The sequence below is a fragment of the Lampetra planeri genome, chromosome 5 (assembly GCF_965212315.1).
Source record: "Lampetra planeri chromosome 5, kcLamPlan1.2.h2, whole genome shotgun sequence".
NCBI classification, from domain to species: Eukaryota; Metazoa; Chordata; class Hyperoartia; order Petromyzontiformes; family Petromyzontidae; genus Lampetra; species Lampetra planeri.
Window position 1 is genome coordinate 9732121 of NC_136111.1, and position 144179 is coordinate 9876299.

The 144179-nt window shown below is 44.6% G+C and overlaps 3 protein-coding genes across 3 annotated transcripts; all 3 read left to right on the forward strand.

Moving 5' to 3' along the window:
- Positions 1 to 409: 409 nt before the first annotated feature.
- AIG1 (androgen induced 1) lies at positions 410 to 21741 on the forward strand. Its single transcript, XM_078595097.1, has 6 exons — positions 410 to 555; positions 9019 to 9174; positions 9594 to 9695; positions 10427 to 10542; positions 18264 to 18415; positions 21347 to 21741. Exons 1-6 carry the CDS (start codon positions 415 to 417, stop codon positions 21376 to 21378), a joined length of 699 nt encoding a protein of 232 aa, XP_078451223.1. The 5' UTR covers positions 410 to 414; the 3' UTR covers positions 21379 to 21741.
- An 11491-nt stretch (positions 21742 to 33232) lies between these two features.
- On the forward strand, positions 33233 to 80844 carry LOC144718825 (cAMP-dependent protein kinase inhibitor alpha-like). Its single transcript, XM_078594382.1, has 3 exons — positions 33233 to 33403; positions 74578 to 74753; positions 80338 to 80844. The coding sequence occupies exons 2-3, from the start codon at positions 74606 to 74608 to the stop codon at positions 80418 to 80420; spliced, it is 231 nt and encodes a 76-aa protein (XP_078450508.1). The 5' UTR covers positions 33233 to 33403; positions 74578 to 74605; the 3' UTR covers positions 80421 to 80844.
- A 46687-nt stretch (positions 80845 to 127531) lies between these two features.
- Positions 127532 to 132010, forward strand: LOC144719206 (tribbles homolog 2-like). Its single transcript, XM_078595098.1, has 3 exons — positions 127532 to 127871; positions 130287 to 130582; positions 131153 to 132010. Exons 1-3 carry the CDS (start codon positions 127593 to 127595, stop codon positions 131649 to 131651), a joined length of 1074 nt encoding a protein of 357 aa, XP_078451224.1. The 5' UTR covers positions 127532 to 127592; the 3' UTR covers positions 131652 to 132010.
- The last annotated feature ends 12169 nt before the right edge of the window (positions 132011 to 144179 follow it).

Genomic DNA, 144179 nt, shown 5'->3' on the forward strand with positions numbered 1-144179 from the left:
CTCAAGTCCTCGCTGGTCTTTGCTCCACAACAGACCCAAACAAACGCAACGCACTGGAGAGAAAACGCACAAGCGCCCCCACGCTGCAAAACGTACTACAACAAGTGCTCGCCGAACATGTCCATACATTAAAATGGACGATGATGATTACCGTCATTATTATTGTTTAAAATATCGTGGTACAGTATGGTGTATCGATGTGTTTTTTTAGTGGTCGGTCATCAGGGTATGTACAGACTGTGAGATGTCGACGAGGTTGCTGTATTAGCTCGCGGGAGATATGAACTCCTCTAGACGTGAAACAGTATTTCAGTACTGTGGGCGCGGATCAGTGAGGGGAGATGCAGACTGGAAGATGTAAAGACGCGTCGGGGAGCTTTTACATTTCCCAGTGTGCTCTGCACGGCTAGGGCGATGGCGTTGATTCCGGCCCCTCTGTTGCGAGTGTCCATACTGCTCGCCTATTTCTCAGTGCTCTGCGCCTACAGGGCCGTGGACATACCTGCTCAGCAGACGTACGGCGGCAGCTGGAAATTCCTCACTTACATCAACGTGGTGAGATGTGCTGATGGTTGTGGTGGTGGTGGTGATGGCGGTGGTGGTGGTGGTCATCATGGTGCTGCTGTATGTAATGTGACGCGCGACCGCGATCACGTCTCGGCTCTGTCACTGCTGTATTTAGACCCCGTTCCTTGCGTATTTCAAATAAACGATGCAGTGGTCTCTCGTGTTATTGTCGAGTCCCTGGGTTATGGACACTCGCACTCTTTTGAACACGGTTCAGATTGCGAACTGCATCCGTGAGCTTGATTCTACAGCACCGCAACCACATACATAGCGGCGGTTTATTAATTAATGTATGCCATGTATTTAACAATGCGAGTATTCCTATTAATATTTAACATATCGCGAAGGTATGGGTATCTATCTATTATTGTGACTGTAATACGTTGTGATAACCACAATTAAAATGTGGAAGACAGCACAAGGGTCTGTTCTTTAGAATAATGACTTCACATGTAAAAAAAAATCCACTTGATAATATTAACAATATACGGCGCGTTGTACCTAATAATTTAACCCTCCTCACTCGTAGCCGGTGATGGCATGAATCGCCGCGTGTCATGGGTCATAATTCGATTAAAAATGAATTATTTTGAAACATTTTTAACGGAACGAATATTAGGGACTGCTCTGGGTAGTGGTCACGTCAACCAATTACATACAATATCTACAAGTTGAAAACATCGATTCGTACACACGCAAGCCGACGCGTGGATAGTGAGCTTAAGAGTCGATGTAAATATTCACTTATATGTCATACGTGCTCTGTGCTTTTCCAATGATGCATTGCAGTTTTTTCCCATGATGCTGTACGGTTTAAAACGTGTTTTTTTTTCATTTGTGTGTTAATTATGTAATCCGTGCAGATTTTCTTTTCAGCTCACTGCGATTCTAAATGGCTTGAGAGTTTCACAAAAAAATATTATTAGTCAGGGGCTGTGCCATTTATCGATTATGTTCAAAATATTGCAGAGTACAGTTGGAAAGACCCAGTGAAAAAAAGATTACAGACCATCCATCCATCATCATTGGCATTGCCTTATTGCAGAGAAAATTGAGTTGAACGTTATTGACAATGCCCCTTCTTCAGAGCAAGGAGAGAGCACGCATATAATAGCTGATTGGCATAGTTAGAGACTGCATTGTGGAGCTTTGAAAATATGAGAATTTAGGAGTTTATGCATTATCGTTAGCTATTGGCAGGTGCACAAATACTTTAATTATTTAAGTTAAATACATTATGCGATTCTGTAGTCGGTGCTCATGAATGGTGACGCAATGGTTAGCACATTTCGCGATGAACTCAGCACAATTGCGTTCAATTTTCCGCCCACGACCGACATTAGCGGTGAGCAATATCTGAACCCGCCCTGAACCTTACGCCTTTACCAACCTGCACTGACCAACATGCCGACGTATGGTCAAACAATCCTCGTGACCGACACGGAGTGGGGAGGCCTGCATCCAGCAGTGGATAGATATTGTGTTTATCTTATGCTCATTTGAAATACACACCCGTTCTCTCTGGAACACCAGAATGTGCACTCACGAAGTACGTATCCACACAGAAGTAATGCACGTTATTTTATGTAATAAGACATGTTTTATTCCTTGAAGTGCGTGTCCGTTACTCAATATCTTCGTATATGTGACTATTCATACGCCAATTTACAACTGTAAACCAGGAAACACTTTTGAAATGTAATTCTTATCAGGCCCATAGTGCATACTTGGCTTCCACCTATTAATAACTCTAGCTCCCTCTCTATGTACACGCTATGAAGAAGGGCCATTGCTCGAAACGTCGCCTATTCTATATTTTTTTTATTTTAAGGCCACATGCTATTGACGAATGTGTTGTGCTTTTGTTGGTCTTTGTTATTTGTGCACCACTGCCAAAGCAGTATCACTACATATTTTGTAATAACCGTCTTAAGTCATTCATCCCCGCAGTGTTAACCCTGCAATGACTCTCGTTTCCAAGAATAGACACCCATTGTCAACATCGTCAACGTTGAAAACTGTGATTCTGGTGTGTACACTTCACGCACTATATAACGTCAAACATGTAGTGCGTTTGCGCCGTGCTTTGGGCGTCAGTTTTGTTCATGCACGGTGAGTGGTGGCACGCATCACATCAATAAATATTTAAAAAGTGTTAAAGGTGCAGCCCTGCAATTTCTTGTTCACGACACTGCTGGCAGAACAGCTTCCACTGGAGGAAGTTCCAAAGGGCTCCTGTCGAGGGTATTTGGCCTACCCTTCCACGCTGGCCACGTGTCTTGGACGAGGTCGAAGTACTCGGTGTTGTAGCCGCCGGGTCGGCCGCCTCGGTCTAAGGGTTCGGGGGTGGGATCAGGTAGCCGATGGTGTCGCCTTGTGGCTCACATTTTTGGTGAGGCGGTGCCGACGCCGCGACATCGTGGAGAAGGGGGGCGACGTTGGCCCTGGGCGACATGCAATGCCAGCTATGGCTCTGGGGAGTACCCACACTCTACCCCGCCGTACGCGGCTTGCCGATCGACTGTATGGGCCCTCTTCTTGGTTCTTTCGGTAAAGTCACGTAGAATGGAAATAATAAAATAATAAAAATAAAACATAATAAAATAATTCTCACGACGTTTCGGCCACAACGCAAGCAGCCGTCCTCAGGTGAAGACCAGGTCTGTCGGGGAGACAGCGTCCTCAGGTGAAGACCAGGTCTGTCGGGGAGACAGCGTCTGTCTCCCCGACAGACCTGGTCTGCAGTCACGAAAGCTTTAAATCGAAATGTGTGGGCCCTCATACACACGACTGGGTGAACAGGAGTGTGTAGGAGATCGAACCGATCCAGCGACCTCTGGATTGCGAGTTGAGAACGCTCTAAACATTACCCTACGACAGAAACCTGCCATAAATTCGACATAGAGCCGTGGTAATTGGCTGTTTCGATCAATTGCTGGACGAAGGCCTTCCCGCGACGTACCAGTCACGTGATGTTGCTTGATCATACTTCAACTGGCTGGTCCGAGCGGGTTGGTTTATAGGGACCTAAATCTTGACTTAAAGCTTTCATGACTGCAGGAATTCATATTCTTTGGATCTTTCGGTAAAGTCACGTAGATAGGTTCAAAGAAAATGACAAAATAACACAAACTACGACGTTTCGATCTCAACACAAGCGGTCGCCATCACAAGCGGTCGTGATCAGGTTGACGCTTGTGTTGCGATGGAAACGTCGTCGTTTTTTGTTATTTTGTCATTTTCTTTGAACCTATCTACGTGACTTTACCGAAAGACCCAAAGAATAATTATAGGGACCTCATTCAAGACTCAAACATCGCACCTCTTAGCATTGACATTCCTCGAAGACACTCGTGTAACCGTCAACCGCATGAGAACATCCACAAGCCGATGCCCGCGTCTCCTTCGTGAATGGGAAGTGAGACACAAGCCACGGTAGAGAGTAGGGTGACTGTGGCGACGCAACCCAGACTATGGACCGCAGAGTCAACCAATGTGTCATTCTAGATTTGAAGCTTTCGTGACTGCAAGGATTCATACTCTTAGTTTTTTTTCGGTAAAGTCACGTAGGTAAAAAATAAAAGTTAATAAAAGTAATAATGGAAGTAAAATAAAATAATAAATCACGACGTTTCGGAGGCAACACAAGTCTCCGTCATCAGGTGGGATTGTCAGACCGTCACACCCTTGATGCAGTAATTTTTGCTGTGACGGTCCCACCTGATGACGGAGACTTGTGTTGCCTCCGAAACGTCGTGATTTATTATTTTATTTTATTTCCATTATTACTTTTATTAACTTTTAATTTTATTTTTTACCTACGTGACTTTACCGAAAAAACCTAAGAGTATGAACCAATGTGTAGTCTGCGCTCCTTCAATGGAGGAATAGACAAACTACACAGACTCTCTCCTGAAGCCCTCTCGTGCCTAGCAGACCTCGACATTGGCATTTAGCACCTGAACATATTGCATTTGAATACGCAAGAATAGAATAGGGACCCAGGACCGGCTGAGATATCACTCACCACGTGTGATAGCCGTTGACGGGCATGACACGCGTGTCGCCAGGCTTCATAGTTCAGCGCGAGGACCACTGCGTCACCTATCCCCCCCCCCCTACTCCAAACTTAAGCGCAGCATCACACCTATTGCTAGTGAAGGGTCGCTAATTACGTCACTGGGCGGTGTGCTTTGAAGTCAATGCAGTTCCCGTCAATGTCACGGGCACAATCGGAGATGCGTTATTGGCGACACTGTGAATGCGAGGCTTGCATGCTTTTGGGAGTCATAATAATCTCGTCTGTGATCCTCTGTGTTCAGAACTTCCATCGACTTTAAGCAAAAATGATTCAATGCATCGCTTAAAGTCAACAGCGAAGACCGTACCGCGATGTTCAAAAGTTGGCAAACATTGACTGTGCAGCCTATTGCAGAGACGATGACCTCACACGACGTCACAATGTGTACCAAACAGATTACGATGGTTTTAAATCGTTAAGTAAAAACCTTTTTGTTGCGTACATAATTTTATTATATGTTTTGTCCCGTATACTTGGAAGGTAACAGCCTGTCAATGATACAAGTGTAACTGCAATGGTTGAGTAGAACACGTAGGAGGCTTTCGCGACTAATATAATCCATAACACAGGGTTTTTTTTTAGGGTTAGTTCGCGTCAATATATAAATGTGTCGTGAAACCCGCCACCACCCGACACAGCCAATTAGCAAGGTTTGTGTCGGGTGGTGGCGGGTTAAACGACACATTTATATATGTTTACGCGTTCTCACCCAAAGAATGTGTATCGTGGTTGAGTAGAAATGACAATGTAAGGCAAATTAATGATACATCTGTACATTTACATGCACAGCTCCATGGCGGTGCAAGAACCTGGGGGGAGGGGGGAGGGGTTATTTGATCCACAAGACAGTCCCCGAGATACGAACTCACGACTTGCGAACACCCGCACTAATGAACAAACCGCCGTAAGATGTTATACCACGTTTAACCATCCGACTTGCGAACTTTCGTCCGTACTTAGGGGCCGTCCATAAATGACGTCAGGCACCTAGGGGGGGGGGGGTGGTCAGACATTTGTGACGATGTGTGACGAGGGGGGGGGGGGTGAGGAATGTGACGTCACATCAAAATGCGCAACTTTCAATAAATATAGACAACACGTTCTACTTAATTAAATTGACTTTTTATTAAACGTTTTCTCCTACGACACCAGAGTGCAGCGGCACATAAATTATGGTCTACAATGACAATAGTCTAAAGCGATTTGAAGCATGTTTTATTTGGGGGGGGGGGCAGAGCTTTATGACGTCATAATTGAGGGGGGGTCTGACTTTTTCTGACGCCGTGTGACGAGGGAGGGGGGTCAAAAATCGTCCAAAATCGCGTAACGTCATTTATGGACGGCCGTGCTTACGACCCGAACCGCGGAGCGATTTTGTTCGGCGGAGCGATCCCCCGCGAGGTGTTAACGGGTTCCAGCACCCCGCGTGATGCACGCCCTCTCTGAAGAGCAAGCCCCAGCAATCAGGACTCAAGGTACGTGAAAATAAAACCGAATTATCGTTCTAATTACTTTATTTTACGTTTCATTTACGGTGCAGTATTTATTACAGGATTGCATGCAAATGTAAAAACGCGTCTTCTTATTCATGAGTTTAGCAATGCGTTCCTTTTTTTGCTGAACCATAACGCATTTTAATTACAGTACGTACAATTAATCTTGAGTTGTGAGAAATGCATTGACCAAGTCAGCTACGCAAGAATTGTAGGAGACTGCTAGATTTTGGTGCACCCCTTTGGCTTGTTATAACGAACACGCTGTTCTGTTACAAGTGCATCCACATATGCTAGTTCAAAGTACGCCAGTTCCAAGAGCTTCTGCTGAACTACGTAGTGTTGGAACAGTGAATGTGGGCCCTTGTTCTTGACATTAGGATATGCACATTCAGACAGGTTGAGCGGACCATTAATAACTCTTTAACAGCACTGAAACTGCTTCATAGCGATACTCTTATTGACAGCCTTGTTCATGGGAGGAATTGTTATCTCCTCTCCAACCGCGGGGATCAGGTCCAAAACTTCGCTGCACATTTTTGGTGAGGTCTCGGGGCAGAAATAACTTACAGCATCATGTGACCACGAGGGCTGAGAATGCGAGAGATGTGGAGCTTCAATTGTTGGAGGAAGTAGCGACCCACTGTAAAAAAAGAGAGATTTGGAGTCTGAGCTCTTTACAACTGAATGTGTGCAGGAACTGGCGGCACCAGGCTGCCCATGGCCAGCTCCAGTTCGGCAGCAGAGGTCTCAACCCAAATCAGTCGAGTGGAATTATTTTTAGATCGGCTGTGTAATGCTGTAAACTCTGCCAGGCCTGTCACTTCACGTAATTCTCTGGCATGGCCTCTCTATGCGTTTAAACACCTGTGCTAGCTGACCTGCCTACAATACATCCTGGGTTCAACCATCCATCCTTGGTGTAACCAGGGCGGATTGTGCGAGCTCACAGAACTTTTAAAGATTTGGAGACAGTCCCGTCAGTGAGCTCCTCCAGCAGGTAAGTATGTGTTGGCTGGGTTATGTAGCCCACAAACCCAACCATCACATGTCCGTGAAACTTATACAGTATTTGTCCAGATCGAGGGGCTAAATGGGATTAGTGGGTGCCGCACGGGCTGAAGAGCGGATGGATGGACTAACGTGGCAAAGAAGACTTGTAGGCGAGTGGAATTGGCAGTGACTGGCACCAATAGTGTCAGCATCGGTCTCTGTAGGGGCCGTTCGTGAAAGAGCCCGCTGGGCAGCTGGAGCCAGTCGTCCTCCAGCAACAGTGGAAAGCAAATAAGCGACGCTCTCAACTATGAACATTGCTGGGCGGTGGGGAGTGCAAGGTGATGCATCTGTCAGTCATCTCAGTTGGTTAGCCCAGAACACCTGGACCTTCCCCATGACTTCCCAGCGAGACTTTTACACTTTGCATGAAAGTGCGCCAAACCTGGTGCAAACATCGTCGCAAATAGTGGTCGTTGTGAGCCATCCTGAATGAATGTGAATGCGTCAGAGTGACTTGTAGCATAGATCCCTTGCTCACGTGAACAATGTTTGTTGCTATTATTATATTCATATATGTTATGAGCTTCCATTTTTACCTGCGTTACTGGCCTTGGGCTGAGTGAACTATCACATTTCCATAACGAGCTTCAACCCCCCCCTCCCCGCCCCAGTAGACATGGGGCAGACTTTTAAGTTTGTGTGGGCTGCTTACTGCATGTCTTTGAAAGCATGACCACACATACCTGGTTCCTAGTGCAGTGTTGGACTGGGTGGGTGTGGAGGAGGAGGAGGAGGAGAGGGGGGGTTACTTGCAGGCTAAGAAAACACTTGCACAATGACGCCCACTATGTCTCGGGAAATATCTCGACGAACCGCACTCATTCCGGTATCGCGTTGTGCAGCTAGCGCACATGGCCCCGGACCCGTCGAGTCGTTGCGGACGTTTGGCTTAGGCCCCACCGCGTGCGTGCCTGTGTGCGTGCCTGCACGGCGCATGTGGTTTTTGTTTTTTTACGGGCCAGTCGCCCCCCCTCCCCTCATTGTGTGTGTGTCTGTTTTTTACGTGGGCTGTGAGATTCCAGTGTCCTTGTGCGAAGCTTTGTCGAACAATATACAGGAACCGCACATGTTTCGGGGGTTGAACGTAACGCATTTTCTTGGGTGACGTTGTGAAAGTCTGCGTTGGCTCAGAACAGGCTGATATGCATATTCAGCACCTACGCGCGCCATACAAAAAATAAATCGTGGGTTTTCCCCATGATGCATCACAGCCTAAATCTCGAATTTCTGGATCCGTTGCCAAGATTAATGATTAACATTGAAAGATTTACGACCGAGATTTATCTCAAGCTAGAAAGCCCTGCCGATGTAATCGGGTAAAGGAGGAATGTGCAGGATGGAGCAGTGCACGTTAGGTCGACAAGGTTTGGCGTGGGGACTCAGAGTGAGTGGTGGTACCGTGGTTAGCACGCTGCGCCATGAACCGAGCCACGCGAGTTTGATTTCCAGCCACGGCCTACATCATTGGCCAGTGATATCTGAATCGGTCCTTCTTTCAGTACCCCCTTGACCAACCTGCACTGAGCAGCGTGGTGAAGTATGGTAGGTAAAAATAATAATAAACCCCATGACTGACATGGCCTGGGAGAGACGTTCAACCATCGGTGGATTGAGAACCACTGGAGTTTCAGTGAACAAAAGAAACCGCTTTTCTCTTCATGAAAAAAACCACGTGGTGGAAAAATTGAAAACACACCTTGGAGGTGATGGAGGCGAAATGTCACACATCAACATTATGCCCATAATGGCTTTTGGCATTGCATTATGCTTTGGGTTAAGTGCGCATTGTACCTTTGTCCGTGTGTAATGTGTATTTTGAAGGTCATTCAAACGTGTTTCTTTGCCGTCGCGGTCTTGGGAGATGCTTCCAAGTTCCTGCACAAGGGCGGTAGCGGCTTGGCGATGGATCAGCAGCTCACGAAGCTCACGCGGCTACGGGATCGCATTTTCACCGTCCTCGCTTTCCCTATTGGGACCGTGAGTAATCCCGGTTTCAGGACGGCCTCAACATCCGCACGTGTCCTCGTGATGAGTGGTCGTGCAGTTGGTTAACCTCACGTGACCCCTCTCGTGTTGAATGAAACAAATCTGCGCATCGTTTTTCACGCAGCTTTCTGACAATTTCACATCTTGAATGACCAAAGTCACATTCATTATCATCGTCAGTCACGGATTGAAAGCCTCCCCAATTACTTTCGAGCTCTCGTCGCCTTACGATAGGAATTCCAATGTCGAGCAGCGCGAGAAAAAGAAGCAGCAAGGGTTGCGACCTGCTGTGCGGTGGTTGAACACAGTCGGGGTGAGACAACGGTCAGTCTGGAATCACACTCAGAGGCAGAAAGTGGGTTGCGTGTTTCGGTTTCCTGTGTCTCTTCCGTCCTCCCCCCCCCCCACAGTTTGTGGTCATAGCCTTCTGGGCCATGTACTCCTGGGACAGAGAGATGGTCCATCCGCAGGTGCTCGACTCCTTCATCCCCGCCTGGCTCCACCACGGCATGGTGAGGCTCTCTCCGGGAGAGATGCTCGTGGACAATGTCCGGCTAGCGCGGGGAGGGGGGCTTTAAGGCCTGCAGCTCACGGGGGGTTCCCCTTTTTTAGTGGCCCACCACAAAAAGTGGAGTACGGCTGAGAATACAACATTCCAACCAAATAAGTAGCGTGCGCGCGCACGGATCGGAACAACTCCGCATGTTTCACCAAGCCGCTGTGTTCGGTTGGCGCAGAACTGCTCTGTTCCATCGCTCGACCCGCGGTCAGGTCACCTGCCAGTTTCATCAGTTGTGCCACAGGGAGAACGTGACGTGGGATGTTTAGTCGTATTTAAAAATATGTACTGTTCTCTGCTTTATAATGGTTGCAATGCAGCACCGTGGTGATGCACCCGATAGGTCATTTGGTGAATCCACGGCCTAACAAATTTGTATTACTACCAGTTATGGGCTAAAATTAATTTTTTGTTGTTAAATTTTCATCTTCATCTAGTTTTACAATGCGTGTATAGCCAAGCTAAGCAACACGGAGACATGTGGAGGTATTTAACAATCAAGGTAATGAAGTGAAAATACAGATAGATGCCCCCCAAGACTACAACAAACCTAACCCGACCCTGCTCATGGGTTCAAACCGTGCAGCGCCAGCGATCACCGCTCCACATACACAAGCTCGGGGATTTTTGTTTTAAAAAAGACACGCGCACGTTCCCCGCTCCCACCCCCCCTGTTACCCCCAGCACAGCACCGTGCTGCTCTTCCTGCTCTTGGAGATCCTCATGACGCCACATCGCTACCCAAGCAGAGCCATGGGCCTCCTCGGCACCATTCTCTTCAGCGTCGCCTACGTCGGCTGGTAGGGACATCTTGGTTGTGCGCCTCGCGTCAAACCCGGATTGAGCAAAGTTATCGCACTCCCTCGACTCAGACGTGCGTGCGAGATGATGGGAGAGTGGTGAAAGGGGCAGCAGGGGCTGTGGGCCGATCGCAGCCGCGCGGCAGGAGCGACGAGGTCTTGGGGCTGTGTGGCAGGCGGCGCGTGAGATTTCACATTGCGACCTCAATTAAGACTTGAAGGCATTGTCATTATTGATGGTGCCGTTCTCGCGACTCGAGGTGAGCGAATGGAAATTTCAAGTTCAAGGGTCCTTGGGAGCGCCGGTGGTGGTGGTGGTGGAGGAGGGTGATGATCGGAGGGGTTTGTAGGGGTGGCAGGGGGAAGCTGGGGGGAGGGGGGGGGGCTTTTCGAGGAACATAGTCATATTTATAAGATCATAATACTTTGGCAAGCTGGACAATTGCGGTTTGCAGCAGTGCTTCAACTCCTGTCCTCGCAGCCCACCACAGCACAGTGTTCATTCTAGATGTGAAGTTGTCGTGACTGCAGGGATCCATACTCTTTGGTTCTGTCGGTAAAGTCACGTAAGTAGAAAACAGCAGTTGCCCTGCTGTATCGGTTCCACCTGATCACGGTCGCTTGAGTTGCGATCGAAACGTCGTGATTTAATTTTAATTTTATGTTTTATACCTACGTGACTTTACCGAAAGAACCAACGAGTAAGCACAGTGTTCTATGACTACCAACCACAGGTGCACGCCCTGTGCGGTAGCTTCGGTCGTGCCCCTACAACCTTTAAGGATCATCTCACACCCGTCCTGTCCCTTCACTGGCTCCCTGACCGTACCAGTATTGATTGTGAGATTATCTTACTAGTATTCAAGGCGTTAAATGGACTTTCTCCTCCCTACATTCATGACCTCCTTCAGCCATATATTCCATCAAGATTATTAAGATCATCGGATTGTGCATTGCTCACTGTCCCACGGTCTCGGCTTCACACTTGGGGGTGGCGGTGCCTTTTGTAATTGCGGCACCAAAACTCTGCAACTCGTTGCCCTTCGAGGTCAGGACTTCCAAGACACTGCAAATCTCGACTAAAAACAGATCTGTTTAAAATCGCTTTCTCTCTTTAGTTATTTTCAAACGTCTTTGTTACATCACCTTTCCTTGGTTGATGTTAACTATTTCCGCCTTTTCATGCATAGCGCCCTAAGAACGATTGTTTACGGGCGCTTTGTGAATGTCAATTATTATTGTATATGAACAGAACATGAAGGTAATACTGCAATGAAACAGTGCACTGTGCTGGGTCACGAGAATAGCAATTGAGAAAAAAAACTGGCTGACAGACAGGGCTCAAAATGCATACCTGAGCAATGAGCCAAAACCACGAAGATGTTGGGTTTCAAATGTGGGTTTCAAGCACTTGCAGGTTGGGCGGCTCATCTCTGAAAATAACAATCAATCAGCATTCCAGAAGTTGGTGGAGTGCTCTTGCTATCCACCAACAACACATCTAGCAACTCGGCAGCATTTGTGTGACAAGAAACACAATGCTGACGAAACTCAAAAAGTCGAGACCAGTCCGGAGTTTGCCTCCTTAAACAAACATTGGCCCAGAAATGAACAAAATATATATTTTGCATTCTATTTGCACTCCATATTGAGAGACGACATTGTGCCTGTATATTTGTTTAAAGTTCTTTTTAATCTATTGCTGGATGAAGGCCTCTCCATGCCAGTCATGGGGTTGTTTGGCCAGGGGCGGTTTCTTCATTAGGGCGATTGGGCGACGCACCACCAATGTCATTCAACCACAGAGTCACGCTAGCCGTCACTGTGCCTCTGGATATAGTCCACTCAGCGTCATGTCACGTTCTGTGGAGTACCGCCTCTTTTTGGGCGATTTCACTCTGGCTGAGAATCGCCCCGTGTGGTCCCATAGACTTACATTCAAAGATGTTTTTTTTCGAACGGGGGCGCTGCAATGCATTCTCTATGGCTTCCGGGAGGGCTCGCACTAACGTGCTTACGTCGTCATACGTAAGCACGTTTCAGCCACTGTGTTTGAAGGAGAGGGTTCATGACTGGCTCAGATATCACTCGTAACCAATGTTAGATTATTTAGCCCACCGGTGTGTTGAAGAGAGAATCAACAGCATTTTAAACTTTGAGTACGACGTTTCGCTGGTAATTACAATCAGCTTCATCGGGCAAGAATGGTGAAGTTCTCCTGTTGCTCCCGGTCTTAAATAGAGCAGCAGCAAAAACGTGACACATTTTTTACTGTTTGGCCGTGTCGGGTGGTGGAGGGTTACGACACATTTATAAATAACGCGATCTGACCCAAAAACCTATATTATGAGTAATATCGGTCGCGAAAGCCTACGTGTTAAACCAATGTTAGCTGTGGCCGAGAATCACGCTCATGTTGTTGCGTTGGCAAGCGTAGCATGCTAACTGCAGTGCCACCGCTCCACCTTGTTCATTTGAACGCGACTGATTGGGGACCGTTCCAACTCTGCGGAGTAAAATGGAGGTCGATTGTTGCGTAACAAACACTCTTGACATGTCACGTAGGAGTCCTATCTGAAACCCGGGTCCACACACCTGAGCGATCAGCTGTTCAACCGGTTTTCTCACACTCAAGACAACTCCACTCTCAAAGCGGCGATCCGCTCAGCGATTCGTCGCTGAGTATTTCGTCGCGCGACCTGCGACCGGTTGCTGCAATCCATGAAGCGCGCCGTTGCGATGTCACCGTTGCGCAACCGCCAGCTCGGATGTGGACAAACAAGTAAACCCGTAAAAACAAAGTTTTTCACTATAAATCCTTTATATGCGTGGCATCGGGGCGGCTATAGTCCTCTCGTCCTCTGGCTTGAGATGGCTGCCACCTATGGGCCAGATGATTGTCTGGCAGCATTAAACAATTGGTAATTAAATATATATATTTTTTTCCCTAAACAGTAAACATTTTTGGAAATTTCACGAAAATGCATTGTCACGCACAACGAGTCTGTGTGCAAAATATCAGCTCGATTGGATCACGGGAAGTGGGTTAAAAACGACCGAAAGATTTGCACGGTCCTAAGCAAGCAAGCGAACTTAATATAAAGTAAACCCGTAATAACAAAGTTTTTCACTATAAATCCTTTATATGCGTGGCGGCTAGAGTCCTCTCGTCCTCTGGCTTGAGATGGCTGCTACCTATGCGTCAGATGATTGTCTGCCACCATTAAGCAATTGGTAATTAAATATTTAATTTGTTTTCCCTGAACAGTGTAACATTTTTTTTTTTTTCACGAAAATTAATTGTCACACACAACGAGTCTGTGTGGAAAATGTCAGCTCGATTGGATCACGGGAAGTGGGTTAAAAAACGAGCGAAAGATTTGCACGGTCCTAAGCAAGCAAGTGAACTTAATATAAAGGATTTAATAATATATTCGCCTGTGGAGGACGCGGTGATCGATCACGCGACCTTTCGCATGGGAAGCGAGGGCGCTACCAACTGCGCTACTTCGCCACGGCCTGTGGAGGGGTTACGCTCTGGGCTCCTACACTCTGACGTTCAGCCAAAGCCATGAATGCGTTCTATTTGAATATATGTAAAATAATTTTTTTTTGCCTAAAAAGTGTAACATTTTGGGAATTTTTTTTCACGAACAATAATTGTCTGGCACAACGAGTCTGTGTGGAAAATGTCAGCTCGATTGGATCACGGGAAGTGGGTTAAAAAACGACCGAAAGATTTGCACGGTCCTAAGCAAGCACGCAAGCAAGCAAGCAAGCACGCGAACTTAATATAAAGGATTTAAAAAGAGCGGCAGGCGATTTACGTTTGCGCGGTCGCGATCGCGATTTGGCTGCTCAACTGACCGCTCAGGTTTGGCGCCGGCGTGACACTGGGTGAGAAGCAACGAGTTATTCGGCGATGTACGTTGTTCATTCTGGGGTCGTCTCTTTCTGCGAGATGTCAACGCGTGACACCAACGCGTAATCGGAATACGCCCAAGTTTCTGACAAACAAACAAAAAAAAACCTGAAAAAAACCCACCGTTAAACAACGTACAGTGTTTAAAACCCCACTAAAAAGTGGGGATGAAACAGTTGATGCTGTCCAAGGCGGGATGTGCATCAGCCTGGTTAGACATCGAGCTATTTTGCCTAAATATTAGCATTATGATCTTGATTTGAAGCTTTCGTGACTGCAGGAATCCATACTCTTTGGTTCTTTCGGTAAAGTCACGTGGGTAGAAAAATACATTTTTTTTCTGCCTACGTGACTTTACCCAAAGAACCCAAGAGTATTAGCATAATGCTTCATCCGATGTGGTCAAGGAGGCAGCTTACCCAGTGAAGCACACGTTAGAGGAGGGGGCGGGGGGAGGAGAAAACACTGCAACACTTGAACCTTATGGCGGGACCCCGGGGTCCCGAATAAACGGAAGTGAAAATCGTAATTAGTAAAAAAAAATTGGCGACTCCGTCCCACACCGCGCACACCAACGCCGCGACCAACCTGGCGCGAATCATCCTGTCGTGTCCAAGCCCAGCGGCGAGGACGAATGCGCAGAAGAAACAAAACTTTGATTAGCGCATCGTGTAGAGTTCGTCGTGCGGAATAGATTGCCGCGTCGTTCGCCTTCAACAGACATAAAATGACGTCGCAACGCAGTTGATGCGAGAGCCGGGGGCTCATGGGACCATTGGGATCCCGCCATAAAGTTCAAGTGCGGCCTCGCTTGTGTGCAGAGTTACGAATCGGGTCAAGCGTGTCCTTTTGCAAATTGCATAGAGCGACAGATCCTGACCTCCCCTTGATCCGCTGGTCCACTGCCACCCCCCTCAACATTTGATTCGCCGCGCACCTATGCTGTTCATTCTGCACCGTTTTGAGGTCATCCGTGTCATGCTTCGCCTCTCGAGCGCGTCCTCCGCCTGTGTTCGACATCGTCATCGAACACACACGGATGGCAATTTTCAACAAACGGCAACAGATTGGCAAGTTGCTTTATCCAGCAGTGGATTCGCCTGTAAGTCGATATCAATTATGATTATTAGAGCGGAGTAAACTTTGCCAAGCCCGCCGCATTAGTAGTAACAGTATCCGGCTGCCGTGCACGCTGGAGCTCCCGTGCCTTTTGAAAATGTAATCCACGGTAACCCGAGTCAAAACTGACCCCACACTGTATGGGTTACTCAATAGCAACTTAATACATGCGCTTTCTCAAGTCACTGCGGCCGGCCCGATGATTTATTGTGCCCGTAGCAATGTATCCCCGGGCCCTGAAAGAATAGATCGACTGCCGCTGAAAGGCCTCCTCTGGTCGTGACCGTTTGGAATGAGTGTACGGGTGGCGATTACATATGGGTGGCCACCCGTGGTGGTGGTGGTGGTGTTTGGTGGTGATGCGTGCCTGTAATACGGTGCTCTGGAGGAGTGGTTGATTATATTATTGCTCTTTAGTTCTTTCGGTGAAGTCACGGAGAAAGAAATAAAATATAATATTACAATAGGACGTTTCTATTGCAACACAAGCAACCATCATCAGGTACAAATATATTATTGCTGCAAACGATTTGCGAGGCTTAACCAGGACACGTGGCTTAACCAGGACACGTGGCTAGCCGTCGCAACAAAGACGGTCCCTGTATCGCGCGCACTCCGATGCGCTTCTGCAACGCTCTTCCTTCCGATATCAGGAAGACGCTGGAGCTATGCACTTTTAAATTTAGACGTTAAATACATTTCCTTAGAACTGCGTTTTGTTGTTTAGTTTGTTGTCCTTCCCCCGCACCACCGATTAGCACGCTGGCTAGACACGGGCGCGAAAAAAGTTAAACATGCTTACATGGTGGGCCAGCAGTCATTCCTTCTCTTTGTTAGTCATTCCCACATTTGCATATGCATGCACCCTCAACCACTGGCTCCTCCGACTACAATTTGAGTAGCCTCACTCTTTCCGATGACGGTCCGCCGTCAATTGTCCACAGCGTGCATGAAATGACACCAGAACATTTTAAAACTGAGACGAAAAGCTTGATGTTCACAAAAGGCTTCCTGAAACCGGGACATTTGGAAAGTGCTGGGGTTGGTGGATCAGGTAGAGATCACACTTGTGTGAGAAATGTGCACGTGCCTGCAGGCCAGGGAGGTGGCACGGAGGTAGTGGTACAGGAAGTAGGTTGCGCCTTGGATCAGACGTGTTGAGTGTTAGTTGCTTGCTTTACGAGTTTGGCTTTATCTGGGTGTTCCAGCTTCCCCCAGCATAAAGCAAAGTAATGCTCAAAAAGACAATTTATCAAACATGACTCCGGCAAAAAGAGTTATAAGACTCAAATGAGATTTTCCAAGGTTAATATTACTATTATAGTAAGAATAGGTCAACATTCAAACGACATTTGTTTCTGCGTTCAACAGTAATGGTGCAGTACCTCTTTCACTTGGCGACCCGGAGCCAGTGTTGGAAATTCCACATTCCTTTGGTGGTGGTCAGTCTCTCCATAAAGCAACCGTTATTGACTTCCCACAAGGTGGTACTAATTTATTGAGCACATGTGAAGTGCCGACTGACAATTCGAATTTCCAACCTTCCCTTAGAAATCGTGCCAATCCAGCTGAAGAGATTAATCACAATACACATGCATACTTTGCTTTGTGAAGAACGGTGGTGCGATACTGCCCGTCACGCACGGCACGTTGAACTTGTTGGGAACCTGATGCTTGATTCTCGGCCATGGCTGACATCAGTGGCGAGTGATACATGAACCCGTACTGACCAGGGATGGTGAAATATGGTCAAACAACCCCCATAATTCACAAAGCATTGGGAGGCCTTCCCCCAAAAGTGAACTAGCAAAAGGCTGTGAATTAATTATTGACTTCTTGCCAGGTTAGAATCCTTTGAAAGAGCTGTTTTTTTCTTCCCCCGGATCCCCACCTTTCACCAATACTCACTGACCAGAGTGCCAAGTACTGTAATGGAAGGAGATCCGGCTAAAATGAATAAAGCAAACAAACCGACCGTCGCTAAAGAAAAAAACCACATACACAAAACAGCGCAATTATATTTAGTTCGTTATTAATCCTGTCGTGAAGTCAGTGCCACATGCTCAAAGCAGTCTCTGACTTCTGCCCGCTTGTACAAGTTACGAGCATCAACATTCGCAAAATGTGCGCCACCCTAAAGCCTGCTTTACTGAATACAGAGGTTGGATATAGGCGCTCGCTGCGTCTGGTTTGACATTGCCAATGCAGCCTACGAATTATAGCCCTGGAGTTATAGGCAAGCGGAGAGCAAGCGCAGCAAAAGGCATTGTTGCACTATACTTCTATGCTCCGGTGTCTCTGCTGCCCCCCCCCCCCGCTTTCACCAACACTCGCTGACCACAGTGGCAAATAATGGTCAAATAACCCGCACGACCCACATGGCATGGGGCTAGCCCTTATCTAGCAGTGCATTGACACAATGTCTGTACCGTCTTAATGGTGTCACGCAGGAGCAGTTCAGGATGGAGGAACCAGATTTTGGGCCATTTTTTTGTGCCCCACGTCATATATGGCTCTTGTTAGTCGGGAACGCCGTCATCTGGCAGTGGTTTCACAAAGACGCTGGATATGCGGCATTCGCCGTAAACAATGAGAATAATATAATAAAAATAGATAGCGATGGAGCGCTACTCTATTCCCCAGCCGTCCGCGAATACAAAGCACCGTGTTCTCTTTGCAGGGTTCTGTGGGTGCAGCAAGCAGCTGGGATCTCCGTTTACCCACTCCTGGCACGGCTCGCACGTCCTGTGCTGGGTGCCCTTCTCGCTCTTGCCGTGCTCGCAGTCGGCTGTCTCTACGTCGCTGGGGAGAAATTAGACAGCTTCGTCTGGGGTGAGGCTGGGAGAGCGAGCAATGGGTTGCTGTGATTTGTTTTTTGTTTTGTGTGTGTTTAACGCAGTGCAGGAACACGAACGAGACGGTGCCGGGAGGTTGTCGCGACCCAGCGCTGTTGACGATGCCACATGTCGCCATCGCTTCCTGCCCTTTTCAACGGTTTTATACTTAACTTGACTCCGATGTTTGTCGTGGTCAAATCTTGTAATCAGAAATTAGTCTACTTCCTGTTGTCCAATCAATTCAAAATTTTGCGGTAGCAATTAAATCGTTACTTTAAAGCATTTTACATTTTGTGTGGACGCCTTATTAATTATATATACTTGTGTAGATCAAAAACGCCGCGGTCTCGTGTCTCAGACGCGCCAGTTGTGAATAAATCCATTGTTTAAAAAAAAACTTTTTTAAGGAGTTTAGTATAGATGCCGTGGTGGTTTATAAAGTACAAGCCCGACCTCCAAGTTCTTCTCTTACAGCATCATTAACATCGCCGCCACGTTCTCGCTTCGCATCATCCCCTTATTATACAGTCGACATTTGCCCTTCAAGGACCATTCTTACTTTCGATTTAAAGCTTTCGTGACTGCAGGGATTCATCTTCTTGGTTCTTTCGGTAAAGTCACGTAGACGGGAAATAATAAAATAATACAAATAAAACATAATAAAATAAAATTCTCACGACGTTTCGGCCACAACGCAAGCAGCCGTCCTCAGGTGAAGAACAGGGCTGTCGGAAAGACAGCATCTGAATGAGACGCTGTCTTTCCGACAGCCCTGTTTAATTTTTACAATTTTATTATTTCCCTTCTACGTGACTTTACCGAAAGAACCAAGAAGACCATTCTTACTGTTTCATCACTGCCGCTGTCCAAATTTCGGACTTCACTTTGGCCGCCAGTCTCTAAGTCTTCGTGAGCTGCCCTCCTGCATCGTGTGCCCAGGACATGCCCATCAAAGGCTGCTGTTTTTTATTTAGTCTCTAATCTCGTCATGTCTCGCAAGCTAAGCCAGGTTGAACCTGGATAGTGCTTGGATCGGTAAACACCATATGTAACGAGTGTTATCGACTGCGTGTGGCGGGGAGCGCTAGTGCCACAGTTAGCGCGCTGCGCTTCGAACCAGGCGACTCTAGGTCGACTCAACCTCAAATGAGTACCTGGCGCGATGTGTGAACATCGCCACTGGGGAGACAAAGACGGCCGGGCGTGGTGCTGGCCATCCTCCCCCTCGTGTGCCGTTCCGGCCTTCATAGGTGCTCGCTAACAGCACTTGCCCCAACCAATCTGTTACAGGCTATACGGGGGTCTTTGTCTTCGTGGTGGGCAGCAGAGGCCAGGGAAGGAAAATCCATCGTACTGTATGTTCATAAATCCATGCACTTTTGTCTTCGCCAAACCCACACTGACCTGTGCGACTAAGTATGGTCAAACAACACCCCACGACCCCTATGCCATTTGGAGACCCTTATCCAGCAGTGGATTGACAAAGGGCTGTACATTTACACGTGTACATAACGCCCGCCTGGGATGGTATCTATTACCAGCTTCAAAATCGCTTGCCCTATCCTGCCCTGAAATGCCTAAAACCATCCGCAAACACGTGCGTTCAAAAGCCACGCACGCGTCTTCTATAGAAGTTCTGTTCAACTCCAGCTCGGTGACCCAGACAGCGATGCAGACACATTGCCCCTTCCTACACTGCCAAGTGCCCTCAAAACACAATCACGCAACACCGTGCAGCCTGTGCCGATCAGCCGCCCTGGGTTGGTTTCATTCTCACATGATTACGAGGGACGTTCATATTTGTGTTGCGAGGTTGTTTGGACGGTAATGGTGGCGATATGTGTTGCGATCGGCATTGGTTATCGTGCATTGCTGGTGTATGTTCTACGTGTCATAAGCGGCATTGCTTTATTTCGAAAAGCTCCTTTCGTGTGAAGACTGGCAGCACATAGCAGACAATGTATGTTTACGGAGAGTCGCATTTAGAGTTATACATAAACAGTGCTTTCCTGCTCAATTGGGTATGTTGGGTTGCACTCAACTCCTGCTCACAATGCTGAGCCTCTGGTAGAAATTCTGCATTCATTTGCTCAGGGTTAGTCTATCCATACAACCACTGTTGACTTTCCTAAAATTGGTACTCATTTTATTGACTCTAGAGGGATGATAAGCTGAGATGACTGACCCCCCTCTCTGAAATGTGAACTTGTAACTGATTGGTCGACAGCTCCTCGACCTGGCCAATAGATGAAAAAAAAACACTGAATAGGTAACCGTCTTATTATAATACTACATTTCTGGCCATTCTGAATCATAAAGGCACTGCTTAGCTCACATAGAGAAACACACAGAATTATATCAACATCGCAGTTGCTCAGACGTTTCCGTAAAATAAATGTTAATTAAATATATATTGTTATCATTCATCGACATTGAACTATACACTGCTGGATTAAGGCCTCCCCAAGTCGTCACCATCTCTCATGGTCCCTGCCTTGCAATGGAACAATCCATCTGGCCCCTGTAAATTAGCAGATTTTGTCGCTCCATCTCCTCCGTGGATGCCCCCTTGGCTACCACTCCACAGGTCGCGAGGGTTTCATTACATTTGCATCGCTTTCGTCCGTTGAATTTTTTTTCTTCAAATTTTAGATCGCAAAAAACGCTATCATTTGCATTCCTGATCAGAATAAGCTCAATAACATTTAATATATTCGTATTCATCGGTATGAAAATATATCTTACATTTGCATGATCCTAACATAGTGGTTAGAGGCACCACGCTATGAGGTCCAGTTTAGATTCATAAGATGGACACCCCCCAACTTTTGCATTAAAATACAGGGGGGCGGGAAAGTGTGTCTCATAATCTGTGGGGGGATACGATAACACTGTATACTGTCATTTGTGTTTCTATCATTTACAGGGAGAGAAGAGGTGATTTCCAAATCGGACTAACGCTGAGTCACAGCCGAAAACGTTCTCATCTCAAGTAATATGTAACTCTGGTGCAGCATTGCAAGAGTCACATAAACGTTGCCATGCTTTTTTGGTGAAGGTGGAAAAGGTGCAGCTCTGCAAGCTCTCTACAAGCTCATGCCCATGGAAGGTCCACCACTGGAGGAACCTCGAAGAGGGTATTTTTTGGCCTACTCTTCCACATTGGCCAGATATCTTGGAAGAGGTGGGAGTAGCAACGCTTACCCCACTCCGTGCAACCTGCCGATTCACTACCTATGTTGTACCCATTTGTATTGCTGGAATGCTGATCGAAAAGTCTTGTCCAGTAATCGCCTTTATAAACAATGCCTATCTCACAAAGTGTACGTCGTCTTTGCAATGGCCGTGTTTCTGAAGGATATTGTCTTAAACGCAACGCAGTTATCAATTCAGCTCTCAAGAACGAGATGTTTCACTTGAGACAATAGCCAGCGTTAGATGAGAGAGCACTACTTAACGCAGCCCTGGAGCGTGCCTTTTGTTTAAAGGTCACGGTTACTGAAGGGCCGGGGTGGGTGGGCATGACACGGTTAATATTAAAACACACTTTATGTAACAGATGTTACATGCTAAACGGAATGAGAAATGAAAGATAGATCTGCTTTTGTCGATGATGCGTTATTGCTCTAGCTCGCAAGGTTTGGCGAACTAGTGAACTTGAAGGGAAAGAAAATGCCACTTGTGTTAAATATTACGAACAGTTTTGGCTCGAGCACAAGAGAGTGGTGCTCAGCCTGCGTCAGCCGTCCCAACGCTAAAAAGTTGACTCGATTGACCCCAGCTGTACAGGGTTCTCCAATTATAACCCCTCTCCTAAAATACCGAGAGATCTGAGAAATGATTTTAATCCAAAGCCCTCTGCAAGTCTCAAACCAATCTCAATACACGCATAGAAACATCTTTGGACACTTCCGAATGCATTTTCCCCCAACGCGATTCGCTCGCAGCATTCAATGGCGATGCACAAGCCGAGGCCGCTGATATCTTTGTGGATTCGTCGCACGGTCGGCGATGTGACTGCGCAAGAAATCATGCGCTGGGGGTCAAGTGAGGTGTGCTCGGTGAGGAGGGGGGGGGGGCTCACACAATCGTTTCACCTCGGCCAATCGAACGCACGAAAGTCTCGAGGAACAAATCGCTCACTGCTCTGGGAACCGATTTCGGTATCGTTGAATGGATCACCCCGTAGTTATGCATTGTCGTCTTCCACGGCCATTCGCTGATGCGATGCGATGCTGTTGCTTTCCAGAGGGCAATGTCACTCATCGCATGCCACGACTGTGGAAGGACGATTGGGAAACGTTCGATTGTAAAACAGAAATACAATGCAGACCGTGTGAATGCAATGGCCAATCGATATCAAGAAGGCTGCAATCTGTCCGGCAAGTGACTCGTCATATACAGAAAGTGTTCGAACTACAAATCGCAGCATGAACAGTGAATGCTGCCCTCTACTGTACATTATGATTACATGTTCAGACACCAACAGGCTTTGTGATCGTGCTTCTGTCAAAACACGTTTTCATGAAAATCTACCCCCCCCCCACCTCAGCCTTTGTCCACTAAGCAGAGCGAATATGCGAGTGGGTTACTCCACAGTTAGTCAATCGGCAGATCGCGTGTGGTGGTGGAATGTCTAGATACAAAAACGTCCGGTTAGCATGGCAGAGTAGACCAAACATGCGATTGAGCTCCCCTTTAGTGGAGGCCCTCCTGCCAGCAGTGGCATGAGTAAGCAATTACAGGGCTGCACCTTGACCTTTTTGTAACAACAACAACAACAACCTTTGTCATGTTGCTCCTGTAATACAGAAAAGTACTCAAACATGTTTTTTTTTTTAAACAAGAGTCCAAAGTGATACCACCAGTGACAGCCAATTGAGACTCAATACCTCCCACGGGGGAAAAAAAAACTATTTCAGGTCACGATTAGTTAAACAGTCGTGATGGGTGTTGCGGTGTTGGCTGATATTGATACAATACCATCAATATGCAGATTAGCGATAGCTCAGTGTTGCGAGATAAATTATTTTGTTTATTAGATAAACAGCCAAAGTTGATAGTGGGAACAACAATTATTGAATTAATCTTTTCCCCATTTGTATAGTTTAGTTTCCTAGGTATTATTATTATTTTAATGAGGCGAGTGGAGGTGCAGTGATGAGTGCACTGCAGAATTCATTACAAAAATACACAAAAAAGCATTTGCATTACAGCTCAGAATAATTTAAATGAAATAAATATTAGTATCCGTTTATGCGAACGTTTGACTTCATTTGCATGAGCTTAACATGGTGATTAGCGTACTGAGTCATGAACCCAGCAATCCGAGTTGAAGTTTCAAGTTCGGATGCACGGTCTCCAAAATTACAAAATCAATAACAATTAAATGAAATTATACTACACAAATGAAGCAAATAGAAATTAAAGCAAAAAACAACCAAATATATATTCCATTCCCAGCCATGGTTGATATCAGAACCAGTTCTTGAGGCCTCATTTATCAGCTGTTTTTGCTCCCATGTGTTGGGAGCTCCCAGTACTGAACTCAGTTCCCGAAAAAACTCCCGGCATGTGGAGCAAAATGTAGGATAATATACCGGACAACACACGGTACTTTAGGAGTTAATACAGCACAACCGCATAAAGTACGCAGTAATATATTTAAAAAAAATTGTGACTTGATTGAAAACCATCCATTAGTTTAGAATCGGCAGAAAATCCCCTGCTCAGGAGCAGGATGGGAAAGGACTCCATCACCCAATATGATATGGCTCTAGGAATAGCCACCTTCTAATCCCTTCTTGAGTGATGAGTTCCAGCCAAAGTATAAACAGCGTTTAATGTTTGCTTGAACACTGGGGCCAATCCACATATGTGGTTTATTACATTGCCAAATGCTCAAACGTGGGTGATATGCCCAAACGTTGGGTACAACACACTTGTGAGAATTGCCTTGATGTCACAAGCTATAGTTATGTAGTCCCGATCCCGGATTTACGAAGTCGTTTGACCTCATACGGCTTCTTGTTGACACCAGGCGTGATTGGCTTTGGAATCTCACTGACCCCTTGAGGGACTTGTGCTTAAGTGTGGTGTAAATTTGACTCTTGTGATGAATTCTAAGTATTGATGAATGAGCAACATTATTTTTAAGATGTCATTTAGGAAGAGAAAAACAGGTGGCTTATTCGGACTCAGCAAGTAATTAAAAATCCAGCCTGTGACGTGAATATTGAATAGGCGCCCTTAGGTATTCTGAATTTAATTGTTTTCTTGATAAGAGTAAGTAAAGTGGGTTGCGGCTAAGGGCAGTGTAGTGTGTAGCAAGGTTGCATTTAAGTATTTTATATTTAAATTGAACTCCCAAATTAAAGTGAGGATATGACTGCATTGTGTGCGTTAAAATCACTCAGAATATGCCAGACCTCATCAGATCTCAGAAGCTCAGCAGGATGAGTCTGGGTAGTGCTTGGATGGGCAACCACAATACATACAGCAGCTGCTGTAGCGGCTGCTGCGGGGAGCATGCTGTCAGCAGATGACGGTGCTGGATTAAAAAAAGATACATTGTTGTACTGTACTATGCTCTAACGTATTTACTCCTCACATTCGCTAATTCACACTGACCAGCGTGTGGTCAAATAGCACCCACGATGTTGCACAGCGAGGGGAGACCGTCATCCAGCAGTGGATGGACAAAAGACTTGCACACAGGACACAGCATGCATTCTACGTATGTTTTTGGATGTTGTGTTCATGAAGTTCAAGAAAGCAGTAGCAGAGATTGTACCCTATCGATCATGAAGTGTGTGGAATTGACTGAGGGCCACTGTTAGTGTGGCCCTCATCGCATGAGGTTTGTGTGGCCCTCATAACTTCGAATGCTTGTTTGAGCAGGTAGACAATTTGACCTCTTCTTCTTGGTTCTTTCGGTAAAGTCACGTAGAATGGAAATAATAAAATAATAAAAATAAAACATAATAAAATAATTCTCACGACGTTTCGGCCACAACGCAAGCAGCCGTCCTCAGGTGAAGAACAGGTCTGTCAGAAAGACAGCGTCTGAAAGACCTGTTCTCCACCTGAGGACGGCTGCTTGCGTTGTGGCCGAAACGTCGTGAGAATTATTTTATTATGTTTTATTTTTATTATTTTATTATTTCCATTCTACGTGACTTTACCGAAAGAACCAAGAAGATGAATCACTGCAGTCACGAAAGCTTTAAATCGAAATTTACACTTTGACCTATTTATTAACCAATTCCCTATTTACAACACTTACTTTCATTCGGCTGTTTCCACTAAAATACATTTCCCCCTGAAATTGCAAATCATTAATCATACACTCCAAATGGTGCCCTTGTTACATATTCCCATGTCTTGTAATAACTATTTTGAGTGCATCCTCATCACATCATTTGCAGATATCCATCCTTTCACCCCCACACACCTTCATTTTTAATCAACACTTGCCATCAATCTCTGCTTATGACACCCAATTCTCTTCGACAGAAATCTCATGTGCCCAGATGTTTTCCACCTGTGTTTGCCTTTAATAACCAACATATATGAAGCTCTGCAGAAAGTAATCATACCTCCTAATTTCACTAACGCCGAGACTTAGTATAGTTTTGTAGGTAATGCAGCTTTTTACCTTAAAATTTTAGTATAACCATACACGCACCACAGTTCATATTCCTAACTGACGTGTTGGAAATTATTTCCTAGCGTTCTTTACGTTATGTACCCCATCCCTAATTTTAATTAAACAAAACCGACTCCAGCTTATTACCACCTATAATAATGAAAGTTTAATTGTGTTTAAACCGATGTGTCCTTGACAATAACAAACACAAATCTAGGCAAATGAATGCCAGCATTAATAAGGTAAACTCTGAAAATCTGCAACAACCAAAAGCCTCCTAGGGTATAACTATAGAAGATGCAAACCATTTAAATGTGAACATGTTTCCACTGACAAATACTGCACGTGTGTGGTTGATGCAGTTCAAAAAAGTATTGTGATACATTCATGTTTGTTAATAATGTCGGTATATTTCATTATTTCACGACATATTGATCCAAATTGTTGTTTTGTCTTCAAGTATAACAGTTTGTTTCATGAGAGCTTCCACGTGAGGAAGGATATGAGGAATAGAGGTCACGGTGGCTTGTGCAAATCTAAGCACATCTCGACGGAACTCTAAATAAATACTCGGTCTGGGAATTAGCTTGTCGCAAACTATATTGGAAACTGTCAAAATCAGCGTGAGATTCTCACGTTACAAGCTGTATGCATGTCGAGGTCTTTTTTATTTTCAAACAAACACTTAATTTGATCTGAACAAGTGGTTGTTCAAACGTATAAACAACAGCACTGTGCAGTATTATTTACCAATCAATGTTGTGCTATAGCCGATGGACAAATCACAATGACGAATCCGATCTCATCAGATCTCGGAAGATGACCCATCGACAGTGCTCTGATTTGGTGACCATCATGCACAAACAGGTTGCCGAACAAGCCAAGAGTAGCAAAGGGCAGTGCCACACAATCCATTGCTGAATTCTACCTCGATGCTCCCCGCCTTTAGCAACCATCGATTGACCAGCGTGGCAAAGCATGGTCAGTAACCCCCAGAGGTGGGACAAAGTCATTGTTATGCAAGTCCAAGTCGAGTCGCAAGTCATCAAATTCATGACTCGAGTCTGACTCGAGTCCAAGTCACATGACTCGAGTCCACATCTCATAGGTGGGACAAAGTCATTGTTATGCAAGTCCAAGTCGAGTCGCAAGTCATCAAATTCATGACTCGAGTCTGACTCGAGTCCAAGTCACATGACTCGAGTCCACATCTCATAGGTGGGACAAAGTCATTGTTATGCAAGTCCAAGTCGAGTCGCAAGTCATCAAATTCATGACTCGAGTCTGACTCGAGTCCAAGTCACATGACTCGAGTCCACACCTCTGGTAACCCCCATGTCCTGTGCGAGGTGGCGACAGCCCTTGACCGGTCGGGGGATGTATGTATGCAGTGAACTTTAGAGTTGATTTCAATGGACAAATTGGATGCATTGTTTCACCAGTTTTTGTGTGTGTACAGTACTGCATTAATAAAAGTTCCAGGAGATGGCAGCCTGGCACTGCGTGTCAGTCGTCTCCATGGAAACCCCCTAATCCTGATGTCCCATGGGGGAATGCAAGCGGAGAATATCAAACCGAGGTGACTTCAAGTAAAACGCTGCTCATTATCATTCAGTATTCACACACAAGTGACGGATCGACTCTTTGCCACTGTACAATATTTATTTGCGAATATAACATTTTAACACGTAGGCTTTTGCGACCAATATCATCCATAATAGAGTTTTTTTTGGGTTAGATTGAGAAAAATATATAAATGTGTCGTTAAAACCCGCCACCACCCGACACAGCCAACTAGTAAGGGTTGTCACGTAAACAGAACGTGGCCAATTCGTCACTAGTACAGCACTGACCGGTTGTGTGTTGGAGAGCCAAGCCACAACATTTACAATCTGAGTACGACGTTTCGCCAGTAATTACAACTAGCTTCAACTAACTTGTAATTACAACTAACTGGATGTTGCCTGATGAGGGCCTCCACATGGCTGTCACGTGGGCGGTGGGGTTTATTTAACCATACTTCACCAAGCAGGTCGTCAGTGTGGGGTGGGTGATGCTCACGACATAGCCACGAAGCAGCCTTGATAACAACAGCCTGCTTTGTCCGTAACTATCACCCATCCAAAGACTATCTGACTGCGTCCAGGCTCGACACCTGCTTAGCTTGCGAGATCAGACGAGATCAGGGCGCGTTCTGGGTGATTTGGCCACGGACTTAAAAGTTCTTAAAGTGAGCACAAATAGCGCCTCGTAGAAGTTTTTTTTAAAAATATATACACACACAGGGTACTTAAAAAATGTTTAACACTTGGCACTGTCGTTTTTAATGGAAAAAGACCGGATGATACACTGTAACATGATAACAAATTTACACCATTGGAACCTCCTTTGCCAGTAGCAAAATATGATAATTGTTTTTTTACCCTTTTAGCTGGCAACAAAACTGACACCTTTACCCCGAGCTCTCATACTCTGATGGTGCATTGTCTTTGAGTTGTGCGCCTTTTGGCGTTATCTGGTCCAACACCATGTGAGACTAGGCTCTAAGAAAAGCTGTCTCGGGTGTGGACTAATCAATTTCAAGGACAGTGCATATCATTATCAGAGTTGTGTTTTTTGTTTGCATTCTGACCGCAGGTATTGTGGTCAATGCAAACATGACTCCTTGTAAAAAAAGGTGTCAGTTTTGTTACCAGATAAAAGGGTAAAACAACAATTATCATGATAACAAATGTATTTTAAATGCTTCAAAAAGTCAAAGAGTTTCCACTTGCTCGCCCTCATTGTCAACACGTGCCTGGAATCTTCTCCAGGTGGTCTCCAAAGCCCGGAGGCACATTTATTGCGGAATTGGTGCAAATTCTTAGAAGTGTTAACATTTTTTTGAAGCATCCTGTATTAGAAATTAGTCTGGTTAGAGACAAGGTCTGTTGTTGAAATGGCTAACCGTAATGGTAACAACACGAATTATGTTACAGCCCTTTGGTCAATCCGCTACGTGTGAAGGCCATACTTCACCACGCTGGTCAGGACGCAAGCGTTGAACTACAGTGTTGTGGTTAACTGCCTTAGAGTACGTAGTTTTTTAAATCTGACTTTCTCTAGCGTGACCTTATCGCACAAACATTGGGTTTTAATCTGTAGACTGTGGCGGGAGATGCTGTCAACTAAAGCAAAAATCTCCACTGAATATTTAGAGCTGGGGCTATAAGATTACAGCAGTTTCACCAAACAAAGTTATAATCGACTACTTTTAGGGATTTGAAGCTTTCGTGACTGCAGGAATCCATCCTATTTGGTTCTTTCGGTAAAGTCACGGAAGGTAGAAAAATTAAATTAAACAAAAAACAATATATCACGTTTCGATGGCAACACAAGCTGCTATAACCTTGCTGTAACAGCTCTCTCGCTGGTTCAGCAGTTCCACTGCTGGATTATTTTTGCCGCCTGAGGACGACCGCTTGTGTTGCGATCGAAACGTCGTGATATATATATTTTTATACCTACGTGACTTTACCGAAAGAACCAAAGAGTATGAGTATACTTTTTGGGAGTTGATTTCTCTGGTCCCTGTAACTATAGCAATCTCGCGAAGGAGGAAAGCCCCCTACGAAGGATCACCCAACAGGACGCTACCGATTATATCAATGAACCACCGCCCATTACCTGCTGTCCAGCGGCACACGTCGGAATTAGAGAGAGGAATTAGAGAGCTAATTCCCTCCCCTTCAACAATTAGTTTTGTGTTGTGATCCAACTAGTCGAGTAATCGAAGCGAGAATAGGTGGAGAACAGTTATCGATTGCTGTACTTAAAATAATCGGATGTGTATGTATATTGAACTTCTTTCGCACAGTACGTAGCCAAATGTGCCAATTGGAGGTGCGGTTTGATATAAGGCAGCCACTCCGGATTAAACTGGGTTCTCAAGTGTAGCTAGTTGATGGTCCCCACTCAGTCATCATAGTCTATACACACACACACAACAAAAACATCAAAATAAATATGATTCTACGCTTAAATTGGCTACTTTCCAGCTCTAAGAATAAAGAAAAATATTGCATTGACAGTTATGCATCAAACCATCTCGTAGCACGAGTGTGTGCGTGTATGAGCAAGAGTGTTTAAAGTTCTACGCTTCCGACTGAACCAACAACCTGAAAAGTCTTATTTGATTTAACTGTTCAGAGACCCAGACAGGCACACGGCACTTTCTTGAACGGCGACGGGTGGAGGCACCACTTGGCAGCTGTGGGGCCAATAACAAACAAGTGAGAGGCGGGCTCAAGTCCTGTCTGTCGATCAGGATGCGTCCACAAACTTCACCGACCGCACAATTTACAACCACAACAAGAACAATCAATACTGCACTATAAATACCACGCGTTATGTGCAACAACAAATGAGCAACCACTTGAGAATTGATTTTTCCCATTTTTTATGGCAACAAAACAGGTGTTAAGATGTTAAAACACCAAACTGAAACCTTTTACAAGGAATCGTGTCTGCATTAACCACAATACTTGTGGTCGGAATGCAAACAAAAAACGTACTCCGATAATAAATGCATTGCCCTTGAAACTGATTGGTCCACACCAGAGACAGCTTTCTTTTGAGCCTCGTCTCAAACGGTGTCAGACCAGAGGACGCCAAAAGGCGAGAAGAGCAAGCACTTGTCAAAGTTTTAAACGGTTACGGTATTGTAGTGATGCATATACACAGTCAACAACTTGTTTTGCTTCATGTGCCTTCTATACGTATGCTGAACTTCGTTCGCACCGTACGTGGCCAACCGTGCTAATCGGAGGTCCCGTTATGACACGGTGACGATTTGTTACGAAACGCGATTACATGCTGCGTTTTTTACTTTCTACAATTACTGTACTTTGGAGAAAATAAGGATAAATGTAAAGTGTTTATGTACAATGACGTTCCCTACAAAAAAATTGTACTATATACCAGTCACGCATAACAACACATTTGCACTGGTATCACGTACCACGACACTTGTGGCCGGGCTAGGTGCACACATACATCGAGTAATACGTAGCTCAGGGGTAATACGTGGCGCAGTGTGGTTATATGTATTGCCTTACGCTATGAACCCGACGACCTGAGTTCGATTCACAGCATTAGCGGGCCCTGCGGCGGATTATTACCAAAGGGCTGTAAATGAAATTATCCCTTCTCTTGGTGCCTGGCGAGTGATATATGGACCAGTCCTCACCCGCCCTGTCTCCTCCTTCACGAACACGCACTGACCGCTGTGGTGATGTATGTGTAAACAACCTCCCCCGTGACATGCACAGCAGAGGCCTTCATCCGGCAGTGTATTAACAAAGTGCTGGAAATGTGTGATTGAAATGTAACAAATCATAACGTGCACTGACTGTATTTGGATGAAGCAAAAATTGGAACGGCATCACTACGTTTCTGATATATATTATTACAATCACCTGATTTTTCTGCAGGATTTAGTCGAGAAAACCTTCCAATTTCAAGTTGAATTATTCAGCATAACTCCACGACAGCCCACCACTCTGCTCTCGAGCCAACTCTGAGATGTTACCGCCACTCGCTTGCAACTCGGGAGGGCATGGGTTCGTTCCCGACCCTGACGATGCCTGTTTCGAGTATTCGCGAAGTCTGCATGATCTCCCCGTGGTTGTCGCATGGATTTTTCTCCGTGTTTACCCCGGTTTTTTTTGCCCTACACATTTAGAAACATTGCGTTCAGATGATTTGGCTCATCCAAGGGGCTCATCGCCTATCCTGTGTTTCTCCAGGTCGCCCCTTACAGCAAAAAATGTCAGTACTGTAGCCCAGTGGACTTTACCTAGTGAATATAATAGATTGGTGTCGGCCAATCAGTTTCAAAGACAATGCATATATATTGTAGCAGAGCATGCTTGTTGCCACGATCACCACAAGTACGTGCGGTCAATGCGAACTTGATTCCTTGCAAAAGGTTTCTACTTGGTGTCTGAACATCTTAACACGCCTGTTTTAGTGCCAGAAAGGGTAAATGCTATTCTTATTTTTTGTATCCATAATAGTTAATAGTTTGCGTGGCGGGCGTGTGCCTGCCTGCCTAAGCCTGCCCAGCGGGGGTGGGGGGGGGGTCTGTGCTGCAGTGCGAACGGGGTTGGAGTCTGCACTCAACCAGTGGGGGGGGGGGGGACAGGCATCTTGCACATGCATGCCAACTCTGGGCGAAAGCTCTTCTTCGATCAGGGACTGCAATTTTTGGTGACGACTTAATTCCAGGTAACCCTATTATTTACATTTTTCATTTATTATTTTCTATCTACGTGACTTTACCGAGAGAAACACGAATACCCTTCACTCCTGTCATAACACCGGCGCACATTTCATTCCTGGGAACACGTTTCGCGTTCTGCACGCAAACTGCTGCCATTGCTATATTATCTGGATTGCAAAACGCTTCGGGAAGTTGAGACGCGTGCCCACGTTTTTTTTCCGGTGTCAATCAATCAAAAAAAAAATCTGGCTTCTCATGCACACCTACCCAACTTTTGCTTTAGAATACAGCGGGACGGGGAGGGTTAGTGGGGTTTATACACTGTAGAATATGGTAAATATGGGATGGAGGTTGAGGTTCAGTAAAGAAAAAGGTACATCTGATAACACGCTTCAAAATCATCCGTGGAAATATGTATGACTGGCTGCATTTATTGACCAAAATTGAGACTGCGCTTTGAGCAAAAGGGAGAGAGGTCTGCTGTTATGTGATAAGGCCATCCACTGGATTATACCATTACTGCGAAACGCTCAGACACCCCTGCCCATTTAGGGTAAGAGCAAAAACCATTGCATAATACACACACAACACACAATCATTGCTGCCAACAGTAACGCCAGAACATCGTGGGAGGTTATTCTTTTTCGACCTCTTCATCTTTTTTGGGGTTTCACGCAACGAGAACCCACGAACGCGCGCGCGCTCGCCCGCCACGTGCGCTCATCATCATCCAGCGGGCCGAGCGCGTCGTCTTCGAGTGCTTTGCGTTCGCAGAGTTGCGTCAAAGCGGAGGAGGGAGAAAGGGAGTGGACGAGCGAGAATGGTGCAGCCCCGCCAGACGTTGTGTCGCCACATAGCACCGCGTTGAGAGAGGAGAGAGGAGGCGGCGCTTCTGTGCCCGCGCAGAAGACGAGCAAGGGAGAGGGAGGGAGGGAGGAAGGAAGGACCGCGGGATTCTCCTCTTCCAACTCGCTTCTTCCACCTCGCTCAGCAACGGCGACAGCAGCAGCAGCAACAACAACAGAAAGAAGACGTTTCACTTTCTTTCCCTGCGGGCTGCGTTCGTTTAACAAGTACGTCGTGGTGGTGGGGAGGCGAGGCCTCCGCATCGCGAGATAAGATTAAATGCTGCCCCGGCTGTATTTTGAGGTGCACTCACTGGTGGTGGTGGTGGTGATGTGTGATGTGTGTCGACCTGGGCACCGATAACAGGTGGGGAACCGGGCAGCATGGTGGTGGTGATGGTTATGATGATGTTGTGTGTACTTAATGTGTCACTGCATACGTTATTGTACGCGATGTTTCGTGATTGTATTGTACGTAAAGCGAGTGTTTAGAGAAATGCTTTGATGAATGTTGTTGGTGTTTTTGTAACCCCCCCCCCTTCCCAAAAAAAAAATTACACATTTCACCGTTCTAGAAACACTGCATATGCAACACAGTCGTGCAATTAAAAATGATGTGCTGGCCCCTGTTTGGCGATCCACTGTTGATTGGATGTCGTCGGTTGTGGGGGTTGTTTGACCATACTTCACCACCCCACTCGGTGTGGGCTGGTCACGTCTTGTTGGCAGAGGGGCTGTGTGGGGAGGGGGGCGCAGGTTCAGTCAAATAAATCGTCACCGATGTCACAAATCGCCGTGGCCGGGAATGCAACTCGGACGCCCCTTGCATTGGGTTCGGAGCGCGGTGCTCTGATCACCGCTGCACCACCGCGCACTTTTCGAGGCTTGCTGATGATCAACGAGTGATATTTTACTTTTGCATTGCGTCTGTGCACAAGAGCTTTGTTGCTCATCGGATTTCTCCGGTACAAAATAAATATTGTGATTCTCAAGTGGACATTGCGTCTGCGAACAAGAGCTTTGTTGCTCATCGGATTTCTCATTGTCGTGGAGACACTGCGATGCCGAGGGCGGTGTTGGCGATGCGTGCTTTGGAATGCACCACCTGCTGTCTCCTCCATTCAAGTGATGAGCCGCTGCTCTCTCTCTCCTCAGTCTGCATCCACACCGCACCGCCGCACACGACACGCGCATTGCAAAGAATAAATTAAGTTGCGACGGGATTGTAACGAACAGACGCTTTAATTTGTTTCGCGGAAGAATGATTTGTTACTGTCATTGACCCCGGCCGGTTGCGTGGTTGGGCTTCATTCGTGAAAATGTGTTCATGAACAAACTGTACTCCCTTTTCAAAGTACCCGGCTGTTCCTTGCTGTGTGTTATTGCGCGTTCAATATAAACTTGAACTTTGGTCTTCGAGATGTAATCCGAGTGAGGAACATGTGCAGCGCAGCACAGCAAGTAAACTTCAACCTACATTGCCGTGGTGAGGCAAGAGCAAATTGAAGCGGGAAGCTATAAAGATGATAAAGAAAGTCGATGTAATAAGAGTGGCAGTTTTAAGTTATAATCCTTTGTCAGTGCACTGCTAGATGAAGGCCTCTTTCCATGCCATGTCCATTAAGTTATTGTCTTTTTTTTAAACCATACTTCACGCTGGTCAATGGTAGATAAGAGTGTGTTAGGGGGGGGGGGGGCAGAGTGGGGCACAGGACCTGTTCAGACATCAATCGCCACAGCTATTTTAGAAATTACTAATAAAATGGCCTGTCACTCCGCTGCTGGATGCAGGCCTCCCAATGCCACATCACTTATGGGTTTTAAAAATACCTCCACTGTAAATGCCCTTCATCCAGGAAAGCCTCACCGAGGGCTGAAGGCTCTTTCAGGAGGATCCTTCATTCTAATCCAGGATTAGCTGCAATACAGTCCTGTATATATAGTAGCAATAATAAGAAAATTGAACAACATGATGATTTTGTCAACCAAGGTGTCTGCTTCGAATAAGCAAGATTCATGATACAATATTTACCTGCTGCTCTTTAGCAAAGATTCTGGATTCACCGACACTGCTGTCACGTGTTGTTGGTCCAAGTCTTCCATTGCAAAAACACACGTGGCTGGTTCTCACATGGTGAAATCACGTTACTCAGACATACCGTCGATATACCGGGCACAGTGGCACACGTAGGATTTGCCACCCATTCTGGTTTTCCTCATTTGAGGTAGCTGTCCTTGTACGTCATACGACACCTTGAAGTTTTTGTGAGTTGTGTAGAAACACATTCATTTTGACACATGTAGTTCCACTCTTTTCCCAAATATGTCCCGGCGCTTTGTATCTTAGAGTTGCCAACTCCAAGCACGTGCCTTGAATCCACAGCTTTGGGGGCAGAGATGGTTGACCATGTATAGAGAACCAAATGTAATACAATTTTGATTCATCATCACCTTCAGCTCCGGGCAATCCAATGCTTGTTGAAGACCGCTCCGAGCCTCCACGGCCTCTTGTGATTCTGTGATGTAGTAATTCACCATGCACCTTCACACGAGGTACTCTAATTGGAATGATAGTATGAAGCGGTCTAAATGCATCCGCATCTCAATAGGCTGCAAAAACACGGGGAAGACCATGTGGATAAAGCTGGAGCATTTAAACCATTGCGGGACTTGTTTTTGAGGACTACTCCAGAGTAGAGAAAGAGAAAATATAATTGTTCAGGCCAGATAGGGAGTTGAGACAACATTCTGGTAGAAGTGTGGAATGAAAGCAGTTCATAGATCCAGTTATAGGGCAAAGATTATGGGAAAGTCTTGAGCCAGAACTCGAACAGGGGAAGGGTCAGGAAGGAATTCCAGACAATGTGGAACAACAGCAGAGAACAAACGTCTTCCTGTTGAGTGATGATTGACCTCGGTTGCACGTGACACCTGCAAGGCTAGGCAGGTGTCTCCCCTATCAGTTTGGAGGTTTTATGATTTCCCCTCTTGCATGAGGCATATTTTTTTCTCTTCCCCAAGATCTCCACTTTGTTCCCACATGCAAAAGTATTCAGTGACAGATTGGCCAAACAGGTAAAGGTTCAGTTCTGCAATTTCTTGTCACTGCTAGCGTAAGGGCCTCCACAAGATGAAGCTCTAGAGATTCCCTCCCCTTTGAAGTGTGTTTGTTCTCCTCTTACACACTGGCCGGACATCTTGAAAGAGGCGGACGTAAACCCAGACTTTGGTCAACGACACGTGACCTATACTCTTTGGTTCTTTCGGTAAAGTCACGTAGGTGCAAATAAAATAAATAAATAACATTCAATAAAATGAAACACGTGACCTGCCGATTGACTGTGGCTTACCCCTTTATGCTGCTGGGTGGACAGAGGCGGGAGGATTGAATAAACTTGCCCCATCGTTTTCAAGTGCAGAGCTGGGAGGACTTCACTGGTGACCTCAGGATTGCAAGTCTTGTGTGCTACCCATGACAGCACAACAGCATCCCCCCACCCACAGGACCCCCATGAAGAGGATTTGATTTTAGTGGAGGTTTTCCAAGGTTAAAAGAGCTCATGTTCTACAGCATGTACATATTTATAAACGAATATCTTACCACTATAGGAGACAATATGTCATAAAAGGTATTTAGGCAGCGGTGAAGAGAGGCACGTGTTGGTCATGGCCCCATGAGACAGATAAGCCATCTTGTTTTTATATGTTTCCGTCAGTGACAGTAACGTTTTGTTGTTTATTACAACACAGATACCCACCAGTGAGATTAAGAATAACAAATGTGCCCATATCAGTCGCTTTACACAGGAGCATTCATATAATAATATACTGCACAGTATATGACTGAGGCTTGCATTTGCAATGAAGTAATTGAGGTCACAAGATGCAAATATATTACACTGTAAGCCCTTTTGCTCAGAGTGCATAACAAATCACTCGTGCAATGCCACGGGAAAAAAACGATCAGGGCGAGCTGTGTAGAATACGCCCTTCCTTAAAATAAAAATACTAAAAAGTGAATGCATCTCTGTTCAAATGAGCATTTGGTGGTGCTCACCTCAATATGGGGTCCTGAGCCAGATTTGGAAATTCCACATTCCTTTGGTGGGTGCCAATTTGATAGAAGGACAGGTACTGTCTTCAAAAAATAACCAATAATAACCTAATTTTACGTAATCTCTTTCAAGGCTTCATGTGCGTTAAGCGGCACATTTTTGGAATTTAGTTTTCCTGGAAGAAGACGGAGGAAAGTTGATTATTATCCATAAAATTGTGAGTTGTTCATGTGCACGGATGCCCGGGTTTCTAAGGACATGGTTGTGTGGTCGCTTTGCATCACGCGGCCGCTGCAAATGTTTCCCACTCCTTTTTTCTCCTGGGGATTCTCCGAGTTTCCAGTTCCCATGTCGTGGAGGTCATTTTTTTCTTTTTCAACCCAGGCCTAACTAAGGGCCTCACACTTGAGCTTTCATCCTGAAATATAACTGGGGCTGTGCCCAAGGGAGCCGCAAGGCTCAAATGGAATGAAAGAAAAAACAAAGTCATGACTTTGATTGCTGACTTTGAGAAAGTGAGGCTGTGCATTCTGATTTGAAAGCGTTACTGCTCGATGGCTGTAAAACAAAAGAAAAAAGTAAAACTCCTCCGTAAAAAAAAAGTTACAAGCGTGGAAAAAGTTTTTGGCTTAGTGTCCGCCAGGTTTAATGAGACGGATGTGTTGTAACTGGTTAATTTGTAAGCGATAACAGAGATCACGGGAGTGAGATGGATTACAGCGTCACAGGACCGTGGGGGAAGGGGTATCGCTACAGCCTTAACCAGCAACGTTCAGGGGGATGTTTGGTTTCCCTGAGTGACGTTAAATAGCACATGCCGGACATCACTGAGAGAAATGAAGAGGAGATGGAGTGATGAAATAGGCCGGTGTGCAGATGCGAGGTGGATTATCTTATCAAAGTGATCGTGATAGATGGTTGGCGGCTTTGGGGATGCCTTCATTCAGCAGTGGATAGGCAGTGAATGATGATATTTCACTTAATTCATCTTCAGCCTGAGCATTGTACAGTTTTCCGTTTGTAAAATAAATACATTACAGTATCTCAATGCAATTAACATTAAAACATATTAACATGAGTCAATTGAAAAGCAAAAAAACATATGGTTAATGTACAGGATTATATTAACAGAGGCTTTCATCAAAGGCTATTATACAATAGTTTTTCCAATGATACTGAAGTATTGTAAATATTTTCACATTATTACCACGGTGGATATGACCATTACACTACAGTGCCATGTTAAGTTTCATTACAAAAACATAACTTTTTTTATAACTCATTGAGAGGCCATAGAGGTTACAAGTCTTATTGTTAAGGGGGACAGATGAAAAAAGTTAATATACAAAAAGCTGACAACAGAGAAACGGTTAAAAAATTGCAAAACACAAATATGTAAAGTGCCACAAACCCTTAATTTAGATGAATATTAATACACCATTATACTGTGGAAATATTCACACTTATCAATAATGCAAACAATATAAATACTCTTATAGTGCAGGAGGCATTGATCAAAATCAACAATCAATTAATTATCCAAGCATTGAATCTTCGTTGTAAATGTACAGCCCTCTTTAATCCGCTGCTGCATGAAGCCCTTCTCAACATCGTGTGGGAACCGTGGGGGTTAGTTGACCATACTGTACCACACAGGTCAGTACAAGTTGGTGAAGCTGGAGAGTATAAATGTGGGTGCATAGAAGAACAGTACAATATCGGATTAGCTGTACTGCCCTCTGCTAGATGCAGCAGAATTGTTCTAAGGTTGCTTCAGCTGGGCTGCAGTGCAAAGCGGGGGTGTTGACTCCTCATTATAATTATATTCTATTGTATATGCTGCATGTGTAAGCCTTATTGTGTTGATTCCAATTAATGCATTCTATTATTTATTTTTTAAAGGTCATTCAGGTGGCCGGTTGGCTCAGATATTGTGGTATTGAGCTGGCACTGCTGAGATCCTGGGTTTGTATGTATACAATAAGATCCTGTGTTTGTATGTATGTATGTTCAACTTATTTTGCACCATACGTAGCCAACCGTGCTAATTGGAGGTGTTGGTTTGATATCAGACAGCCACTCCGGATTAAACTGGGTTTTATAGAGGAGTTAGTTGTTGGTCTCTGCTCAGTCATCATCGTCTGCGCACAAAAAGTTACGTGAAAATAAATATTATTCTCCATTTAAATTGGGTACATTTCAGCTCTCAGAATTAAAAATATTGGATTGACAATTACGTATCAAACAATCTCATAGCAGAGTATGGGAGAAAGTGGGACCTTTACTGTGAAGAAAATTTTCAGACATCATGTAAAATCTTTACCATGGTCATTATCTCACATACAGGGCTGTGCAATTTACAAGTAGATGATTTGTCTCATGATATGCCATGAGTAGAACAATTGGAAAAACCAAGGAAAGAAAGACCAATCTGTTTACTGCTTGGTCAGTGGTGTTGGTGGATCACATAGTGATCATGTGCTTAGAAGAAGTGGCTTTCTAACTTAATAATACACAATTATTTTTCAACCTCATTCGATCAAAATGTGTTTGAATTCTCAGGGTATACTCCTGTTTTTTTTTCCCACATGCAAAACCCTGAACAGAGAATTGGGCAAACATTATACGCAAGGAGCCCACACATTTAGAGCCTAAACACTCAGTGAGGCTTTCCTGGGTAAATAAAGGAATATTATTATTGTTATTAGAATGTATGATATTTGGAATTGCAAAGCCAAACGCATTCTCAGATCATCGTTTTTTTTAATACGTTCAAATGCAGAGCACCGCAATGAGCTTAACCTGCATGTATCCTACATGGACCAACAAGGCCACACATTTATTCACAATTTAATGTTCTTCCTTTTGTGAAATATGAAGAAATATTAACCGTGTTTTATTGCTTTACATGCAATGGCAATGGTTGTTAAATCGTTTTTTGTTCCAAGAACACATGACCAATATTCGATATTTCTTTACAACTTGTGTAAACGATAACGTTTTTCTCTTTTGATTACCTCTAAAAAAAACGATGTTCAATGCCTTGTAAAATTTGTGAATTTTGTCAATGGATTTTCAATACTTCATTGCACTGAGAAGAAAATGGCGATCGCAGTGGGAGACAGTGTTGCTTATATAGTAACTTGATTCTTGAAGCAAGAACACGCAACATAATTAATCGCTGTTGAGTAAAACCCGGTTCCGTTATTGTATACAGTATCAACTTTCCGTACACATGTGTTCATATGTCTGTTCTTCGTCTTTGTTGTCATTTGTGCAAACGGCTTAAACGTTGGTTTACAGTTTGTGTTTGCAGTGGCAAGTGTTATGACTGCACAATGGAATATTTAGTACTGTACAGTAGTACAGTTTATGCAAGATGGTGGAGTGGTGGCGCAGTGGTTAGCACACTGAACTATGATCCCAGCCACCTGAGGTCTATTCTCAGCCACAACTAGCATTAGCGTTGAGTGATATCTTATGCGGCCCTGGGCCTCCCTTCACCAAGCCGCACTGACCAGCGTGGTGAAGTATGGTCATATAAATCTCATTACCGCCACACTGTGTTATCCAGCAGGGGATTGACAGAGGGCTGTGAACGATTTCAATTATAGTTTTTTCTACACAGTAGTAGATTAGTGTGACAAAAATATGCGCAATCATGTCAAAAACATTTAAATAACGCGAATCTAAATATACTGCACTAGAGCATAATTATTTATTTACCCAGAATAACATCAACTGGGTCTGTGAAGACAATAATCGGGGATCCTTGTTTGGAACATTTGGCCAGTTACTTATCGAGTATTTTTATCTGCATAAGGGTGCAACCCGGAAGACACTCACGCAGACGGGTACACGATGTTCAGATTCCACACGGACAGGTCATCAACCCACGTGCTGTACCTCCACACCATGGCCACAATCTTAGCACCACAGTTTCGAGAGACTCAGGCACACGAGGATTTCTGCATGAACCACCAACCCCAGGTCCAAAAGCACTGCAGTACAGACGTGTCACCACAGCCGGCAACGTTCTGAGCAATGGAGTTGATAAAAGTCAGAGTAACCTAGCTTTACTGCATGAATTTTGTTGTACATATTATACACATGGTAATATAATTTTGGCATGTAACTGTTATTACTCTCCCCCCGCCTGCCCCCCCCCCTAGAGATTCAGTGAATTGCCATGATTGCTGGTTTCCGTTCAGTTCAAGAATTCGCTCGGTTTGTCTCATTCGTTTGATGCGGCTCGTTTTGATACGGGTTTGTCCCCCTCCATTAGGCCACATGTGGCGTGAGCAAGTGATCTGCATATAATATTAATAAATGGTAAATAATAGATTCTCACACGCAGTCGGATGCGTGTATTGTGACTTAATACTTGATTTTCATCGTTGCGTCACTACACGTTGGTGAAGATCATTGCGGTGAAAAACAGAAGTATACGGGGGATGGTCTGTGAAAATAAATGTCACCGCTGTTTCTCCAAATATTTTGGCTATCCCATGTATGGTGCATGCGTGCAAAAACAAAGACACACACGCCGTACGTACATAATGCTTCTCTCTGTGTGTGTGTATACGTGGTAAAAATGGGCTTGTAAGTTACATTTGAGTTGGTCGCAAAGCCGTGCGTTACATCCCTGTGTTTTCCAGGATAATGTTTCTATCCGCTGTCCCCATACCAACAAATATGCTGTGTTTTCAACAAATATCCCTTTCGTAAAAGCCCACAGGTTGTCCGCCTGTATCACGTTTTAGCACGGCGCTTACTAGTGTGCTACAAGGCTGAAACCATCAATGCATTAGCTCTGTTAGCCTCTGTAACGACAGGGAGACGATGGGGGGGGACATGATAACTGCGTAAAGACTACAGGGTGTTTCAAAAAGATGGACCCGATTTGATTTGAAATCGAGTCCATCTTGGGGTCGCACGGGACCCCGAGACTTGGCGCTACTCTCTTGGGCCCCCAAGATCCCCAGACATCACGACACCCTGCGACTTTTTCTTGTGGGGATACGTCAAAGACCGTGTTTTTGTGCCACCTTTAGCGACTAATCTGGATGACCTCAAAAACAGAATCACGGCAGCGGTAACTTCAGTGGCAGAAGACGACACTTTGAGAGGCGTTTGGGACGAATTCAACTATCGTCTCGATGTTGTCCGTACAGCAGGCGGAGGGCACACAGAGCATTTATTAAATGGTTTGCAAAACTTGATAACTCATTAAACCGTTTGTAACTTTTTGTGTAAATGCAACATGTTGACATCGTGAAATATACTGCTTTGAAATTGGGTCCATCATTTTGAAACACCCTGTATATTGTATTTTGTAGTGTCATGTTTTGTTGCTGTTGGGGACTTCTTACCCTTTAGAGAAACCCGCCAAATTGATTAAAGGGTTCCACAAGCCCTGTCAGAGCCCCATTCGTTGTCTTATTGCGACGTGCGGAATCACTGCATTATCGATCCTTCCTAGGCGACCGTTATTACCACAAATTGAAATTTTCCGAGGACAAACGCTTGTTGGAAAGTGCTGTACAGAATCCACGTATATACATTGCATATTCTCCTCGTTTCACGCGTTCAACATCAATTGCAGCATAATTCAGCGGTGAACATGTGGGACCGTCATCATGCCATCTCGTGACGCGTGGCGATATCACTAGTTCAAACACACTGGATCATTTTGCATGCCACGCAGAGAGTGTCCGTTGTGTGTAGAATGATTCATCCCCCCTCCCTCCCCCTGTGTCATGATTCGATCGAAGGTTTTTTTTCGTAATATATCGTTGCAGTAAATAGTAGCTCCATTAGTGCTTGCAATCAATCAATTTTTTACGTGTCAATATCGCCGACAATAAAGTAGGCATCAGTGCACATTATGGCAGAACGGGAACAGCGTACGGGGGCATACAGCAACGGGAATGAAAACCGTCAAACCCGTCACGCCCTCAGCGGCTACCACCGACAGAGCAAAGGAAAATTGCCACCGTGCGCAACGAAGAGCAGAAGAAGAAATGTGAGTAAAATCAAGAAATAAATGAATCAAGAATAAAGAATCAAGAATAAAATCAAGAAATGTGAGTAAAATAAATGAAAAGTAGAGACACTTTTTACTTACTTTTTTTATTTCATGGGAAGTGGTGACGATGTAAACATGCTTTCCACACATCAAGAACATTGCTTCTTGCACATGTGCTGAGAGCTTAAAGAATCGACATTAAATATTATGAGCTTAAAATAGATACTGTATTAAGCAATGCATGTATCATTCCACCCCCTACTAAGTGTTCATTGCATTGCAATCAAACCGGAATCTTTAATTCTCAAAAGCCTGCATTATCCAAATTAAATGCAATACAAATCGAACATTATTCATTTTTATGCAGTCATCGGTGACAAGGTCAAGCCCATCAATTCGCCAAATCTGAGAACCCATTTTAATCACCGGGCCGCTGAAAAACACGGACCGACGCCAGGTTGTCAGCGGTGTTGGCCCCGTACTTTGACCCCATGAAGCCACCTTACTACCATTTTCAGAATACAATACGGTACAGTGCTCCATAAATGGGCTTAGCCCGGTGGAAGTATCTGGCGATGAATCCGCGTGGAAATGTTGTCCCAGAGCGCATGCTGTGGCCTGTTGTGTGTGTTTTGTGTGTCACGGCAGCAGCAGCAGCATTTCACAGTGACACTGACACATCGCCGCCGTCTTTACGGTCGAAATAATGGAATTACGGTTCCTGTACTGGACGTTTTTGAACTACTAGACATCTGTGAAAAGAGCTTTATAACTCATCGGATTCCTCCTCCAGTATAAATACATATTCTGATACTTGCTGGCATTTCTGCTGTGCGTGTGTCGTTGTGCTGACATTTGAAAGAAACTGGCCATCCAAAGCAAGTTATTTTGTTATCATGTTTGTAATTCTCATTTTTTTGTTAAATTAAAATATTCTCAAGTGGTGTTTATTTGAATGAGAGTTGTTTGTAAAATCGATATAGCAAGGATTATGTTTTACATCCTTCCAATGAACGCAATCCTGTGTGCGAACTGGAAACACATTTTTACATTTTGTTTACTTTGTTGAAATACATTTATTTAGGATGCATTTAATGAATTTGGAGTCTAAATCGGCTACGCCTCATGTATTCCATCCAGTAACAGGCCGTGATGACCAGGATATTATTCTAAAAGCGAAACACATATCACAGCACACAATTGTGGCTGTAAGATAATCAACGCCATTATTCAAATCCAAAACGACAATTTAAAATTGAATATGTTAAGTTAATCCTCGTATTTATTCTACTTACTTATGGAAATCTGTTTTAAGACTGAGGATTTGGACTCTGACATTCAGTGACTGACAATCAGAAACCAATTGGGGTTGTATTAAGTGCTAAGAATAGAGATAGGTGTAAGAGTTTGATTGGGGGATAATGGGGTTAGTTATTATTAAGGTTGTTGGTAAGCTTATGGTTCGAAGTTAGGGTTATCATTGGATTTAGTCTACAGCAGGCATTATGAAAGGATTACAGTTTGTAGTTGGTGTGGGAGGAGGCTTTGAGATCAAGGTTAAGGTTTTTGGTCGGGTTAAGTTCAGTGGATAAAACATAACAACATGGCATCCCTTTGCCAATCCACAGGCCAAAAACCGGCCTCTCGATGACATGCCGGTTATGGGAGTTGTTTGACCATACTTCACCACGCTCTGCCAATGCAGGTTGGTGAAGCGGGGGGGGGGGGCTCAGTTCAGATATTACTCATCACTGATGTTAGCAATGGTCAGGTTTCAAACTCAGGTATCCAGGTTTATATCACAGTGCTCTAACCACTCTGCCGTCATCCCGTCTGAAGTTCAGTTGATATAATGGTAGGATTATAATGAAGAATAAGGTTAAAATTGCATTTGGACACCCATTGAGATAATATACAGTTAAGTAAAAGGCCTATATGTAATTTAATTTTGGTGAGTCATGTGACTTGGAAATTAGACTCACCTGCACCATTGGAACCTCATTTGCCAGTAAAAATATGATAATTGGTTTTTTACCCTTCTATCTGGCAGCAAAACTGACACCTTTTTACAAGGAGTCATGTTTGCATAGACCACAATACCCGCAGTCATAATGCAAACAAAAAACATAACTCTGATAATGTGCACTGTCCTTGATTGGTCCACATCCGAGACAGCCTTCCCCAGAGCCCAGTCTCACATGGGTTGGACCAGATGCATTATGACTGCAGGTATTGTGGTCTATGCAAACATGACTCCTCGTAAAAAGGTGTCAGTTTTGTTGCCAGATAGAAGGGTAAAAAACAATTATTATAGACTCACCTGGTTAAACTTCTTCTTTCGTATGGCTGCTGATGTAGATGCCGAGCAACAACTCCAATCTCACATGCAGGTGGTCAAGCCAGACAACTGCGTCAGGAGCAGCGGAGTGTATCACCGTGATGTGTCCTTCGTAGTTGTGGAAACGGGCATTGCATCGTTATATGTCGTATGGTCTGTTCTGGATGGCCACAGTCACACACTGGAGAGTTTTTAATTTAACATTTGTGCGTCAGATATCCGTTTCTGCATGGTTTGTGCGGATGCGATTTAGGGTCGACCATGAGCTTTCTGGAAGATCAAACCCAGGGATATTCTGCGTTGGGTCTTTCACAACAAGGTGGTGTTTGTTTGTGACTTCTTTTGAACTCCATTCAGCTTCTCCAGGCTTCACCGGGGTTGAATTCACGTTGTTTAAGGTTAAGCGTATGGTTCCAAAAGGGCTTTGCGTGACTTCAAGTGATGTCGAAGGAGGTTATTGAAATTCTGATAAATGGGAAGGAGACTGTTTTCCTCGATTTCGGAGGACTTCCCGGAGGGTTGCAGCGTTGCGGAGGATGGGTGGGGAAGAGATGTTTGACAGCGCAGGCAGCCAGAGTGTTGGGGTCGACTTGATGGTGCCATCGATACACCGATTGCAGTGTTCAATCGGACATCGACAAGTGGAGTGCGACTGCTTCTGGTCCATGCTGGTGCACAGTATTTGGCTTCAGAGTACACAAGAGCCATTGGTCATGTCCGTAGCACTGGTTAAATTAATTAAACCTGAGTACATTTTTGCAAACCTTTATTAGAATTGGTATTGTACAGTATTACGAACGGGGCTATCATAGTGTGTTAGCTCCCAATCAGAGTAGCATTTGGGGTAAATGAGGGGATAAGGCAAGGATAAAAATGATCAATCGCAACACAGTGAGGTTACACTACATTGCTTTTCTGTCTGCAGTACAGTTCCAACATGTTTTAAAATCCTGCTGATATATTTATACTCCCCCCAAGATTAAATGATGTCAAGAAACAATCACATTTTCATCAATGATTTACAACTCATGTTCAAAGCAGTAATACAGAGTGCTGTACATCCGTCCCCGTCCGGAATCACGATAACTATCATAAAGATGATCCAATGTTAACGAACCTTTCGTATAAAGCCGTGTTGCTATGAAGTACTTATCCTCATGATAACTGACCAAATGGATGAAAGGGTTGTCCAAAACCTGAAGATACAAACCAGAGCAGAACTAACTACACTACAATTGCTAATACGCAACCGCTTTTTACCTTGGCAGCTACCCATCTGCTTCCACACCGCTAATTGTGCACAGCCAAAGACAAACGCTCGTTGGAGAGCGTTACACGTAGCCTATGCAATATTTTTTCCTACCTTCAGAGAAATGCATAGAATTGTTTGATTGATCATGGGACCTCCTTTGCCAGTACCAAAATATGAGAATGGGTTTTCCCCTTTTTCCAACAGTTTTACTTAACTTGATTCCTCTGTTTGTCGTGGTCAAATCTTGTGCTCAAAATTTCGTCCACTTCCCGTTGTCCAATCAATTCCACATTTTGGCACACGGTACTCAGATCCGGTGACAATGCATGCCTGTATCAAAATCGGCATCAATTAATCAATTAATTCGCTACTTTAAAGCAATTTACATTTTGTATGGACGTCTTATTATTTATATATTCCTTTTGTGGAGGGCAAAAACGCCGCGGTCCCTAAACTGTGGAATCGGCTCACACAAAACGCAGGCGCCGCGCGTCTCATGTGCCACTGACGTACTTCTCGACCGTGAGTGAAACAAAGTTGTTAATACAACCGTTGTTTTAAAAACACTTTTAAAGGAGTTTATTCTGGCAACAAAACAGGTGTTAAGATGTTAAAACAACAAACTTAAACCTTTTCCAAGGAATCATGTCTGCATTAACTACAATATTTGTGGTCAGAATGCAAACAAAAAAACAAACTGATAATATATTCATTGTCTTTGAAACTGATTGGTCCACACCAGAGACAGCTTTCTTTTGAGCGTCGTCTCAAACGGTGTTAGACCAGAGGACGCCTTTTGGTCTAACACCGTTTGAGACGAGGCTCGAAATAAAGCTGTCTCTGGTGTGGACCAATCAGTTTCAAGGACAATGCATATATTATCAGAGTATCTTCTTGGTTCTTTTGGTAAAGTCACGTAGAAGGGAAATAATAAAATAATAAAAATAAAACATAATAAAATAATTCTCACTTGAGAATTCTCACTCGAGAATTATTTTATTATGTTTTATTTTTATTATTTTATTATTTCCCTTCTACGTGACTTTACCGAAAGAACCAAGAAGATGAATCCCTGCAGTCACGAAAGCTTTAAATCGAAATTTATCAGAGTATGTTTTTTTTGCATTCTGACCACAAGTATTGTGGTAAATGCAGTCATGATTCCTTGTTAAAGGTTTCAGTTTGGTGTTTTAACATCTCAACACCTGTTTTGTTGCCAGAAAAAAGGGGAAAACGTATTCTCATTGTTTGATTGAACTATGCGACAGCCAATAGGCTCCCATGCCCAGCACGCCCTGCTCCTCCGCTCCTGTCGATCAGCGAGCGACGACAAATGCCCAGCAGTGCCTGGAGGTGGGGTGGGGTGGGTGGGGTGGGGCACCCAGACAATTGCTAGGAGACGCAACCCCTTGCAGGCCCACATGCGGAGATACAAGCCCAGGCAAGTGCGAGTGTGGAGGGGAGCATGTGCAGGAACAGTGACGTATGTATGTTGAACTTTTTTCGCACCGTACGTAGCCAACGGTGCTTATCGGAGGTGCGGGGAGGTGGGGGGGGTCAGCAAATTAAACACAAAAAAAGCAGTTCTGAAGGAATTCGTTTTCCGTCCAGATTTACAAGTGCATACCGCCAGTGGCTTCGTTTATCAGAAGCAAGAGCATTCCAGACGGCCGCAGAAGCGCATCTGAAAGCGCGCGACGCAGCGGCCGTCTTTGTTCGATAGTTAGCCAAAAGCAGCTGCTGGAGATGAGTCACAGCCTCGTGGAGTTATGCTTTGGATATATGTCAAAACATATAATAATGGTAAGCCAGGTGTGGATTATGCGGGTCGTCAGGAGTTTTATTCGATTCCTGATGATGTCTGCAGTAGTGCACGGTGAAAGATCGAGAAAAGAAATGCTGAAGACGTGGCCCAAGCCGGGACAACCACTCTTGGATTACAAGCGGCTGCGAAAACTTCGGTGCTAGGTTTATAAGAATAGTAACTTACACAGCCCTGTGTCTCGGCACGAGTGGATGAAAAAAAAATATTATTGCTGTAGTTTTCACACCTGATGATGATTGCTTGTGTTGCAATCGAAACGCCGTGATTTAATTTATTTTAGATTTTCTACCCACGTGACTTTACCGAAAGAACCAAAGAGTATGGATCCCTGCATTCACGAAAACTTCAAATCTAGAATGGATGAAGGCCTCTTCCTCTGTGCCACATCATGAGCGTTGCTTGATATGTCAGCTGCAAGAGTAGCGCGAAGAAGGTATTTCAATATCACTTAACCGCCAGGGTACGTTAGATTGTCACGTCAGTGTCTTCTAAATTAATGAGCCATAACAATTCACAAACGCTTCGTCAATCCACCGCTGGACGAAGAACTCCCCTTGGAGCAGGTCGATGTGGGTCATTGAAGGGGGCGGGGAACGGGACTGGTTCAGAGATCGGACTCCAACCGATGTTAGCCATGGCCACGAATTGAATGCAAGTTGCCACGTCCATAAGCGCAGTGCCTCAAAAGCCCCGTGTCAAGGTACAACACCCAGCTAAGTTCACAGTTCCCTTACGGATTAACAGTGACATTGTTGCTGCTAGGCGACACTCGGGGCACACGCGTGTGAAGGAGGTAGGGGGAAGAGAGAGGGGGCATGACGGGAGGGAAGACAGATGATGGAAGAAACACAGAGGCAGGGGGAGAAGGAGAGGGCTTGCTTCATCAATCCCGACAGGACAGTGTCCACTAGGGCTGAACGATTTGGGGAAAATATCTAATTGCGTTTTTTCTAACAGAGATTTCGATTTGATTTTCGATTACATTTTTTTAAGTCAAGCTTCAGTTCAATATTCACTGTGTAATAGATTTAAAACATGTGATGGAGCATTACCACATGATACCATCAAAATATGAACTGCTCTATATATTCGAATGCAAGGATGAGAACTTAAAATCCAGTAAAACCTTGGATTGCGAGTAACTTGGTTTGCGAGTGTTTTGCAAGACGAACATTTTCTTTAAATAAATATGAATTTGATAAACGAGCGAGGTCTTGCAATACGAGTAGTACGTGTATACGCTTTGTCTGCCGAGCGTCACGTGATCACAACTGATATACGAGTGCTTTGGATCACAAACACGTTTCTGGAACAAATTATGCTCACAATCCATGGTTTTACTGTATATGAATTGCTTCCAACATGTATTTATTAAAATGTTTTAATTGAAATAGAACAATCAAACATAGAACCATTGTTTAGTTAAATAAATAAACTTATAATAATGAAAATAAAACAATTCCAATCGGAAAGTAATCGGACTTTTCAAATCGCAAAAATCCGCAGCCTTCGCGATTTGATAATCGCATTGCTTCAGATTGCGATTTCGATTCGAAATCGATTCATCGTTCAGCCCTCCTGTCCACTGCTGAGTACAGACTCCGCTTAGTTTGCAAGCACCTCCTTGTCATTAAACGTGTGAACATGCATTTTTAAACACATTTTAACTGTCACTCGTACGTGTTCACACATTCATTATTAAACGCTTCAATAACGTGATAGAAACGTTTGTACAAACATGCTCACTGAATAGGCACGGATGTTAAAATGTTAACAAAAGGCCATGCGCTGCGCTATAAATGCAGCCACCAGAGTTCGATTCCAGGCCATGGCTAAGATCATTAGCGAGTAAAAATCTGAACCGGCCTTGGGCCCCCCCTCCTACCCCCTCAGTAACACGCATTGACCAGCATGGTGAAGTATATTATTATTATTAAGCAACCCCCACGACCAACATTACATTGACAACAGGGTGTGAATTATCACTCGATGTTTTTAATCTTTTATTGACCCTGAAAAGCTTGAATTGGTGTCAAGACCTTGCATCCGGAGGCTCCTGGCAGGAAACTCCAGTCCCCCAGAGAAAAGTCACGCACGTAAAGGAATTACACCCCTCAAAACACATCATTCTACTTGCTGTACTGTCCCTCGGAGGCGTATCGGTGGCTGAATGTCAGGCGTGCACCACCACAAACGCCTTATTCCGTACAATACGACTAACGACCCAATTTAATTTTAACGCCTTCGCATGGCTGCATCAAGGAGGACAGTGGTGCAGGTGAGATCGGAATGTCAATTGTAATGGCTTCATTTTGGCCCATTATGCCAATTACCGCGCAAGCATTTCATCTCATGTGCATGTCGCACACACGCACGCACGCACACACCGGTTTATGCACGGACGCAAGAGCAAACTGAAATGTGCAAGCTGCAGCTGCGTTTAGTGGCCAGAAAAGATCATTCTGGAAGCCCACTTGGCGCGCGTATAAAAGCGTGCGGCTGTCAAATTCCGTGCGTTGTAGAGGGGTGGGGTGGGGGGGGGCTCAGCGCAATGGTCCCCATGTGCCTAAGAGCGAGCACAAAGGCTGCTATTGTCCACCCTCGCCGGTGGCGGTACTCCCTGTGCAGATTAGACTCGAGCCAGTCCCAGCTCCCATCCCTCACTCCGCCGCCACCGCCGACACCCCCAGGGACACCTTACTCCTCTTGCCTCACCCCACCACCCCCCCTCCGTCGTCCCCATATCGCCTGGACCATGAGCCGTCCAGCGGACGTTTCTGACAAATGACCGATTGTGCCTTGCATGCACGTGCAACATTTACAGCCCCATTGTTAATCCGCTGTTGGATGGAGGCCTCGCCATGGCGCGGTGTGGGTCGCGGGGGTTATTTGACCGTATTTTGTCGCACCAGTCAGTGTGATTCGGTGAAGATGGGGTACATGGATGTTGTCGCATAGTACAGTTCAACAATGGATTTTGCTCCCATGTACCCTGCCCTTTGCTGACAACGTAGCACCGTAGCAACCTGCCCTTGTAAGGGCCGCGCAGGACCGAGCCAGCGGCGTGGTCCCGAGAACCAGAGCTAGTGCTCTGGGACTCCGGGTACCGTAGCCCGACTTACCAGTGTCGGGCCAGACAGCCTCCCCTAGCCCGTTAGTGGAGGACTAGGAGGTAGGTCAGAGATAGCTAGCAGTGTATTCCCAGCTAGCTGGGTGAGGGGGCCGATACCCCCTCCAGTGTTGTATGTCCGCGGTTGTGACAACTGTTGCGGAATAAATACGTGTGCCTCAACCCCGGCGTCCAAGAGTCTTCAACGATACTACACCTACAACGCCTGTTTTAAGCATGGTGGTTTCCTATCAAGGCACTATCCTGGCTTGACCCCTGCTTAGCTTCTGATGTTTAATGAGACCGGGTGCATCCAGAAGGATTTAGTCGTGGGCGAACCTTGCGCAACGTGTGACTAATCACACCCGATGAGGATGGACCTGTGGCATACACCAGCGTCTTGGGGTCAAGCTTTTTATTCCCTTCATTGTAGGAGCTTGGTAATGTTGCAGCGTGCAGTTTGCTGTTAAAGACCCTGTAATGTCCGCATTGGCAGGTACAGACCATATGATGTGGTACAAATAACGAGGTTTAAAAACAACATGCAATGCAATTGATGCAGATATTGATAATCGATGAACGCTTACATTTTTAATGATAACCCAATGTTGGTTAATTTAGTTTAGAGTATTTTGGATGTGAGGTGCTACTGTTCATTTTTTTTTTCATCTGTAACTATAGGTCAGTACAGATCTAAGCTCTTACTTTATTTAAACCAATTCCTATGCTGATGATCAATGAATGGATTCGTACGCTTAATAATAGATACATGTCCACGTGAACATCATACACAGTTGAGTAACGTAACCTGGGCAGGCACGAGAGGTGCTGCTACTCTTGCATTGAATCAAGACGCCAAATTGTGACAATTTGAATGGCGTTGCGTGCCTTCACGTCAACGACGTCTTTTCTCTACCACCTTATACGAGTCTCATGCACGATAAGAAAATGCTTGATCTGTTAACCTGGGATCACATCTGTGCCTTGAAATGAAAGTTGCATTTAGGCGCAAATTCAATTAACGTAAGTCTCTTAGGAAAAGCAAGTGGGCCTGGGCAGGATATGCCATTGGAAGACTACAGCCGCCATGGAGATGGAGTGATGAAATCAGCTCATGTGCAGTTGCTAGGTGGATTATTACATCACAAGATTGTGGGGAGGTCATTATTCAGCAGTGGATTGTGCATGGCTGATGATGGCGATGAAGTAAATATAAAATCTACTTCCAGTATTTTTCTGATAATAATAATGATGATGACCAATCATTGCTTAAAATGTAACCCGGGTCTCACATTCAGAGAAAACATTATGCTAACATCTCTTTGCCTTTTCATGAAGAAAAAAACCGTAGGAAATTGAATGGCATATCATTTAAATTGCAAATAGCGGCGCAACCGTAACAAATGCAAAATGCAAATTTAGTTTGGCAGTGTAATAAAGGCGGGTTTTCAATTTCAGCCTCGATTTGGTAAAAATGTGTTTTTTTTACGTGCCCTGCCCGCGGGTTTAATGATGCTTTAGCCATTCTGGCTTTGCTTGCCAAATCCTCAAAAAACATTGTTTTTGAGGATTTAATTAATTACAGTATTTTCCTGGAATGCTCTACATTGCATTTGTGCCATGGCCCCCTTTATGAAATCTTTACTTAGAATTTGTGATGTGCGATCGCTAGATTCTGCCGCTCGTAGTTTCGTAGCATGAGTTTTGCGGTTTGCGCCGCATTTTGTTTGGCCAGGCGGATTAAAATATCTGTCATTTTTTGCCGGACAACACCTGGTACCAACGGGAATGCTCTTCAGGAAGCCGTACAGCACAACCGTAAAAAGGCGTACATCCTTTTGGCGTCCTCTGGTCTAACACAAAATGAAACTAGGCTCGAAAGACAGCTGTTTCTGGTGTGGACCAATCCGTTTCAAAGACAATGCATATATTATCAGAGTATGTTTTTGTTTGCATTCTGACCACAAGTATTGTGGTTAATGTAGACATGATTCCTTGTAAAAGGTTTCAGATTGGTGTTTTAACATCTTAACACCTGTTTTGTTGCCAGAAAAAAGGGGAAAACCTCTTCTCATATTTTGGTACTGGCAAAGGAGGTCCCATGATCTCCCATCTAGTCCTGTGGATTGCTGAAAAAAATGCCAGGAGCACAGCGCCACCCAGCCAGACCTTTTTAGTTTGTTACAAACTTCTCAAATGTCAACATTTTAATGTCAACACATAGCAGTCGTAATGAGGGCACCTTACCTCAGGTACGGGGAAAATACAAACCAGTGAAATACCTTCATTAGAGCACTCGCCAATTAATCAGAGATACTACACCATTTAAATAACTACTAATACTTAACGTTTCTTCAGCCGATATTGTAACTCTCAATTCAACGCATCAATAGTTACATCATGAGCAGGAGGTAGATAGGACGCAATGTTCTATTGATATAATTTTGCCTTTCTCCTCAATTCAGTTGCAAGAGCTCATTTGACATGAATGATTGATTCATGTGCAAACGTGAAACCTAATAATCAGTGCTTTCCACTGAGTTTTTGGTGCCCAGTGACGATGTGGCTGGATGACTCGGAGGCTCGGAGGTGCTGTCGTCAATATCAATGTAGTCGGCCGACAAGTCTGTGATCACGGATTCAAGCCTCAGGTTGACCCCGGAGATAAAAACAATCCCCGTGCATATCGGGTCGGTGCTCTCGGCCCGCTCATTAGTGACTGCACACAAGCCGCTACCGTGACCACTGGTGGTTTTGTAATTGATTCGACAGCACGCTGTTCAGGCACACGAAGGGTTACCGGAGATGGAACGAGAGTAATCAACCCTCTTCTGCAGCAGCTGCAGCAGAGATGTCCCAGTTTGTTTTTTATCCCCAATGTTACTCCTGTGTCTAATTTCAGTCCAGATCTGAGCCTGGTTAGTACGTGCTAATGGGAGACTACAAGCTTTTGCACCGTACCACTCATCGTGCTACTCATTGACATGCTAATTTCTCTAACCCCTCCTTCTCTCTCCACCCCCGCCCCCCTCTCTCTATTTAAGGCCTCGACACAGAGGCGTGATTTCTCTGTGTGCCTATGTTTGTTCTCTCTCTATGTATCTCTGTGATATCTGTCTGCTTATATGTCTGTCTATATGCCTCTGGTTCTGTGTTTTATCTCTCTCTCAAATTTAGCATTCTCAGGAAGAACGTAATCAACCAGGTAGGGTGTTGACTTATGTTATCCGACTCTCTGTTGTATTACGTTACATTTCTAAGTATACTAGATTTGTGTTTCTATTTAATTTATACCTGATGACGATTGCTTGTGTTGCAATCGAAACGTCGTATGCTAGTATTTAATTCAATTTATTATTTTATCTTTATACGTGACTTTACCGAAAGAACCAAAGAATAAAACTACACCAGGGTTTGTAAATTTGGGCTGATAGGTGGCAGTACAGCAAAGGATTGTTGACTCTATGTGTAGCTTTGAGTGTTTTCCCCTTGTGTATGTTTTCTCCCAATACTCCAGTTTTTTTCCCACGTAGCAAATGCTCGTTAACATAATTGGCCAAACATCTCAACGTAGCAGAACCCTCATAAATACAATCTTTAGGCATTAATGAGGCGTTCCTGCATACAGAGACTTTTACGTTATTATATCCACATTGCAGTGTTTGCGTAATATTATGAGACAAAGCTACGTTCATCTGAAATTCTCACGGTAAATCACATTGTCAGGGCATGACCTTGGAAGATATCTACAGAACTATTTCTTGAGTCACTTCAGTAGCCTTCTCTCGTCAACATTAAACGGCACTCATTTATGCCACTGATTGACAATCACGCTGACTGTTTTAATTCTCACATCTGAAATGTGAATCTAATTTAACAAAATGGATTTTTTTCCAAGTCATTCGATAAAACCATCAATTCACTGAGCTTCAGAAACATGTTTTAATAATTATATATGGCTATATATTCTCAGTGGTGGTGCCTCATTGCTCTGCTGTGAGCATTGGCCTCATGAACCATCTCGACACTTTTAAGTTCCACAGTGGCTGAGACCAGACTTTCTGTCCCTCGCATACGGCGAATCGGAGTGACCGCCCCAGGCCTCGCTAATGTTTACACACCTTACCGGTTACTCGTTTAAGGCTCAGTTGACCGAGGGGAGGTCAAAAACTGGGTCAGATATTCACTACTGATGTTAGCCCTGGCTGTGAATTGAATTCAGATTGAATCCAGCACGGTGGGCTAAGTACTACACAACAGCTCCACCTTTGACACACTTACACTATAGAGCATGATGGTTGTATAATTGTTGTAAAACGGAGTTAGAAGGTTGTTATTGTCTTACCCGTGCCTCATCTGAGTTCAGGTTAAGGATTTGCATTTATTGGGTGCTTAAGTGCTGTTGAAGCTCAACACGCCTTGAAAAAGACAAAACCACAAACAAGCTTATGTCACACTGTCCTACACACACAGTGCAATCACGCACAATATGCACACACATTAGACCCACACAGTACACAATATGCATCACCATTACATGCTCTCATACACAAACTATAAGCACACAATGTATAACAATAACCGCCATTCGCCACTAAGTGGCGGTGACTTCACCACAGTGCTTGTGCCAGGCTATATGCATGTTGAGGCCACGTGAAGTGTCGAACGCCTGCCGGCAGGAGGTCACGAGGCAGACCCAGGTGCCATTGGTCGACTAACTGAGATGACTGGCCGATGCACCACCTGTGCCCTCTTCTGTGCCACACATCAACGAGCGCTCCGCTCGTTGATGTGAGCGTTGCTCCTCTGTCCTCCATTGTTGCTGGAGGGCGACTGCCTCCAAGTGCCCAGTAGCGTCCTTCACGAGCCTCCTCCACAGAGGCCGATCTTGACACAGCTGGTACCAGTCATCAGCAAGTCCACTCAACTCCACATTCTGTTGTACCACATCACTCCATCTCTTCTCTAGCCCATAATGCACCCATCTAGCATCCTCTATCCGGCCGAACAAAAGCTGTTTAGGCGTACGCTAGCTAGGCATGCGGGCTACATGACCCAGCCAACGCAGCCTTGTCTGCCGGAGGAGCTCACCGATGGGACTTTGTTCAGATCTTTCAAGGATTTGTGAGCTCCTCACACAATCCAGCCTGGTTAAACTCAGGATGGATCGTAGTCAGGCCAGCCTAAATGTTTCTAACTGGCAAAGATGTCTGATTAGGGGGGTCCACGTTTTGCAAGCGTAGAGAAGGGAGGGAATGACTGTGGCCGAGAAGACCTGAAGCTTTGTATGGAGCGACAGACCAGGTAGCTTCCACACAGCGTTACGCAACCGATGAAAAGATAATTCCGCTCGACTGATTCGGAGTGAGACCTCTGCTGTCAAACCGGAGCTGATCATGAGCACACTGCCCAGGTATGGGAAACTTTCCACTCTCTCCATAACTGCCCCATCACCAATTGGGAATTGTGGGGGTGGAGTGTCTGATGGTACAAAATACCCAGGCAGATGCTTAGTTTTGGTGGGGCTGATGGTACAGCCCCACCTCTTAGTGGCACACTCCAGGTTCAGCAGCAGTGCCTCCAAATCCTCTAAGTGAGGAGCAATTACCAAATCATCGGCATACATAACATGGTTGACCAATAGGGAGCCGTTTCTTGACCGCACCCGGGCATCGATCAACCTCCCATTGTATCTGTACTAGATGGAAATCCCCCGGTACAGCCATCATAGGCTTCACGAACTACATGGTCGAAATAGATGTTAAATAATATGGGAGCCAGAGGACATCCCTGTCACACCCCAAGATGAACATGGAATGGCTCCGACTCCTGGCCACGTAGTTTTACCCGGGCCCGCTCACCATCATGAAGGTCCTTAATGATTGTGAGCAGAGAGTCAGGGACTCAAAAAGCATGAAGAACAACCCAGAGCCCAGGCCTACTGATGGTATCATAGGCCTTGACCAGGTCAATAAAGCAGATGTAGGTCTTGTTGGAATTCCCTACACCTCTGCTGCAGCAGACGGGCATAAAAAATGGCATCTGTGCAGGACTGCCCTTCCCTGAAACCACATTGGGGCCCCGCAAGCCTCTCCTCAGTGTGCCTGGCAAGGCGATGTCGATTAGTCATTGCCAGGACCTTTCCTGGCACACTGAGGAGTGAGATGCCCCTGTAGTTGTTACAGTCTGTGCGGTCTCCCTTCTTAAACAGGGGGACCACCAGGGCATCCTTCCAATCCTGCGGAACCTGTCTAGTGGTCCAAACTGTTGTTATGATGTCATGTAGGGCAGTCTTTGCACAAACGCCACCCTCAGCATTTCGCTTGGAAGATCTCAAACTCTGGATCGTTTTCAGTACTTCCTCAACAGATGGCACCTCAGCCAGCCACTCACAGGGGGTGACTTCTTCCAATATTTGAGGCACGGCAGCCTCAGCAGGGTCATCCCCACTTTGCCCCATGATGTTTTCCAGGCTGAGGGATTTCCCCTCCCAAAGACCTCACAGAAATGCACAGCATATCTGCAAACCTGTTCCTGGGGGTCAGAGATTGGATCACGGTTCTTACCCCTAATGATGGTGATAGGTGTGGCACTGCAAGTTACTTTTTGATGGAATTAAAGAGTGATCTCCTCAGCAACCCGCGACCACCACCTATCCTTGCAGCGACTCATGGCTCTGCAAACCTCCGAGCGAAGGCTGCAGTAAGCCTCCTCATTCTCTGACGTGGGATGCTGTAGATGGTGAGAGTGGGCCTGTCGCTTTTTGTCAGCCAGCCTAAACACCTCTCTAAGCCACGGTTTCTGGGGAGGTCTGGACCGTGTACCCAAAGCAGCCATTGCAGCTGTATGAGCCACAGTTATAAACCTCGCCCATTTCCCCTCGGCATCAGGAGGAGTGGGGGACGATGCCAACCCTAGTTGCAAGCGATGATGAAATTCTCACTTGCAACTTTCATCAGCTAGCTGAGACCAGGCCACTGTGGGTTTGAATGGGGTCCTGGGTGTACACCCTCCACCGGAGTGGAAAAATGGCAGTTACATCTTATAGATGACAAGCCCATGTTCAGTGGGCAGATCAGCTTCATGGTAGGTCCTGGTATCAAGGACATGGGCCTGCATCCACTTTTCCGTCACTATATAGTCCAGCAGATGTTCTTGATTTGATGTTGTGCGGATCCACCGATGCTGGAACAGCGTATTGGTAATTACAAGCCCATGGGCTGCACAAAAGTCTAGCAGCCTCCTACCATCATGACCAACTCGGGCATTAAGTCACCCAACACTTTAGCTAGCACCTGTGACAGATGGTCATAGAAGGCATCTGACTCATCGGCCTTGTCTGCATCCCTCCACTGATGTTCATCTGCGGTGGGGGCATAAATAACCACGACCACCACTGCTCGCTTCCGGTTGATGGGAAGGCAAGCCCAAAGTATCCTGGGGCTTACAGCTTCCCACACCTCACCGCCACGCTCCCACGCCCCCTTCATTCTTTTATTCAGAAAAAGAGCCACTCCCTGTTGTTTGGCAGTCTCCTGTCCTGAGTAGAGGACTGTCCACCCCTCACGGTGGCAGGAGCCAGAACTGGTCCACCGAACTTCCTGAATAGCACAGAGATCCAGGCGGTACCGGTTCAGCTCCCGACAGAGTAGTGGCAGCATTTCCTCCGCAGTGAGCGTTTGAATATTCCACGTGGTCACACGCAGTGGCTTTTTGTTGTTTCTGGAAGATCCCCAAGGGCAAGGATTCAGTCTCCTGGCTCCGCCAAATGGGGTTTGGCCAGGAGACGTCATGGACACCTGTCCCCTCGGGGTCTCCAGCACAAGCTTAGTTGGATATATTTTTCACGTGGTTTAGTGATAATTTAGTTCAAGGTTACCAGCCCCTCAAACCCGTTCAGAGCCCTCATTTGGCCGCTGTGGTGGCTACAAATACCATGAAAGGAATTGCCAATCGAAATTCCCCCCCCCCCCATGGCACTGCTCACCACGGCGTTACCGTCCGGCACCAACGAGCACACAGGTGCTAACTGGGGCGATGACCTGAGCAAGGAAGTCACCCTCCATATGCCACATGTCCTCCTGTATTGACAAGTCCCTATTGAGTTCCGTGCACAGTCAGGCAACTGTCGCTGACAGCAGCTCTTAGTGAAATGTGGTGCAGTACCAGCTGGCACCTTCGCACCCGCACGGTTAGGATATCGTGGTAGAGATATATCAGCGGGATATGTAAGCGACGAGTCACTGCCCCGATATTCACCTCTTTACCCATTATTCCTGATTGTTAAACGGGTTTTTGGAAACCTAATAATGTTACTCTCCGCATTGGTTTTCCGCCGATCCCAGGCGTAAACAGATTTGTTTGTACAAAAGCGGCAGCGATTTGCACAATAATAGCCTTGCATCTGTGCGTTTGGATGACGATGTTTCATCCAATGTGGGAATTGGGGAGGGTGATTTACATGCGAGTGGAGTTGATGACTGGCCAAATGAGTCATCGCCGAGCTAAATTTGACAAAACAAAGCAGGGAAATAGACCTGGGTGGAAAACAAATGTTTGGGCAACGGAGCTATAGGAGCTGCTATGGATTTGCGCCCATTTACACGAGCTCTGCTACTCATTTATACTTGTCAGATGAACTGAAAAAAATGCCACAATGTGGAATGTGAGAAATGCTATACTGGAAATAGTGTTGTGATGTCTTCCCGTGATATTCACAGGATTACCACCCTCGAGATTGACGCTTGTCACGATGTGAGCGGCAATTTCAACAGTAGCTTGGCCAATCCATTGCTGGGATAAATGGCTTCCAACGCCATTACTGTCACTGGGGTTGTTTGGCCATACTTCACCACGCTGGTAAGTGCTGGTTGATGAAGGGGAGGGCCAGGACTGGTTCACTCCCCGCCATTGTCGGCCGTGGCCACGAATTGGGATGCAGGTTGCTAAGTTTGGAGGAAAATTCCTTTACAATTGATACTGCCTAATAATATGTTCATATATTTTTTATTCGTTGCTGAATGATACAATAATTTTTTCACAAACCACATAATACAACTGCCCATTACATTGCACTACTTCTTGTTTCTAAAGCAGGAGGATATTTTTGACTGCTGCCGAAAATTAATAGAGTAAAAAAAAAACCCACGTGCAATTTATACAGAGAATCAATCCTGTCTCCCATCTCCACTTCACCAATTTCGAAGATGACAATATATATTCCCTCCCCCACAACCCCCCAGTCCACGGAGCACTGGAGTTGAGACAGCACGAGTTTATCATCTCATTACAATTCATCCCGAGAGTCAGACACGAGATGTTTCTCTGCCCTTTGTGACGCTCGCTGATATATCGAGTACAGCATTGAAGCCACAATATCTGGATGTGGTTGACTGGTCACGACTTGCGTGCAACCAATATTCTTATTTTTCACGGTGATTGCTGGTACGGTATTCATATATCTGTCAATGCTGCCGTGGGTCAACCACTCAAACTCTCTGATGCCGTACTACCAGTGCCAGATTGACCTCGTAGCAAAAGTAGCTACATATGCTACGGGCTCCGCACTTTCAAGGGCCCCGCGCTAAATGCTTTCAAGCTATCAATTCCGGTTCTGTGATTCTGCACTTGCTCTATTACTATATTACTATACTGCCTTCAACTTTTAAGAACGACTGGGTGTTTAAGGTTAGCGATTTGTCGTATTATCTGTGTAGCAAATGAAAAAAATACAATTTCTTTACTATGCAAGTTAAAAATGTATGTGTTTTAATATTTCTATTTAGTGCCCCTTTATAACATATGCTACAGGCCCTGCACTAGCATCATCCGGCACTGCGTACTACCTATTCATATTCTTGGTTCTTTCGGTAAAGTCACGTAGATAGAAAAAAATACAAGCACTACCTGATGTAAAGTATTATTCTTGTTATGCTTCAATATTGAAAGAAGATGAAGATAGGGCAGCATTTGATACTGTTCCTTCATAGATCAAAAAACATATCAAATAATAGCATATACTGAACAATAAGGAGGTTGAGCTACGGCGCAGTGGTTAGTGCACTGCACTGTGAACCCCATGACCTGAGTTCTATTTCTGGCCACAGATAATGTCAGTGGCGAGTGATACCTGAAATGGCCCTACACCTACCAACACTGACCAGCATCGCAAAGTGTGGCCACCTCCGCCACTTCCCCCTCCACGTCGGTGCGGCCTTCATCCAGCAGTGGATTGGCAAAGGACTATGAATTATTATAATTATTAAATCATTAATAGCAGATTTGTTTGTGTCTGGCCATAATCCCTTGTCTTGATGTGTCCTGCCCTATCACACTTTTATTAATACTGCACAGTAGGCTGGATTCGTGTGTAGGAAGTGATCTTTTTCATTTAAACTTCAAAAGCATATTTGACACATGGTCGTGCTATTACAAATTATTAAGACATCACCAAATCAAGACTCGAGCCAAACCTTTGAACTCGACTCCTACAAAACATTGCCAATAAAGACCATGAAACCAAAGTGTGACTCAGCCCTCGTGTGTGAATTATTGAAGACACTGCCCTGTCTACAGCAAGCTCGTTCCATGCAAGTCGACCCCCCCCACCCCACTCTTGCTCTGCTCAAATAACAAGGGCAGGATTTTCTAGATGTTTAATACAAGAGTTATTTTGTGTGTTGCGGAGGAAACAATTAATTATTTAATGCTAATGTACAGCCCTTCATCATTGCACTGCTGGATGAGGGCCACACCGCGACAATGTCGTTGACGGCGATTGTTTGACAATCTTTCACCACCGTGATCAGTGCCTGTTGGTGAAAGAGGGAGGGTGGCCGGCATCGGTTCACATATCACTCGACGGTGATACAGTATAGCCGTGGCTGCGAATCAAATTCAGGTCGCTGGGTTTATTGTGGCAGTAGCAGCACGTGTTGACTGCTAAGAACCGCAATGTGCCCAGGCAGGAGACATCGCGAGAATGTTTTCATGGCCACTTGTCGAGACTAACAACAGAGGGGCATCCAAACGAGGGGACATGCACACAGGAGAATGTGTATCGTGGAGATGAAGCGATGAGATTGTGTCGTGTGCAGGAGCCACATGATGATGTGTTGCAGCATGAGATCATGAGGGGGAGATGGCAACAAATTTGTGATGGCCTTCATCCAGCAGTGGATAGATGGTGGCTGTTGTTGATGATCTTCTTTTTCTCAAAGTGGACAAGGCGAATGCTAACGTCGCGCAGGTTAGAACTAGGATTGCCACCTTTGCTAGTTTTTTTCAGGATCTTTAAAATTTGTTGGTAGCTGTCTTAATGAAATCAGTAAGTCTTCCCCAGGACATTAACGTTTCCTTTTTTTGTAATTTGGCCAATATAAATCACTCAAGACAATGCATTTACACGTAGTTCTTCTCTCCTCTTCCTATTACCGTGAGATGTTTTCTTGTCCTGTTTTCTCTCTCCCTCAGAAGTGGTAACCTAGTTGGAGGTTGTGCAGCCAACCGCGTCCGCACACCCATCGTCGAACAAAAATCTCCCCACTACGAGCAGCAGTAGCGACACTTTATTTCCCCGCTGCCAGTGCAGGCAATTATACTGCTGTTTTGGATAAACTTGAAGGCAATTTTCTTTAAATTTAGCATCGCCTGTACTGATCTACTGGACTGGAAGAAAACACACTCGGCAATAACGAATGCTTTGTATTAGAACGGAAGGCACCGGAGATTTGTAAATTACTCTTGTGATATTATTGCGGTATTTTGTCAAGATTATCTTACGAGAAGGTTCTGTTTGGGTCATTTGGTCAATTCGTGTGATACCTGGCAGAAACCCATGGGTGTGAGCAGGGTTGAATTGCTCTGCCAGGCTATGTGCACGAATCAGGTGCCACTGGTCGACTGACACACAAACACAGTCAGACGAAGACCCCCATTTAGCCTTCACGTGCTTTTGGGGCAAGTGCTGTTTCCGAGCAACATAAATGGGGGCCGGCATGGCACAGGAGGAGGTGTGTGGGTAGCACCAGGCCCGGCCGCCTTTATCTCCCGAAGTCACAGGGAGCAGCACCCAGGCCCCTGCAGACCGCCGTGGTCGTGGTGGTGAGGAGTGACGCGTTGCTCATGCTCGTGTGAGGTGCACGGAGAGTCTGTGGCGGAGTGCTTGAGCAGACCGAGAGAGCCACGGCAGAGGGACTACGACGCCATGGCGGAGGTGACGGTGGTGAATGAGGGCTGGCTCTACAAGCGTGCTGCAAGCATATGACTCGGGCGATGAGAAATCAGGCGCACAGGCCGACAAGACCGAACTGCAGACCACGCTCCACTCGCTGTCCTCCAAGCTCGAGGATATGAGCACATGCAACGACCTGATCGGCAAGCACGGAGCCGCCCTCCAGCGCTCGCTCAAAGACCTGGAAACCCTTAAGCTGCCGCCCGGGTGCAGCGACAAGCTAAAGGCCGTCAATGAGCGCGCCACCCTCTTCCGCTTCACCTCCAATGCTATGATCAATAGTGATCTCTTGCTCTGATGTCACATTGAGGGCAGTGCTCATCTCCAAAAACTCAAGCACACGGGCGAGAAGCCGTGCATGTGTGACGAGTGCGGCAAGACGTTTCTCGCAACCGGCCTACAAGTATTTTCTTTCGCTTGTGTGTTAAACTGTGTGTACCCTTGACATTTTAAAAATGTCAATTCTCCTGCTGTGTATCCTACTGCTGTCTCTCCCGGCCATATCTAGTGCCACACTCAACTGTACCACTGGCAACCCTTGTTACTTCTCGTCCATACTTGTTGCTCAATATGCCACTACACCTGCTAATTAAACAGCTTATAGACACTTCTACACTCCATCATTGTATCATTTTAAACCCTATCGCTGTCTCATTACTTCACCTGCACTCCTTCCAAACTTCATCCTGCTCTTTCAAATATCGCCATCTGCGAGCTGCTGTTATTCATCCTTTCACAGAAAATACCTGTGCAAACTATTAATTCTACTTTTCTTATTTCTGGGAGGTTTTGAGCTTCATCCTGGTCCAAATGTAAAGAACTCGTATAATTCTGTAGATTTTTCTGGCCTAAAGGTGTTGGTGTTCTACATATCAACATCAGAGGGCTTGTGATTAAATTAAGTCAACTAAAACTAGAAGTGGCAAATCTGGACCCGGACATTTATTGCCTAACAGAAACATTTCTCACTCCTGCCGTCAATGACTTGCAGATTACGATTGACAACTACAACCTTTTTCGGCTTGACCGAGGGTCTAAAGGAGGTGGAATTGCCATCTATGTTCGTAATACTATTGCATGTTCACCAGCTCACTCCTTGTTAAAAAAATGTTGCTTTAAAGGTCTGGCTCTCAGAATAACTCTCCCAAATAATCAACTTATATTGGTAGTGTGCTGCTATAGACCACCTAGTGGTAAGGATGTTGAAGCTGCGTTGTGCACTGAGAGAGCTTCTTGGGGGCCTCCCTAAAGGCGAAATAGTTTTAGTGGGTGATCTAATTTGGAATTGGCTAAACCCGCCGGCCATGGCCACACATTTTTCAGATGAATTTAACCTATTTCAATTAATAAATGTCCCCACAAGACCCAACCTAAAAAATCCGGGACAGTCATCTCTGCTTGACGTCCTATTGACAAATGCCCCTCACAATTTCACACTGACTGGTGTTCTCGGTAATAACCTTTGTGATCACACCTTCATATTTGGGGTGAGATCATCAGCCAGACCCAAAGCCCCCCTAAATTGGTTGAGAAGCACTCAATGAGACACTTCAGCATACAGGCATTTACTAGTGATGTGCTTCACTCGGATATTGACAAGGTCTGTGATATCCCCAACCTGACTACGGCTTGGGAGACCTTCAGGTACACGTTTCTCCAAATTCTTAACAAACATGCTCCGTTGGTTAGATTTAAAATTAAAGGCAACCTCCCACCATGCTTTGATCCTTTGATTGCTAAGCTCATGAAAACTAGGGACAAGGCTTGGGCATGTGCTCAGAAAAGTAATTTGGTCAATGATTGGCTAGAATACAGGATTTAAAGGAATAGATGCGTAAAAAAATCCGACATGCAAAAAATGCTTACTTTTCCTCCACTCTCCTGAAATAACATGGCAATGCCAGGATCTTCTGGAATACAATCAAATGTATCAAAAAGGCATCCAACACAGATAATCTGCCCGTTGCGCTTAACCGAAATGGGGACTATTTTTCAGAGCCCCAAAAAATAGTCGACAATTTTAAACTTCATTTTTCTGAAGCTGGTGACCTTTTTGATAATTTATTGGGAGTCACCCCTGCTCATGCAATTTCCTACACCCCTGTCCAAAGATTAAACGAATTTAGTTTCCAGCCTATCCACGAAAGTAATGTTCTAAAACAACTGTCCTACCTCAAAGGGTCCTCCTCTACCGGAGCGGATAGTATTCCCGTCTTTGCTCTGCTAACTGTTAGTCACCTAATATTCAGTAGTGTGCTGATCTTTAAAGGTGTATTGACAAATTTTTATTCTGCTACTGATACTCCTGCTGTTATCGAATGACTCATGCAACCAACTATGGCTGCAAAGTTTGGTCGTACATGTTATGAATATTGTTTATTGTTAAATTTGAATCACAGTTCCTATGATCACTGTTACATTGTTTTTATAGCTTTATTTTGGTGATTTTGAAAACGTTTTGGTTTAGCCATGTTTGTTTGTTGTAGTACAGAGTTAGCCTGATAACTTGAATCTACATTGTTTTATGGTTGTTATTGTTTGACTTGCATCCAACTGGGATTTGTGCACACAGCGTTGAAATACGGTGTTTTTTTCTGGAAGACTTTGCTGTTTTTTCCTGGATTTTTCTGTCGCGTGTAGTCACTTTAAGATGTTTCTTGTTCATGTTTATCTTTTGTTGCGGTTGCACCCGAGTCAAGAGCCGCATGGCTCACAGGGTTAAACCTAATACGTGAAACTGACACTAATGCTGCTAGGTTGGCGCGGAGTAGGGCCACTCCTATCACGAGAGCACGAGCTGCTTCTACCCTTAAAAATGTTACATAATTCTATATTATTATATTCCTATCAGGTCATCTGGTGTCCCTAAGCACTTTTCTCCGTCGTTTTTTTCACACCTCCCACACACACCACCATCACGGTATCAGGTGGATGTGGGGTGCTGACATTATGGTTGAACTTAAGCTCACATTTCTGCAGAGATTGGTCGGCAAACTCCTGTCCTGTATTGTATTCCGCAGGCCTCTGCAGCCACCCGACTCTAAAAGTGGCTGATTATAATGTATTCATGTTCTACCATGGCAGGTTTAAGAACTTGAATGACATTTCTACTGATAGTTCTGCAAAGCATAACATTACTTATTTTTTCAATCAGTTGAAAGTTAGATTGTTTAGGCCTTCAGAAACCAAAGTCTTTTACCAAATGTAAGTGAAATGTAAATGTCATTCCCTTTTGAGATGGGATGCTGTCGTGATGAAATAGTTAGCACACTGCACTTTGCAATTCAGAGGTCGCCATCTCGTTTCAATTTCCTGGCGCAGCAATTGAAAAAATGGGCAAAATTATGAAATCCCCTCCCCCCACCTCCTGTCCACCCAGACCCAGAAGTATGTGTCGATGAGCGGGGTCACGTGTGGTGGGGTAAAGTGTAGGTACTCCCAACTCTTCCAACACATATTCTTGAGTCTTTCGGTAAAGTCACGTAGATGGGTTCAAAGAAAACTACGACGACGTTTCGATCGCAACACACGCCATTGCTTGTGTTGCGATCAAAATGTCGTAGTTTTTTGTTTATTTTCTTTGAACCTATCTACGTGACTTTACCGAAAGACCCAAGAATATGAATTCCTGCAGTCACGAAAGCTTTCAGTCAAGATCTTCCAACACTTCTGGCCAGTGTGGAAGAGGAGACCAATATACGCTCTAGAAAGGGCTCACTAAAGCTCCCTCTGGTAGAGTCCCTTCTGCCAACAGTGGCATGAGCAAGCCATTGCAGGACTGCACCTTTACCTTTTACTATTCTTAGGAATGTAATGATTCATTCCCTCAGCGATTCGATGAATTGTCACTATTCAGGATTTAAGATTTGATTCAAGTATGAGTTGTTTTTTGTCTTGCTTTCACCATCACGTTTATATTGGGTTTATTTTTCCTCATTTATTCAGTTTTGTTGGCCCCGTGAGTCTAAATTCATTCCATAAATCTTAAATAATCATTTTAAAATGATGAATCACTGCATAGTCCCCGTCTACTTGTGTCCATTGCTTTCAAGATGGGGGTGAGTGTATCAGCAAGTAGGTCGCTGTGCATTTTGAGTGTATTCCCCTTTTATGCATTGGTTTTATTCATGCATTCTCACTTCTTGCTATGAGCAAAACAATGTTCGGTAAGAAATTTGGCCACACTTCTCAAGCATGATTCTCCAGAAAATGCATTTGAGACTCGGTCTAACCTCATCTCGGCAAATTAAATATTCTGATCAATATCATTCTCTTCTTGGTTCTTTCGGTAAAGTCACGTAGGACGGCTGCTTGCGTTGTGGCCGAAACGTCGTGAGAATTATATTATTTTGTTATGTTTTGTTTTTATTATTATTTTATTATTTTATTACTTCCCTTCTACGTGACTTTACCGAAAGAACCAAGAAGATGAATCCCTGCAGTCACGAAAGCTTTAAATCGAAAAATATCATTCTCATCATGATCATCCATGACTATCCACTTGCCGAATGAAAGTCTCCCCTCTCTGGTCCCGCAGCACAATCAATCAATCAATCAGGCATCTGCATGAGAGCTGATTTATTTGATCAATCTCTGCAGTGGATGTAATCTCAGGTGTTTTCCTTCCTGTTGTTAGTCTCGACCACTGGCCATCCATACCCCTTTCTAGTGACTTGTCCTGCCCAAGCCCACTTACTTTTCTACACAGTGCACGCGATCATGAATATAGCCACTGTTAAAATAAATGACAAAAATGTCAGATTAACTTCGGGAAATTTGGCTTCTCTACTTTGTCATTTTAAATTCATAAATATAAAAGAGGGACATAAATTCAAGTCCTGTCACATGATTCATATTTTAATGTGGCACCCTAGGTTGACTTATAAATAAAATATTAAGACCTTTAATAGGCCTATCAGGGGTTCTAAGGTGACTCGGATGTCATTGCGACTTTGAGCCTTTCAGTCCGTCAATTGCCATTATTTCGTCAAAGCTCGGAGCACATTTGCAAGGAAGACCGAGGAGAAAAATTTAACTGGACAGGTGCAAGCAAAGCCCAGGGCAAGACAAAGTTAAAACCTGTAATTATATAAGCCTACATGCAATGCAACAAAAACCCTCCATCACTCTACCATTATCGGAAAAAGCCATGATCTATTCGCTGTTGGATGAAGGCCTGCCAAAGCCGTCACTATCTCTTACGGTCTTCCGATGCAGAAGGCTGTAACCACTGTATAATCCCCGAGGTGGTTGCCCTGTCAGCAGTGTCCTTTTGCTACCACACTGTCGTTCGTCTCGACCATCAGCCGTCATCCCCGAGTAATGCTTTGTAGGACTGTCAACAGTTGTGCTGTGGAGAGACTGGAGGCCTCCATCGGACTGTGAGTTTTGAGCCACCCAATGCTCATGAAGCGTGGGTATCCTCTGGCTTTTGTGATGGACAACATACGAACGCTCCGATTTTTTGTTGAGAGGTTCAAATTTAGCTTAAATGGAGAATGCTCTTTACATAGCCTGTATGGTTGGCCGCAAACATATATAATATAGCAATGATACAAAATCACTGCTCGATAAAGGCCATGTGGGTTGTTTGACCATACTTCACCACGCTGGTCAATGCGGGTTGGTGAAGGAGAGGGACAGGACCGGCTCACTCCCCTCCATTGTCGGCCGTGGCCAACATCAGTGGTGATATTGATGTCGGCCGTGGCCAGGAAACAAACTCAGGTTACCGCTCCACCAAATCATAAATATCGCCCTCTAAAATAATTAAATTCATGAATGCCAATGAGTGGTTAAATCTGTGTTTCGGATGGTAGAGATAATAGATAAGGCACAGCTGCAATGTTTTTCTGCGCGAGTGAGATATCTTTCTTAAAATAAATCGTCAATCGCATTTAATGTTGAAATGATTTTAGACGTTAATATTGGAACCTATGATAAAATCACCAAAATCACGCAGGCATGCGCTTGATATCATCATATCTCAGAAGCAAAGAGGAGTCGAGCCTGGATGGTGCTTGCGTGGGTGACCATCATCAGTAACAGGTGTCATAGGCTGTGCGGCTGCGTGGTGGGCAGCAGTGGGCTTGCTACATCCTCCATCATCTTTGCTTCCTGCTTTTACCAACGTGGTGAGGCATGTTCAAATAACCCCCTGCGGAGAGGCACTCATCCAGTAGTGGATTGACGAATTGGGATGAACACGTACACGTACAGTACATCTGAACCTGAGCAGCTGCAATATGCATGGTCGACAACCAACCTCACGTTACGCATTCCGTCTTTGTCACAAGAAATAAACACCAATGCAGTTTAACTTTTGGAGCGGTCATTATGATAGTGGAAATGAGTGTGCATGTTAAAAGACATTCTGCTGTGATAAGACTTGGAGTAATATTGTTGCGCACACAATTGGGAAGGAGCACACACAATCGCCCCGTTAAATTAAAATGGATATGGAAAGAAAATATAAATTTACCAGAGAAAGATTGCAATTTTGGACACACAATGCCGCCAGTGTGCAAATGACTGGCCAAGGATTTCCTTCATAACGTTACGACAGGCAAATTGATTTGGAGCCTACGCTTGCCGTGCTCTCTGGAACACCATACGAATCAACTGTCAAATCTCGCAGTGGCACTTGAAGCCATTTCGGAGCGGTTGGGAGACCCCGGCGAGGGAGTGATGCCACTGTGATGGAAAGGCTCCGTGGGGAGCAATGGGCTTGCCGCTCCTTGTTGCATCTACCCGTGTGCTTCTGGACACAGTGAAACCCTCCGTGACGTGATGACAGGCCACGGTGAAATCCTCATTCCTTCTATTTGGTCACTTTCACTCTCTTTCAAAAGCCATTTCCACCGTTGTATGGATTCGTTGTCCAATTAGATTATTCCGCTTCTGTGTCTTGGAAGATGGACTTTTCCACTATCGGACAAAAAGTTCAAGTTCAGCCCTCCAATTGCTTTGTTCATGTTTTTGCTTGCGGAAGTGCCTCCATTACAGGGGCGCTCTTCAAGAGGGTATTTTGGCCTACTCTTCCACGTTGGCCAGATGGGAGTGCCCACACGCAATCTGCTGGTAGGGCGGGGGCTGGAGGGTGAGGCGGGTGGCCATGACTGCTTGCTGCTGTCGCTAGGCATGGCTGGGAATTGACCTCAGGTGGCTTTGGAATTGAACTTGGTGCATGAATCACTTTGCCACCCGTGTAGCACTTTCTGTAGTTACTTTCATCGGTTGTTATAATGACTGTGTCATCAGTAATACCCGAGTGGATTCATGTTTTCAGAAAATGATTTATAATCTTGGTGTGAAGAGGCTTGCCTGACTCTTATGATGTGTGCACTGTATTGTTAAAACTTGATTTGGAGCTTTCGTGACTGCAGCAATTACTCTTTGGTTCTTTCGGTAAAGTCACGTAGAAAGAAAAAATAAATTAAATAATAGCATACGACGTTTCGATTGCAACACAAGCAAATTAACATCAGGTACAAATGAAAGAGAAAACAAGCCTAGTAAACTTAGAAATATAATGCAATACAACACAGAGAGTCGGCTAACATAACAGTCAACACCCTACCTGGTTGATTACGTTCTTCCAAAGATTGCTAAATTTGCGAGAGAGACAAAACACAGACAAACTAGTGTAGATACTCTTTGCTTCTTTCGGAAAAAGTCACGTAGGTATAAAATGAAATAAATCACGACGTTTCGGACGCTTGTGTTGCACCCGAAACGTCGTGATTTATTTTCTACCTACGTGACTTTACCGAAAGAACCAAAGAGTATGGATTCCTGCAGTCACGAAAGCTTCAAATCAAGATTTAATTAGTGTAGCTCTTCCATCTTTACATTTGTTCTCAATCATTTGTGTGATTGGACAACTGTATTCATTTCCACTCGGTCAAATTTCTTTTCATCGGCTATAAATGGCATAATAGTGTTTGATATTAATTTTCCTTTTCAAGGATCTTATCTCCAGATTAATAAAAAAAAACCCTAAGCAATTGTTCCTCTGTAACTATGGTAACCCGTGTCTCCCTTGCAAAAAATGATCATGCACACCAGCAGGCTGATTAAAAACGGGACACAAAGCGGAGACATCGTATTGACTGTTAAGATCATTGATTGGGCTTCATATGACGACCGACAGTTGACATTGACAACAAAGTAGCAGCCAAAGGTGGGAACGCCCAAGAGGACGTCCACCTTGGAGATGGAGCAATGACGCTAGCTCACGCAACACCTCGCCTATGTCGACGAGGAGCATAAACCATCGCGCGACCTGCGGTGAACCTCGCAGAAGCTTTTGGCGAACCATCGAACAAAGACGGTCACTGCATCTCACGCTTTGAGATGCGCTGGTGCGGGCGTCTGGAACGCTCTTCCTTCCGATATTAGGAAGCCACTGGAGCTATGCACTTTTAAATCATCTCGGTTGAAAACTAATTTCTTTAGAACTTATTTTTGTGTTTAGTTTGTTGTCTTCCCACCGCACCTCCGATTAGCACGGTTGGTTACGTACGGTGCGAAAGAAGTTCAACATATATATATATACAGTCATACCTCGGTATACGACCGCTTTGGTATACGTCGTGTTTTGACGAGAGAAAAAATGTCTTGGGATACGGCGTCTTGCTTGGGATACGACGCGCTTGCTAGAACTTGTATGGGTCGGGATGAGTCACCGCGTACCCGCGTCTACCCCGATCACGACTGTAACAAAGCGCTGCTCCTCAGTCTGCCTGTTCAGTAGATCTCGTTCAGTGCACAACCCTTGCTATAACTGTCCGTGAATTTTCACGTGTTTTTTGTCATTTTAACGTGAACTTTTTGCGAATTAATTCAACTCCTCTCAGCAAGGTAAAGTGATGTTACATTTTACATTTTTTTTCAATTTATTTTAATTTATTTATGCATTTATTTTAATTTTCGTATGAATTTTAGTAATAAGTAGTGTCTAAATTATTTTATACAACCCCATTAATGTATAATACGCCATATAAAATATAATTTCTTATACTCTGGAATGGATTATTTCCTTTCCCTTTATTTCTTATGGGGAAAATTCGTTTGGTATACGTCATTTTCGGTATAAGTCGTCCTACCTTCTGGAACGAATTAACGACGCATACCGAGGTACCACTGTACATACTTCACCATGCTGGTCAATGTGGGTTGGTGAAGGGAAGACCCAGGACCACTTATTCTCTGTCCCCTCCCTGTCTCCGCCCCCGCCCCCCTCTCCTCTATATTTAAGGGACCGTCACAGAAACGACCTCTCTCTTTGTGCCGATGTGTTCTCTCTCTGTGTGTCCTTGTGATGTCTGTCTGCTTGTATGTCTGTCTATAGTTTTCTTGTTAGATTTTTTGTTGCTATTTCTTTCATGCCCTGATGATGATTGCTTGTGTTGCAATCGAAACGTCGTAATATGCTATTATTTAATTTATTATTTTATCTTTAGACGTGACTTAACCAAAAGAACCAAAGAATAATTCCTGCAGTCACGAAAGCTCCAAAATTAAGATTGACCCTGGACCACTTTAGATATAATTTTCCACCAAGTCGTTTGTATTGGGTTAAGCGGTGTACCATCACCCCCCCGCCCCACCCCCCAGGTATTTAAATATCTGCTCCCCTTTGCTTCACAATGTTAAGTGCTATATCGAATACATGTTATTCACAGGGTTTGAACGACTCTGCAAAATGTTGGCCATGGTAGTAGACACCTGTAATCTAGCGCCTAGGGGTCGGCGGCCCACGCAGAGGTCACCGCGTATGTGAGGCACCTACCCCAAGGGGCTATGTTAGTGCTCAGGAGATGGAAGTACAGCAAGTAGATTGCCCTGTCTCTATGAATTATTTTTAGCATTGCCCCTTCCTGTGTGTCAGTTGTCTCTGGACACTCCAGTTTCCTGCTGCACACAAATGAGCATGTTACATCGTATACCAAATTAGCTGCACAGAATACATGCGAATTCGAGTCTTTGGACTCGTCTTGAGGCATTACTGATTATAGAGGTATTGAAACAAGTTGAAAAACATTGTGCATGTGCATGAATTATGTGATGCCCTCCAACGTACATTGTCAATGGAAGTATCTAATTAGTGGTATGGCAGGCGACAGGTATCTGTCAGGATAAAATGTGCTTGTATTCTGGAAAATAGTCCTTTTCACTCTGATTTGTTTCTTCAAGTTTTGCACAACCCAATGATTAATTTGACTGATTTTCTGTATGGTAACTCCCAAGTTGGTACGGAACGTTTTCCCAAAGCTCCGTTCATTTTGGATTATCTTTACAATTTGCATAGTTCTTCCCCGTTACAGACAAATGGACAGGACTAATGCATTAGCAGTCGAGTTGGAAAACACAAATCGAACGTGACAGCTTCATGACATCACTTAATGGTGGAATAAAAACACCAGAAGATTAACATTTAGGCCAAGTTGGCACTGTCCTTGGCTGGTGGGTGTGTGTGACTGGCCAGCTTGTGTTTGCGTTTTGCCCCTTGCTCTAATCTGCTTAGCGCACAACCACAACTGCTGATGTCTCTCCCTGCAGATGCTGATTATGACGGATTTGGCCAGAGATGACGGATGTTGAGCCAGCGTCTCTGTCGGATTTCGCGGCATCGGGCAGGTCGGGGCGGCGTAACGCCCTGCCGGACATCCTGGGCTCCCCATCCGGTGCCTCCCCTGGGGAGCTGCCCCTCAAACTCGCCGAGCTCACCGTAACCGGTGCGCCAAGCCGGCTACACGGCCACATAGCCACTACAACACCCAGTCGTACTCGATCGAGCAGCCTTACACAGCCATGCAGCCACACAGTCAATGAACCATAAAGACACCCACTCAAACAGTCACACCGATACCCACTCACCTGGTCAAGTAATGTACACGGCCACACAGACATCCACGTCACACATCCACTCGGACATAGAGTCAACCAGCCACTCACTCAACCGGCTACTCAGGCACCCATTCTCACATACAGACATCTCATCACATAGTAACTGAACCTGCCAGTCGCCCAACTACCCATACACCTTGCCACCTAGCAACCCAGCTATCAACTAAACCGCAGAGCCAGAGCAGGCATCCAGTCAACAAGCCACACATATATACAGGCAGCCAATCATACAGGCAACCAGCCAACCAATGGCATAACCACTCTGCCACCCATAACTTCTGCCATCCAGCCACCCAGTCGCTGAGCCATCCTGCTGTCCATCAACCCATCCTCCCAGCCACCAAGCGAGTCAGAGAAAATACATCCAAACGTGCCAGGCATTTTACTCCGTAGCCAGTCAATTAGCCCGTCTGCCACCTGTACATTCTGTCACCCAGCAACATAGCTGCTTTTGACTCCCCACCTAGACACCCATGAGTACGACACCCTGAATGCCAAGTAGGTTTTCGCAGGCGTGTGGAATTCGAGCCCATTTCTCATATCTTCCTCTGACAGAACTGGATTAAGGATCCCTTGAGCTCCCAAGACCGGTACGAGTTGAAGGTCTGTGGCAAGCAAATGTTTGTCTTGGTCCTGCCGTTTGCAGCAACAGTGGATTTAAGAGGATTCGCAAGGGTTCGTTGTGAATTGTCACATGCGCTGAAAATTCAGCAGTTATTCTATTAATAAGATGTGATTTTTAAGCCATGATACTGCATTATATAATTCACATGATTTGAAATTCAACAAGCATGGATGTAAGGGCAGCGAATTATCTGCAAGAGTAACTAAAGCAAATAAGTTGTTCGTCTATTTGTGCTGAGTTTTTACTAAAAGCCCTTAGTATTCTGGGAACTCTGGTTTCCCCCCTATTACCTTGACAGATATTATTTGGCCCAACATCCTCGTAAGGAGCGATATAAAAATGAGTCTTGGGACTCGGTGAGGTTTTTCAGGAAAGCAAAAAGTGTTTGATTATCGTTGATATTTGAATCCAAAAGTCAAAAAGCCACGACAAAATGTCACCATGCTCAGAAGCAGTGGTGGAATTCCACATTCCTATGGCAAGGGTCAAACTACTTTTAAAACAACCACTGTCTACTTTTTGAAAAATTAGTTCTCATTTTTTTTCCATTGAGGCAATGGGCAAGCCCCGTTTATGTAACATTGTGACACACGTACACATCGTCAACATAAACTAAACCGGTTATGAAAAGCAGGGGAAAGATGGAGAGCAGCACCGCAATAAATTGTAATGTTATTAACTCGGGAAGGATGATGGCCTGAGTTGACACCTGGCTGGAATTGTGCGCTTGAAACCTACCAATTGTGAGTGGAAAGCACTTCACTACATTGCCACCCACCTGGAAACGTGGTCATTAGGTTGCACAGATTGATATGTATCATAACAAAAAAGTACTTGGATGAGTCGACCACCAGGGCTTGCCAGGCGTTGTAGACGTCAGGCTGCGAGGTGTGGCCAGGGGATGGCAGTGATACGTTGTCTCTCCCTCGTGTGCATGGCGGGTTTCTCCAGGTTCACCCGTCTCCTCCCACATGGAGCTGAACGTTCATTAATTTAATTTGCCTAATATTCCAATGTAGCAGTACCCTCTGGAAGTAATCTTGAGACTCGGTGAGGCTTTTGTGGGTAAATAATTGACGTTATTATTACTCTTGCTATTTCCGCGTTGTATATTTTAAAGTGTAATTTGCAATATTTGTTCAAAAAATGCTAACGTTCAGTACAAAATATATATATATTTTTTTCTAAATTATAGTTTTTAAGCACACCATGTCAACTGTAACACGTGTGGTCTTTTAAACCCCCCCAAAGACATTTTTTGCAGCATCTCCATTTATGCATGTTACATAATACAGACGTGGTATTTCCTGCGTATTGCTTACTTTGGAATTTAACTGGGTGCTTCAAAGTGGTGAAGCACAAATCAGAATATAATTATTTCTTTAGACTGAAGGAAGAATCTGATGAGCTATGAAGCTCTTTTTCACAGATGTCCAAATCATGAGTGAAACCAGATATAACAATTTTTTCCCATAATTTTGCAGAATATATTCTTTACAAGGTGCCAAATTGAACATGTATTGCAATTGTGCAGGCCCCAATTAGATACAATTCATCAACATTATCCATGATCAGTACACTGCTGGATGAAGACCTCTGCAGGCCTTTGCCAACTCTCGGGGTTTAGCCAAGTAAACAATTCATCTAACACCGGCACATCTGCTCATTTAATCGCTCCATATCCACGGTGGACGTCTTATCTTGGGCATTCACTTCTTTGGCTGTCACTTCATCACCGGCCATTGATCTCTTCTTGCAACGCGTCCTTACCAGGCCCCACTTTTCTTAACAAACAGTACGATGACTTGAACCCGCACTGTGTTATCTAATTTGCAAATGATCTCTAATTGCGGGCGCCACGGTGGTGAGATATTAACTCCCTCACCTGGTATGCAGGAGGTCCTGGGTCTAATCCCGACCCTAACACCTGTACATTTGGAGTTTACATGTTCTCGTTGTGGTCACGTGGATTTTTCTCCGGGTCCTCCGGTTTTTCCCTCCACATTTTCCCTCCACATTTATAAACGCGCGTTTTGAGTATTTGGATGGGATACATTTCCATGTGATTAGTCACTTCGTTGAGCTATGCAATTGAAGCATTGCGCATATGCCAGGATTCATGTATTACATCGTAATGAAATAACATCCAAATTTGTAGCTTTTAATGTTGTCTTGTAGTTTGATTCATGACAGCATTACATTCTCATCGACTAATTGTATAATTTCACAGATATAAATATCAATTACCCAATTAATGTAATTATACTCCAATAGGTACGTTTGTTTTCTATGGACTGTAATTAAACTTCATTGCAATCAAGGGCATTATACCCCTGTGGAGTATTGTTCTTTGATTGCAATAATGTTTGCTCGTTTGACCACATCTTCTTGGTTCTTTCGGTAAAGTCACGTAGAAGGGAAGTAATAAAATAATAAAAATAAAACATAATAAAATGAAATAATTCTCATTTTATTATGTTTTATTTTTATTATTTTATTACTTCCCTTCTACGTGACTTTACCGAAAGAACCAAGAAGATGAATCCCTGCAGTCACGAAAGCTTTAAATCGAAAAAAATTGTTTGACCACATTTATGGAAAGTCTGTTACGTAAGCAATGTATGTAGGCTACTTAGTGGATATTCGTTTGCTTTTAAATTGTCCTCCGTACTTGTTTTATGAATAGTTATTATTATTATTTACAATCCTTTACAAACCAACGGCTGAATGGAAACCTCTCCGCACCGTGTCGGACGTGCGGATTGTTTGACCAGGTCTGTCGGAAAGACAGATTCAGACTCTGTCTTCTCGACAGACCTGTTCTTCACCCGAGGACGGCTGCTTGCGTTGTGGCCGAAACGTCGTGAGAATTATCTTATGATGTTTTATTTTTATTATTTTATTATTTCCCTTCTACGTGACTTTACCGAAAGAACCGCGAAGATGACCCAGGACCAGTTTATATATCACTCGCCAGCAAAGTTAGCCGTGGCTGCAAATCGAACTGAGGTTGGCAGGTTTCGTCGCGCAGTGTGCTCACCAATGCAACGCTCCTCCACCCCAATACTCTTACAGGAATGCACTTTTAAATTACCATAATTATGAACAACAGGACCCTGCGGGGTGGGCTGGTAGGAATAATACTAATACCGGTACAGGGATATCGACCGCACGCACACGCGCACACACGCGCATACACACGCACACACACGCACGCACGCACGCAAACACACACGCACACACACGCGCAGGGGGAGCGGGCGGCCATCTTGTCGGATGGACGGACGGACAAACGGACGCGGACGGACGGACAAACGGACGCGGACGGACGGACGGACGGACAAACGGTCGGACGATATAATCTATTGGTGGTCTGGTCCACTTCGTTCCTACCAGTATAATGGAAGCCTCTAATGGGTATTTGGCATGCCCTGTCACACCATTGTCGAAGCAGTACTATTCATGACTTATCAATCATCAACTTTCTTTCCTTGTTCTCATGCTGCCATTGTTAAGACACTCAATCAAGTTTGCGTTATATTCTTGATGTTTCTTATTCATTTCTAATTGGATTTCAGAGCTCTGCACATTCTGTCTTTGGTATGTTTTCTTTTCACGTCACCCATATCCTTCAAACGTGCTTTTATAATTGAACTAACACATGCTCTTTTACTTTCTCCTCACTTTGAGATAACTCCTTTACAAAGTTAATGTATTCATTATTTAAATTTGTGACATAAATTTCATGCTTTTGCTTCTCTAGAGATATGAATCAGTCGAAATTATATTTCCCTCTAAACTAAATTCTACATGTTTACCATCTTTGATTTGGCTGTTATTAACTTTATCCTCTCTTCGTTAATATTAAAGTGTAAGTTCCATTACCCTGTTCATCACGTGACAGTCACGCTGATATTTTTCACTTGTAGAACTGGTGTTTTTACAAATTGGTTGTTCAACCAATTGTAATATACCTACTTTTTGCACAATCATTGGTGGCCAGGCTGAAACCATCCACTCCCTACACTCAAGAACTCAGTTTAGTCACGGTTGGCTACCCAGATTTGGACCCAGAATCTGTGGAGCCAGCTCTGCGCTCTGACCTCTGACTCACTCGGTCACCTTCAGAGTACGGGTGTGTCTCGCTTCAGGAGACATGTCCAAAAGAGTGTGTGTGAAAATGCACCCTCTATTGTGCAAAGGTAAAACAACCATAATATGACTTGAAACCCCCCGCCCACCTCCTACGCATTTCCCATAAATATGCTAAATTCCTCTTGATATGCAAATTATTTTGTCAAGGCACTCTTATTCCCCTCTCCAACCCAGCTTAAATATACGCTCCAAGCTTGATGGTGTTTCATTCTTCACCTGAGGATGGCTGCTTGCGTTGTGGCCGAAACGTCGTGAGAATTATTTTATTATGTTATATTTTTTTATTATTTTATTACTTCCCTTCTACGTGACTTTACCGAAAGAACCAAGAAGAAGGTAAAACAACCAATTGAAGACTTTTTCTGGAGAAGTCCTGTAAAAAATATCTTCAGCATCCTTTCTCCAAAACATGGGGTGCACCTTTCTGTGAGATTTCCGCATTGATTCTTCACGTCATGACATGGTGACGAGGCACTGCTTCAGTCAGATATTCTTTTTTACAACTGATTAAAAACATTTACAAAGCACAGTTGTATACCGTGGCTCTAAATTTCATGCAGATTCAACAAGCCTTTCAAGAATAAAAATGTGTGCGCAGCGTAGTAACCCCGACTCTTGTTTCTTCAAAGCAGAAGGTGCGTCGCAGGAGGCCCAGACGCCAACCCTGGAGGATCCTGTGGTGGGCGGCGATGGAAATGGAGGCGACAAGGAGTGAGGACGACTGCCTGTGCACAGCCACGCCAACCTGAGCACGGCCGAGCCTGCGACGCCCCGAACGACCAGGATGGAACGCAATCAAACCTGACCCGCTCGCTTTGGTTCCTTTTTCTCCTCGTCGTAGCGCCGGCTTCGTGATTGTACCAACTGTGTGAGGAGGGGAAAGTTAATGTCCTCCAAATGAGGAGGTGGCTCTATAGCTTGAGACACCGGGCAATTCGACCGCTACGGTCTTCGGAAAACATCGTGCCGAATGTAAAGCGTCGGGAGTCGAGCGGAAGGCACAGCGATTCCCGATGCCTCCGCTGATAATACATCGCAGGCAGTGCTTACATTCTGACGGCATCATCAGTGTGTGTACATTGCAAAAGGAAAATATTTTATACATTTTGAATTGAACGTTAGGTTTTTAAGGTTACATATATTAAACAATTTACGAGAAGAAGACATTTTTTTTTCTTGGGACTATTTAGGGTATTATCACTGTGTGTTGGAAGTAGGGTTGTACAGGTGATTTTGATGGCAACCAATGCACTGTACAACCAGTGCAGGTGGTGGAATCAAACGCTTCGCTGAGTTTCCTCGGAGAGAGAGCAAAGAGAGGAGGCTAGAATTCACTTAAAATGTAAAAAAAAAACCTGGATTTAAACAAACGTTTGTTGCATAATAATAGATGTGTTGTTTTTTCCCCATTGTTATTTTCGAACAGTTGTGGCAAATACATAACGGGAAATGACACCAGCTTAAGGAAGTATGTGTATAGTTATAGTGTGCGTGCAGAACACTTTCTAACGTTGAGGGAATTCTACCCCTGAGAGTGTTACGTGATATCTGGATTAAAGAGCATAGTGATGAGCCTCATGATGATCCTGGTATTGTGCCTGCAATTACCGTGTAGCGCTTTGGACCTTGGCTTCTAAACCTTTTGACTTACCCCAAAAATTCAAGCATTGCCAGCAATTACAAACAAATTTAGTTCTAAAACCAGTGTAAAAATTTGCTCACATTACAATCCACAATCACCAAAACTGAAATCAAAGAGATTTACTTCAACTAAGTTAAAGTAATAATCATAATGCAGAGTCTTAAGCAACTCATTCTTGAAAATCCAGCGAATGACTTTTACCATTCCAACAATTATGTTGCCGTTAGAACTACTATACTACTCTACCAGATGTAAATGAGACAGATAAGAGTGATTTTGTGTTTGTTCAGATAATTGTGGGTTTGTGAAAGAAAGGTCACAAGTGGCGTCACGTTCACCCGGAAGTGTGATTTTTTTAGAAGTTTTAAATCAGCTGTATAATAATCATCCCAAGTGTGTAAAGGCAAATGCAAACTGTTTGAGTATAACTGTCCATGTGCATATAAACTGTGACGCTTAGTAGTACAACAGCCACAAGTGTCCATCATTGAAGCATAGATTTGAATAAGCACAACTCATTATCATCGGCATACATGGAGTCAAGCGTGCGCCGTTCCCGTTTTCCCAAATCACTGTTGTGCTTGCTGATTTTAGTGACAAGAGATCAAACGGTAGCAACCAAATCTGCGATGCACAGTGTGGCATTGACATTTAACGATGCAGTGGATACATTTTTCACAAAGAGAGAAAGTTTCCAAACATTGAAGCCCCCTTCAACTCCACTGTGGCCGCAATGCCTCGTTTATAAAGGGACATAAAATCATGTAATGCTATTAATTTGTCATCATTTTGGTGTAATCATTCACTAAGAAGAGCACTGCTATTTGTGGAAAACCAAATTTTGGTGAACATGGAGACTGTCCTTATTACTCAATTACATAAGTATGCACAGCAGGAATCCTACTTGTCTGTGGTGATGTGAGTGATGAACGTCACAAAAATTCCATTATCTGCAATGTTATCTGTGAAATGACTCCCATTTATCCGCGAAAGGAAATAAATCGTGTGTAGAATCCGTGTATAATAAGATGAAATGCCACGCTACACTTATTCATACAATGTGCAAATAGGAAGCTTTTCATTGGAGGATGGTGGCAGGTGAGAATGAAGATATTAGGAAGAATAGGGGGAATTAATTTGTTGGTATTTTAGTGCAGACCCTATAGGTCTTCCGGATAATTGGAGTTGCAGATAATAATAGGGCTGTGGATAAGTGGTATTTGAAGTTGTGTAAAATACTAAAATGCAACTATATGAGTCGTTTGTAGCCATGTTAGCAGATTTCGATTTAAAGCTTTCGTGACTGCAGGGATTCATCTTCTTGGTTCTTTCGGTAAAGTCACGTAGAATGGAAATAATCAAATAATAAAAAATAAAACATTATAAAATAATATAATAATAATATATGATATTATTATTATTTTAAAATAAAGTCACGTAGAATGGAAATAATAAAATAATAAAAATAAAACATTAAAATAATATACTAATAATAATATATTAAAATATACTAATATTATTTTAAAATAATATAATAATGTATAATAATAATATTATATTAATATTATTTTATTATGTTTTATTTTTATTATTTTATTATTTCCATTCTACGTGACTTTACCGAAAGAACCAAGAAGATGTTAGCAGATGTATTGGTATAGTGCTGTGTCTACATAACATAAACCAGTGATACAAGGTAAACACAAATCATCACCATTTTTTGAGAAAATACATGCAACGCTTTTTTCTTCTAAACTTGTCTTGCATATTTAACTAAATTGTGATGTTGGTGTAGAGTTTTGTTTTAAATACTGCTATAAGCTATGTGCTTAATCTTTATATCAAGTTGTCTTTATTATCTTGACCGCATATTACATTTGACTCGTGTAGTTTTCAATTTATGTGTAATATATTTGTTAATCATTTACAAGACAGGAGAAGCTGATTTTTGTAGTCGTGTGCAAAGAAAGTTTGCACAATTCTTGGACTGAAAACATAAACAAACCCTAATTCACAAATATCAGACGCGTTATGCTCAATGCATTAAACATCTTGAAAAACTACACGTTTAATTGGAACTTAATTAAAACGCTATGTGAGAACTTAAAACGAGTGCATATGCCATTGGTTGATTATATCAGTTATGATTTCACGCCATCCTTTCTCCGTTGTCAACGCAAGAATAGTTTTTCCAAGTGTCATTGCCCCTTTTCTTTTGCTCTTGCCTTCCCCAAGTTGGGGTTCCACGACGTTTTGCACACGGGGTTCACTAAACCTCGAGCACCTGACGTTGCACGTGATGCTTCGACACTTTAGGGTCACACTGTGTGTGTCACGTGGTGCCTGTTCATTGTTTGGGCCTAGGTTAGGCCTAAACTAAGTAAAAACTATAATTGTTTGTTTTTATATAAAAAAAAACATTACAACAATGATCGCTTATGATCAATAACGTGAAATTATCAATCATTATTGTATTAATATCTCTAACTCACATTTTAGTATTTCCAAGTATTATGGTCCAAGCCCCCCAATGCCTCCTACTCCACCACAACAGACATCCAACGAACTCCAAATTTCACACCAATAACATCTCAAGAATTACAACATTTTCCCCTAGTGTCCTTAACATTAGGTCTCGTACAAGGTAGTCTTACAGTCACAGGAATACTATTTCCTCTCATTCATCACTCAACGCTGTTCATTAGAGCGTGTCAATCGCGGCTAATCCTATAAATGACGACACAAACCTATCATAACATGTAAAATGTCAAATACCTTAGCACTGTCCCCTTTTGTGCCTCCCCAACCGCGGTTGGCTGCCGTGTCACGTACCAATGCGCAAAGTTCAACCGAGTGAACTTTGCAGTACATTAGAATCACACCCCCCTGATGTTATTGAATTGCAGCTTGAGGCGCATTAAGTGTCGTTATGGGGTTTCAGTAATCCTGTGAACCCAGCCTAATACATTGTGTCCTGTCATTATGTGGCTATTCAAAAAGCACACATCTCTCGTAATGTATACTTGTTCTGTGTGGATTACAGTGCGTCATCAAGACAATTACAGATTGAAGACTCTCCAATGTGTTTGAAGACGCTCAGGTGCCTGTTGTTTACCCAGTTCGCGGGTTGCTCAATCTCAAGACCATTTTTCCGGAGGGATTCTGAATTCCGATGTTTGACCAATCCCACGAATGGTTTGTTTCGTGTGGGAGGAGTCCACCACGTGAACGAGGAGGGCGACACTCGGCATTGCCATATGCTGGCCACACCTCCGAGCCACACACCTTGTCAGCACCTGGCAATGCCTGGTGGCTCACCTTACAATTACTAACCAAGCTCAAACCTTCGATTTGAAGCTTTCGTGACTGCAGGGATTCATCTTCTTAGTTATTTGGGTAAAGTCACGTAGAATGGAAATAATAAAATAATAAAAATAAAACATAATAAAATTATATTATTTTATTATTTTGTTATGTTTAAATAAAACATAATAAAATTATATTATTATATTATTTTATTGTTTTATTTTTATTATTTTATTATTTCCATTCTACATGACTTTACCGAAAGAACCAAGAAGACAAGCTCAAACCGGCTTAGCTTCTGAAATCTGGCGTTATTGGGCACTTTTTGGTTACCTGCTCAAAGGTGAATTTTCATGTGGAGGGCCCAACTGTAATGGAGCAACTGTAAAACCTGTCGGTGTTTAAACCCAGCAGCTTCAAACATTTACTCCGTGTTAACAGCGACGAGTTGTAGACCCACCACAGCTTAAGTATTGATGCATTTAGCAAAACGAGCCCAAATTGAGCTTGCAAGTAGGAAAATGTAAACGTGTGCGAGCCACTCTCATTACACCACAATTATGCTATCGGTGTCAAGACACAGAACCTCTTACAGATGTCACAATACAACAACAGTGTATAGCGAAGCCTCTTTGTCTTCACACGGGTCTGTTCATGTATTCTCTTATAGTCCATTATAACAGTCCATGTCCGTGTAAAGCCCTCGTGTCAAGCCACTGTTGGCTGAGGACCTCCACATGGTATAATTGTTGATGGTCTTCGGTTAAAAAAAACATTTTTTTACACAGTCCTATTTGCACGGTCAATTTGCAGGTTCAAAAGGCGAGCGGCATAGCCGCGGAAGCAAAGAAGCAAAGTCCAACAAAGGATTTTGCGACACCGAGAAGCAATCACGGCTCTGCGGTCACATTTACCAACCTGATTTGCATGGTGGTCACCCATTAAAGCATTCTCCCTGCTCGTTGCTTAGCTTCCAATATCCGACGGGATTGGGCGAGTTCGGTATGATTTGATCGTGAGCATAATGGTACGCGTTATTTCTGTTAAAATACATAAATATTAACTATTCGATAAATATAAAAACAGGTTGAGTGGAATATAAATTGGATGTCATGTAGGGTAATTTCACGTTTCATAAGAAGCATATTTTTTTACATTACGGAAAAATACCTATTTACATCTCATTTGTCAATCCACTGCTGGATGAAAGCCTCCCCCATGTCTTGTGGTCATAGAGCTTGTGACTGTACTCTAATAATAACATCATTATGGTCAGTGTGCAGGGAATCAAACTCGAGTCACTGGCTGGGTTCATAGCACAGCGTGCAAACCACTCCAACCCCACCCCCAGTTACAGTATACATAAAATGTATGCACAGAATATGTTGACTGTTATTTCTGACTGTTACCCCTGTTTAGTCAGTGGTGTCATCTGAGGCTGATAGACTGGAATAGGCACGTGACTAGTTGGTGTTCTGGGTTCGGAAAAAATATTTTCCAGGTCACCGACCGAGACAGAACCTTCTGAAATGAAGCCCTACCTCGTGTTAGCTTTTGATATCATCATCATCGTCACCCTCCTCTTGTTGTCATGTGGTCTTTTATCAGTTAACAACTTCGAAAAGCAGGTGTTATCATGTAAGTGCGTTTTAAAACATTACACAAACGACCTTTCACTGTCGCCACTGCCTCATGCAGTAGACTATATGGAATACGCTGCCCTTTTTGCTAATCATTATCCGTGAAGCCTATATTATCCGTAAAAACCTATTATATGGGCCTCTATTCGTCCTATAATCCGCCCTTTTCCCATGTTGCATTGCGAAACAGCTTCCTGTTATCTGCAATTCACAGATCGGTGAGATCTACAGGGCAATATCATCCATTATCCGTATTTTTCACGGATAAAATTCAGCAAATCTAATCGGTCACATCACAGATAACAGGATCCACGATATTCGCCCCCCCCCCCCCACATCAACGCGCATGAGAGGCGTTCTCCTGCACTTTACAACGGAACGTTGAAATTGGCCTCGGGTCCTTTGGCAAGAGCATAACGTGCATCAATGCTAATATATTAGGCCTCGCTGTGTAGACGTCAAGGCGCAGGGAGTCGAATGGGTCAGGGAACCGCATGCGTATACAGTGAATTATAGCAGTTGCCCGAACTGTGCAGCGTTTGATTGGACAGGCTTCTCAATCTGTTCACCCCTCACAGGATGCTTGAACATCAATCAACATGTCCACATTGATCTTCGCACACTGCGCGAGTGTATTCAGTAAACAACAATGATGCCTACAGCGCAGTGCTTAAATCGCTACGTTTCCTGACTTCAACCGCAACCCTTTATGCAATGATCAAATCTGGAAATTACAAGATAACCCCATTATCACAACAATATAATAGTGCAGACAACTGTAAATTTCAAACAACGCACAAAAACCGTGTAGAAACCACACAGCCCCTGCGCATTAAAAAAGCCATCAGTATTTCCTGAAAACGTGCACTGCGGTCCTCTTGTCGTAGGTGATCATTTGATATAATTTGTCAAATTTGACCCGCCTGATAGGCAGCAGTTATGGGTGGAAAAATTTGATCAACGTAAATGTTCATGGAAACAAAAGAAAAGAGGACCACAATGCACTTCTACAGGAACATCCTAATAGTGTCTGCGTATGTACAGAGGCTGTGTGCTTTGTACAAGTTTTTTGTGTTGTTTGGAACCCTGTATACAGTTAAAGGTCACAAGACGTCATTCGAGAAATACGCCAACGCACACCACATATTACCTTCATTCACAAGTATTGACAGAACATTGGAGGAGATGCCACGGAATTTATAAACATTTGACGACTCATTTTTGAGCACCTATTGTTGGCTGCTGAAATCCAGGGCCAGCCTTATTCATTTCGGTGCCCTAAACAAGACCAAAGAATGCCCCCCCCCCTCCTCAACACAACTACACGTAGTGCAGGTACACGACGTCCTGCTGAAAAGCTCCTTGAACTTTTGACATCTGTGGCTTCAAAAGGAGCTGTAGCTGTGTGTCTGTCACTCAAGCTCGTAGGGACAGTTTTTTATTGTGCAATTGTAAGTCATTCCTGAGTGACATCTGTCAAGCCAGAGGAAAGGTTTGTTTTAGCTTTTGCCATGCTTGCCTGTGGAACATATAAAATATATGATAATAGGTTTTTCCCCTTTTTTCTGTCAACAAAATATATTTTCAATACTCTCTGGAAGTGTTGCTGCCCTGAGAAATTGCAAATTATAATTTTAGCTAACCCGGTTGCAACTATACAATCACAGTGCTGTACTGTAGCTTCAAAGACATTTTGTTTTATTCAATATCTTAATCATGGAGTCAAACTCAAGATTTCAGGAACGCTGGTTCAGAGCTTTTGACAGGACCAGTAACCCTCTGAGCCAGCTTATTAATGAAACGTTTAACTTGTGCAGCAGTCACTGAATCACAAGAAGATCACGTAAGTATTGACTTAATGCTTTGGTGACTGCAGGAATTAATATTCTTAAAACATTCAGAAAACATCCTGCCTCAGCAGCTTTCCCGCTTTCTTTTTAAATCTTTTATATTAAGTTAACTTGCTTGCTTGCTTGCGTGCTTGCTTGCTTGCGTGCTTGCTTGCTTGCTTAGGACCGTGCAAATCTTTCGCTCATTTTTTAACCCACTTCCCGTGATCCAATCGAGCTGACATTTTCCACACATACTCGTTGTGTGTGACAATTAATGTTCGTGAAAAAAAAATTCCAAAATTTTACACTGTTTAGGGAAAACAAATTCAATATTTAATTACCAATTGCTTAATGGTGGCAGACAATCATCTGACCCATAGGTGGCAGCCATCTCAAGCCAGAAGACGAGAGGACTCTAGCCGCCACGCATATAAAATATTTATAGTGAAAAACTTTGTTTTTACGGGTTTACTTGTTAAATCCTTTATATTAAGTTCACTTGCTTGCTTGCTTGCGTGCTTGCATGCTTGCTTGCTTGCTTACGACCGTGCACATCTTTCGGTCGTTTTTTAACCCACTTCCCGTGATCCAATCGAGCTGACATTTTGCACACAGACTCGTTGTGCGTGACAATTAATTTTCGTGAAAAAATGTTTCCAAAATATTACACTTTTTAGGAACATTTTTTTTTCATATTTAATTTTAAACACCAATGTGATAAAAATGAAACTCTTACTCAAGAAAAACAGAAATGAATAATAAAATAAAACCGATGCCACGCATATAAAGGATTTATAGTGAAAAACTTTGATTTTACGGGTTAATGTTTTTTCTCCTGATGACGATTGCTTGTGTTGCGATCGAAACGTAGTTTTTTGTAATTTTTTGTTATTTTCTTTGAACCTATCTACGTGACTTTACCGAAAGACCCAAGAATAAGATCACATAAGGCCGTGTGATATACTTGAGCAGGTTGAGGATCCATTTTTGACAGCGATCGTTGTTGGCAGGAATAAGTTTCCACACCGTTTTCTGTCGTAAGAACAACAACACTACATGAATGCGATCACTGTTTCACAGAGTGGGCAACTGGTATAGCAACTTCCAATCAGTTCACAGACCAATCATTGTTCATCAAATGTACTTTTTTTAACATACTCTGTATTTATTCTTTGGGTCTTTCGGTAAAGTCACGTAGAACAAAAAAAATATAACCAACATTTTTTTGGTACATTTTTTGTTTTGTTTTTCGTGACTTTACCGAAATACCAAAAGAATATGAATTCCTGCAGTCACGAAAGCTTTAAGTCAAGATTTATACTGTTTTCATTAACATATAATAATTTCGTGTTGTGATGTTAACACAATTAATAATACCTAGGTTTTCTTGTCTCCCCACAAAATAAATGTGTATTTCACAATACCCACTGGGAATGCATCTTATCGGCAGCATTGGTTCAACGCAAGCCAATTCTGGACCAGTTTTGACATACCGTGTCGCATCAGCAGAGTCATAGGTCATAGTGTAAGACACAGTTCCGGCACTCTGTGCCATGTCCATGCTAAGTTTCCACAGCTGCTCATAGTAAACGGATTGCCCGTGACGATTGCTGGCAATGATTATCATAAAACTGGTCTTTAGGGTGAGATTAGGGAGGGGAAAATAAATCGCATTTAATAAATTGTTGACCTTTCGCCGGGCCCTCCACTGCCATATGTTTTAGAATGGAACGTTCAAATTGGGCTTGATTCCTTGGCAACAGCGTGTTGTGTGCTCTGTCGAAGCCCAGTGCCGTCACCTCTCCATATTATACCGCTGCATATAGCTCCACCTCGTAGGTCATCGCGCTTGTACTGCATAGCTCTCTGAAGTGTTGTTCGGCATGATGTGCGTTAAACACGCGGTTCAAAACGAGAACACATCTCGCATGCCGATCCTTGTAATCGGACCGATAGCTTCAAGAAAGGACGCTTGCCAATAACATCGGCAAGTTGAACCAGCGTTGATTCATCAAACAAGCCTGACTGCTGACGAGGCAGTCAGAATTTGCTCGTGCTGAATCAATGCTGCTGAAATTATACACTTTCAGAAGGCCGTTGGGCAAGATGGGTTGTGTGAGGAATACGTTTATATACATTTTACGTGAAGGAGACGATTGTCTGCTTATCGATTTTGTTATCCCTGTAAAAACGTGGGTCTGAAAACCTCCCGGGGCTATGATGTGCGCAGGCTTGCTGATAGTTGCTGCTTGTGTCTTAGTTATTCAAATGGAAATTTCCGCATTAGAATTTGCAGATTAACTTGCTAATAGCAGTAGATGACATGAGCTACACATGTTATTTTTGTTTGAGTGACACGTTGGTATTGTGCGTTCTCACTGGTACTTTGCGTTGTCATTGTGTGATTAAAGAATGCTGTTGTAAACTACCAGGGTAGTGGAAATGCGTAATGCTTTTATTGTCACAATATCTCGGAGGATGTTTTGCTTTTTAATAAATAATTTTGCATCATTACATGTACATTGAACATACTCGACCATGCTGTGTCACTAATAAAACAAATATAGACGCCGTTCTTTCCAACATGCTTGACTATCTCTTGCTTAAAATTTGTTTGTTGTAATCTGTGCTCTTAAGGACAGCTTCATAAATAGATGACAGTGATTTGGCTGGGATCAAAAGAGGCTAAATCAAGGTCAAGGGGTCATTATGGGCAATGTCGTTGGAACCACCACACCTCTCCACTGCTTCCTTCTTTGAGCCAGATTCCGTTGTTCCACACTTGACCTTCAAGGTCTGATCTTACATTATCCCACCATCTGCCTTTAGGTATTGGCTTTGGTCACCAACCTCCGGGTTTCACTCCAGTGCCCGTCTCTGTAACCTGCCTTCCTCCATACCCAAGGGTGCTGCTGCTAGGCGTAAGCAATTGGAGGAAATGCTTTGGTCCTCAAGCAGATCAGTGAAAGAAAAAAAATAGGGGATGAATGAAAACAAGATTGTGGTTTCATTATTTGAAAATTAAAAGGTATGTCAAACGGTTCAAAAATAGTACGAATGTCTATGGCTGCAGTGAATTCAGAACAAATTTGTCTACAATCTTGCACCAATCAGCAGCAAGAATTGCCCGTGTCTTCCGTAAAAACAATTTTAATTTCAAAGAGAGAAACACATATGGCATTTACATTCTGCACATGTTTGCATATGCAAAATGTAACAAATGTAATCCATTGCTTTATGAATGCCTCCCCACGTAGTGTCCCTTTTGGGAGTTGTTTAACCAGCCTGGCATGGTGAAGATGCCATGGCTAACGGTGTTAAGATGCCATGACTAACATGGCTACTAGACGCCGTGGCGAACAGTGTTAAGATGCTTACATTGTTAGCCATGGCTGGGAATCAAACTCAGATTAACGGGTTCATATAGCAGTCCTCTAACCACTCCCCACACTGTCGCACCCCACACATTCATCATCATCATCCATGGTCAATCCTCGCCGCGAGATGCAAGGCCTCCCCAAGTCGCGGCCATCCCCCACGATTGCTGCGATGGGATAATCCGCAGACCACCTGTGCACCAGCTGATTTCATCGCTCCATCTCCTCGGGGTTCTGTGGCACGTAAAACTCGACTTTGTTGCCGAGCGAGGTCCGACGTCCGCTATTCAACATCGCTCAGGGAAACCAAACATTGCTCTCGACAATTGCCTGCCGAGTCGGTAGCGATAGTGACGAGGGCACGGAGTGGGGCAGCCGTTCGTCTCGCCGTAATTCCTGATGCGATGCCGGGAATATCAGCGACGTTCACAACGAATGTTTGGCTTCCCTGAGCGACGTGACCAATAGTGTCAGCAACAACGTTCAGTTTCAGTGCGAGCAATGTGGGTGTCTGGCGCAGCGGAGGTTAGCACACTGCGCTCTGAAGCAGGCGAGCCGCAGCTCGATTCCCAGCCACGGCTAGCATCAGTGGCGAGTGATATCTTATCCAGTCCTGGGCCCATGCCCTACTTTTACTAACCTGCATGACCAGCATAGTGAAGGTTGGTCAACCCCGCTCCCCCCCCCCCCCCCATGATTGAAAGGGCGTTGGGAAGGCGGTATACAGCAGTGGGTTGATAGAGGGCTGTAAAGTTCAAGTTAAAGAACACTTGTTACGCACATGTAACCGTGACAAAGTCTTGCGGCATCTTTATGTCCCATATATTTTTTTCACGAACGTTCTGCACGCAGTTTAACCAGAATAAAGTACACCCTGCGTGATGGCAGAGGGAGGCTTATTTCATTGCAGCTCCTGCGAAAACAGCGAATGTCACTGGGACAGTGACATGCACTGCACAGTAATGGGTCTATTGACATCATTCCACTCGAATGCGGATAACTCACTGCTTTTCTTGAGCAGTGGCACAATCAAAACGTTCTGAGCACAGGGAGTTAACAACACACAGACTCAAATATTACAATTTACGCGCGTCCTATTCTTAGCGCATACGGATTGGGCTTCAAATGTTCACCTGAGGAGCTGTGCTGGATAGGGGCACCCATATCAAGCAGGGGCTCAGCGAAATGAAATACAAGAAGTGCTCCATCAATGTGCACTCACCAGCGTGGTGAAGTATGGTCAATAACAACTATTCCGAGTGTAGTAGTAATAACAATCTGCCATTACAGGTGAAGGCCTCCTCCAATGCTGCGTCAGTCATGGGAGATGTTTGGTCACCCATGAACACGCCGGTCAGTGCGGGGCTGACGAAATGCCAACTGATCGGTGCAAATATCACTTGCCGCTGATGTTAGCCGTGGCCGGCAATTGGATTCAAGTTACCAGGTTCATAGGGTGAGGAGCTAACCACTATGGCGCCGCTGCAGGCTAGGAATATGTATAGTGAAGAAAACTTCATTTAATTCTTCGTATATATTTTTATTTATTGACAATACTGGATGATAAATCAATAATATTGACAGCGCTTTGACAATGCACTGCTGGGTGAAGGTCTCCCCATGCCATGTTCGTGATGGGGTTGTTTGACCATACTTCACCACGCTGGTCACGACATCTTTGTGAATGGTTGAGAGGGGGGTGGTCCAAGGCTGGTTTAAATATCACTAAGGTGTCGGATTCATGGTGCAGTGCGTCAACCACTGTGCCACAGCTCCACGAAAACTGTGCTGTATTGTAAAAGGTCAAAATGTTACAATAATGATCTGTCTCGCTGAGGAGAAGACCTCTACGCTTGAGCTGGCTGGCTGGCCTTCTTCGGGAACACGATGGCTTCGAGCAAAAGGAGCATTGCCATATTCAATTACGATCAAAATGTGTGTAGGATCAGTGAAGCATAACTAATGCGTTTTTTTTATTACTAGCTTCTTTGCCCATCCTAGGACGGGAACTGTAATATTAACTAAATAATTGAGCAGATTATAATTATATATTGTGTAAATTGAATGGCAGTGAATCTTACACGAAAGTATGTCATCCAACACTTCACTGCATTTCACTGTAGCACTGTATTAATGGGAGTGATTCTTGCACAAAACTACGTCATAAAACACCTCACTTCATGTCACTGTAGCACTGTATATAACTGACCTTTATAATTTGTTCAAATTCACTGCTTTGATACTTTATTCTCTTCTGCTTTCGGTCGCTGGGGTTGAAATAAATTTGAATTCGGTACAATATCTGGAAAATCACCGAGAAATGTCTATATTACCATAATGTAAAAGCATAATTTGGGCTTAACTTTGTTGCTACGTAGAATTATTAATTAGATTAACTTTTCAATAAATAAATGTCAAACTTAAAGCGAATTTGCGAAAAATGTATTTCCGCTCGACCTTCTGCGTGAGTGTAAATATCCACCCGCTCATGAATATTAATGACTGGGGGGAGGGGGGGGTGCATATGGAGTGACGTCACGCGCGTTACACACAGACAGACATTCTTGGCTTATTATAGTAGTAATAGACGGTAGAGTTTACGCACATGCGCGCACCCAGAGCCTTAAGAGCGCCCTAAAGAAGCAGGTGATTATACCGCGTTGTTTACTCGTCAAAATGTCTGACGGTTTGACTGCACGTGCAGCAAAACGTCAGACACCGTGCCGAAGAAGAACACGCGGCACGACCCCCTAAAACACACACACGACAGAGGCTCAGCGCGAATGTTTAAATTCGAGATACAGTACACACGGACGGAACACTCGTGGGGTGCCCACGGGTAGCGGGCTCATTATGGCCACGCAAGTCAAGACGCATTGCCCTGTGACGGAACAGGCCCGAGTCAGCCCGGGTAAGCAAGTCCCATGGCAATCGACGCCCCCTGTACCTGCCCAGAGCTTGCACGCTTACGATGTGTTAAGACGAATCCCTTGCTTTAGAATTGCCCTGCGGGGATAGTGCAGAGGTCAGTGCCATTCGTCTGCTGTGAACCCAGCGACCGAGGTTTGATGCCCGGATAGAGGCCAACCATCAGAGGCGAGTGATATTTGAGCCCCGGTTTTTTTTCACCAACCCGCATTGACCACAGCGCGGTGATGTTTGGACAAACAACCCTAACAACAACACATTGTGGGAGATGTCTTCATTCAGCAGTCGTTTAACAAAGGACTGTAAAATAGCTGCTGGACAGCTAGGCATCATAAGAGACCGGGATAGATCCCAGGACCCATACTGTACACCAGCGTCAATCAATATTGAGCACTAAATTATACAAAAGGGTTATTTTATAGCGTTGACCTCGGGTTGCAAATAAATCAGTCTCTGAAGCTTGCCTGCACGGGTGAAGCATCAACACTAACAACCTTAAAAAAAACATGTACAGTGTGGCCAGAAAGGTATCATCCGTTATATAAAATGAGGCAGCAGTTTGAAGAAGTGTCCGGTTGAAATGTTGAGAGCATTATTTATATATTAAAGGTTTGTAAACAACAGACATCCTTCAAGTGATCTTCAACAGCAGCACATAATGGGACGCATTGGAAATAATCGCAGCCGAGACGTTGACGAATATCTGGGACTCTCAATTATAATCGATGTGACGAATGAGGGGAGCGGTGGTGCAGTGGTTAGCACGCCGTGCAACAAACACAGGCACCCGAGTTCGATTCCCACAGTGGTGGATATTTGTACTTGTTCTGGGCCTCCCCGAGGTCGATTCAGCCTTAAATTGAGAGCCTGCTGTGGTGTGCAAACGTCAGCACGAGGGAGACAAAGGCGGCAGGACGTGGTGCTGGTCGCCCCTCTGTGTGCCATCCTGGCCTTCATAGGTGCTCACAAACAGCGCTTGGCCCCAACAGTTTGTTAAAGTCTATAAAGGGGGTCTTTTGTAGTATTATTGACTGAGCTCAAACTACTGTTTAATTACAATTCATTAATAATGGATGATACCTTTATTGACATCCTGAATCTTAAACATTGGGCTTCAGGCATCCACTTTCTCCTTATCATCCAGCCCTAGGGATGTCAGGCATCTCGAGCTCGGAGGGACGAAAAGCATTCACAGTTCATATTTTATAATGTGGTGACTAACAATAGCAATGTATTATAGCCAGGAAAGTTGGAGTTTTTAACTTTTTCAGGATGGTTTTGCTTTGTCGGGTTGAGCACATTTTAATGAGAATGTTTTGAATTTGGGATTAAACCAGAGTATCCAGTGAAACCCCAGGGGGGTATAACACTCAAACGTCACTCAGTGACGAACAAGTGTGAAACCTACTTGCTGTACCGTCTTCTGAAAGGCACCTCATTGCCATGCAGTTGGCCATCTCATGCCATTGTGCTTCCTGCTCAATGTTTTGACATGGCCTTTCACCGTCAGCAATCATGATCAATCCACTGTTGAAAGCATGCTTCTTTAAGCCATCACCACCCCATGCAACAATCCATCTAGCTCATGCACACAAGTTAATGTCATCGCTCTGTTTCATCACTCCATCTCGACAGTCGGGCACGTTCCCTTCTTTGCCAGCCTCTCCGTCGCTAGCCTTCACCACCTGCCATCATCTCGACTTACTTTGCTTAGCAGTAAACATAGTAGATGATTTTGATTTAAAGCTTTCGTGACTGCCGGGATTCATATTCTTCAAAATTCTCACGACGTTTCGACTGCAACACAAGCAATCATCACCAGGTGTGAAATCCACCTGATGATGATTGATGATGATGATTGCTTGTGTTGCAGTCGAAACGTCGTGAGAATTTGTATTGTTTTATATTTATATTATTTTATTATTTCCCTTCTACGTGACTTTACCGAAAGAACCAAGAATATAGTAGATGATATCTTTAACTTGCATATAATCTCTGATCTCTGCGGGACTCTTGCGGTCTCTCAGTGTAAGTCCCAGTGTGTATCTTCCGATGCTTCAGTGCGCTCTCTTCAGCTCGTCTTCTTCGTCAATGTCCATTTGTTATAGCAGCAGGTCAGAAGAGACCCGGCCATTCATTGTGAGTCTAAAAATACATTCTGCTCTCATGTTCCCAACTGACGTTTAACGCCGCTCTAAATGTTCAATGAGGTGCAACTGCCTTCAGTTGGATACATTCATTTTTGTATTACTTTTACTGTGTATTTACGATGTCATATTTTCCAGGCCATCTGATCAGGCTTTATTTCCGTTGTCATCAGTTCACCCAGTTCAACAACCAACGCAACATTTGTCAGCATAGAAGCAACACAAAAACCAAATGTATCCATCCTTTTGTTATCGAATTTCAATTTCTGCGCGAAAAACACGGAATTGTTGTTGAAACGCGCTGGGCGTCGAGCAAGCGCCAGTTTCATCTAGAGAAGGGCAACGTTGAACGCAAGCCGTGGGAGGAAGGCGACCACAATCGTCGCGTTTTAAGGTTTTCAGGTCGGTGGTCACCGCCAACGGCACAAGGGCGCGTGCTGGGAGCGCCGTCTGTCATCATCACGCCCGCCACGTGACTTCGCGTGCAGTTCGTCGTCGCGAACCAACCAAACAGGCGTCTGACGTCACGGCAGGTGGCTTACACGGGAGGGCCCACTGCGTTCATCCCTCGCAGTTGCAAGGGTTTGAACCTGTTGCAGGCAATAGGGGCCGTCCATAAATGACGTCACGCACATAGGCGGTGGGGGGGGGGTCAGACATTTGTGACGATGTGTGACGAGGGGGGGGGGGTGATAAATGTGACGTCACATCAAAATGCGCAACTTTAAATAAATATGGACAACATGTTCTACTTAGTTAATATACTTTTTAATAAATGTTTTCTCCTACAACATCAGAGTGCAGCGCCACATTAAATACGCACTACAATGACAATAGTTTAAAGCGATTTGAAGCTTTGTGACGTCATATTTGAGGGAGGGGGGTCTGACTTTATGTGACGCCGTGTGACGAAAAATCGTCCAAAATCGCGTGACGTCATTTATGGACGACCCCATATCGCATTTACGTCCATGCACACGAAACAATGTTAACACACCCTCATGGACCGTGAAGCACAGTTATCAATATCATCATCATGATGTTGATAATAGTCATCATGTCATCATCCAGTTGGGCTGTGGCAGAATTTCAATGCTGCGAGTTTGATGTGGCCAGGAGGCTCAGAGATCAAAGACACTGACCCAACACCATTGAGATACTCGAGTTCGGAGACAAATTTCAGATGCCCGTGATGATATTGGGTTCCCAAGTGTAGTGGGTTGGTGGTTTGATGCCTGGTCACCGATGCCTATACAAGACAATCATCCTCGTAAATGTGGGTTTGCAATTAAATTGCCAACATTGCAGCTTGTTAGATTCAAAAACATCAGCTTGTCGTGCAATAAACAATCCCAAAAGCAGAGTGTCTGGGAAAGTGCGCCCCCTATTGGGTACAGGATTGTTTTGTAAAGCCACTACTTGGCATGATCAGTTTTAAGTCGGGGTGACGTTCCTGGAAAACACGACTTAAACTGATACAATGTTAACTGATCAGCTATTTCCCACAAAAATGTACTAAAAGTGAACAAAAAATGATTTGAAGCTTTTGTGACTGCAAGAATCCATACTCTTTGGTCATTTCCCACCTGATGACGGACGCTTGTGTTGCGCCCGAAACGTCGTGATCTATTTTATTTTATACCTACGGGACTTTACCGAAAGAACCAAAGAGTATGAACAACAAATGTCTACGATTTGTATTGTGCAGTCGATCGCGGTTGAGTTGAGACCATCAATTTACGATAGACCAGAAAGCTGGTTTAATCAGAGGCCTGATAACCAACATAACTATTATGAGCTCTCTTAGTCACCGACCTATACACAGAAACAATCCAATCTTCACATGAACCTCGTGTTTGATATTTAATGGCATCTGAAGCAACACGGACCTTAGAGTCACAAGGCCACGGCAGGAATGTAATTAGCTATTTTTAGAGACAGCGATATTCAATAAAAATTGAATACATTGTTTTAAGTGGAAAAACTACTTCAAAACGCGAAGCACTTCAAGGCATCATACCGCAAAAATAATGGTTTTCGATTTGCATGTTTGTGCATTGGAACAGAAACAAGGGGCCTCATAAAACATATCCTACAAAAACAAACACATTTAAGCGATACTGTATAGGATGTATGCACATTTTATATGCTGCGCAGTGGCCTCAATAAATCAAATGAATACATTCCGCTTCTAGTGTAATTAAAGTTATTTCCTGCACTGCGTTGGCACCATGATGGGAGACAGTCGTGAACCGTATTTAATGAGTACCGCAGCCCGGCCAGTCGGCGTAGCCGCCGTCCGTAGAAGGATTTCGCATTAAAATTCGGTGGCATCGCATTTACAGCCCAGCCAGTTGGTGTACCCGCCGTCCGTAGAAGGATTTCGCATTAAAATTCGGTGGCATCGCATTTACAGCCCAGCCAGTCGGTGTATCCGCCGTCTGGAGATGGATTTCGCATTAAAAATGGGTGGCATCGCATTCACAGCCCAGCCAGTCGGTGTACCCACCGTTCGTAGAAGGATTTCGCATTAAAATTCGGTGGCATCGCATTTACAGCCCAGCCAGTCGGTGTACCCACCGTCTGGAGATGGATTTCGCATTAAAATTCGGTGGCATCGTATTCGCCCGTGCGTAGCGGTCACAGGGCACACACACGTTGAATACAATCACGCATTGTGGGCACGACGCTGGGATAGCAAGTACCCAAGAGATCGACATCCTGAGATATTGCAGCAATATAAATGGTGCGTGGAAACACCCCCTTTCAATTACAATCGCCCCCTGCGTTCCATCCCATTTGACGTGATGAACACTGGCTTTCAACAGCATCAGCCATGGTCAACCCACTGCTGAATGAAGGCCTCCCCAAGCCACCTCCATCTTTGGTGATCTGGCAATGTGACAAGCCACCTAACACCTGCATACGGGCCTACTTAATCACTCCATCTCTCCGATGCACGTCCACTGCTCGGTGGACGCGTGCCGTTCTTTGGCTGCCACGCCGCTATTTTTCTTGACCATCGGCCACGATCACGTATAGCCATAACGTGTCCTGCACAACCCCACTTACTTTTCTTTACAGCCTAGCTGATGCCATTAACCGCATGTGTTCTATAATCCACGTATTCCTCTTTCTGCATCTTACCCTAATACCAAGCATGCATCTCTGCCTGCTGCTACACTGGCTTTACAATGCTAATATTAGCTCCTGCACCAGAGACACGGCTTAATCCCAATTTGCAAACGCGGGGCTCTGTCAGGTTTCTCGATGATTCCCCCTTGTAAGCCCAGAGGCGGACAATCCGTAGATATCCGTTGCATGACAGGCGTATGTTCAACTCGCGGTGACTGTCCCCGGGTGCAAAAGGAGTGTGAAGTCAACGGGGAATCAAATCCAGAGCCGTCGTCGTCTGGCCCTGCTCTACCAATGGAAAATATTGACCCGAAGCGCCAGTCGGCTAAAAAGAGAATACTTGGTTTACGTTTCACAGGCTGTGATGGACTGTAATTGTTTTTTTTATTGTTGCTCCTGACACTGTATGAAAGCATTGGACAGTGGTTAAATGTTTACATTGTAGATTTTAGAATGTATATGTATCATGTGTTTGCCATGCATCTGTCACTCGACACCCTGGACAACCCTACAAACGAGACTTTCCATCTCCAGGGATTACAATAATTTAATAAATACTGTGTACTAAACCATTGCATCACGGGACCGTGAGGGTTGGCGACGACTTCAGGAGGGCTTCATCGAGGAGAAGATTGATCGTGGCTAATGATTATAACGGGGTAATGGCAACTATCATCACCATCAGCAGCAGCAGTCATGTTCAGTCCGCTGCTGGATGATGATTAATAATTGATAAATGGAATAACATGAACATTCTATTATAATAAATATTAAGGTTTTGTTTATAGCATTATGGCCGTGAAGCAGTGGCGCAGCAGGTAGTGCACTGCGCTGTGAACCCGAGCACCCAAGTTTGATTCTTGGCCACGGCTAACATACGTGGCGAGTCATATCTGAACCGGTCCTGGACATCCTACCTTCAACCTACGCTGCCTAGCATGGTGAAGTATGGTCAAAGAACACCCATGACTATGACAGCATACGGAAGCCTTCATCCAGCAGTGGATTGACAAAGGGCTGTAATTTATTTTTTTATATTGCAAAGTGTACAAGTCACAGCATAACCAATATATATGGCTGTAGTGGTTATATACTAACAATGAAGATTGGCTTTCAGATGGATAGACTTTAACGATTATAAGATTGTCCAATTTCCACCATTGGATTGCGACTGCCTTTGGAGATGAACACTGCTCCATGTTTGTGTGAGTATGGGAACACACATTCATGAAAAACCTGTATCCTTACATACAGTGGTCAAATTAATTTAATTCACTAGAGCTGCAATTTACATTCATTACTTGTGCACTAACACCTTAAGTTTAATTTTATTTTTAAGTGGGCTCTTGGCCCTTCACGATGGCTCTCACCGATTTACATCCAGACATCACCACAGAATTCGGTAATATTCTTAGGTTTTTTCGGTAAAGTCACGTAGGTAAAACATCAAAATTAATAAAAATAAAATAAAATAAAAAATCACGACGTTTCGGAGGCAACACAAGTCTCCGTCATCAGGTGGGACCGTCACAGCCGGATTAGCTGCGACGGTCCCACCTGATGACGGAGACTTGTGTTGCCTCCGAAACGTCGTGATTTTTTATTTTATTTTATTTTTATTAATTTTGATGTTTTACCTACGTGACTTTACCGAAAAAACCTAAGAATATGATTCCTTGCAGTCACGACAGCTTCAAATCTAGAAAGAATTCGGTAAGGTGTTGACATTACTATGACTCACTGATGATCCAAAAGAACGGGACACTGAATAACGGTATCTTTGTCACAGTTTTTCAAATGAAAATATTAATCTTCAAGGTCTATTGGCAGAACGATTGATTTGACCCCCCCTCCCTCCATATACTGTATATGGCATTGATTTAAATTGGCTGAAGCAACAATTAGTCTTGCTCTACCGGTAGCTAATTTGCATTTGACATCGCGTACGTTTTTACTGTCATCATCAGCAGCAGCAGCAGCCATGTTTTATCCACTGCTGATAGAACGCCTCCCCACGTCGTTGCCATTCTTGTTGATACCACAATCCATCTCGCTGCTGTATACGAGCTGATCTCATCGCTCGATTTCCTTTCTGGACATCCTCTTGGGCTTGTTTGCTCTTTTGGCTACCATTCCATCTCCAGTCTCGTGCGATAGCCATTACTCGAATGGTCAACGCGACGTCCCTAATTTGCTCTGCGTTCCCCATCCCTGCGTATCGCTCTTTGTCAGCGTAATTCCAAATCTCCACGCTTCTCCGTCTTTTGTATAGCTTCACTTCTTTTTCACCGTCCTTCCATACTCTTTGCCGATGTCCATAATTCAGCGTCAAATTGGGTTGGGGAAAACAAAAAGTAGAAAAAAAATCAATCACCAACACCATTGCAATGGGTTGTAAGATGAATGCAATTTATATGGAGGGGAGTTTAGCAGGGTCGGCTGAGTGTTTCCACGGAAACACCCAGCCGACTGGAGGTGACTGCTCACATCACATGGCAACACAGCCGCGACGAGAAGACACGGAGAGCTGCTGCCTGCTGCTCGTCTCACCGCAAACACAGACTCGACTTTAATTTGTAACCGGGGGAACTTCCATTGCCTCCTCTTGACATGAATAAGCTTCGTCTGGAAAATTGTGGGTGTTCAACGACACGGGGAGCGGCAATCATGCTCTGACGCTTTAAGAGGCAAATTAACCAATTAGGGTTGATTCAGATGCAATTTGAGTGCCCTATATTTAACCATGCTCTATTGTGCGAGTTTTGCATTCATCAATGTCAACAGGTTTGTGTATGAATATTCATTTAAAACTATACAGAGTTATTTTTGTAACATCTCAAATTATGTGTTTGATATTTATACACCGTGTTGCATATATATATATTTTAATCTCAGTCCATTTTGGTGCGAGTACAAATACATTTTAAAATGTTCTTCCCTTGTCAGTCATTACATAATGAGACATGAATGATATAAACTAAATCAGTTTACGAATATATATTTAATTTTGGGGGTTATCACAATTTAACTATGAACCCAGAACCTGACACCGGTGGCGATTGATATCTTAATTTTGCCCTCCAAACACACGAAGCTGACCAACGGTGGCACGGTCAATAAACCCAATGAGCGACGGAGTAGGGAAGCCTTCATCCTGCAGTGGCTTTACAAGGAGCAGCGTAATTATGTTTGCGTGTTCGAACTTATGAGGGCTTCATTTGATACTCAATATCTACTCTTGGAATAACTGTTGAGGGTAATTCAAAAACTGCAAATGTTTCTACTTGTCTCCAAGTACAGTATTATCGGGGCTTCACAGAATACTTCTCGGAACACCAACATGTGCAGACAGAAAATTGCTTGGTCACACCACTGCTGGAAAAAAAGAGGGCCTTCTGCAGAGTGAACTCTCGCGCGTATTTGGTCTATTCTTTTACGTTGACCATAACATTCCTGGAAGAGGTGGGCATACCCACAATTTACCCCACCACATGCAAACTGCTAATTGGCTACCTGTGGAATATACACACGTATATATGCTGCTGGCTGGACAAGGGTGGAGGGGTTTAATAACATACCCATTATTCTTGGTTCTTTCGGTAAAGTCACGTAGAAGGGAAATAATAAAATAAGGTGTGAAAACCACAGCAAGAAAATTTGAAAAAAGTGGCGGCTGTGGTTTTCACACCTGATGATGATTGCTTGTGTTGCAATCGAAACGTCGTGAGAATTTTATTGTTTCATTTGCATTATTTTATTATTTCCCTTCTACGTGACTTTACCGAAAGAACCAAGAATATTAATGCCTGCATTCACGAAAGCTTTAAATCGAAACATACCCATGTTTTCAACTGCTGCGCGAGAAGATGGAATCGTACCGATGGTCTCTGGATTGCAAATCCATTGTACGAACCATTACACCAGCCTTTGGAAGGCTACATGTTCAGCCTCCTCAGGCTGGTAATTGAATGGGCTGCTGTGCACATATCCTCTCATGAGTGGCTCACGGCATTGGGAGTTTAAACAATATATGTCAATTTCCCTAAACATCCGTTTTCCCCAATATTGTATCTTTTACTAGAATTTTAGATTTTCCATTACAATTGTCTCCAGTATGTTTTGCGCAATTAATGTTACGGCAAAGCTTTGGGGAAAAATACCCTGTTGTGCAGCGAAATGCATTGTTGTACTAAACTTCGATGCCACTAAACCTATGCTCAGCACCTTCACCATTGTGGTGACCCATGGTAAAAAAACTGAAATCGGCACGACATTCGAGACCCTCATCCAGCGTAGGATTGACAAAAATGGCCTGTAACATAGATGTGTACATGTACCATGGTATGTGCCTCCTGAACATATGCATTATTATTCAGAGGTTCGTATGCATTATGTCATACGAACCTCTAAAACCCGTGGCAGTGTTTGTTTCGCCCCCTAATATTGAGGCGAGCTGCCACCAACAGAGACGGTAAATTATAGGGATAGGAGCATCCATCGCTCCACCAATGCAAGTGAAAAGAACCCAGTATTTGTGTACTCTGGCCGTGTTATACAACTACTCTGGGGTGGAACTGTCGTCTTGGAGATAATTAAACTTCACATGTGTGGCTCCCACGCCCTTCCCATTGTCTTCTGTCGTACAGAGGGGAGCAGAAGATCAGCAACCTTTTTATCTTCACGTTGAGGTTAATGAGCCAATAGATGAATTCAAAAGTAGCCTGATGCGTATCGGAAATACTGCCAGCAAAATGATCAAAACGGTGTTAATATGGGGTACAATGTTTGAGGTTGTTGACCGCAGTAACACTGTGGGCTAATCTTAATCCTCCATTGGTGTCGGGAGATAACCACATCTGTCAATTAAGCGACGCTCCAATGCGGTGCAATACAAACCAGTCACTGCATGCAGCGCGAATTGAAGCCGGGAGGTTCTTAAGTGGGCTCGGCAATGGAGTGCCTGCCATAATTTTTAATACTATATCTGAGCACATTGATTCGACTGGAAAGCTTTGATCTTACGAAGCCCACCTTATTTACTGTGGCAGTGTCACCTTACGACCGAGCGGTGATTGATAAGTGCTGAGTGCGGCAACGGTTTAATGGCTGCGGCCAATTTTACACCGCTGACTTCCATAATATATCGTCACAGAACGGGAGCGTCGAGTATGCTGCAATTAAGTTATACTCCTGCGATTTAGGCGGGCATTCACAAGATAACTGTTAAATAGTTTTAATTGGGCTATTCACACGTTTTATATAGCAGCTCTTGCCTCATTCATGTGTGTATTGTACGAAGCTTAGAATTATGTTTCATTATGAAAGTAAAATTACAGTATGTGTGTATGCCTATGGTGCTTATTGAAGGCCGACCATTTGTCACAATTATGAATAAAGACATGGACGAGAACAGGTTGGAATGCTTTTGGCCAACTGACCTTAGGAAAAGCAACATACCATTGTGTCTAGAGAAGAAACATTTTCATGAGTGCAATATGCCAGTTATGAAACACATTGGAACGTTGAAATGGAGAAATACACCGGAACAAAATATTTAAAGTGTTCTTAGAAGCATGGAGAGGCACCTAATTGACATTAAACTGAGAGAGAGAAAATGGAACACACGGATCTGAGAAGCAACACAAATCAGAGATGTCATATTGACAATAAGGACTAGCGCTTGATTGTACCATGACCGATGGTCGAGACTGGTGATGGAATGTCAGCCAAAGGAGAGAGTGCGTCCAAAAACACCGAACCGCTACAGGGATGGAGCAATAAGATCGGTTCATGCGCAAGAGTGAGATGGATGGTAGCAGCACCGGGCCTTGAGGAGTGGGCACGGCATGGGGAGGTCTTCATCCAGCAGTGGAATGACAATGAGTGATGACAATGAATCTGTATACACGATTGGCCATAAAACCCCTCCTATACTGCTCCACTAATTTCAAAGAATTCGATGTTATTTAAAAGCTCATGATGTGTCGTCTTTATGGACTGGGTCCAAATTATGCTTTAATCTTCGATAAGAATTCGGCCCGACATACATGCAACGTTGAGCCAACGTTGCCATGCAGTTGGAACCATTGGACCGACATTGGCCCAGCTTGGGCCCAATGTTCATGCAACATTGAGCCAACGCTGGCAATGTGGTTGGAACCGTTGGGTTAACGTTGGCCCAATGTGGACCCCAACGTTCCATGTTCACTGGGACGGTGAGAATCGCATTGGGACATCACACGGCCGATGCACTCATCGTCTTCCACACAAGCGGAAGAGAGAAAGAGAGAAAAAAAAGCAATTTCACCTGTGACTGTGGAGCAGAACAAACAGCGGAGGACAGCACGGTCGCAGGTGTGTCAGAGAAATTTGGGAATTCTAAAAACAAATCAAACCTCGTCGCTCGCAAGCGAGGACAGACGAACTCTCCGTGCCGTGCAATGGCCGATCCAGCCCCCACCTCAGCCACCCCCCCCTCACCTCCTGCCCTCCTCTCTCCATTAGTCGCGGTGGAGATGCAGCCGTCAGCCTCCACACCCCACCCCGGACCTCTCTCGACTTATCCGTGGCCGCGCAAGTTCAGGTGGACAAACAGTGCGCCGAGAATATCGAGCGAGCTCAGATGTGTGCTCTGAATAAGATTGAGGAGTTCTGACTTCACGAATAAAAACTTGTCAAAAGCACTTAGCCTCTCTTGGGGCCGAGTGCTTTTTCAAAGGCTAAGTTCCATTTGCATGCTTTTGGACGTTGTTTGCAACTTGTACTTTTCCGGCCTGCACTCGATTTCTCCTTCTTCTTGGTTCTTTCGGTAAAGTCATCACGTAGAAGGGAAATAATAAAAGAATAAAATAACAAAAATAAAACATAATAAAATAATTCTCACGACGTTTCGGCCACAACGCAAGCAGCCGTCCTCAGGTGAAGAACAGAGCTGTCGGAAAGACAGCGTCTGAAGATTTCTGTTATGATGAGTTTTTTTTTTAAATCGTCATTTACAGCGTTGGTTGAACGCAGTCAATTGCTGACTGACACCCATTCGAGGCTACTGCACCAGTCGCCTCACGCAATGCATCAGCTCACAGTCAACGCCGTTTGAATGTTTAAAGTGTGGTTCTTTTCCATAAATCAGTCGCTGTATCTCTTACAACACGCCACGCGAAAGAAGAATAGCCCGAGGGCATTCACCCGCAGCGATTAAGGGCCATCTGCAGGTTGGTCCAGAGGTCTTGTGACCCACAATTAATTGACCAACCTCACATTTCTTCCCCCCTTTGCTTATTCACAAGACATATGGACCGCCCTGTTGCAGACACAGGTACGATTAAAGTACTTTGCTATGTTTTGTTTTGCTTACATAATTTTGGCGATCCAGGTCTCTCTTGCGAGTGACAATCTTCCTGGCCTGTTGAGTTCTCACCTGGTTAAACTAAAATAAGCTTGAGACAGTGCTAAGCGGTACAGGGGAAAATTTGTCTGGTGCCATATCTGTTTTTTTCGAAGGTTTTTCTAGCGACATCTAGCGACGGAATATAGCAAATAAAATCGAGTGTCCTGGGGAATAGATGCGCAGAACTATGGCCGTAGCCATGGAGTCAACATTGGGGGGGGGACCAAATCTTCCAGGGGGTCTGGGGGTCCCAACCCAGAAAAATATTGAAATTTGAAAGCTAATTTGCTGCCATTTCCTGCCTGAAAATCTTTAAAAATTTACTAACTCATGGGATGGACTTTTTATTTTTTTATTACAATAATGTCTAATATTGTATTGTATTACATTGCTCTGTTTTTACTTTTTTACCATTTCTTGTTTCATTGTATGTAATGTTTGAGATTAAGGATTAATAAAGTACAACCATAATCATATAAACATAAATCTATGCATTGATTTATATGAAGACAAGTCCAGATATTGTGGCCAAGGTTTAGCAAATTGTTATTTTTATTTACATAGAATAGCAATTATTATTACTTTTTAAATATTTTTATAACAATATATTGGGGGGGGGGGGGCATTTTGAGCATATTTGAATATTGGGTGTGTGTCCCCCAATATATATTATAATTACGCTCTTGAGCAGAACCAACCACGCGCACCTCCTTCACAAATCTTGACCCTCCGCATAAAACACGAGCATTTTTTAATCCTTTATATTAAGTTCGCTTGCTTGCTTACGACCGTGCAAATCTTTCGGTCGTTTTTTAACCCACTTCCCGTGATCCAATCGAGCTGACATTTTCCACACAGACTCGTTGTGCGTGACAATTAATGTTCGTGAAAAATTTTTCCCAAAATTTTACACTTTTTAGGACAAAAATATTATATTTAATTACCAATTGCTTAATGGTGCAATGCAATCATCTGACCCATAGGTGGCAGCCATCTCAAGCCAGAGGACGAGAGGACTCTAGCCGGCACGCATATAAAGGATTTATAGTGAAAAACTTTGTTTTTACGGGTTATACTTGTTACACATCCCATCAGCTACACGGTCTCCTGACAGTGCATAATTTCAGCAGCCATTTGGTTCAACGCTAACACACTCTGGACCGGTTTCGGCGTTTGAGCTTCTCATCAGTGGGGTCATGCTCGCTGGAACTAATGCTGGTGAACAGGTGCAGTTGGCAATGACGAAGGCTGCCGTTGCTGCTGCGTTGGAGGCAGTCACGGGTGCGACTGGACATCTGTGACATAAATAGCTTCATAGCTCATCGGAGTACTCTCAGAATAAATAAATATCATGCTTCCCGAGACGTGTTGGTCTGAAGTAAATCAAGTCGGATTGATGGAAATTCCTTGTTGTTATTTTGTTTTGTCGCTTATAAGCTTGTGCAATAAACGTGCGTTTGCGGCCACGCCTAAATCTTTCGTCGCGTTTAAGCGTAATTAATTTAAGGGTGAAATTGTCCCAATGTTCCTGTAGAACTGACTCGTGGTAAAGCCATTTGGTTTCGATATATCTGCTGCAATGGTCAAACGTCGTTATCCTCCGTGAGATGTTTGGAATTCGAAGCCACGAATCCGCTGGAAATAATTTAGCGTAATTAATTTACGCACGACACCAAAGCCAGCCTTGCCCGGTCTACGAGTTCTGTAAAGACAGATTCTCAAAATGTGAGTCTCGATATTTGATGCCCCAGGGTAATAGGTCACTACATTGCACGCGTTAATATATATAAATAATAAAGTCGCAGTCCTGCAATGACCTTGTTCACGACACTGGTGGTGGAAGGGCTGAGCTCGAAAGGCAATTTATTGAGGGTATATTGGCCTACTCTTCCTCCGCTGGCCAGACGTCTTTGGAGAGGTGGAAGTACCCACACTTTACTCCACCACCACCCCATACCTGCCTATCGATTAATTGACGTGACAATGTAAACTGCTTGGGCGCGGATAGGCCGGAGGGATTTAATAAAAGTGTCCATTATTAATTGCTGAGACGGAAGATCGATTGCGAGTCCAGTGTGCTAATCATTATACCACGGCAGAATACATTTATATACACGTATTTGAAAACACGTGTACTTTCCCCTCGTACTGTCCTGCATTTGGCAATCGATTTCGTATTAGCCAGAAGAAGCAAGGCCACCAATGCTCAGGCGTACTCAATAATTCTTTTGCAAGGATATGTCAGAGTTTCCCTTGAACTCTTGACCTAAGCACAGACACACGCACGCGCTTTACATACACATTGTGGCTTTAGACACTTTTTGCATTGTCCCATTGTTATGGTGACATCTATTTGCTCTTATGCATCGCAAGGCCCAAAATTTGGCCCATGACCTCTTCGGCTCTGCTCATGAACTTGAGTGCAACAATTAAACGCGATTGATTCCAAACAACCCCACTCAAAAGGGAGTGGGAATGAAGAGACCCCCCGCTTGTTTCGTGTCTGCGAGGCAAGAGCACCTCCTGGTGGGTTGTGTGTGAGACACAAAGGCTGAAAATGAGCTTGTTGTGTCTGTCCGATTGTTCACATTTACGCCTGTCTTTGGCCAGGAAAGCCTCACTGACTTGTATGATTCTCTCGCAGGAGGGTCCTGCTAGGTTTGAGAAAATAGCGGTGGGGGGCGATAGTCTTAATGCATCATCACAATTGAGTAGTTTTTTTCGTAATGAAATAAATGAAAACGTTTGAAAAGTATGGTTGCCAAAAGAAGACATCCCCGTTGCGTTGTACAATCAAATCAGAGCGCCCTTTTCTGCTCCCACGAACCATGCAGTGATGCTCTCTCCTCTATTGCCAATTCTGAGCCATCGGTGGAAATTCCACATTCCCATGGCCGTAATCCGGTCTCTCCATGGAACTATCACAATACAGTAGAGTATATCATGGGACCTCTCTTGCCAGTATCAAAACATAAGAATAGGTTTTAGCCTTTCTGGCAATAAAACAGGTGTTAAGATTTCGATTTAAAACTTTTGTGTTAAGATGTTAAAACACCAAACTGAAACCTTTTGCGAGGAATCACGTCTGCATTAACCACAAATACTGGTGGGGTTTTTTGTTTGCATGTTCACCAGAAGCATATGTGGTTAATGCAGACATGATTCCTCGCAAAAGGTTTCGGTTTGGTGTTTTACACAGCGCCACTTAGCCAAACGTAGGCACGAGGTCCGGTAATAACAGTTAACACATTCCTGCGGAGGGAGCTGGTAGGAACGTTGGGTTGCTCGGTCAATGGCCAGGGTCAACGGCGGCGTGGTGTATTCCGCAAAAATGCCCGATTGTGAGGGCGGGCACAAGCCGGCGTGAGTAGGTTAAACGTTGAGTTTTATAAGGGCACCACGGGGTGACCAGTCCCTCCCCACCCAGCCCCACCCCTTCCACCCCCACCCAGCCCCACCCTCCCCACCCAGCCCCTCCCCACCCTCTCCACCCAGACCCTTCCCACCCAGCCCCTTCCCACCCAGCCCTTCCCTCCCCACCCAGCCCCTCCCTGCACGACGGACGGACGGACACAATAATCCCCTGTGGGCTGGTGTAACCAGGAGGTTCCTACCAGTATAATACAGTACTGTATAAACCGCAGCGAGCAGGTTTTTAGGCCGACTGCATAAAACTTTACGTTTTGTGTGGGATTTCTCGAGGAGCTCCGATTACCACTCACTCGCAAAACATATTCAAACTGAAGTTGGACTTGCATGAGTCTTGAGACTCGGTGGAATCTATAAGGTGTGCATTCAAATAACAACCGGGATGTTACCACCATCTGCATGCGTCTGCCTCAATGTCCGCCTTTCTCCATGTCACTCACTGTGTGTATTTTTAGTTTCAGTTGATCTCTTAAAGGGACCTCTGGTCCACACGGTAGGGTGCAGTATTTCTCCACTCACGCGACCACAGAGAGTAATGTTTGCTCGCATGACAGTCAAACCGATATTTTCTTTATGCTCAGTTGGAATTTAGCCAGCTTGAGTCCAGAACAAAATATAACGCGATGGGCTCTTTGTGCAGCCATTGGTGAACATGATGAGACCATAAACTCACTGTACTTGAGAACTGGGATTAATCACACGCAGTCGCTTTAATTCGGACCCAAGATCTCTGTGGTGTCAGCCCAGTCCATACACTGACTTCTGACTAAGAGACTAACTCACATGAATTAATTATATTATTTTATCCTATTTTACAATCCCGTTTCTATTGTTTGTTTTTATTTGTTTGTACATATTCACTCCATCAGTCCATATGTAACAGTATGACATTCCCAGATAAAGTAATCGCACAAATCTTAAATCCATTCAAACGTGCAAGCACGTGTCGTGAGCATAGGAATATTTTTTGTAATCACATTTTTTTACCTTGAATCAAGGATAAACCTCAAATACAAAATTCCTTAAATCTACATTCCAAGGTCTGTTCATGGCAGCTGTAACATTTCACAAGGTTGTGTGATATTATTTTTGGCGGTGTCTGTTTATGCCTGGGCAAAGTCAGGGAACATGCGGGTGATGGAACATGCAAGGTCGAATCTCGGTGTTGCACAATTTATTAAGTTTGTTTGATCTCAAGAGCAATTTGGACATCAATGTGTTTCATGTTAAATCCAGGTACATGGAATATATATAGGCGGTTGTGAGTGAGCGACTGAGTGACTGAAGAGTGACTGAGATTCTATCATTATTGACGGGCTGGAAAGACGAACATTGGCACACTGTCGAGTCTATGCCAATAACTATAACAAAACAAAAACTTAAAACAATGTTCTTGAACCTACGCCAAATACATATAACCAGAGGTTATGCAAGGGTGCTGAGTGAAAATATGAAATCTGACTTAAAATTCCGAAAAACATTTTCATTTGTAACACTTTCCAACTATGTTTTCAATTGTTAATGAACTGGCGTTGTTTGTAATTAAGTCTAAAGTTGTGGACTTTTTCTGCAGAAAAGTGAGAAAAATTATAAAAGGTTTGTCAAATTTTGGCGATAAATAAACTGTGATGATGGGCCAGTCTTTTCGGCGATGTCACACGTCTTGCACTCCCCTCTGTTTTCGGTGACGGCATTACATGTGATTTCAATTAAATGCTTCTGAGGACAAATTTACTGTATGCTTAACAGAATCAATGAGTGTCTATTAGTTTTATTCCTCTTTTAAACCTAGCCCTACAAATTTACATCTGCAGATGTTGAATGTTGCTGAATCCAATTACATATTTCCAATAGGTACTGTTATGAACAATGGGATGCTAAAGCCAATATAACGCCAACAAACCCAGTAAACATGCAATGTTGGGCCAACGTTGACCCAGCATTCGATGTTTCCTGGGAAGCCTGCTACAAATTACTTGTCGTATATAGTATTTGAAGATCAAGCCAGGTGGTACAGTGATTTGAGATAGGATCGAGACAGGAACGTACCTAACTCGATTTATTAATTACTGTCAATTAATTATTAAATTCACAACTCATTAAATTATTTACAAATTATACACATTATATGATGACAGTAAAACATATTAGAGTGGAAATTATACAACAAAAAAATTCTAGATTCTAGAATCAAATCACAACCCCAAATCCTGACAATTCATCGAATTCCTAGAGGCCGTATCATTATCTGCGAGTCAGGTGCCTGACTCACAGAAGGTTGTGAGTTCAAAGAAAGGTCAGGGGTTGACTCAGCCCATCATCCGTTGGCAGTTGAGAAGCTAGATATGGGATTACTATAGAAAAGATTGGTCCACAACAAAGGAAATGTGCAATTCCCACCACTGCTCTATTGTTCCTTTGATCCTGTGGATCTACTTTTTAAAACCTGGGCCCACTTGACCAATGGCTTGATATAAAAAAAAAACAATTCTACATACAGTATTTTTTTATCCATGTTACTGTATTCCGATCCTGCCATCAACATGAGACGAACTATATACAAGTAGTGCATCGCACTGTGTGCTTAGAGAATGTCCTGCAGAAGGAGATATAATGGCCTGAAAAAATCCCTTCATGTGATATTATTTAAATAACACACACACCAAGGGGCACAGTTTCCCACATGCTGCAGTGGACAACATCTTTGTCACATGGCAGTCCAGACTGTTACTTTGCGGCTTTTAATTCACGGAAATTTTATTTTGCCAAGACTACATTTGCCAAGACTACATTTTTATTTGTGCCCTGACTGTTGACTGGCCTGAGACCATAATCTGGTTAAACAGGTGACTGCCTGAATTCGAACCCAGGATCTCAGCATTTCCAACCCTGTCCTCTGATTCACCCGGCCACCTCTCAATAATCACCTGTTTTGTCTCATGTTATATTGTCTCGTTTGTATTGTATCTCATTCCTCCCACCCTCCCCCATCTGGTTTATACAGCTTCGTTCACTGTCAGCTGAAATGTAACAATACGATACCAAGTTTGTTCTTATACGTATGATATTCTTATAAATATGTAGTGATGATAAATGGATCACTACTGCGCGTAGCGCCAAGTGCCATAGAAATGGGCGCAGAGGCGAACACACCGTACAGTACCACTCAGCGGGCCACTAGGGGCACGGTACCGGGTGCTCGCAGAAGAGAGCCAGTTGAGTCCTACCGGCAGAGTAGGGGATAGCAGCCTCCGCCAGCGCCGCAGGTAATCGCCACAAAGTCGGTCACCGGGGGATTGTGGTGGGGGCGGCTGGCGGTAGGGGGGGGGGGCATGTGGGGACGAGTCACCCCGGCACCGGGTTAAGCACGTGATGGGCAGGGGGTGAGGAATGCGGGCCAAAGGTGAACGAAGGGACACGGGAAGAGTAGCTGAGAAACGTCTGGAGAGTTCCCGAAGGGGGCGTGGTTAAGGGCGGAGCCAGAGAGGGAACAGGTGTGATGTAGCCTGGATCCGTCGGGAATATTCCAGAGGTAGGCGCGGCCGAGGGTGGAGCCAGGCCGCGCCGAGGAGGATAAAAGGGAAGCTCTGATCGTATATCGGGGCTGTCTGCAGGTGAAGTGAAACCCAAGTGCTACGTCTTCGACAGCGTGGGTCAGGCAGCACGTTGCCTGCTCTGACCAGATTATAGTTATCCCGTATGCGAGAGAAATAGGTGTATTGTGGGCCTATGTGTAACAAGAATGATAAATAGGTGTCGATTTAAAGCTTTCGTGACTGCAGGGATTCATCTTCTTGGTTCTTTCGGTAAAGTCACGTAGAAGGGAAGTAATAAAATAATAAAAATAAAACATAATAAAATGAAATAATTCTCACGACGTTTCGGCTACAACGCAAGCAGCCGTCTTCAGGTGAAGAATGAGACACTACCAAGCTAGGAGCTTATATATAAACTGGGTTGGAGGTGGAAGAGCGCCTTAACAAAAAAGAATGTGCATATGAAGAGGAATTTAGCATATTCATGGAAAATGCGTAGGAGGTGGGCGGGGGGGGGGTTCAAAGGCATATTATGCCCATGCATTATGCAGGATCAACAGCACCAAGGGGGGGTGCAGGTAGCTGCAGTTACTAAACAACCACGTAGAAAACTAAAGTATAAACTACATAAAAAACTAAAGTATAAACTGCATAGCACCATCAGTATACTTACTATACTCTACAATAAGCTGAGTTACTAACAGCAAGTAATACATTACAATTCTACGTCGTAAAAATTATATAATATGCTTCCATCTAAACTTTATTCTCTTACATCACACGAGCATATACCGTACTATATACTGCCATAGATAAACCCAACATTAAATTATATGCTGTATTACTATAAACCACCCTATACCTTATACATTTCAACATAACACTATGTATTATTCTACCCACCCTAATGTGTATCGAAATGGTTTATTACGTCCTTCCAATGATTGCTAAGCCAGAATCCATCTTCTCGGTTAAAATTGTCTCTGTGTTTGTATATGTGGATCGCCTCATGAACGAATCTCTCATGATAGCCAGATGGCTTGCAGAGAACCTCTGTCTTGGAGAAGTCAATGTCATGTGGGCCCACTGAGTTGTAACAGTGATCTGCCACGGCTGAGGTGTTTGTCCTACCGTGTTTCAGGTCAGCTTTATGTTCACGGATGCGGTCCGAGACATGTCGTTTGGTTTCCCCAATGTAACTGCTACCACAGAGGCAACTTAGTTTGTAGACGCCAGGGTGCTGTATGTCTGGAATCACATCTTTTACAGACGGTACCAGATCACGGATTTTATGTACTGTATTGAATCGGACCTGGATCTTGTGTTTAATCAGGATTTTGGAGATCTTTTTTGTGACCCCAGCAATGTAGGGTAAGGTGATGGTCTTGAAAGGCTCCTCAACAGGATCAATGAGCCACTCTGTCTACAGGAAAACCACCCATACGGATGCTTATCTAAAACCGGATTCCCACCACCATCCATCCCAGAAGAATTCTCTCATCAAGACTCTATATCATAGAGCCCAATGCATCTCCGACCATGAACACATTTCCAGTGAACTCAAACACGTACGCCAAGCTCTTAAGGCTAATGGTTACTCCGACTACACAATCCGCAAAGCCATCACTCCAACCATCAAGAAGGATCCTGTTGAGGAGCCTTTCAAGACCATCACCTTACCCTACATTGCTGGGGTCACAAAAAAGATCTCCAAAATCCTGATTAAACACAAGATCCAGGTCCGATTCAACACAGTACATAAAATCCGTGATCTGGTACCGTCTGTAAAAGATGTGGTTCCAGACATACAGCACCCTGGTGTCTACAAACTAAGTTGCCTCTGTGGTAGCAGTTACATTGGGGAAACCAAACGACATGTCTCGGACCGCATCCGTGAACATAAAGCTGACCTGAAACACGGTAGGACAAACACCTCAGCCGTGGCAGATCACTGTTACAACTCAGTGGGCCCACATGACATTGACTTCTCCAAGACAGAGGTTCTCTGCAAGCCATCTGGCTATCATGAGAGATTCGTTCATGAGGCGATCCACATATACAAACACAGAGACAATTTTAACCGAGAAGATGGATTCTGGCTTAGCAATCATTGGAAGGACGTAATAAACCATTTCGATACACATTAGGGTGGGTAGAATAATACATAGTGTTATGTTGAAATGTATAAGGTATAGGGTGGTTTATAGTAATACAGTATGTAATTTAATCTTGGGTTTATCTATGGCAGTATATAGTACGGTATATGCTCGTGTGATGTAAGAGAATAAAGTTTAGATGGAAGCATATTATATAATTTTTACGACGTAGAATTGTAATGTATTACTTGCTGTTAGTAACTCAGCTTATTGTAGAGTATAGTAAGTATACTGATGGTGCTATGCAGTTTATACTTTAGTTTTTTATGTAGTTTATACTTTAGTTTTCTACGTGGTTGTTTAGTAACTGCAGCTACCTGCACCCCCCCTTGGTGCTGTTGATCCTGCATAATGCATGGGCATAATATGCCTTTGAAACCGCCCCCCGCCCACCTCCTACGCATTTTCCATGAATATGCTAAATTCCTCTTCATATGCACATTCTTTTTTGTTAAGGCGCTCTTCCACCTCCAACCCAGTTTATATATAAGCTCCTAGCTTGGTAGTGTCTCATTCTTCACCTGAAGACGGCTGCTTGCGTTGTAGCCGAAACGTCGTGAGAATTATTTCATTTTATTATGTTTTATTTGTATTATTTTATTACTTCCCTTCTACGTGACTTTACCGAAAGAACCAAGAAGAGAAATAGGTGTATTTAGTGCCGTGTGTAACGGTGTTGTATAAAGTGTTTAATTAACGTTGTTGCCTCCTAAATAGTGTCTCTGAATGACTCAACTACATATATATAAAAAACACAATACAATTATGAATATGAATTGCGAAAATAAAACTGCACGAATATTATTCACACCACACTGCAGGTTATCCTGACAATCTTAATTTTGGAGCTTTCGTGACTGCAGGGATTATTCTTTGATTCTTTCGGTTAAGTCACGTCTAAAGATAAAATAATAAATTAAATAATAGCATATTAAATTAAATAATAGCATATTATGCTATTACTTAATTTATTATTTTATCTTTAGACGTGACTTAACCGAAAGAACCAAAGAGTTGTCCTGACAGTTCACACAAATGAGCTCCAATTTTTCCGTGATTTCAGCAGGACAACATAATCATGTTGTCGTCGGCAGTCCCTCGGGGTTCGAGGATGACGTCCATCAGGTTTAGTGGTGGCTCTCGAGGTGGCTGAGGAGTCCAATTCTGGATCCGCAGATATTTGGGCATTGGGGGCACGTGGCAGCAGATGGAATTCGAATCCGCAGTGGCGGGTTGGCTTCCTTGCCCTTTCTTTTTGGCGGCGATCCGCTTCGGCATCGAGACGTTGGGTCTCGAAGTGAGCCGCATATGTACATGGAGTGACTTTGACGCACATCCATGAAACGTCCGCAATGTAAATGTCACTGGCAACCTTGCAGTGCATGGCTCGATGCCACATCACTAAACACATCTTTTTATAACACATCGACGCCCTCAAAGTTGCCATAACGGGCTCACAAAGTCACCACCGGTACAAAGTGAACCTTTTTCTTTCTCCTGCCGTACCTTTTGAGAATCAAACAGAATGCATTATCAGCAGGACCTCATAGATGTCATTCGCTGGTGATTCCGAGCTCAAAATAGCACTACCCGCGGAGAAAAGCCACTCCTGAGCTCCCCTAGCTTAGTGCTGGCAGTCGTGCTTTGTGGGCTCCTCAAAGAGCAATTGAGTTCATCGCCGTTATAAAAATGATTGAAATGCCATTCATGTTAATTACGCTTCATTATTTAGTACAGGTCGAAGAGGAAATGGTTACCAGCAGCGTTTTCATCCTGCGTTGTTTCTTTTTTTATAGACATGCAAGTGTGCTGAAGCACTGGCACAGCGGTTTTCACATTGAACTCTGAATCTAGTGACCTTATTTTTTTTTATTCCCGGTGACGGATAACATCACCGGCGAGTGACAGCTGAATTTGTCTTGCCGCTGCCCCTCCCCCGGCCTCCACCAACCTGCCACTGACCAGTGTATTAAAAAGCTGGTCAAATCCCTTCAACCGACATAACATGGAGAGACCTCCATCCATCAGTGAAATGACAAGGGCTGTGGTTGTTGCAAATTTCTGTTTACAAATTAAAGCAGTGGCTTCATACCATCATGTTCTGGTATCCTCTTTTCAGGAGACACACCTTAACACTGGTAAATGGTCTCATTAATGTCTATGGGGGAATCTCACACTATATAGAAAAGTGTTCTGCGCTATAAATTGGACCTTGTTTCTGGGATATGACACTAGGATTTGTGTAATGGCCTCATGGCCCACATATCCCAAATGCGCAAATTGTCTGCCACTTATTTGAAAATGAAAAGACAGATAAAACACCTTTTCGCAGAAGTACAGTATAGCACACGTGCCCTGAATTTATTGAGGAAAGGCTCAATTAGTGTACATTAAATTTCGATTCAAAGCTTTCGTGACTGCAGGGATTCATCTTCTTGGTTCTTTCGGTAAAGTCACGTAGAAGGGAAGTAATACAATAATAAAAATAAAACATAATTAAATAATTCTCACGACGTTTCGGCCACAGAGTCAGACTCTGTCTTCTCGACAGACCTGTTCTTCACCTGAGGACGGCTGCTTGCGTTGTGGCCGAAACGTCGTGAGAATTATTTTATTATGTTTTATTTTTATTATTTTATTACTTCCCTTCTACGTGACTTCACCGAAAGAACCAAGAAGATGAATCCCTGCAGTCACGAACGCTTTAAATCGAAATTTAGAATAGAAAGAGGTCAATGTACAAGGAAAGTTTATTCCAGTGGAGGGGGTGCAAGGAGGGAACAGGACCGCAAATGTGATTTGGCACAGGGAGAAGGAGGGACAGAGAGCTAGAGAGAAGATTGGGAACTAAGAGGACGAGAGGGGACATGGAAGGAGATGAGAAAGGCAAGATATGGTGGGCCAAGGTCATGAAAAGATTTAAAGACAAGCGTCAGGTATTTGAAAAGACAGCGGGAGTAAATGGGAAGCCAGTGGGAGTTGAAGGAGGAGAGGTGAAGTGTGAGTTAAAGGAGAGATTGAAAATAACTTGTAAAGAAGCATTTTTCATTTGTTGGAGGGCAGTGGCAGGAGGACCAAGAAGAAACGAATGACAGTAGTTCAGACGGTTAAAGAACAGAGAAGGCGTTTGAGGGTTTAAATTTAAATGAGAGGGCGGATTTTCTGATGTTGAAAAGTTGAAAGTGGCAGGTGTTGGTGGAAGAAGTGAGGGAAGAGTAAAAAATGACACCAAATGTTGAGGGGAAGACGAAACAGAAGTGAGGGAGAGAGGGGGGAAGGAGATGGTTAGCGATGGGAGGAGAAGAGAGAGGCCGGAAAGAAAATGATTGATGTTTTTAAAAATTTGAGAGAGAGAGAGAGAGTGTGATGCGCCATCCAGGATTGGATGGCAGCCAGACAGCAGGAAATGTCAGGGGCAAATGAAGGAAATGAGAATAGGATTTGGGTATCGTCAGCAAAGAAATGAGGAAAGCAGAAAGATGAAATAGATATGAGGCGAAATATAGTGAGAGAATATAAAGGAACCCATAACCGAACCCTGACACTGAGAGGGGAGGGATGGGCTATGGAGTGATTGAAAGAGACTGAGCAAGTGTGATAAGAGAGGTAAAGACTTCAGCCAAGAGAGGGGGGTGTCATAGATGCCGGGGTTGGAGAGAGTGCAAATAAGAGCGCGGTGATCAACAGTGTCAAGGGTGGAGGAAAGGTAAAAAAAAGAACGAGAATGGAAGACCGGCATAGAAGGACTTTGCAAGATGGTTCTGGACAATGAGAAGGACTCTTTCGGTGGAATGAAGAGGGTGAAAACCAGACTGAAATTGGGTATAGATGAAATGTAAAGAAACGTAGAGTGAAAGCTGGTTGTGAACAAGGCGTTCCAAATGTTTAGATTGGTGGGGCAGAAGAGAAATAGGATGATAATTGCCAGCAATGGTAGGGTCAAGCGAAAGTGTTTTGAGGGGAGGACACATAATAGCAGATTTGAAAGTGGAGGGGAATACACATTTGGAGAGGGAAGCATTTAAAGGGACACAAGGTAGAGAAGGATAGGGGTGGGAGGAGGCAAGGAAGAAGGGAGGCAGGAATGGGGTCAAGGGGGGAAGAGGTAGGGTGAGTTTTGGAAATGACCATGGAGAGCTCAGATGAAGATGTAGGTGTGACGGCGGGGAGAGGAGGGACAGCAACACAGGGTAGAAGCAGAGGGATGGAGCAAGTTGTTGACGGTTGGAAAAGAGTTGTCGAGGATGAGGGGCAAGGGACGATATGAGGGATAGGAAATGTGATCACTGTTACATTGCTTATGGCTTTATTTTGGTGATTTAGAAAAGTTTTTTTGTTTTGGCCATGTTTGTTTGTTGTAGTACGGAGTTAGAAAGATGGCTTTAATCTAAGTTGTCTTGTGGTTGTTGTTTGACTTGCATCCCACTGGGATTTTTGCACAGCGTTGGCGAACGGTGCTTTTTTCTGGAAGACTTTGCAGTTTTTTCCTGGATTTTTCTGTTTGCGCATAGTCACTTTAAGATGTTTTCTTGTTCATGTTTTTGTTTTTTGTTTGTTGCGGTTGAACCCGATTCAAGAGCCGAATGGCTCACAGGGCTATACCAAATAAATGAAACAGATTCAAAAGCTGCAAGAAAAGTGGAAGGAAGAACACGGTAAGGTGTGTGGGTCTGGGCTGAGGGGGCTTTCCAGCGACGCTCGCCTTTGCAAGCCTGGCAGAGTCTTGAGGGAGGCAGAGGTGGGGGACTGAGGGGGAGGGGGGGAGTAAATAAACACAGAAGAACAAGGGTTCATCCTCTTGGTTCTTTCGGTAAAGTCACGTAGAAGGGAAGTAATAAAATAATAAAAATAAAACATAATAAAACAATTACTTCCCTTCTACGTGACTTTACCGAAAGAACCAAGAAGATGAATCCCTGCAGTCACGAAAGCTTTAAATCGAAAAAGAACAAGGGTGTCGAGAAAAGAAGAGAGAGCCAAAGCAAGAGTAGAAGCGGTGTTGTCATCGTGAAGAGAGGAAAAGTCAGAGGTGGTGGTGGAGGGGGGGTGTGCTGGAGGATAGGAGAGAGATCAGCAGGGACGAGAGCACGGAGATTGTGGCGAAGAAGGTGGGTGGGGTGAGGTTCGAGGGTACAGAGGTGGGAGGGGAGGGTAAAGTGATGGTCAGGGTGAAGAGAAGGTGATCGGACCGGGGTTAGAGATCAGTATTGATGGGGGAAGCTGTGCAGTCAGAGAGGAGAATTAAGTATGTGTATGTGTGTTTCACTTCTTTCGCACCGTACGTAGCCATCTAGGGTGTTTTCGGATGTGTGGGTAGGGTGTGATGGAAGACGGTGGAGATTAAATGAGCTGGTTAATGGGAAAAGAACTGCAGAGATGGAGGGTGAAATGAGGTGATCAAATTCTACATTCTTATGGAGGGAACAGTCTTGACATAGAAAAACCAAAGTAAACGTCTTGAAAAGTGGTACTTATTTTAACTGCCCCTGAAGGATGATGGGTCAAGTCCACCCTGATCATGATTTGACTTCACAGTATCGTGAACAGGAGTCACGCTACTTACCCATTCGGGCTGTTTAAAATAAACGAATTCCTTCACATTTATTTATTAAGCAAAACATATTACTGTACAAGGAAGATACACGCATGAATATGCATGGTTATGTAATGCTCTCTAATATGCATTTGTGCTCAGAAGTATGTACAGGCGGTCTCCGGTTTGACGACAATGCGATCGTGGAAACGTCGTCGTAAATCAAATCGTCATAATTCGCACCCGATGTTCACATAGACAGCAGAAACAGTCACAACATCGCTTGCCGATGTGTTTTTTTTCCTTTTATCAACCATATTTAACAGGTTTCATAGGTAAAAATGCACGCACAAAACCACGTGAGAATAACACAAGCTCCACGCCAAGAAACATCGGAAACCAGACTGGCTCTGTTCAAATGTGTTCACAGTCGTGTCGGAAGAAACGTCGTGAATCCAGTTCGTGCGTCGTAAATCGATCCATAGTGGCATACACATCGGAAGTGTGTATACATATAAAAAATGGACCGTCATAAACCGGAGACCACCTGCATTTGTTTTAGAACGTGGATCAGAAACATGAACATTCACCAAAATTAAAATTGTGCAAACATTTGTAAAATGTGCAATGAAGCACGAAGAGGTGTATGTTTGCAATGACGAAGAGAGACAAAAAGAGTAGCACGTCAACTAGATCATATACACAGATTGCAAACATTATATTGACTGTTAAACTAAGTGAGTCGGTTTCGGCAGGATAGGTCGCAAGAAGGGATCTTAGGAATGAAGAGAGGACATACTTTCGGTCAACTCAGATTTAAAAAAATTAACCCGTAAAAACAAAGTTTTTCACTATAAATCCTTTATATGCGTGGCGGCTAGAGTCCTCTCGTCCTCTGGCTTGAGATGGCTTGCCTACCTATGGGTCAGATGATTGCCTGCCACCATTAAGCAATTGGTAATTCAATATAATTTATTTTTTCCTAAAAAGTGTAAAAAAAAATTTTGTGGATTTTTTTTTTCACGAAAATAAATTGCACGCACAACGAGTCTGTGTGAAAAATGTCAGCTCGATTGGATCACGGGAAGTGGGTTAAAAAACGACCGAAAGATTTGCACGGTCGTAAGCGCGCAAGCAAGCAAGCAAGAGAACTTAATATAAAGGATTTAATAAGCAATTATTACCAACAATGTTATGCAGGTAAAATATGGCAGAACGGTTACTGAACACTCAGGTACTCTTATGTACCAGGGATGTTATGTTCTAATGCACTTTAATACTATTAACGTGGGATCTTTATCCTTTTGTGATAATGAATGAAGGGATTACTCTGGTACTCAAACGTAGCAAGTGGCTTTCCGATAATGGGGGTTTGGGATGGCTGTGTCGGTGAGTGGTTTTTTTATTTTTGAAAAAATATTCCATTTCGTACCAGAATCTTTAACAGGGGAAGCGGGTGGTCACGACAAGTTCAGACACGACTCGCTACTTTGCCATAATTGATTTCGGGTTCATAGTGCAAGTTGCACTTACCACCAATCCACCCAATTGGATGCATTGTTGCTAGGGTATTGTTATTGTTATTAAAAGACTGGGTTGATTAAAGTATTAATGGAGTTTGGACATCGCAAGACTATGAGGAATTTGCGTCGGAGTAGAGAGGTCTTCATTTAGCATCGGATAGATCATGGCTTATGATGACGGTAATAATTATGTTGTAATTTTTACAATGGCGAACTATGGATTTTTTTTTTGCAAAAACATAACTAGAACCTCAATCTTAAGCTGCATTCACGAGCCAGTAAAATGATAACACGAGATACCCAAAACATGTAAATGTAAGAATTCTCACAGTTGCGGAATTATCGCAAAGCATGCATGAGTCATCTCGACACAGCTTAATTTGCTGGAACGATCCGTCTTCCTCTCCCTGCGGAGGCATTAGAGAAACGAGTGCGTGGCGCAGTCGTTCTTCAGGTGATTTTCCTTCAGCCTCATTGACGCGTCAACACCTTCCCCGCGCCGCTGCCGGGATATACAGATCGTCTCTGGGTCGTGAGGCCGCTCGCGCGGAGCACAGAATGTTCCGTGAGCGCCTCTCCTCATTTCGCCAACCCCCCCCCCCCCCCTTGCTGACCTTCTCGGATCAAGAGCGCCTTTGCGAGGAGGCGTACGAGCGAGCGAGCGAGCGTCGAGAGCCGGGGAGCTGAATAACAACGGGACGATATTTGCACGTTAACAAAGACAAAAAAAAATCGCTGCTTCTGCGGTGACTGACCGTACGTAGCCTTATGAGCGTGGGCTGGATTGGTGGATGCTGCCAGTCACGACTCGCGCACACGCGCACATCCACGCGGAAACCACACGCGCGTTCTTGAAATCACGCGAGCCTTGCCGGCACGACGCTCCGCTATTGTGCTCATTCACAGAATCAGGCGCAAGGTGAATAATAATGAATGTATTTCATGCTTCCTTTTGTTTAGGGCAATTTGGATGAGGGTAGGAAAGATGCTATATTTATTCATGGGTTGGGTTGAATTTGGGTTGTTAAAAAAAAAGCCCAAAGATGAATTGTCCTGACATTTGTCAAAAATGTGCAGCAATTCAGCACGACAAATAACTCATCATCATCATCAGCCATGGTAATTCCACTGCTAAATAAATGCTGCCCCAAGCGGCCGCCATCTCTCAGGGCTTTGGGATGCAACAATCTATCGAGCACCTGCACACGAGCTGATTTCAATGCACCATCTCCTCTCCAGCATATATGTTTCCACCCTTTGACTGCCATTCCATCGTTAGTCTCCACCACCTGGCCATCATCCTTTCCACTGACAGAAAACGGTGTACAACGCTATGGTGGGAGCCAATCGCCGTTAACTTCCAACCGCGTGCGATTAATATAACTCATCCCGGGGGAGATGATGACCTGAATTGACAAGCGCCAGTAATTTGTTCTCAAGACATTCCTATTGGGAGCCACGCACTCTGATTGGCGAAGGCTGCATTCGGGGAAGTGCTGTGCTAATTAATTGCAATGCGCGACTCGGAGTTCTGAGCGCTTGAGCAGGCAACGCTGAGCTCCTGAGCTCAAATCCACGCCTGCTGTCTGTGACGAACCTGGGTTGTCAAGCGTAGCGAGTTGACGGACTCAGCCTGATGTGACCGACTACTCAGAATCACACGGTGTCATCACGCGGGGAAAGCATCATCATCGTCGTCATCAGCTCCGATTATTTGACTGCTGAGAGGAAGGATTTCCTAAAGCCGTCGCCGTCTCTCGCACGAGATTGCATCGCTCCATCTCCCCGGTGGCCGTTTTCTCAGAATGCACGCACTGCCATTGCGAGGTTGAACGGCAAATACATCAACGGCCCTCCCCCCCCTCCCCCCGCTCATCGCGGGTGTGTCCCACACGCGCACTTCTGGCTGCACTCTGAGAAATTGCGAGTGAGGCGTAGCTCTCCTCCGGCTGGGTACACTCTGTGAATGCGTCCCCTTGGGGAGGCGCTGGAGTGGAGGGGAGGCATGGGTGTTAAAGCGAAGAGGATTGGGGGGGGGGGTGACTGCACGGGGAAGGTGGGGTGGGTGGCGCGCGGTTGTCATCCCAGCCGACCGGTGGAGGCGCTGTCATAAAACGCCTCATCCTCCTCACTCCGTCTCCCACATCATCACCGCCGCGACAGGCAGCGGCAGAAGCGGCAGCGTCGCCCCCGTCTTCGACTGCAGGAGGGAGCCCCCCAAGTTTTCGTAGCGGCACAAGTCTTTTTTTTCATCCGGCTGGAATTGGCGACGCGACACGGAGGTGAGACTTCCTCGGCAGACCGTGCGCTGCGCGTGCCTTGCAATGAGGGTTATAATGCAAAGGGGCATCTGGGAGTTGCGTTCATATTTATTTCATGCATCCGGCATGAAGTGGGCATACGCTGCGGTTGCGTTGTATCGCGTCTCGCTGCATGTGACCAAATTAAAGGCGCCCGACCTTTGTCCGATCTCAAGCAGCTAAGCAGGTTTTGAGCCTGGTTCGTGCTCGGATGGGTGACCACAGGGGGTTGAAGCATTGGGGTTGTGGCCAGGAGATGGTAGTGCTGAGTGTGTCACCCACCACTCGTACGCACGGTGGGGTTTCTCCAGGCATTCGGATTTCCTTTCTACAAAGAAGCCAAACAATCATGAACGTAATTGGCCAAACTTCCGAATGTTAATAGTGATGCTCTTCTGAGAGCCTTGATACTCGGTGAGGCTTTCCTGGTTCAATTGCGTTATTATTGTCTATGTGCTGCGGTCCTTATTGTCTTAAAATACTTCTCACGTATGCACTATTACATGTTAACACTTATAATTGTATGCACAGTGTTATGTAACAATTTCCTTATGCAACTATTGAAGCAAAACGTAGCGGAAAGATGCAGTGAGGCTTGTAACGGATACATAAATTGCATCGTTATTCTGAATATTATTCAGTCAGTTAAAATGTTTCCTTGCTAAAACGTGAGCATGGAGCAGTGCTCATCCTCAGTGTCGGCCTCAATCCAGTTGTGGAAATTCCAAATGTGTTTGACAAGTTTTTATCTTAATAATGACTAACATCGAGTTATTAGTAATTTGGCCAGCATTAGTATGATTGACATGGCATTTGCGTGCCCGCATGTAACTACATGCATTGCGAATTAGTAACGGTAATAATGATGTTACGGCTCTGCGAGATGAAGGACTCCTCCTCACAGTCATGCCTTGTTATGCAATCGCAAGTGTGATGAGAGCCACTTGGACGTGAGAGATGGGCAGGTGAACCTTTGCTTGCCAAATCGCGATCGATGCTCGACCATCGCATATCTGCGGGGAGCGGAGGGTAAGCGTAGCGCTGTGGTAGGTGCTGTCTGTGTAATTTATATATATATTTTTTAAAACGTAATTGCAGACATTGCAATGATGGTGAGACTGAAAAGACTTATCATCGAAGCAATGGAAACATTGCCGGGTCCTTATTGGGCTCAGCCTTAAGAGCTGGCAAATACAGTCAGAGCCTCCTTTCCTGTCCCAAATCCTATTATTGTAATTTCTCTTCTTGAAAGCCACGTAGAATGGAAATAATAAATAATAAAATAATATTATTTCCATTCTACGTGGCTTTACCGAAAGAACCAAGAAGATGAATCCCTGCAGTCACGAAAGCTTTAAATCGAAATTGTAATTTCTATTTAAACTTATTTTTGTCATCGTGAAAATTCACTGAAGTAGTCATTTTTTTATATCATCTACACTTATATTTATCAGCATAGAATTCATAGAGAGTATAGTAATTACTTGAAAAAAATATTTACAGCTATTTGTGAATTTACTGCGGGATGAAGACCTCACCACGCTGTGTAGGTGGTGTTGGTTTGTTTGACCATACTTCACCAGGCGGCGCAGTGCGGGGTGGTAAAGTGGGGGGCAACACTAGTTCACATTATCGCTCGCCGCTGATATATGGCTGTGAATTGAACACAGGTCGCCGGGTTCATAGTGCACATGCTTGTTTGGGGAGGCCTTCCATCATGCTTATGATGACGATGATATGCACTTACGTTCGCGTTACAAAATCCGCACACGCAAATGCAGAGAACGTGTACAGTGGATGAGAATCTCAGAGGTAGCTTTGTAACAACCGCTTCTGCGGGACATTAATTTAGTAAACAATGGTTCCACAGCTCTCCGATCGACACTTTGTCCCACGACAAGATACACGGTAGCACGGTTGGAACAAAAATTGTGAATCGTTGTTTTCACAGTCCGCAGACACCGCCACAAACGAATCCTCCCCTTCGCCTGGAGTTTCAAGAAAGCGACTGCGGCAATGAGTCTCCGAGATTCTAGCGTCGCGTCGAGCTCCCTCCGGCGAACGATGAAATCCCACAAACGGCTCCACGCGTCCAGGGGAGCGAGGAGAAGGCCTTCTCTCCTCTCGTCGAGAGGCTGCTCGGCGAGGGTGACCCCTGACCCTGCACCGCCTTCTGCCAGCTCGCCAGTGTGCCCGCTGGCACGCGTCGACAAGTACGTGCTGCTGGAGGCCCCTTCGGAGGACAGGATGCTCCGGGCAGTGGACACGCACACGGGCGAGGAGTTGGTGTGCAAGGTGAGGCGAGACGCCCCCTCCTCAGCACTGATACAAGTGAATGCGTATGCGCTTTTGTGGTGGTGATGCTGTGAAGCTCTCCGATCGGTTTTCACATAGAATAGTAACCGTGCGTTGTTTGGCACGATATCCGTTTCGCTCAACGTGCTGGGAGTTGCTTCAGCAAACGAAAGTTCCTGAACTGCAAATTGTAGTTCTTCAAGAAGCTCCCTACTTCAAGAAAACAAACATAAGCCCAGCCTAGACGGCCGGAGGACACGACTGGGGAATCTTTTCTCTACCGAGGGCCGAATAGGTCTTTCAAATATCTTTGGGAGGCAACCGCATAAACATATACACACACTTTAGTCACTTCTGTCACTAAAGTTAGAAACACAGTGTCGCCAGGTCGTAAACGCTCCACTCCAGAACCCGATTTATGCGGCTAAGATGCTTGCAGTGACGGGTAAATATCGTTTGCGGGTTGTGTCGAAGTGTCTGCAGACCGTGTGAAATGAAAGTCACGGACAGTAGGCTCCCCCACCCCTGCCGTCGGATCATATTTAGTGCCCATTTTCAAGTGATCCCCTGGCAATAGCGCTCTCAATTGTTATTTGTCACATAATCCGTGTGTGTAAGCATTACTCATTATTTGTTGTCATTTAACCCGTGTGCGTGAGTGTCACGCCTCCCTCTTGGGCTTCATGATAGATCCGTAACCTTGGGTATACACCATAAAATCGTGCATTTTAAGTGCCAAACGCAGCTTTGTGCTCTGTGCAATCACCATGACAACCCAGTCCTTATAGGCCACGGTGCACTGGGGAAATTCTAAGCTAAGTTTAGGGATATCTGACCCGGAAATTATTACTTCCAACATATTTAATTTAAGCAACTACTGCAATGAGTGACAAAGTTGTAAGAAGCTCGTTGAAGAGTGTGTTTGACAAACAACGATTGTTTGAGAGAGAGTAACAAAAAACCTAGTGGAGTCATGTGACCTATTTGGAATCTCACTGGAAGCTGCTATCCCAGTTGTCCACTAGGGGTTGCAGTGTTCACATTGATCCAGATTTTGGTACCGAAGATTTTTTCTCAAAAGAAAATGGTGCCACAGCTATTGCCGGTGACAAATGCAGGTAGCTATTGCCCTACAGTTTGCCATTAAATTGCCCCCAACGTAATGTGACCTTAGTGCTTGGCCTGCACGTGCAGACAAGGGGATAATGCTCGAAATGTCCATAGATAGTACTGAGTGCTCATTGGGCCAAACCAATGCACGAGAACCATTACCACAGTGACACAAAGCACATGATCAATTTACAAGCACATTATTCCAGCATAAATGCGAGCCGGAATTGTAGCGCAAACACACACTGGCTATATAGGGAATTCTAAGATAGCAAGCTTCTTTTTTACAAATTAACACAAGGAAATGTAGTCCATTAGTGAACTTTATTTTACCCAGGTGAGAACAATCTATGCAAAGATGGTGCGAATGGATGTTGTAATCTTTATCATGGCGTGTTGAGCCAACATGGCTGTTGCACAACTGTTTAAGGGCTCCGAGTAGGACATATACATTTGTGGATGTTTCCAAGTAGTCACGTGAAAATGATCACGGTTTACTACGGTTTCATTGTATCGTTACATTTTTTGGCAAGACTTAAGCAAATAACCAAAAGAATGTTTACAACAGGGGATGGATAATATATCGGGTTGTGATTGTCAGTTCGGCATTCCCAGAAAATAGGGTCAATAGGTCATTCAGAGCTGATAATAAACTGACCGAGCCAGTCCTGCCGAAATCCTCTGTTTGAAACGTGGCCTCTAACCTGAATTGAAAAAAACAGTTATAATAAGTGTACCCATCTATGTCCATGGAGTTTGTTCATCTCAGTTTGGTCAACATTGTTCATTGCACCAGGAAGAAGTGCCGAAATACGGGTGTGCATTTAGATCGGTAAAGCCCAACTATGAGGTCCTTTCTCAGCAGAACAATAAATCAATGAGCCGTATTTGTAACGTGCAGCGAGCCCATTAATATGGAATTGTCTTTCTCAAAGGAGACCCGTGGTACAAGATATGAGCACAGAACAAACATCGGACACACGAAAAAAAAATCGATGCAGAAAACACATTCAGAGCAGAATAAGTGACAAGTACTCCCAGCAAAAAAATATATATCAGCAAAAGTAGCAAACGGTAATCAAAACTGACTCAATTCACAAGTCGCAATGTATACAGGGATCCACAGAGGAATCTAAAATGTTTTACGAATTATTCTGCGATGCGTGAGAACAATACACATTTCTTCACGAGCGAGGCTAAGTACCAGTCCACAGCGAAACACAACCCAGAGCATGTGGGCAGATATATTAATGACACCTAAGTGACATTTCGTTTTTGTTGCATATGCCCCTTGGCTGCCATCAGGTGCTGGAGCTGCAGACTTGGCAGGCTGTGCTGGCACCCTACTTCCACCTGCCGGTGCATGCATGCGTAGCGTGCCCGTCCGCGATCGTGCTGGGAGAGACGCGCGCGTACGCACTGTTCGAGAGAGCCGCGGGAGGCGACTCACGTGCCTACGTGCGCTCCCGAGGTCGGCTCAGCGAAGAGGAGTCGGCCCGGCTCTTCCGACAGATGGCCGAGGCGGTGGCCCACTGCCACAGCAACGGTCTGGTCCTGGGAGGCCTCAGCCTGCGGCGCTTTGTGTTCGCAGATGCGGAGAGGTAACGTACTTTGTATTGTTTATCGCGTTGTAAACGTTGCCTTTGTTTAAGCGGGGCTTCATTTTATCGTTGAGTATTTTCAAGAGAGCTGGTGCATAGATATTTTCCCGTTCACCAGCTCGGAGAGATCCAGATAAAATCAAGAATTGGGTCATTTCAGCAGTGGAATGATTAAAGGGCTGCACATCCACATGTACATTTTATCTCATATCAGCCTGACAAATTATATCAATTAAGCTTTCATCAGCAGGATGTACCATTATTAAAGACAACCATAATTCATCAGAACAGTTTGCAATTTACTTTTGATAGTATTTATTATATCATCAATCCACATATGGCTGCACAATCAACTTAATAATTTCACTTAAAAAAATCCACTTTCATCTAGTACCTACTCAACGAAAGCCTCTTGACGATAATATTTTGTCGGTTACCAAGTCACCCTCTTTGAATGAAGGTCACCCCCTGAATTCAACGTATGATTCAGGCAGTAGCTCATGCTCAACACAGAATGTACCCGTCAGTCGTGACTCAACATAATTATGGAATAATTTCTCTTTCCACCAGGACCCACGTAATGCTGGTCAGTCTGGAAGATGCTCACTCGGCTCCAAGTGACAACCGCTTTGCGAGCGACCTGCACACAGAGAAACGCGGCTCTGACTTTTGCACGAGCGCGGGGGGTCTTCCACAGGACGTCGGTCGCTTGGACCGGGCGGTGGACGTGTGGGGCCTCGGTGTGTCTCTGTATGCCATGCTGCTGGGACGCTACCCCTTCCAGGAAGGCGACGGGATGTGCTGGGGCCAGAATGGCGTGTCCGGGGAGAGCCTGTCGCCAGAGGCTTGCTGCCTCCTGCGAGCCCTGCTGTGCTACGATCCGGCTCAGCGGCTGACGGCGCCGGAAATCCTCGAGCACCCGTGGTTCCGGACAGATTTCACTCGCGTCGAGTCAGCCGTTGCCGAAGGAGGCCTGTTCGGAGCGGTTGGCGGCGGAGGGCCCAAGGGATCAGCGTGCGATCAGACGGTGCCGGAAATTACTCTCGTCAGGGACTGCTACGACTTATAACCAGCATCACGGCTGGCTGTTTGAAGTGAACGTTGCGCGCTTCTGTTGAATGTTTTTGAATGTTGTAAAGACGGTTAGATTCCGATGCGAAAAATATGCGTTTTTCAAATTCATGTCGTGGTTTTCCCGGGGGAAGTTCCATTGTGGTTGTTAGCTCTTTGTCAAGGGTGATCTCCCAGAGGAGAGGGGCTACAAGGAGAGCAAAACAGAACATGTCAGCGGTTTAGCAGACCAGAATTGTAACGTGAAAAATGTCACGTAAGCAATTGAAACGGTGCAAACACATTTTCTACGGCAAAATGACCAAGTACATTTTTTTTTACGTGCATTATTCAAATAAAGTATACGCATCCTATACTACATGCCACTGAACATGGACTCATCTGTTAATGGATTCACCCAAATGTGGAATCATTTACAGGTTTATGACCAACGTCGTGAGCTTATTAAAACACCAACATGATCCAACGAGAGCACCGTTCATGGTAATGGCTGTGCCGGGTGGTGGAGGAATACGACACATTTATACTTGCGCGATCTCACCCAAACACCTTCATTATGTTCATGGTGAATGTTTATTATTCGTAAGAGAATAATGAAAAGCCATTTGTCAAGTCACTGCTGGATGAAGGCTTCCTCATACAGGGTCGGCCGTGGGGGTTGTTTGACCCTACTTCACCACGCTGGTTGAGGTGGGGTGGTGAAGAAGGGGCGGTGCCCAGGACTGGTTCAGCTCGAACTCGGTGCTCATGTTTGCCGCCATGTCTGGGAATCGAACTCGGGCAGTAGGCTTGGCATTATACCACAGCTCTAACACTCAACGGACATTAGTACTGGTAGGAACCACCTGGTTCCAAAAGCCCACAGGGGATTATTGTGTCTGTCCGTCCGTCGTGCAACCAAAATGGGAGGGGTGGGGCTGGGTGGAGAGGGGAGGGTGGGGAGGGGCTGGGTGGGGGGTGGGAGGGGTGGATCTGGGTGAGGAGGGGCTGGTCACCCCGTGGTGCCCTTATAAAACTCAACGTTTAACCTACTCACGCCGGCTTGTGCCCGCCCTCACAGTCGGCCATATTTCCAGAATACACCACGCCGCCGTTGACCCTGGCCATTGACCGAGCAACCCAACATTCCTACCAGCTCCCTCCGCAGGAATGTGTTATTTTTTTGCGCCATTATTTTGGAAGCATCGTTTTTTTACATTTCACATTTTTTTTTATTTTTATGAGCAAGTACTCTTCACACGAAACAACTGCGTTTACAAATTCGAATTGGTCTGTGTTGGTCTGAACTCACCCAGTCAGGACGAATTGTATATGTTTTATGTTTTCTTCAGGAGGAGAGCCACACCATACAAACACGAACACTTATCCACACACGTTTGATGATTTTCAAACAACTTCTGCTAGAGGCAGCAACTAATTTATCATGAGCAACTGTGGCACCGTAGTATGGGAATGACGTAGAGTAACAGATCCATCGGTCTAATGAAAACAGAGTTTGCTGAAGAGTTATATTCATAAAAAATGTTCAGTCTACATTGTACACATCCTTGGGCCATCATGTGACCTTTATTCGTGATCTTATTGGAAGCTGTCATCCCGGTTACCCAATAGGGGGGCAGCGATCGCATTTGTCCAGATTTGAGCAATTAAAATAATTGGATGAATACTGATATTCTGGCAAATTGCCCGATGATGCTGGATACCAGCGAAACGGCGTACTTAAAAATGTTGTGGATTCACTCTTCAACACACCGGTGGGCTAAAGTAGTGAACTATTTGTCTTTTGTGAACCTGACAAATTTTTTTACTGATTGGCCGTGTCGGGTGGTGGAGCGATGCGACACATTTATAAATAACGCGATCTAACCCAAAACCCTTTATTATGACTGATATTAACTTTTTAAGGAAACTGTAAATAAATTTACATTATATAAAAAAAACGTTGTGATAACTATTGCCAGTGATGATTACCTTAACATTTCCCTGAGTTCTTGTGGTCTTAAGATATATAAATATGCTGAAACTGTTCGAACCCAATAGATGGCGTTTCAGAATGTTCCCCAGTGTAAATGCTCATACTGGTATCTGTTTTCAGGCCCACCCAGATGGACGGAAGGGGTGGGGACAAAAGGGGCAGCTTTGTCCTGGGCATCACACAAAAGAGGACCCCCAGAATAGACTTTTTTTTGTGTCGCTAGCGAAGAAGGGGCCCCACATGGCATTCTGCCCTGGGGCTCCAGGAACCTCCGGGTGGCCCTATAACTTATCTGCACAGTGGGGTGAATTTCGTGGAAAAGCAGTCGCAGGCTGCTCTGTTTTTGTTGTAGACTTCGGTGTGTTTGGTTTGTGGCCAGTACCGTCCATGCATTAGCATGCGTTGGGGAGGCTATTGATCATTTTAACAGCATCGTATTTGTTTCAATTCCTTCACACACATGTCATGTGCCAGCTGGGTTGTCTTAGAAAGCACACTCGTCACGCAAATTATTAGGTCTGTAACGTGAGTCGATTTGCCAAGTAATATCGATTAAGCTCAAAATACCATTTTGTTTGTTTTTGATTGCTACATGTTGCATAACAGTGACCAAATGACACGGAATGCACCTCATCTTGCTAGATCTCGCCGAATAAGCGGCCATGAGGCTGGATAACAATGGCAGAATCATTATTTGTTTTTTGGTAGGGCAACCTTCGCACCGGGGTGTGTCGAAGCGCTTTACACGCGACATGTCACCCACGTCACAATCTCAACACATGTGTAAGGGCACCCTCATTGGCAACCGACTTTGTGCGACGCAAGGTGACTCCTCAGCACTTGGCCTGCGAGCAATTCGTCTGCCATGTGTGATCACAATTGAGTAATTGAAGATACGTTTTCGAATTTGGCTAAATTTGGACCGCGACGCCGGGACACACAAGTGGCATACTGGTTTTGAATGACATCACGTGATGAATTAACGTCCACAGTGAATCTGATGGTGCATATTTCACGGTTAACCCTTTCCCGTTCCGATTGCGTACGTGCACATACGTGTACGTCGACGTACGTGTACATAATGAAAACTAAAAAAAATAACTTTACCGGTACAAAGGCTCCCACAAGGCCATGCGGGAGGGCGTGTGGCACAGTTGGCGCCAGCTATCATAGAGTGCGGTGGTCGTGTCGCTACAGCTCTCTGCGGTGAGTACAATGTCTTTATAAGCAACGGCGCTGTGCCTCTCTCAATAAAATTAACGCATCAACCGGATTGTAAACACGACCCTCTATAACAAGCGGCGAACACGCTACCGCCGGGCCACATCACCCGGTTGTCAGAGGGCTTGCGAGGAGACGTCATCGGCAGCAGAGGGCAGTGCAGCAAGGTTTCGGTACTGTACAGGTAACCCTCGATTTACGAACGTTTTGGTTCACGAAATTTGGCGTTAACGCAATTGACATATTATGGTCACTTTTCGATCAACGACATCGATTTTCCACGTCAATGAAATTTCACACCGCACGCGACATCAGATCAAACAACATACGCCCGATCTTGATTTGAAGTTTACGTGACTGCAGGAATCCATACTCTTTGGTTCTTTCGGTAAAGTCACGTAGGTAGAAAAATAAAATAAATCGCCCGGGAACATGTGGCAACCCTTCGCGACAGGGTGACGGTGTATCCCTGCAGTGCAGCAGTGGCACCACAACGTCACCTTTCCAGTCATCCCAACATGCACATCATTGAGGCCGTCCATAAATGACGTCACGCACCTAGGAGGGGGGGGGGGGTTGAGAAATGTGACGTCACATCAAAAAATTAAATGGACTTTTTAATAAATGTTTTCTCCTACAACATCAGAGTGCAGCGCCACATTAAATACGCACTACAATGACAATAGTTTAAAGCGATTTCAAGGATGTTTTATATTTCTTGGGGGGGGGGGGGGGGAGAGTTTTGTGACGTCATATTTGAGGGGGGGTCTGACTTTTGGTGACGCCCTGTGACGAAGGAGGGAGGGGGGGTCAAAAATCGTCCAAAATCGCGTGACGTCATTTATGGACGACCCCTTTCGGTGAGTTAACTGAAAAGGTAAATAATTATTCTTTTTAAAAATGCATGATTATTCAATTGTTTTATGGTTCATGTTATTTATTGTTATTATTTTTGCTTTGCGCAAAGTGACATGTGTACTTTTTTAGGTTAGAAGTTGAGTTGGAATGACTGTCCGAAACCCATCCCTACATTTTTGCATTACGTTAATGGGAAAAGCCATTCCGATGTGCCGAATTTCGATTATACGCGTGTGGTTTTTTTTAACGACGCATCCCTTTTCGCAAAATCTAGGGATACTTGTACACCTGTTGCAGTGTGCGTATGATTCCTTGTCCATGCTGCCCACCTTCAGCAACCCGCACTGATCAACGCGGTGTGTATACCGTGTAGTCAATGACCCCCATCACCGCACAGTGGTGCCGAGGCCTTCGTACAGCAGTGGATGACAAAAGCCCCGCACACGTTCGTACGTGTACAGTACTGCACCTCATGTACACAGTATATGTCATGGGTCAACTTGACTCCCGCAGCCGGTAGCAGCCACTGCATTCACCACAATATAAATTAAAAAAATTATGGGATTATAACAATTTCCTGAAAGTAAGACGCGGCCAAAAGCTGTTCTCGGGGTCAATGAAGTTTATTAATATGGTCACACACACACACACCTACCGGGTTATAAGATGCTCCGCCGACCTTTGCTGTAAAAAAACAGCGTGGGGGGGGGGGGTCTTATATAAACTGAAGAATACGGTCATTAAAAATAATAACCTTGACTAAAATTGTGGCTCTGAGTCACGATAGTGCATCGACTCGCCAGGGGGTGAATTGTTACACACTTGCTACAAAATTGCACTGTTTGTTGCATTAGTTGCAGTGATGCATTTGCTGTACATTCCATTTGATGTGAATAATAAAAGCTGTAACACCCGGGGTCGGCTTCACCCAGGCGGCTGTGTGTTTATCAGCAATAAAATTCCCTTTACGTGCCAGAAAATAACTTTGCCCACCTTGAACGATGATTTAGGGCCTCGGGATACAATTTGACGAAACAGCAGTGCCGGTGCCTTCCAGCTGCTTTGCAAGAACGCTAAGATGCGCAAACAAGAACAGCAACAACAACGCGGCCACACTTGATAGGCGATGCACACACATTTCTAAAAGTTATGAAAATGTCACGCGTGAACTGCACACCGCTACCATGTAAGCAGGAAATTAAAGAGGCTCAAAATAAAGTGAAAATACTCCGAGAGCTGTTTCATAAGCAGTCAGACCTACTGGGAGTTCCAGGCGTAATAAATACAATATACAACAAAGTGCATTTCCAAAAAACGTTGACGGCATACACGTGTGCTGAACTTCTTTCGCACCGTACGTAGCCAACCGTGCTAATCGGAGGTGCGAAAGGCAGTCACCCTCGTGATGTTGCCATTGGGTGTGCAGGCAGTGCGACTGCGCCGGACCGGCGCTAGGCCACGAACGAGGAGAAGGGGGGTGGGGGGGGGAATTGATTTAATTCCTTGTACCAAAGCCTATGTCTACCAAGCTAGGGCACGCACTATCTAAGCACCCTTAAATCTCGCGGTGTGACTGCAGAAATATTGACCGAACTGTTACTGCTATTGAACGTCTCCAGATTGCTCGTTCATCAATCTTGCAAAGCACAATTTCAGTGAAGAGTGAAGTGACACCTCGTTCGCATTTCGTTTACATTTTTTTCACGTCGCATTTTACCCCCCCTCCCCACTGCCCCAAAAAAGCCATGTTTTTTTGTTTTCATCCGTGGAGTAATATCTTGAATTTCACGTTGTACTCCAAAGACGCTGAGCGAACTTAATCGGAAAATTCCATCCGCTGTTGGAGAGCCCACTGAGGAGGATATTGCTTAGCACCGCCACCTGATGAGGAGCGAAATACCCTCAGGACCTAAGCCACCAATCGCGCCTTCTAAATGACAAAGCTGTGTGTGTGGGGTAGTTTGTGTGGGGGAGCGGTGGTGAAGTGGCTAGCGCGCTGCGCTACAAACCCGCTGACCCGAGCTCGACTAACCGCTCGCAGCCAACACTAGTGGCGATTATCTAAACCGGTCCTGGGCCTCGTCTAGGTCGATTCAGCCTCAAATGAGTACCTGGTGCGATTGGTAAACATCGCTACTAGGGAGATAAAGATGGCCAGGCGTGGTGCTGGCCACTCACACCCTCGTGTGCCGTGCCGGTTTTCATAGATGCTCTCTAACAGCACTTGCCCCAACAGCCTGTTAAAGGATATATAGGGGATATTTGTATTTTGTGTGATAGGTTGAATGGTGAAGCGGTGGCCCAGCAATTAACACGCTTCCCAACATATCAGTGGCGAATGATATAAAAACTGGCACTACCCTCTGCTCTTTCAGCAACTCGCACTCAACAGTGTGGTGAAGTATTGTAAAACAATACAACACCCACGTGATCAATCGAGATGGCGAGGGGGAAACCTTCATCCATTGGTGGGCGGTTTGAGAATATCTCGTGTTATTTTTGTACCGTAATAGGCTCACGAGCAAAGCAGGATGACTTAGGCGCTGGTATGCTGTGATGAAACATTGCCCTCATTGTTAACAGAATTAGATTTCCAAAGGCGATATTCCCGCATCAAGGAAGAAAATCCTGTGCGGGGGGGGGGGGGCTGCTTAGGGTGGAACAATGAGACGCAGTGTGGTGCAGGAGAGCCGCATGACAACGCAGATGCATCGCTCGAGATCGGCGGTTCTCAAAGCGTCTTCCAGATGGTCCGCGGGGCTTTAATGTAAGTTTAGATTGATGCGGACATAATAATCCCTTTTGGTTGGGACATTAATATTGTTACTCGAGGTATTTAATAGAAAAAAAAAGTTAGCTAAACTACCCCGGTTAATACTCTTTGGGTCTTTCGATAAAGTCACGTAGGTGAAAAAAGAAATTTAATTAAATAAATTAAATCACGACGTGTGGTTGTCCCGCCTGATGACGGAAGCTTGTGTTGCTTCCGAAACGTCGTGATTTAATTTAATTTAGTTATTTATATTTTTTATTTATATTTTTACATATTTTTTTTCACCTACGTAACTTTGCCGAAAGAACCAAAGCAGTCACGAAAACTTCAAATCTAGAATAAACTACCCTGGTTAAACTACCCTAACTCTAAGATTGAAATTCCCCCTCCCCCCCAAATAAACCTCATAGCTGCGAAAAAAAACAGTTCCAGTAAAATTACTCATTTTGTATTTAGAGAGAAGCGAATGCGTTCTGCCACCAGGGGTGGGGTGCTGGGTGAGCGGTCCGCGGGCCAAATAAAAAAAAGTTTGAGAAACACCGCTCGAGATGGTCGGACAAGCCGGGCCAGAGATGGCTGTAAGGCGAGCGTCGTGAAGGGTAAAACAGGGGTGTGCATAGCGTGCGGGGAAGTGAGGATGGGAAGTTGCAAACACGTGTCCGTTCACATCCCTTTCGGTCAATCAATTCCCTGCTGCACGAGGACCTCCACACGCTGCGCGGGTCGTGGGGGATATTAAAACCACGCATCTCCACGCTGGTCAGTGCGGGCTCGTGAAGACGGGGAGCACAGACGCTGGAGCATCGTGCAGTACAACGGATTTTGATGCACTGGTTGGTTGGTTCCCTGGTGGCAGTGTAGCCCCGCTACTGCCTATGACGGGCCCGTTTGTGCTTGGTGGTCACCCATCCAAGCGCTATCCAGGCACAAACCCTGCTTAGCTTCCAAGTATCTTACGGGATCGGGCGCATTCTGAGTGATTGGTTTGTTTATAGTAAACGTTGCTGTTCACGTGAACTCACGTTTGTTTATACTGTATTTACGTTGGGATTTTTCAGCACGGAACTTGTTTACTCATAAATGTTCCACCTCGATAGTACAGTCCTGTTGCACGTAAGAGCAGTTCTCCCTTTTGTCCCAATTGGCTCGATTTTACTCTTAAAATATCGCTGATGAATTCACTGCGGTACAGACCAATCCATTGCAGTATACAACGAGTGGAGACAATTGGAAAGGGGAATGCATTCATAACAAAGAGACAAAAGGTCGCCCTTTAGACTAAGCCAGTGAAAGATATTTATAAGAAGGCAGCCGAACAGACATCCCATTTAAACGTAAACAAAGTTAAAGGCGCAATCCCTGCAATTACCTTCCCATGCCACTTTTGACGAAAGAGTCTCAAGTAGAGAGTCCCCTTCGATGGTATTTGGCCTACTCTTCCTGCACGCTGGCCAGACGTCTCGGGAGAGATGGGAGAGCCCGCATTTTACGCGACCTGCATAGCAACTAGCGGCGGAGTGCCAATTGCATTGCTGGGTAGACAACGTCACGGGGATATTTAAGCAACGTGCCATTGTTTCAACTGCTGCGCCGGGAGTTAGAACCGGCGCCCTCTGGATTGCAAGTCCCCCACGCTAACCGTCACACCACGGCAGCATGCACATCTCCCCATATGCCGGTATTATATTAAGAATAAATAGCTGGCTCTAGGGCTGTGGTTCTCAAAGTCTGCTCCCCGGACCGGCAGTCGTCCGGGATGGTCCTCCAGGTTGTCCGCGGACTGATGGAAATGCAGGTTGATCGGGACAACAATTGCGTTTTTTCGGACATTAATGTTTTTAATTATGATGTTAATATTTTAAAAAAATCACTTAGGCAAACTACCCTGATTAAACTAGCCTAACCCTAAGATCTAAATGCCCCCCCCTGGGTGGTCCGCCGAAAATCCTTGCATCGGTTGAGTGGTACGCAGTTTGAGAAAACACTGCTCTACTGCTCTGGAGGGAAATCATAATAGTCAGGGTATAATCACTTCCTACCTGCCATGACACCCAGATCAGAAACATTGCCTATCGACAGTCAATTTCACGAAGAAGCATCCTTGCACTGAGAGAAAAAGGGGACATGTGCATCAGAAAACGTTTGAGATATCATGTTGACTGATGAGACAGAGTAAGGGGGCATGGGGAGGTCACGTGACTTGCATGGTGGTCGAAATTTACGATGGAGTGACGGCCAAAGTAGGGAACACGCCTGAGAAGACGTCCACCTCAAAGATGGAGCGATGACATCAGCATCCACGCAGCATCTAAGTGGACTGCCGAATTGGATGACCATCGAATGTTGACATCTTGGGCGAGGGCTTCATCCAGCGGTAGATCGATCATAGCTGGCGATGACCACGATTACGGCAATACAGTAAACAACCGCACAGGTTTACATATCGGCACAGGAATGTGTGGGAGCCATTGGCGCCAACAGGAACACAATGCTATTCATTGAGCTGGCAGATTAGCGTTGCCCTCAAACACCCCAGTCCACAGCCTGGCAACGGGCGACTGCGAAGAACGCGGCCCTGGATGTCCGGCCAACGTGGGCCACTGCCAACATTTCCGTGTCAGCAAGGACCCAAAAATAAAATGCTCAAATTTTTGCGCGGGATAGCAAGGAAAGGGGTTTCGTTTTCAAAACTGTACCCACGCTAGAGATACTCATTTTAATTAGATACTGTACTCGTGATTGATATTCCCAGGAAATGGTTTAATTTCTCTCTAGGCATTTTGTCCCGTTCGGCGATAGACTGGAGAAGTGACGTGACTCATACCCTCCACAGCCACAGGCACTTGCCGCGATCTCTACGCAACGTCGTCGCCGTCCGTCGCGGCCACGCGATGCAACGGGTCCGTCCAGCACCAGCAACACCACCACGCGAGCCGATCTTACCGCTCCATCTCCACGGTGGACGTGTTTCGGTTGCGTCCTCCCACCACCACCCCACCCACCCACCACCCCACTGTGGCTGCCACTGTCGATCATTGGTGGCCATCGTCCCTCCCAGCGATGTGTTCTGCCCAAGGCCACGTATTTTTCTTTACAGAATATGTTTGTGAACTGCGTACCTGAGCGCGAGTTTGTATGTATGTATGTATGCATGCAAACTTTGTATACATCAATGGGCAAATACGATGAACTAACATGAGGTCTTGATACAACAAACCAGAATTGCCATTGAAAGGTTATATGACAGAAATTGCTCCATTTTTTAGCACGACATGAAAAAAGTAACAAACCTTATAATGTCTAATGGCGTTAAGGTCGAAGAAGGCATGAAGGTCACGTACCTGTGTGTTGTACAAAGTGTTTACACGCAGTACGGCCTGGTGCGACAAAAATCCTCCATATAGCCTTAGCAGACTTCTGGGGCAAGTGCTGTTAGCGGTCACCTATGAAGCCCGGCACGACTTTATCTCCCCAGTGGAGATGTTTGAACATCGCAACAGTACTCATTTGAGGCTGAGTCTACCTAGGGGAGACCCAGGACAGGTGCATATACTCGTCACCGATTTCAGCCGTGAGCGAGAATCGAACTCGGCTCGGCGGGTTCGTCGCGCAGAATGCGAACCACTGCGACACCCTTCTCCACACACACACACTGTGTGTGCATGGTGGGCAGGCAGGTTGGAGTTGGGTTTGCGTTAATTATCGGGGTTCCTTTACGGCTAGAGATGATCTCTGACCCCCCCCCCCACCCCCCCCCCCGTTGGTGTGCGAACGCAAGTGGCGACACGGGAGGCAGCGATATTGCGAGCTATACATTACAACGAGTCGTATGCAACGAGGAAGCGCAGCTTTTAGTTGTTTGCGGGAAGGAAAAAGAATGAGTAAACAAACTCGAAACACGAGTACCAAAGCATCGTTTAGCACACGCTACAAGTGCTTCTTCCGTCTTGCAATGACACATGCGTTTCGTTTCAAATAGTTCTCACATTACACGCAGTGCCGGATTTATCCTAGTAGCACAAGTAGCTGCATATGCTACGGGCCCCGCACTTTCAAGGGCTCCCCGCGCTAAATGCTTTCAAGTTATCAATTCCGGTTCAGTGATTCTGCCCTTGCTCTATTACTGGAGTACTATACCGCCTTCAACTTTAATGAACGACTGGGTGTTTAAGGTTAGCGACTTATCGTATTATCTGACTGCATAGCGAATTAAAAAATACGATTACTTTACTATGAAAGTAAAAAAATGTCGTGTTTTAATATTTATGTTTTTTTTTCATATTTAGGGCCCCTTTATAACATATGCTACAGGCCCCGCACTAGCTTAACCCGGCACTGATTACAAGCAAATGAATTAGCATTCCCTGACCACGTGCACGGTGTGGTTTTTTTCAGTCAACGTGGAATGGAGGAGGGTGGGGATGAAAGCAAATGGGGGGGGGGGGATTAGGAGGATGCTATGGGAGGGACGGTGCGACGGGTTCTCCTGTGCACCGTGTACATCGAGAAAGTAGACTGCCTCCACGAGGGGCTATTATGTGTGGCTTGTTCCTGGCACAATTCAGGTCACGGTTGGGAAGGGAGTGGGGGGGAGGGTAGCGGTAGGGGGGGGGCCGTGTCTCTTGATAGTCTGTTATTTCGTTCCCGATTTTAAAGCGGAGGTGGCTGTAAATGCGCCTTATGATGTGTGATGCGTACAAGTGGCAATCGTTGTGAGGAATACGCAACCAGGGGACGTCCACCGTGGAGACGCGAGCGATGACATCGGCTCGTGTGCTCCGATTGCTGCGTCGTTTGGTGCGTGGGGGAGGCAGCGAATGGACCATGGTTGCTGATGATGATGATGATGACGACGACGATTCACATGTGGAGGTCTGTCTCAATTGCTGTAATAAATCCCCCGCAATAAGCATATCCTTCTGCATTTATTAGCCTCTCATTTTCTAAGATAGCATTAAATGAGTTAAATATATGCTGCGCGAACAATAGCTAATAATGCACAATTAGCGCCTTTCGGGCGAATTGGTTCGTCCTGAAAACGACAGGTCATAACTTAGCGCCGACTCGTAATAAAGTCTGCAAACGCTTTTCTACGAGGACAAATCGGTTTCATATAAAATCCCATTATCGAGTAGAAACCCTTTGTGTTGACACGATCCGCATTAACACCGGGTGTGTGATTATTTTGACGGAAAACATTTCAACATCGTGTGAAAACACACGACTCAAAGCATTGTAATTACCTGCCGACATTCAACTGTGCGCGTGGAGTTTGCTGCGTCAAGAACAAGACAGACCTTGCACATGCGCCGTTAAATGAACATTCATCAATCCTTGCATACCCTGTGGGGAGGACAACATCTAAATGTGTGCTTTTTTTCGACGAGAAAAAAAATCGTTCCTGAAACAAAATATTCAAAATAAAAGTTTCACTTGTACAAATACACATTTCCCATAAATGCCTTGCCCTCATCATCGGCCCCAGGAGGCGCGTTAAGAATCGGGGTTACGACGCCGATGGGTGCAATTGAACGAAGCCCTCAGACTGTTGAGTACACGTGGCCGGGATTTAACTTGCTTCCGCTGGATGCAAATTAACCCTCACGTCGTTAACAGCTCCCCCGCCTCTCCCTTTCGTGTCGTGACATATTCCCGCAACGACAGAAAAACACAGACACACAAGAGGAAAACGGTAGTAT

Bases quoted from the DNA above. Each gene is read 5' to 3' on its own strand.
- AIG1 (XM_078595097.1), top strand. From the start codon at position 415: ATGGCGTTGATTCCGGCCCCTCTGTTGCGAGTGTCCATACTGCTCGCC. The intron at 556-9,018 runs GTGAGATGTGCT...TGTATTTTGAAG, and splicing joins TCCTCACTTACATCAACGTG to GTCATTCAAACGTGTTTCTT. The intron at 9,175-9,593 runs GTGAGTAATCCC...CCCCCCCCACAG, and splicing joins TCGCTTTCCCTATTGGGACC to TTTGTGGTCATAGCCTTCTG.
- LOC144718825 (XM_078594382.1), top strand. From the start codon at position 74,606: ATGACGGATGTTGAGCCAGCGTCTCTGTCGGATTTCGCGGCATCGGGC. The intron at 74,754-80,337 runs GTGCGCCAAGCC...TCTTCAAAGCAG, and splicing joins CGCCGAGCTCACCGTAACCG to AAGGTGCGTCGCAGGAGGCC.
- LOC144719206 (XM_078595098.1), top strand. From the start codon at position 127,593: ATGAGTCTCCGAGATTCTAGCGTCGCGTCGAGCTCCCTCCGGCGAACG. The intron at 127,872-130,286 runs GTGAGGCGAGAC...GGCTGCCATCAG, and splicing joins GCGAGGAGTTGGTGTGCAAG to GTGCTGGAGCTGCAGACTTG. The intron at 130,583-131,152 runs GTAACGTACTTT...TCTTTCCACCAG, and splicing joins GTGTTCGCAGATGCGGAGAG to GACCCACGTAATGCTGGTCA.